This window comes from Saccopteryx bilineata, chromosome 8 (assembly GCF_036850765.1).
Source record: "Saccopteryx bilineata isolate mSacBil1 chromosome 8, mSacBil1_pri_phased_curated, whole genome shotgun sequence".
Lineage (NCBI taxonomy): Eukaryota > Metazoa > Chordata > Mammalia > Chiroptera > Emballonuridae > Saccopteryx > Saccopteryx bilineata.
In genome coordinates, this window is record NC_089497.1 from 49,866,518 (window position 1) to 50,010,696 (window position 144,179).

The 144,179-nt window shown below is 43.3% G+C and overlaps 1 protein-coding gene and 1 pseudogene across 1 annotated transcript; both read right to left on the reverse strand.

Annotated features, from left to right (window-relative positions):
* Positions 1-466: 466 nt before the first annotated feature.
* FSTL1 (follistatin like 1) lies at positions 467-63,433 on the reverse strand. The gene is made up of 11 exons (XM_066241240.1): positions 63,331-63,433; positions 63,109-63,165; positions 23,919-24,023; positions 21,061-21,190; positions 20,212-20,244; positions 18,143-18,273; positions 12,576-12,694; positions 11,103-11,215; positions 10,363-10,473; positions 7,677-7,759; positions 467-3,175 (listed from the first exon to the last, which is right to left on the reverse strand). The coding sequence occupies exons 1-11, from the start codon at positions 63,331-63,333 to the stop codon at positions 3,131-3,133; spliced, it is 930 nt and encodes a 309-aa protein (XP_066097337.1). The 5' UTR covers positions 63,334-63,433; the 3' UTR covers positions 467-3,130.
* LOC136312390 (small nucleolar RNA SNORA44) lies at positions 59,058-59,166 on the reverse strand (annotated as a pseudogene).
* Positions 63,434-144,179: the final 80,746 nt, after the last annotated feature.

The window sequence follows — 144,179 nt, forward strand, 5'->3', positions numbered from 1 at the left end:
GCCATCATTCAGTTCACTTGGAAATATTTATCCCTAAGAATAATGTGTATCAGGTAAAAGCCATTAAGGTTACCCAGCCAGACCCTGGCATACTCCCTGTGCCACGTGCCCATGTCTACTTGGCTTCTTGTACAGGTTTACCTGCAGCCAGCCTCACCTGATGCCATTCTAGTCTCCTAAGACCCATGGGGGCTTTAGGAGTCATTTAGTTTAACCTCTTCTCAATACAGGAACGCTCCCTGTCTTATCACTTCCTACCCTGGACCCGCTATCCATCATTCTTTTAAAACTTGTTCTAGTCCTGAGTAAATTTTCTCTCCCAGCTGCACTTTTAAGATTTTATTAGGAGAAAATTCTTCAGGCCTCTTTTAAGGCTCCTGAAACCCAAATCCACTTTTATGAGGTAAATATGTTCTCATAACTTTATTTTGGGGGAAAGGAAACCAATACAACTGTTATTTTAATTTCTTTATTTATCAATAATATCCACACACACACAAAAAAAAAAGGAATGAGAAGTTACAAAACCAAGTTAAATGCAATATAGAAGCCTACTAAATACAAATACAATTCACAAACACATAGGCAACAGAAACTTGTTCAAATTGCATCTTAAAATTTGACTATTTAAAAACATGAGTATAAAGGAAAGACATTCAGACTGGTTCACATGGATTTATTGGCAGAGGGAGGAGCTTTGTTTTCTAAAAACAGTGATGGAGTTCAGAGTCATGGCATGTGAGGTTTCCATAGACTCTGGCTCTTACAGATGCTGTAATTAATGCTCATAAAAGGGTATACACAATAAGAAAGCCCAAGGGACCTTGCAGACTAAGCCCTGTGCTTTTAGAGATCTGGAGAACTGAATCCAATTTAATCCTGTTTATTTGCTATATGCAGGACTCCGTACACTAGGCTATTTAGCAGCTTTCCATGAATGGTCACCTGGTTGTATGACTCTATAGTGCAGACAATAGCTTCCTCACTTACAGGAGGAATGCAGATTTGCTCTTGGGAATTCAGTGTTGCAGGGTAAGGGAAGTCTTGGATGGCAACCACTGTCCTAAATGCAGCTGGTGAGGAGACACTGGTTTCTTGCTTAAAACAAACCGGTGCTCTTGCTCTCACTCGCATAGTGTCCAAGTGTGGACAAACTCGATCAGGGTGTGCTGCTGGGAGTGCCCCAAGGCAGGGCGATGCGTTTTGAACCGCACCAGCAGGGTTGGAAGAGGAGCTTGTAAGTGGGATGATAGATAAAAGCTCAGAAAAGGAGAATGTTCTCCTTTCCTTTCAAAGGAGAACAAGGAAACTTGTGTAAAAGAAATTCCATTTTCAACACAACTTTCTCAGAGTTGCCTGTGCAGCACAATCTACATCATTTCCCTCTGATGGTCTGTAATCTGCTTTCGGAAAGGGAAATCTTTTGTCAAGTTTTTAATCTTTGTTATTCCAAACGCATCTGAAATGTGGTATTGAGCGGGGTCAGTAACTACACAAGCCAAAAGACACAAGAACGGACTTTTCACCAATCACATTTTCAAGACTAAATTTCCATCTTTTCCACCTCTTGAAATGCAAAACCTCCTTTTGTCCTCATCTCTAAATGAAAAGCCATTTCTGTCCCCAAGAAGGGTGAAGAGGAAATGCAGAAGTGAAGAAGGGGAGTGGCTCTGCTCCCCACTCTTTGCCAGGGCAGGGTTTACGAGAGAGGCTCTGCATCACAGCACGACCTGTGCGGCCATTCAGACCGAGGTCAGATTTGGGCAACTTGTCTTTGGTTGTCTGAAGCTTCTTGTTATGACAACTTTTCATTTACCCTAAGGAGAAGAAGGAAAATCGCAGGAACCTGTCTGCTAGGGACGAATGATCAGAGCAACAGACTATAGTTTATGAACTTGAAAGGTTAATGCATTCCTACCTGCTCACTGAGGAAACTAGGCCCAGAACTAGGAAGAAACAAGGCCATAGTCACTTTCCTAGTTAGTGGAAGATCAAAGAACATGTTGATAGCCTGGGATAGCTAAGCTTTGCTTAGCTGCACTTGTCTCTGTCCTTTGAAATACGCGATTTTGCATGAACTTAGAATAACTGAAAACAAATCAGGTTTTGAATCTTGAAAGCTTTGTATGGAGATGCGCTCTTCCCCTGGCTTCTGTCTGAGGCACCACTGCTCCTGGAGAGACTGCTGAGCCACCGGAACTGCACTGGGGCTGGGGTGCACTCTGGGCTGCGGCTAGCACGTGGCAGGGTGGGAAGTCTGGGCTAGCACGCGGCAGGGCGGGAAGTCTGGGCTAGAGCGGTCCCCGCACCAGGAAGAACCCCAAACTCCCCCCACCTCTGACATGGCAGGACTACTGAAAAATAATTACAAAAACTTAATTTCTAGTCAAGAAAATAAAATATGAAAAAACAACAATAATAAAACGATAATAACTGAAAAGTGAAGTCAACTTGCTAAAAAAAATTTTACAGAAAAATAGCACCTTTGGTAACAAGTAGTTTGAAAATTTGGCTAGGTCTCTACGGGGCTGAAAGTACACAAGTGTCTGCATCATCTGCGTGCGCTCTTCCATGAACTCCTCTAGTCTGAGGGACACTGGGGAACTAGCCAGACAGCTCTGTGTCTAGAGGCGGTGGTTGGGGCAGGAGGAGAAGCAAAGATGCTGGAGTCTTGTATGCTCATGGCAACAGAAAGGACTGGAAGCAGAATGCCTTCTCTCCAGTGAGCTCCCCTCACCCCTCCCCTAGGGACAGTCTGTTGAGTCCTCTCTGCACTGCTTGTCTTCCCTGCAGCGTGTTTATAACTCGCGCAGACTCAGAAGTGGTTCAGATCTGGGTCCACTCCCCTCCCTAACCTGATGCAGTTTATTCACTTGCCTCCCGCCCCCCAGCCCCATTTATACAGTTTCTTTCAAATCGCTCCTAGAAATGAAGGCTATGGCCCTTCCCCTGCTAGCCGGCCACCCTATTTCCTTTACTGCAAAAACAAATAGACAAAATAAAACTTGTTGATATACAAGCAAATACTGGTGAATTGGCGATTGTAGCAGACACTTGTGTATACTGGACTCAGCGCTGAAGTGAAGGAGCAGGTGCCGGGCTCCGGACACCGTTCCTAGATGCCTCCTCGCTAGATCTCTTTGGCGTTCACTCTCTTGGTTTTTTCAGCTGTTTCCTTCAAGAAGCAAGAGAAAATAAATGATACCAAATATTTTTAAAAATCACTGGTATTTATCTAGTCCTCAAGACTTTTATCTAGCATTGACAAATACATGGTTTTCTGAATTTTAGTTCTGTTTACTTGTCTATCTCTTCCGTGGATGGCCAACAAATTGAAGGCAAGGATCATTTCTTCTTCTTCTTGTAATTATTATTATTATTATTTTTATTTTAGTGAGAGGAGGGAAGGCAGAGACTCCTGCATGTGCTGAGACAAGGACCCACCTAGGAAGCCCACTAGGGGGCGATGCTCTGCCCATATGGGCTGTCACTCTTGCTCAGTAACACAGCCATCTTTTTTTTTTTTTTTTAGCACCAAAGGTGAAGGCCAGGGAGCTATCCTCAGCACCAGAGGCCAGTTCGCTAGAATCAATCAAGCCATGGCTGTGGGAGGGGAAAAGAGAGAGAGAGAAGGAGAAGGGAGGGATGGAGAAGCAGATGGTTGCTTCTCCTGTGTGCCCTGACACCCACATGGCAGGCACATGCTGGCACATGCCGGGCCGATGCTCTACCACTGAGCAAACTGGCCAGGGCCCGATCATGTCTTACTTATGACATGGTTATTGAGGGACTGTCACAGACATTACTATCCCCATTTTAAAGAGGAAGAGAAGGATACAAAATGGAAGTGTGACAAGATGTCCTGAGTCCAAGTCCAGAGAAGTGTTATGAACAACAGGCTCTGGAGGCCCAATGCCCAGGCTTCAACCGTGGCTGTGCTACCTTCTGGGGGACTTGGGGTATATTACAAAACTTTCTGTGCCTCACTGTCCTTAACTGCAGAATGAGAGTAATGAAGTGCCATCTCTTACAACAGTGACACATTTCTTTAAAGACAACATTCTCTTTACAGCCAGTAAGCACCTGAGGAGCTATTCAACATCGATCACTACAGAAACGCATATCAAAACTACAATGAGATGCCACTACACTAGGCTGGCTGAAAGAAAAATGGACAATGAGAAATGTCGACAGTTTGTGAAGAAATTGAAATACCACTGGTAAGAATATAAAATGGTGCGGCCACTTTGGAAAACAACCTGGCACTTCTTCAAAAGATTAAATAGAGTTACCATACAATCCAGCAATTCCACTCCTAAGTGTACACCCAAGAGAACCGAGGACACAAAAACTTGTACGGAATGTTCATAACATTATTCATCATAGCCAGAAAGTGCAAACTTAAATGTCCATCAAACTGATGCATGGATATACATTATGTATTGATCCATACCATGGTATGTTATTTAGACATGAGAGATTAAAATATGTATGTTGACAGTAACTGAAAAAATTTTTTAGTTAAAAGAAATGAAGCACTGGTTCATGCAAGGATAAACCTTGAAAACATCATGCTAAATGAAATAAGAGAACACCATATACTGTATACTCCTATTTATGTACGTCTAGAACAGGCAAATCTATAGAATTAGAGAGTAGAATAGAGATTTCCATGGAAGAGCGAATGCAGAGTGACTTCTAATGAATATGAGCTTTCTTTTGGAGATGATGAAAATATTGTGATGGTGGCTGACCATCTTGTGACTATACTAAAAACCACCGGATTATACACGTTAAAGGTGTAAGTTTTATATGTGAATTGTATCTCAATAAAAAAGAAATAGGAAATAAAAACAACAGTGCCTGGCAACTAGCAGACACTGTTGGTGCCCCATCCACAGTCCTGTCTTTACCATGCTTTACCGGCATGGCTTACTGCCAGCGCCTGCATCTTTCTCTGGCTGCTGGAGCCCGCTCTGTGCACACGGGTTAGCAGGCCAGCAGTACCAGGTAATTTATGTTTGCTGGCGGCAGCCCTCACCAAGGGCTGCCGGGAGTTTGTGTAGGGATGTCCTCAGACATGGTGTCTCTGTTCCCAGGGTTCTGCACCAGGACTAAGCTCCACTTGTCTACAGTGGTAATACTCCTGGGCACACAGTCCATTGTTTCCTGCCCTTCCAGAACTTATTTTCCAAATACCTTTCTGGTGTTTCCTGGGATTGCCTCCCAAATAAAATCATGTACTTGAGTCCTTGCCTTCCTATCTGCTTCGGAGGGAACTCACTGAGACAGAGACACTTAAAAATAACAGCTATTATAATTCACTCCCCACTCTCTACTCTCAGTATCTCTCCATTCAAGATGGAAGGAATTCCTATGGAGTTCTTTCTTTCCTTTATGAAGTTGTACTCATTGGAGACTCAAGGTTGCTGAAATATGGAAAATCCAAAGGACAGGAAATTCTGTTTTGGTTAAAAAAAACTGACATGAGGTTTCTACATTCTTAGAGACAATAATGATAAAATGCATATAAAATCAATAAAAAGGAGTAACTACTATTAATATAAATAATTCTTTATTTTCAAATAAAATATTTCATTTCAATAGTTCAGCAATTATTGTGACTGTCATAAACACTTCTGCATCAGCCCTGGCTGGGTAGCTCAGTTGGTTAGAATATCACACCTGACATGCCAAGGTTGCCGGTTTGGTCCCCAGTCAGGGCACACTCAGGAATCAATCAATGAATGCATAAATAAATGCAACAACAAATTGATCTCTCTCTCTCAAATCAATTTTTTTTTTTTTTTTTTTTTTTTTTTTCTGAAGCTGGAAACAGGGAGAGACAGTCAGACAGACTCCCGCATGCGCCCGACCGGGATCCACCCGGCATGCCCACCAGGGGGCGACGCTCTGCCCACCAGGGGGCGATGCTCTGCCCATCCTGGGCGTCGCCATGTTGCGACCCTCCTGGGTGTCGCCATATTGCGACCAGAGCCACTCTAGCGCCTGGGGCAGAGGCCACAGAGCCATCCCCAGCGCCCGGGCCATCTTTTGCTCCAATGGAGCCTTGGCTGCGGGAGGGGAAGAGAGAGACAGAGAGGAAGGCGCGGCGGAGGGGTGGAGAAGCAAATGGGCGCTTCTCCTGTGTGCCCTGGCCGGGAATCGAACCCGGGTCCTCCGCACGCTAGGCCGACGCTCTACCGCTGAGCCAACCGGCCAGGGCCTCAAATCAATTTTTAAAAAGCCAAAAAGAAAAAACAAAAAACCCTTCTATGTCAGAGAGAAGGCTTGTATTACCAGACCCAGTCTACATACAGGTGATCTAAGGTACAATATGCTTGTTAAGACTATCTGGTAAACTAGTGGAAAGACTGACCCAGGGGTCCAGCATATCTGTGTTTTCTCTCTAGGCCCTTAGCAAAGTATGTCAGTGCATCACTATTCTGCAAAGAATATTTTCCCCAAGAAGGCTGTTGGGCAAATGAGTTTGTAAAATTTGAATTTTTTGAGTTTGCTCACTTTTATTGTTAAAAATGGCACTGGGCAGCTGCCAGGTATGTAACCTGTGAAACTGCTAATTACCTTCCTGTTTGGGAAGGGCCATTGTTATGCTAATATTGCTGGAGGAGGTTTTGGTGCCAGAAAAGTATTAAAAGGAGAGAAGGCGAAGGAGAAGAAGGAAGCCGGTTTTGGAGAGTGAGAGCAGAGAGAACGCAGAGTGCTGAGAAAGAAGCCAAGATGGCAGGGAAAGAGAGAGAAGCCAGTCTTGCAGAGTAAGAAGCCATGTTGGCAGATGGGGAACCAGAAGTGAGGGGCGTTCGGACTGGTGAGGCCTTTGATTCTAGGAGAAACCGGAGAAGATTCCCCTGGTTGTGGTACCGGATAATGTCAGTGGCTTTGAGCTCTGAGTGAAAGGGAAGTATTTCCCTGTGTTTCTCGTCGGCCGATGTTTGTGAGACTTGAATAAAGGAATGGCCCACCATTTTTGGGCTCCACTGTTTCTTTACTGTCTGTCCGAATCTAATGTGAACCTGCAAGTGAATGGCAGCGATGGCCGTGACTGCTGGCCATACAAAGGCCTTCAACTTGACATAGAACCTGAACAGAATTACCTTCTCAAGTCTCCAGGAAGCAGAACCTTCAAGTTCCCTGTTTGTCAATCCCAGGCTGTGTTCTAGCCAGCTGAGCATTTAACTCAGCTCCTTTCTGAAATAGTCCAAATCCACTAATTCCATGCTCATTGAGAGCCAACTATATACCAAGCCCTGTGCTAAATACAGGGATGCAATGGTGAGCAAGCCACAGAGCTTGGCCTTCAGGAACTCATGGTCCTCGAGTCTGGGCACTGGTTGTGACAGAAAACAGTTAACTCCTTTAGTCCATGCTCATTTATAAACCACTTGCAACCCATTTGCAAATCACCAACTGGCTGATTCTCACTTGTAATGCAATTTACCAAGTTGTAATCTACATCTGCTAAGACCTGCAGGATCCTACAAGGACCCCATCAGGGAAAGGAATCATGATTTGATACTGTAGGAGTTATCATTCAGGACCCACTGTACTGCACAGAACACATCTTTTTGGTCTCCGGGGACATCAGGAATGTCTGAGTGGTGGAAGGGCCTGGTGGTGGCAGAGAGACCCGAACCAGCATGGACGCTGCAACTCACCTGGTGCTTCTGGAGTTGGAGCTCCTGGACATATCTGGTCATCTCCTCCTCTGTCTGGGTCTGAACCCCCTTCTGATTCTTTCCTGCAAGAATCAAGGCTCAGAGCAGAGGTGGCTGAGGGCAGCCAGTTAGGGATCCCGCTGATACCTACTTTCTAGGTTCTTCATTTCATCTCCCATTTAATTGTGGGAGAACTCCTCTGACACCTGCAAAGTAACTCACTGCAAACCAGCACTCGCCCCGCCTCTGCTCTGGCCTCTGTTCCTAGTGTCAACTGCTCCAGCACCTCCTTTCCAGAGCTGGCCTTGCTGAGAGAGCTCTGGAGAAAGTCTGGATTCTGAATCCTGACTGAGTTCTCCTGGAGCAGAGATTGTCTACCTTTCACTGGCCTTGGAGAATGTTTCCAAATATAATTGCTTAGACTGCACCTTCAGAGATTCTGATTTAACTGTTGTGAGGTGGAGCCTGGGCACAGGGTTCTGATGTGCAGCCGGGGTTGATAACCACCAAACCTATAGTGTTGACTGAACTTGCACAGTGAAAACTAAAAGTCACAGAATACATCTTAAAACACAGGTTCTAAGCTGCTCTTTTGCAGATTCTGATTCAGTAGGTTTGGGACGCATCCCAGGAATCTGTACGTCACTGAGAATAGTGTGTGTTGTTAGGAACCCATGGCTTCCTGACTTCAGCATCCAGCTGCCCCTCCCCCCATGGCAACTTCCCTTGGCTCTGGCTCCAGCTGGCTCCACCTCTCAGTGCCCCTTTTTTCTAGACACTGGGATTGATCATATTTCCCCATATATAAGCACACTCCCATGTATAAGACGCACCTTAATTTGGGGGCCCGAAATTTGAAAAAATAAATGTATTACATATAGTTATTGAACTCAAGTTTTATTCATCATTAAATTCATATAACATCACTGTCAAAACTCCTACCCATTAGCTTTTCCTCATCTGTGTCCGATGAGAATCACCGTCTTCAACAAGTGATTGCAAAAACAAGCGCGAAAAAGCAGGAAACACAATAAAAAAATCTACAATCACCCAGTTTTTAGACCCCAAAAGTTTCAGGAAAAGGTGAGTCTTATACATGGGGAATGTGGTAGTTTCTGACTTCAGACGCTGACCGGGAAATGCCTTGGAATGCCACCCCTGCAATGTCCTCTCAGATCCACAGCCCACACACCAAGGCCCCCGGGGCACCGCCACGAAGGGGACTGTTTATACCCACACAGGGCTCTGACTGTGGGCCATCCAGTGTTGCTGTGGACATGGGCACTGTCCCATGGGAGCAATCATCTGGATTTTGTCTGATGCACATGATGGGGCCCATTATCCAGAGAATCACAAACCAGCTGTTCAGCAACTGCCTGTATCTCAGAAACAGATGGCTCCCTTCACTAAGCCAGACCAGAGCAGTTAGGTGCGGAAAGCTATGGTGGAGAAAGTACAGGATGCTTCCTGGTTGAGGCAGGCTGGGTACCGTTTCGAGATGTTCTCTCTTGGCTTCAGCATCTACTGCATGCTTGGCCTGGATACCCTGCCCTTGATTTGGCCTCCAGCAACCTGTAGGCATTTGTAGTCTCTACACAGCCTTTCCTGCTCTTTCTTTCAACTGTCTCTGGAGTTAGGTTGGCCTCCTGCCCTCCCACACTGAGAAGACTTGGTCTCAGGGAGTGGGAGACGAGGGAGCCCCTGGGTAGTACTGAGTTCCATCTGTACTATTGGTGTTGCTGGACTATTGTATCTAGAAGAGCCTCTTCCTGGATCCCCAATCTGTCTCCAGTTACCAGTTTACTTTGAACATGATCCTGGGACCAACCTGCTTTTTCTTACGTCAGTTGGTTTTTAAGATATAATTTTAGGTTCACTCTATCTGATACAAATTTGGGGCTTGATTTCTTCCAACAGACCTTTCTTCCCAGGGCACATGTGACCTGGCTTCACCCTTCTCTGTCTTGCCTCCACTCTGAATGGTGCCTGGCTTTTTTCCTAGTGCTCAGCTTTAACCTTTGACATCATTGTAGCCCAGGACCCTAGTCATCCCAACATATCCTTTGGCTTCTGCACTGGCCTCCCAAACTCTCTGATATCCCCAACCCACCTTGCCCAAGTCTCAAATACCTCAACTTTCCCTTTTTAAAGGGGTATCTAATTCTTTTAGTTCAAATGAGGTCTACGAACATTTTTCCTTTTTCTGCTGAGAATGGGTGGCGAGGAGGAGTTGTTTTATCTTCCAAACACCTGAGTCTTTTATATACAGTATGGGGTTTCCTAAGCTGTCACAAGGGTTAAGTGGGTTAATAGGTGAAATACTTAGAAGAGGGCCTGACACATTTTTCTCACTAAATAACTGTTTCCTTTCATTATTATTATTACTATTCCAATATCATATCAACATTTGATCTTGCCCTGGGTCTTGAACTCCTTTTCTTTTTTCCAAGCCTCTGGAGCGATATTCAAACCTTATACATCTGGGATAGGTGCTTTGCCCTCGGTGCTGCCTCGGGGAGCTCCAGCAGGACAAGTCTGAGTAGTCTGCCACTCGCTGCCCAGGCTCCTTGCTCCCAGCTCCTGCTGTATTCTTCCCCATCACCCCCACCCTGACTTCTCTCAGGGTGACTTCATGAAGGAAGCTCTCTCCCTCTTATCCCTTCTTTCTGCCTGAGGCGCAGCTCACCGTCACAGGTCATGGCTGTGCACACCCAGTTTCCGCAGGCACAGACGCATCGGTTACAGTCCACCTCGGTCTCCGCTCCATCTGTGTATGTTTCATCCTCCAGAGCACACTCTGTCGGGACCAGAGAGAAGGGGCAATAGTTTGGGGTGAAGGTGGAACGGGATATCTTGACGACAGTCTGTGTCCCTCACCCTTTCCCCAGACAAGACCTGCCATATCTGAGCAAATGAGACCATTAACCAAAGGTTTCTGGACCTGAACACTATGGAGATGACAGGTTGGAGCCAACCTAAAATAGCGGGAGGGAATCTTCTGAGCAAGCTCTAGAGCAGGGGTCCCCAAACTACGGCCCGCGGGCCACATGCGGCCCCCTGAGGCCATTTATCCGGCCCCCGCCGCACTTCTGTAAGGGCACCTCTTTCATTGGTGGTCAGTGAGAGGAGCATAGTTCCCATTGAAATATTGGTCAGTTTGTTGATTTAAATTTACTTGTTCTTTATTTTAAATATTGTATTTGTTCCCGTTTTGTTTTTTTACTTTAAAATAAGGTATGTGCAGTGTGCATAGGAATTTGTTCATAGTTTTTTTTTATAGTCCGGCCCTCCAACGGTCTGAGGTTACAGTAAACTGGCCCCCTGTGTAAAAAGTTTGGGGACTCCTGCTCTAGAGAGTTCCGTCAGTTTGGGCCCCTCCCAGTGCTCCCACCCCCTGCAACTCCCTATTGCCTAGGCTAAGCGTACTCTTCTCTGGAGGGTTGAAGGACGGGTTGAGGCACTTGAGGAACTCTTGGAAGCTGAGTTTCCAGTCGGCGTTTTCATCTGACAATTCAATGAGAGCATCGACACAGAGTCCTCTGAAATGAAACACAAGAGAAATGTGTCAGCCAGACCTCTGCACACTCCCGAAGAAAGGAAACAAGCGTCAGGACCACACACACCTGGGGCCCCCAGAGGAGGCCGAGGGGGTGACTGTTAATTGAGAAAATTTTTCTCTACACTGACCTCCCCCACCATCAACCATCCTCACTCCTATAAGCACCCAACCTTCAGTTTGTTATCCCAAATATTAGGTCACTCAAATGTTCCTCCCAAGACAACTAAAATTTCCTGAATGGTTTTGTCCATTTCTGATTGAAAAATATTTCGCTATTTGCACCCGCTCACCAGTAATTACCTTTCTAATGGTATAAGCATCAAGCCAACCAAACTAGGGAAATCAAAAGAGAAAAGAGAGAAGTATGATATGGAAAGAATGTGTGATTTAAAAGAATGTAGAGTTCAAGCAAGTGTCACCATTCTAGAAAGAGATCTTCCAGAAAAGTTTCATGGAATCCCCGCTCCCTCATGCTCCTTGTGGCCTGGATTTGAGCCCTGTATCAATCATTTACTACCCAAACGGCCTTGAGCTAGTTATTCAACCTTTCTGTGTCTGTTTTCTCATCTGGAAAATGGAGACAAGGAGTCCTCCTTCACTGGGATGTTATGAGGATAAAACGTTGAACTTGTAAATATTGTCTAACTTTAGGTTATCAAAATATGAAGGATTTCAAGATATTATATTTAGGTGATGGATTATTATTAAGAAGGAATTTTTCTAGAATCTGGGCTTCGTATTTTATACTTCTTTTAAACAAAGTGGTGTTTAAATTATTTTTAATTCTTGCCAATATACTGGAACCATACCAGAAGTATCTTAGGAATTCATTTTTATTACTACTCTGAAATAATACTAGAAAAGGAGAGAGATGTACTCACGTTTGTAACAACTAAGGTTTTCTACAGAAAATAACACCAATTATCTTAAAAATCAGAACTAAAGCTATTTCAGACCTACAGTTAAAGAATATTTAAAGTAATTCCTTCAGAAAATTAACCATTAAAACATTACCCACAACACTCAGAAAGAACTTTGCTCTGATAAGTCTTTGATAATTTATTTTAAAATTACATTCTTCTATTCCTTGCAAGTTCTAGCCAAAAACAATAACCGTTTGATCAGATACCAGTGGAGCTCAATATATTAGTTCATAATGTTCACAATGTTCACAGAATAGAACAGGACAGAATTCCTGTTTTGCTTTTTACTTCACATGAACACTGGTGGCTCCTTTGCAGGCAGGAAGGGGTTCAGGCCCCCTCTCCTATCCAGCCTTCCCCTCATGGACCCCTGCCTTCCCCTCATGGACCCCTCCCTCCCCCTCTCACTCCACTCACCTAAGCAGCTTGTTGTTCTCCTGGTCGGCATATGTAGTTATGTTAATGGCAGTTTCATTCTGCTCCACGAATTTTAGGAATTCACTGGAGTCTAAGCGAGAGTCACCATTATCAAAGTTCTAGAAAGGGGGTGAAAAAAAACTTTCAGGATGTTTTGTATAACCCAGTTATAGCATTCCCCCACTGGGCTGGACCTGCATCTGTTTCAGCTTGTTTTTGACACGTTCCAACCAACCCTGCCCTGGCTTGGCCTCACACAGCTACAGTAACAAAAGCTGGGATCCCTGGGCACGAGGGAAGGGGCCTGAGCCCCGAAATGAGAGCGTGGAAGTCCCTGGGCAGAGGCCACGGGGGGCCTTTCAAACCCAGACCCACCCCAGGAGGGCAGCCCGAGCGCAGCCTGCATCGCCCGAGAAGCCTCGGGGGCTTGAGAGACTCCGCAGACAGCCTCAGCGGCACCCCTGGCTCAGGCCAGCCGCCACAAACCCTAACACATGTGCAAAATGAAGACGAGTCAGAATTTCTGCGGCAGAGCCCCGGATAAATATTTTTAGCACACTGCTTAGGGACAATGACATAGGTGGCCCTCAGAGTTCACAGAACCATTTCTTACCTCTTGATTTCCAGCTTTCCTGGCCTGCTCAGTGCTTAACTGTCACACTGGTACCCATAGCTGGCTCCTCAGTGAGGAGTCAAAGGCTAACAAGGGCCTGTATTAAGAACCTACAGGTGGCGGTGGGTGCCAAGTCCCTACCCCTCCGTCCTGGGCTGTGGGCCCCACTGCAGCCGTGCACGGGTCCTCAGCTTACCTGGTGCGGGCCACCCTGGGACCCAGCCGACATCCCATGAACACAAGGGAAGGGCGTAGTGAGCTCAGGCATTGTCCTCACTTTGTTAAGATGCTAAACCAAGACTTTCCCAAGACCTTAGCTGTAGGAGGAGGTTGTCAAGTTCAAGGCTCTGACCAAATTCCAGGCTAGACACTGTTGTTTCCCTAAATAGTTCCAATGGGAAGATTTTTTTCTTTCAAAATCCTTTCCTTGGGCTGCCTCCTACTGCTGCCCTGGGAAGTAATCGGCACCGCCATGGTGCCTCAGCGTGGTTCCCCACGGCACAGAAGTTCTGTAAGAAAAGTCTGTCCAGGTTTCCAGGTGGAAGGTAAAGATCCAGCCACCACCTCTCCCTCCACAACTGTCATGGTCACATGTAGTACATTCTAAGACTGTAAGTCTTTCCATGCCACGCATTACGGCAGGAAGGTCTACGACAACTATGACAACCCTCATTTAGTACCTGCTTATCATTCTTGTCCTAATTCCTAGGAAGAGGTCTCAGATGTTCTGTGGTCACTATACATTCAGTGAGGAATCTTCCCTAAGTGTCCATCTTGTGAGGTTTCGATTAATTAATGGAGAGAAATGAAGTAAGGTTGTCCAGGTGCCATGCTTAGCAGCACAGGACTTTCTTGAGTTCAAATGTTGTAAGTGCTCAGGAGGGCCCAGCTGGACTTCTCCAGGGCAGGTCTGTGTGTGGAATTCACAGGAGAGCAGAGTCTGATACGAGCCCCGGAAACAGCTGGAATCCCTAGGGAGGCTGCATGTGGGGGTCATGAACCTGGACTGTGAACCAATCCAGTTCACTTGGTCTCTGTTCAATCAACCAGACATAGGCATAGTACCTCTTTATACCTGTATTTCCCAGCTCTGTACTTGAAATAACAATCCTTTTTCCTATGTAACCACAGGGTGGTGGGAAGATAGGAACATGTGTTATGAGACCCATGTCTGGGGCGTATTGCAAGTTTGGAGATTGTTGAAAGGAGGCGGGCTAGGCCAGGCGCTCGCTCACGCACGCACAGCAGCTGGGGCCATGCAGAATGTCATCCCAGGGTCAGGGAGGTAGCAAGGCTGGATCCAGTTTCCTGGCCACCAGGAGTCTACCACCCAGGGTCCAAGGTGTGTGTATGACATAGCAATGAGAGGCTCTTCCCCTGGGTCTCCCCCTAATTCTACTCAGCTTTCTTTAAGAAATAGTGGCTGAATCACCAACTGAGGTGAAAGTCGACTTTGGCCTTATCCACAATCTGATTAAATTTGTACTTCAACTAATTTTGCTGTAAGAAATGCCAGCTGGGCTAGAGAGCAATTCACTAGTTCAGAAGCAGTCTTTGTGAGACAGCGGACCACGTTTGCCTGGTGGGAGGGAGTCTCCCTTTGCAGATGGTGCCACAAAGGTCCCAGATAATCATCAAAAAGTAGACAACAAAGGACATGTAAAGAGCTTCCTGGACAAGAAAAAGCGGATGGAGTTCATCACCACTAACCAGTATTACACAAAATGTTAAAGGGTCTTCTTTAAGAAAAAAAAATTAAAAATCTGAACAATAAAATGGCACTAAATACATATCTAGGAACAACTAAAAACCAAAATAAGCAAACAGCGCCCATCTGCTTCTCCACCCCTCCCCCTCTCCTTCCTCTCTGTCTCTCTCTTTCCCTTCCACAGCCGAGGCTCCATTGGAGCGGAGATGGCCCGGGCGCTGGGGATGGCTCTGTGGCCTCTGCCTCAGGCGCTAGAATGACTTTGGATGCAACAGAGTGACGCCCCGGAGGGGCAGAACATCGCCCCCTGGTGGGCGTGCCGGGTGGATCCCGGTCGGGCGCGTGCGGGAGCCTGTCTGACTGCCTCCCCGTTTCCAGCTTCGGAAAAATGAAAAAAAAAAAAGTAATTTAAAGTAAAAAATAAGGTAGACAGTGAAACCCCTACTTGCTTGGAAGACACTGCCAGAGAGTGAGGGAAGAGCAAGCACTGGGTGTCAGTCATAGTCAAGCTTTCTGGCTGGGAGTGAGAATGCCTTACAAAAGTTACTTTCTCAATGGCCTTGTAGGTTCCCAATGGGAGCCTGTTAGAGTATGTTATTGTCAGTAGTGGTGGAGCTGTGTAGAGGGACCCCAGATACTTGGAAATCAAATGAATACCAGGTGCCAGTGATGCCCGAGGCAGCATGCCCCCAAAGGGCCACTGAGAACAGAGCTGGGATCCCAGAGGCCTCTTGGAAAGTGTCCCGGGGCCCACAGCTCCCGCGCTATAATGACCCAGCAGGTGCATTCACTTGGCTTTTGCAAAATCATTTTCTGCTTCTAGCTCTCCTGGCTCAGCAATTCAGTGTTTGTGTTTCTTTACCGGAGGAACCCTGCCTTCCACCCAGGGTTCCACAGTGTGGGAGGGGCTGAGACCGAGGGCAGAGTGAGAAGGGCTGTGCTTGAGCATCCAGACAGAACCTCATACACTTGGAATCCAGAGAGATATACTTTCTGCCATAGAAGAGAGAACTCTCTGTCTAAAGACAATAACACAAGCAAGCTCGTAAATGACCAGCTACTGTATTTCAACCCAACCCAATATGCGGGGTCCATAATGTCAGTTAGAAAGAGGACTCACATGAGATACCACCTCACACCTGTTCGATTAGCTATTATTAGCAAGTCAGGTAATAGCAAATGTTGGAGAGGCTGTGGAGAAAAAGGAACCCTCATCCACTGTTGGTGGGAATGTAAAGTAGTACAACCATTTTGGAAGAAAGTATGGTGGTTCCTCAAAAAACTGAAAATAGAACTACCTTATGACCCAGCAATTCCTCTACTGGGTATATATCCCCAAAACTCAGAAACATTGATACGTAAAGACACATGCAGCCCCATGTTTATTGCAGCATTGTTCACAGTGGCCAGGACATGGAAACAACCAAAAAGCCCATCAATAGATGACTGGATAAAGAAGATGTGGCACATATACACTATGGAATACTACTCAGCCATAAGAAATGATGACATCGGAACATTTACAGCAAAATGGTGGGATCTTGATAACATGATACGAAGCGAAATAAGTAAATCAGAAAAAAACAGGAACTGTATAATTCCATACGTAGGTGGGACATATTAGTGAAACTAAGAGACATTGATAAGAGTGTGGTGGTTACGGGGGGGAGGGGGGAATGGGTGAGGGAAAGGGGGAGGGGGAGGGGCACAGAGAGAACAAGATAGAGGGTGACGGAGGACAATCTGACTTTGGGTGGTGGGTATGCAACATAATTGAACGACAAGATAACCTGGACTTGTTATCTTTGAATATATGTATCCTGATTTATTGATGTCACCCCATTAAAAAAATAAAATTATATATAAAAAAAAAAAGAAAGAGGACTCACAGACTGGGCTGGTGCTGACCACATTTAGTGACTACAGAGCTGCCAAGAAATCCCACATGTGTCTGGAGTTGCTCCCAAGGCCCGGCTGGCGAGGTCCTGGGACAGAAGTCCCTGGGGGCACGTGAGGGTGTGTATCCCTGGGGAAGAGCATCTGAGGGTATCCACACAGAGATGTGTGTCTGTAAGTGGAGGGGCTTTTGTGTAACTGAATGCGTGTGTCTGTGGGTAGGAGGTGTCTCTGTGTGGCGCGTGCATCTCTGTAAGTGGGGGGTGTGTGTGGGTCTGTGTGTACACGTGGGCGTTTGCTTTTGCATGTGGTTTGTTATCTTTGAGAGTGACGTACATATGTGTGCATCTGTTCTTGTCCATCAGCTGAAAGAGCATCCTTAACTGCTTCTTCCAACAACTGTCTCAAGTTCTCCAAAAAATCTCCATGGCCATGTGGCCCTGCTCATTGCTAAGTATTATTTCTTCCCTCCTGCTTTTTTTTTTTAAAGTGAGCAAGTGAGAGAGACAGACAGACAGACAAGAAGAGAGAGATATGAGAAGCATCAACTCACAGTTGCAGCACCTTAGTTGTTCATTGATTGCTTTCTCCTATGTGACTTGACCAGGGGGCTCCAGCCAAGCCAATGACCCCTTGCTCAAGCCAGAGACCTTGGGCTCAAGCCAGCGATCTTTGGGCTCAAGCCAGTGACCATGGAGTCACGTCTATGATCCCACACTCAAGCTGCATGAGCCCATGTTCAAGCCAGCAAACTCGGGGTCTTGAACCTGGGTCCTCAGCGTCCCAGGCTGATGCTCTATCCACTGTGCCACCACCTGGTCAGGCCCTCCTTTTCCTTTTTTGAGCAGCATCTCTCCAGTCCTCAGTGGGAACAATGGTTCATGAAGGATCCTGGACCCATGCATGAAATGCTAATCCACTGACTTTTCTCAGATGACAGTGGCTCTCGGGGTATGGATGGTCAAGTTAATGACAGAGAAATGTCAAACTGGATGGCAAAGAGGCTGAAGCAGCTGGGCCTGAGTCAGATCAGAAGGACTTTGTATCGGCAGCCAATTCTATAAGGTGTCATGGAACAGGGGAATGGAACCTGGCTGCACTTTTCATGGATAAGCTTTTTAACACCTTTGTGACTTTAACTGCCCAAGGGGAGCAACACATGTGTGTCAGACTGGACTCCCACTGATCAAGCTGGCCAGAAGGCAACTTTCACTGCTCCATGGAGTGATCTACGATGAGAAAACGCTCAAGGACTCTCCATGGGTTTGTATTTCCTCAGGGTCTGGCCATAGGAGAGGGAGTCTCCCTTTCTCTAGAGCTAACCAGTCTTTGACCTCAACTTTGGATTACCTTGAAGTACTTGTCCAGGATTTCACTGTAGTTGCTGCCTTTAGAGAACCAGCCATCTGGAATGATCTCTGTTTCCAGCCACTGGATGATGCGACGCCGGAGCTCATCACGGTTGGACTGATAGCAAACGACTGCAGGAAAGGGGGAGAGGTCAGCGGAGCGGTGAGGATTCCGGGGTCACCCAGAGCCAACTACATGGAAGCCTCGCACCTGGGCTGTGCGTGGGTCACCTCACGGAACTTCCACAGCACTCAGGGAAACAGGACGACCATGCACACAGTACAGAGGAAAGCGTCTAACTCAGGATTCAAGCTCACATCTCTAAAACATTTATAAAGATCAAGAATATTGAAATAGAGAGACTGGCCCTGGCCGTTTGGCTCAGTGGTAGAGCGTCGGCCTGGCGTGTGGGGGACCCGGGTTCGATTCCCGGCCAGGGTACACAGGAGAAGCGCCCATTTGCTTCTCCACCCCCCCCTCCTTCCTCTCTGTCTCTCTCTTCCCCTCCCGCAGCCAAGGCTCCATTGGAGCGGGGATGGCCCGGGCGCTGGGGATGGCTCCTTGGCCTCTGCCCCAGGCACTAGAGTGGCTCTGGTCATGGCAGAGAGATGCCCCGGAGGGGCAGAGCATCGCCCCATGGTGGGCGTGCCGGGTGGATCCCGGTCGGGCGCATGCAGGAGTCTGACTGTCTCTCCCCGTTTCCAGCTTCAGAAAAATAAAAAAAAAAAAAAAAAAAAAAAGAAATAGAGAGACTATGTTGCTTAGGTGAGAAAAAAAGAAGTTGAGAAGCAAAATAAAGGACATTAACTTTAGAAAGCTGAGAGGGGGAAAAATCAATCAACAAAACTCTGGGTGATGGGGATGGAAGGGCTGAGCAAAAAAGAACAAAACAAACGAAAAAGAAAACGGAGAGAGAAAACTCATGGACACGGACAATAGTGTGGTGGCTGCTGGGAGGTGGAGGGGACGGGGGAATGAATGGTGCTGGGTGAAGACCCGACTTGGGGCGGTGAACACACAAAGTGGTATAGACAGAGTTGTGTTGTAGAATTGAGAATCTGAAACCTGTATAATTCTGTTAAACCAGTGTGACCCCAATAAATTCAATTTAAAAAAAAATCAACAGAACAGTTCTCTTGGCTCAAAGATAAGCTGAAACAACAAGTGAACAAAGGAGAACGTTGTAATTCTTTATGCCATTGGATTTCTGAGTCTCTGCATAGCTTTCCTTGGCTTGCCAATTGGGTCTGTCAAAACTTTCTCCCACCTATAACTTTACACTGCCTGCATTACCCTTTATTATCGGCTACAGAAAACAAGGCCAAGTTGAAGGCAGGCTCTGGACAGTTGTGTAAGCCACGTGGAAACAGAGTTGGGTGGATGGGGAAGCAGAGAAGGGAAGACTTGGCAAAAGGAATTAAATCCTGCAAGACAATGCCTGTTAGGGTGTGAAACGGGCACAGAGTCAGCGAGTGAAAATCTGGGCACTTTTCCCCACTCTGACACTTTTTAGCTGTGTGATCCAGGGAAATTCACTTGGCCTCTCTGAGCCTCAATTTCCTCATCTACAAGATAATTACAATAAAATCTTCCTCACAAGGTAATGATGAAGATTTAAGGGAAAGTATATGCATGTTAAAGGGGTCTAGAACTATAAATCATAATGAAATTTTACTTTTTATTCACAGAAAATCACAGAAGAAATCTTACTGCCTTTCATATTACCCCCTTTCAAAAAGAGTTGTGCCTTCTGATTCTGTTCATCCCACGACATCAGCATGTCTTATGAAGGAAGGACTCAGTGGCTTTCTTGTCCTTGCAGTTCAATCACTACTTAGCAAAAATGCAAAACACAGTCAGCATTCTGACTCAACCAGATGCTTCAAATGGCAAACACAAAAAATAAAGTTTTGCAGTTTTGAGCTGCGCCGCTGAGTGACAGTTGTGGGTCACAAGGGGTGACGCATGGAAAATCTTGTGATCTTCAGCAAGGATTGTGGAACATGAAATTTCCATCATGAAAAGAATCCCCCCCCTAAGATGCACACTGTAGAAAAACAGGCACTCACCTGGGCTAGCAGACGGACTTACAAATTTCTTCTCTGAAAGACAAAAGGAGAAGATGCATAATGCAAAGTGAAGAAAAAAGAAAATTTCTGTATATTACTAGGATTAAAACTGCTCCACATTAAAGGGAACACTTGTACCCCTTTCATCATTTCGTCTTAAGTTCTTGTCTCCTTTCCTTCTTCCAGGACCCAAGTTTGGGGGTCTTTGCTTTCCTGCTTTGTTTGATATTTTGGGGCCACTGAGTTCCCTCCTGGTGTCACACCTCATCCCGCTAGGTTGAGGGGTTAGGGAGGTCACTGGGACTCTGAGAATTCATATGGAATCACGACGGACACGGAAATGGAGTGGAGACCAACGTGTGGGAAATAGCTTCTTGTTTCTCCAGTGAAATTCAAGTGTAAGAAAAGCTAGGCAGGGGGCTAGTGTCTAATTAGCAACAAGCACAGGACCCCTTCCCTCTTATTCTAATGCCAGTGGTTTCCGTGTAAAATAGGAGAAATATAATACTACCAGGACTGACTGGTACCCACCTTTAAAAAGCATGGGAAAAGTTGAAATTTACCTGCTTTTTAAAAAGATACAGAAGTCACTTAAACACTTCCTTATTATTACTGATGACTATTATTGATGTGGTTCCCTACCCACTATCCAGCTGCAGACAGAGCAGGATGCCCCTCCTCCCTCTGGCGGGTCAGATGCAGGAAACCCTGGGCAGGGAGGGGCCTGGGCCATCCAGGATGAAGCCAGCAAACTCATGAATGTCCAGACAGAGTGAACAGGACTCCAGTGCTCCGCTCCCTGGCTCCTCACAGCTGCAGCTGGGATGGGGTGGCGAGAGTACTCCTTACCTTTGCAGTGTCCGTCGTAATTGACCTGGATTTTGGACCCAGTGAGGCAGGCGTCTCGATGCAGCTCACAGTGGTTGAGGTAGGTCTTGCCGTTGCTGCCGCACACAGGCCTCTTGTGAGGTTTGCATTGCTGAAACAGACCCGCAGAGGGCGTTCGTGCCGGCACACACATGCGCACTCAGCGCCATCCTGGGAGGGTGCCCTGCCAGTGGAGACGGCCTCTATCCAACCCGGGCAGAGAGGCCGCAGCTCTGGCACCTGTAACCCTACCCCACTCAGTGTTGGAGGCACTTTATCCCCTTGCAGCCCACAGGGCCCTGTGTGCTGATCCTGGTTCAGGGTCACCGTCTCTATTGAGTGAAGATGCAGAACCCCCTCCTGGGCTCACCCCCATCGAATGAGCAGAAAGGGAATTTTCAGAGAAGTAAGGAATTTGGATTTTCCATCACTTTATAGAAAGTAAAGTCACTCAGTTCCTTTGAGTGATCTAAGATCCCTTGAAATTCCAACGTTCTATGACACAAACAGCCAGAGCTGAGAGGTGGCAATGTGGAGACTGAAAGCAGGTAAACACCCCGTCTCTGCAACTCCTCCACGGCTGAACCCCAAGAATCACTGCTCTCTTGCTTTGTTTAGTATTTTGGGGCCATTCTGTTTTCCTCCTAATCTTACAATGCCTGTTGTGAGGCTGAGGGTGGGGGTGCCTGTGTCTTTGTGAAGTACTAAAGAGAGAATCGTTACAGACGAGGACATGGACTAAAGTTTGCTTGGCAACTCGGTTCTACTTAGCCTATTTACAGGGCCATGGTCACAGGCAAGTTCAGTTTCTTAAGACTCTTGTGACTTTTAAAAGGAGAGAAGGAAAGGCAAGTTTGGCTCAGACCTAATAAAGGCACCAAAGCAAGAAAGAGCCGATGTAGTGAAAGAAACATGGAGCACTGGGGCCGGAAGTCCAACCTTTCCCATTCACAGACGGGAATACCAAAGCCAGAAGGACAGATGTTTAGCAGATGCTTAGTACTGAGTTCTACCATGCACTGGGCACTGGGCAAAGCCAGAATGGTCTCTGACTTCATGGCATCCAGTGGCAACTAGCCTGCTCAAAATCACTCAACTGGGCCCTGGCCAGTTGGCTCAGCGGTAGAGCGTTGGCCTGGTGTGCGGGGGACCCGGGTTCGATTCCCGGCCAGGGCACATAGGAGAGGCGCCCATTTGCTTCTCCACCCCCCCCCCCTTCCTCTCTGTCTCTCTCTTCCCCTCCCGCAGCCAAGGCTCCATTGGAGCAAAGATGGCCCGGGCGCTGGGGATGGCTCCTTGGCCTCTGCCCCAAGCGCTAGAGTGGCTCTGGTTGCGGCAGAGCGACGCCCCGGAGGGGCAGAGCATCGCCCCCTGGTGGGCAGAGCATCGCCTGTGGTGGGCGTGCCGGGTGGATCCCGGACGGGCACATGCGGGAGTCTGTCTGACTATCTCTCCCCATTTCCAGCTTCAGAAAAATACAAAAAAACCCCACAAAAAACAAAAAAAAACTCAACTGTATGGGGCTGAGCTGAGAGCCAACGCCAGGTTTCTGAACCCCAAGTCTGGGCTTCAGCCACCACAGTGTCCAGGGCACCTCCATGAGGCCCTGCCAGGGTCCCCAGCGCATCCGCTTTTCAGGTTTCTAAATTGGAGGGCTTCCTTTCTAGGGCAATAGATCAGGATCCTTCACTTGGGTAACAAGTTGGGTGTATTTATTTGGAGAAAGACAGACGTGTTTCCAGGCCTGGGTTGGTTTCATAGAAAGGGGTAAAAGGGCACACATCCAGGGTCTTTATGTTTGCCCAGAGAGTGAGAACTTATCAGAATCCTGCTTGCGAAAGAAATATTTCTCAAAGACTCACTCTGCTTTTTTTTTTTTTTAATTTATTGATTTTAGAGAGAAAGAGGAAAGGAGAGAGAGAGAAATATCGATTTGTTGTTCCACTTATTAATGCATTCACTGGTAGATTCTTGTATGTGCCCAAACTTGGCATATTGAGACAATATTCTAACCAATGGAGCTACCTGGCTAAGGCCTCGCTTTGCTCTTTATAGTTCATTAAAAACCAAAGCAAACCTGAAAACCCTGCATTCTGTCTATTTTGTTAAACTTGCACATCCTTTGACCTAGCAAGCCCTAGTGGGAATCAACCCTAGAGAATAAAAGCAGCAGCATGTAAGGCTATTTGCACAAGGATGTTATTGTTTAGTTGGAAACAAACTAAGCGTCCATCTATAGGAAAATAATTATACAAATCTGATTCACTTATACCGCTAAAGATTATGCAGCTACTAAAATACTGAGTTACAACTATACATGTTGACCTGCAGGGCTTCCCATGATATATGAACGCGTACAAAATGCAAGTTGCACATATACATATCTATATATTAATAGATTGTGATCTTATTTTTGTATAAAATAGAAGGAACCCCTATATGTTTATAGTAGCAAAGTAAAAAAAAAGGGGGAACAAATATATAATAAACTGTTAATACTGGTTAACTCAGACTAACGGGATTTAAAGGTTCCGTGGAAGATTATTAACTTTAGGTTTGTACAATTCTCTGTACTTATTTGACTTACATAAAGCAATGATTAATTTTGTAATTTAAAAATCTTATAAAGCTAAACATTTTTTTTAAAAAGAAAAAATATCCTTGTATTGACATCTGATTTTTAACTCCTGGGATGAAAATTCCATACTTTTCAGCTAGGCAGGGTGTGCTTTTATGAAGATGATGAAGTTGTTGGCACTGCTGTGCCGACGTGGCAGCTCCCGCGAGGCAGCCGCCCTGGCCTGGGCCACTGTCCTCTGGCCCCCGGCCTCGGGACTTACCTCAATGCAGAGGCAGGTGGGCTCTCCCTTCTCTGTGACGGCGCACTCCCGGCCGGCTCCACAAAACACATTGGCACAGATCTTGGACTTGCTCTTTAGTTCTTCCTAAAATACAAAATCATAAAGAAAACCATGCCACTGAAACAAGCCCATCATGGGATGAGCCAATGGGTGGCGATTATCTTTTAGGCCCAGGGCTCAGTCTAGAGTCATGGCTCGTGGGGTTGAGGGGCCCCGAACAGCAAGAATTTGTTCCCAGCAGCCAGCACCAGCCTTGCCCGCACTGTTCCAGCCCAGGCCGACTCTGAGTCCCTAAGATAGTTTCTTAAAGAGCTAGAGCTCCTATCTTGCAGCCTCCCTTTCTTCTAAGAAGGTTTACTGGGTAATATAGTATCATCCATTACATGCCAACCCTACCCTAAGGCATGGAGATATGAGGGCACAGTCCTTATCCTCAAGAAACTCCAGGACTCTCTGAGGAAACACAAACAGCGATCTTAGAGAGCAATGTGGAAACATCAGGGAGCTAGAGGGGAGAGAGGGCAGGAAGCACATGAGCGACTCTGAGACAGGAGGCCTTCACTGATCCGAGAGGCTGAAGAATAGACTAGGCAGAAATGGAAACACTGGAGAGAAATATGGATATCCGAGGGACCAAACTCTCACTGAGGAGCGTTCAAGGCAGAATCATCCAAAAGGCAAAAGAAGAGAGGCTAAGCCATTGAAACATGGGTCTGCAATTTGATATGGTTTTATTCAGCCCCTGTCCACATCTGCCAATAACTGCAAGACCAAGAGGGCCAAACCATCTGACAAGCAGCAGAACTATCCTCAAACCTCTTATGGTCAGACATTCCTGTTCAGACACGCACCAGAACTAAAAAGGCAGGGACTGGCTCCAGTCTGTGCCTCCGAAATGTGGGTGTCTGGCATCACTCATCTGTCAGTGGCACATTTATTCTCTCACGTTAATTGGAGGCTAAAAGCCAGTCCTACCTCATTTGCCACTCAGGCCAGCAGGAGTGGTGGCTGAAGGAAGGAGAATGTGATTCCTCCAGCCACTCTTCCTGACTGGCTGCACAAGCAATCAATCACCACAGGCCTCTGGCCCCTGGTCACTGGGGTGACACTGGTTGTGACAAAGCCGACAAAGATGGCAGGAGCTGTGCTGGGGTCATGGAATTGGCTGTAAGAAAGGTGAGGATGGGACCTAAGATTCTGCCCTTCAGGTCATGTCTACTATGTCATGCGAGAACTCACACTCACAAACTAACTTCGGACAGTAAATTCTTAAGGCTGGTAAATGTTTTATATCCAAGAATAAGTCAAAGAAAGCAAAAACAACAACAACAACAAAAACCAAAGTAGATAGTGAGAGCTGAAAGGCTGGGTCCAATATAGCTGGTGTGTTGTCACCTGGAAGCTGCTTTGCAAACTCCAGGTTACCATTTTGTCTCCTGAGCCAGCCTGCTTGTCACACAAGGCTCCCATTGGTCTAGACACCCTTGGCATGCTCACACTTCATTGGTTCACATGCTGTTGCTACACCCATTCTTTTTTGGATGTTGCTAAGGCGAATTCAATAAAGCTGGCTGGCAGGAAAGAAAAGAGGAAGTAATTCCCAGAAGGCCGGGAGGACTGGAGAGCTGTTGTTTGGAGATAAAAATCTAGCTTATTTCTAGGCAGAGCCCAGCCCTCTCGGAACCTGTGCCCGGGAAAAGAAAGCGGCTCTGAAGAGGAAGCGGAAAAGGCTATCGCTGACCAGTGTAAAAAAAAAATGATCTCAGATAAGACTATCTTCTGCCCTTCCTGTTAGGAAACAACCTGTGAATAGAGGGATACAGACAAATATGTAACCCTCTGTGAGTGTGTCACAGGAGTTAGATACAGATGCATAAAAAAGCATGCTCAGGTATAAGCCCCCACTGACACACCAGGCAGCACACGTGGCAGTCCTCGTGGGCAGACACCCACAACCTTTAGCACTCATTAGCTGTGTCTAACTAGTCACGTCAATCCTGTCAGCCTCAGTTTCCTCCTCTGTAAATCAGGGATAAAGACCAACCCTGCCCTGTGATGATGGAATGAAATAACAGATTTGGAAGTGCAGCATCAACTAAAATGAACTGCCTATGAAAAGTGATTAATGTTAATGCTCACAGAGCTTCCTGCAGAATAGCATGTGGCATTTATGGAGCCTCTTTTTAGTCTTATATTGTTGTTTTTAGTGAGTATTAAAAATAAAAGCTTTTAGTTGTAGGCTGAATTCAACCCTAGTAATTTTGCAGAAACAGTTCTCAAAAATCTCTGTAAGAAAACAGATACTCTTTATTTAAAATATAAAGAATAAAATTTACAAAGTGTTTCCATACATATGATGTCATCTTACTGTGTGGACAACCTTGCAAGAACATGTATGCTATTAGCCCCATTTCATAGATGAGAATACTAAAGATCAGAAAGATCAAGGAACTTCCCCAAGGTCCCAAAGCTAAAAACGCCAGGAGCTAGGATTCCAACTCAGACCCTCAGAAAATAGATGATTAAGTTCCCATTTATGAATACCTGGCACCACTTGACCAGGCGGTGGCGCAGTGGATAAAGCGTAGGACTGGGATGCCGAGGACCCAGGTTTGAGACCCTAAGGTCGCCAGCTTGAGCGCGGGCTCATCTGGTTTGAGCAAAGCTCACCAGCATGAACCCAAGGTCACTGGCTCGAGCAAGGGGTTATTCAGTCTGCTGAAGGCCTGCGATCAAGGCACATAAGAGAAAGCAATCAATGAACAACTAAGGCGTTGCAACGAAAAACTAATGACGCTTCTCATCTCTCTCCATTCCTGTCTGTCTGTCCCTATCTATCCCTCTCTCTGATTCTTTCTGTCTCTGTAAAAATAAATAAATAAATAAATACCCAGCACCATGCTAACTGATTTTTTATTACATGTTATCTTATTTAAGCTCTACAACAATGCCATAAAATCAACATCATAATTATTCTCATTTTACAGATGAGGGAATTGAGCCTTATAGGATAAATAAATAGAAAGTTGCAAAGGTAGGATTCTACCCAATCTAAAGAAAAAGGTTTTTTTTTAGAGAGAGAGACAGAGACAGACAGGAAGGGAGAGAGATGAGAAGCATCAACTCATAGTTGTGGCACCTTGGTTGTTCACTGACTGCTTTCTCATATGTGCCTTGACCAGGGAGCTCCAGCATAGCCAATGACCCCTTGCTCAAGCCAGTAACCAGGGGCTCATGTCTATGATCCCACGCTCAAACCGGCCACTCCACATTCAAGCTGGTTAGCCTGTGCTCAAGCCAGATGAGCCTGCGCTCAAGTGAGATTTCCTAACAGCAACAATGGGGCTTCAACCTGGGTCCTCAGCATCCCAGACTGATGCTCTATCTACTGCTCCACCACCTGGTCAGGCAAGGAAAAGTTGTTTTATATTTATTTTCATGCCCAGATGATTTAAGGTTGAGGAAATTATAATGAGGGTGTGATTTTCATAGTTAGTAAATGTCAGGAGCAAGTGTTTAACACTGCTGTCAGAGATAGATTTTAATTCCCACATTCCACATCTGCTCTTTAGTTGCCCTGGTAGTGGACAAGGCACTGTCTTTAAACCTCAGTTTCCTCATGTGTACAATGAGACCGCTGATCTCTGCGAGGGCTGTGTGCGGATTAAATGAGATGTACTGAAGTGGCCATCATTAGAGTGTAAAACATTTTCAAACAATTTTCTCACTGAGATGCTGTTACCTCTTTGGGCTGTCATGTCTCCACCCATCTTTTCTTACATGAAATGACTATACTGAGAGCAAGAGGCCAGACTGAATGGAAAAAATGAAGGGCCTACTAAGCCCTGCTATTCTGTTTGAAGATCACAGAGAAATGCTCATTACAAAAGCATTCCTCCTTGCATGTAGCATATCTGTCGATAGGTGGCAATCTCTCTCTGTCTCACAGAGCGCAGAGCCGCAATGCAGAGTGCAGCTCCTCCCAGCTCCTGCAGCTCCTCCCAGCTCCTCCTCTGCAAGATGTGGTGGGAGGTGGGAGTTTGGAGCAGGTGCTCTGCAGGCACCAGCAGGGGGAACCAAGAACTGGGGATTTGCCAATGTCGGAAAGAATGTCTTGCTCTGGCTGGATAGCTTGGCTTGTTAAAGCACTGTCCTGAAGCACAGAGGTTGCTGGTTTGATCCCCAATCAGGGCACATACAGGAGCAGATTGATGTTCCTGCTTCTATCTCTCTCTTTCCCTTTCTCACTAAAGTCAATAAATGAATGTCAAAACATTAAAAAAAAAAAAAAAAAGAAAGAATGTCTTCCCTGAAACCCTCATGGTTTTCCCCAATTCTTCCCATTCACAGGCATGCTTGTGAATGAAACCAACAATGAAGAAAATTTTCTCCCAAGAGGTGGCTTCTTCTTCTTTTTCTTTTTTGAGAGAGAGAGAGAGAGGGAGGAAGGGAGAGATAAGTATCAACTTACAGTTGTGGCACACTAGTTGTTCTTTGATTGCTTTCTCATATGTGCCTTGACATGGGGGGTGGGCTCCAGCCCCAGACAGGGAACCCTTGCTCAAGCCAGGAACCTTGGGCTCAAGCCAGTGACCATGGAGTCATCTCTATGATCCCATGCTAACCTCGGCGACTCCATGCTCAAGCCAGATGAGCCCACACTCAAGGAGGTGACCTCAGGGTTTCGAACCTGGGTCCTCAGTGCCCCAGGCCAATGCTGTATCCACTGTGCCACCTCCTGGTCAGGGAAAAGGTGGTTTCTTTGTGCCATTGAAGGCCCTTTCCCATGGCCTTGGCCAGTTGGCCCAGTGGTAGAATATCAGTCCATGGTTCAATTCCTGGTCAGGGCACAAAGAAGAAGTGACCATCTGCTTCTCTACCCTTCTCCTTCCCCCTTCTCTCTTTTTCTCTTCTCCTTCCGCAGCCATGGCTCAATTAGTTCAAGCGCACTGGTCCTAGGTGCTGAGGATGGCTCCAGGAAGCCTCTGCCTCAGGTGCTAAAAGTAGCTCAGTTGTGAGCATGGCTCCAGATGGGCAGAGTGTCAGCCCTAGGTGGGGGTTGCTGGGTGGATCCCAGTCAGGGCACATGTGGGAGTCTGTCTCTCTATCTTCCCTACTCTCACTTGGAAAAAGAAGAAAAAAAAAGAAAGTCCCTCCCCAAGCCCTATCTGCCTTGGGAGCAGCAGTGTCAGGAGCATTCCCGAAGCTCCTAGAAACTTCCTCAGGGTGGTAGGTGGCATTACCCATCTGCTGAGTGACTGACTTTGAGCGGGAGAGAATATGTTGAGATGTTCATTGCAAGAACTCGCTCCCGGGAAGGGAGGGGTGTGGCACGGCAGAGAGCGATGAGGCAGGGCAGCAGGTGTCGGGGAGCAGGCCTTGCCGGTGGAGCGAGGGGCTCTCTGTGGGTCTGACGGGCAGTGAGGACCTTGGGAAGTTTGAAGCAGGGCCAGCGACACAATGAATACGGTGCTTTGGCATACTGTGTCTGGTCTCTTCCAACTTGGATATTCCAAGTCCAAGTGCAGGGCAGCCTGGATAGAGAGAGGCTGGAGGCAGGGGAACCAACCTACCACGTGTGAGGCACAGATCTTGAGGGGGGGGTGTGACTGCTAGAGCCCGATGCTAATATTAATTAGAGCGCCTACAACTGAGTGAGGCTCTTCACAGATAGCTCTGTCCTCACAACGTCTGAGAAGGTTTCCATCTTTTTAGTTCCATGTAACAGACGGGGAAGATTTTAAGATTTAGAAAAGCTGTGTAGGCCCTGGCCGGTTGGCTCAGTGGTGGAGCGTCGGCCTGGCGTGCGGGGCACCAGGGTTCGGTTCCCCGGCCAGGGCACATAGGAGAAGCACCCATTTGCTTCTCCACCCCCCCCCTTCCTCTCTGTCTCTCTCTTCCCCTCCCGCAGCCGGGGCTCCATTGGAGCAGGGATGGCCCGGGCGCTGGGGATGGCTCCTTGGCCTCTGCCCCAGGCGCTGGAGTGGCTCTGGTCGTGGCAGAGCGACGCCCCGGAGGGGCAGAGCATCACCCCTGGTTGGTGTGCTGGGTGGATCCCGGGCGGGTGCATGTGAGAGTCTGTCTGACTATCTCTCCCCGTTTCCAGCTTCAGAAAAATACAAAAAATAAAAATAAAAAAATAAAAAGAAAAGCTGTGTAATGTACAGAGGCTATATAACTAGTGGGAGCTGAGTCATGATTGGCACTCAGGTCAGTCTGACCCCAGAGCCTTGATGATACTCCTTTACCAAGAACAGTCAAGGGCGCGAGCTTTGGAGAGAGGGTACAGCTACAAGGGCAGGCACAGGGAGAGGTCACAGAGGACAACACAGTTCTCACAAATGAAACAGAAGTATTTGCTTTACCACCTAACAATTGCAGCAATCAGGTCCCAAGCCTGTATGAGAATTTCATCTACATACAGATAAGCACACTGGCTTATGAATATCCCCTAGAAGTGTGAGGTCACAGGTACACAAACCCATCTGTCTGAATGCACCTGGGAGAATGTGACTGATTGGGGAGAGGAGGCATGTTCTGGAAGTGTAGCAACCCTGACATACTGATAAAAATCAACAAAATACTTGCTTCCAATAGAGAAGCATCAGGTTTCTAGCTTTATCCATCTACAGCATCTCCCCAACTTGCTTCTACGTTGTTTTCAATTATGGCTGCAAGCGATGCTCTGGGGACTTGGTACCATGGTTACTTTGCACAATACAAACTTCTCTTGGCAAAGACTGATGGGGAGCACTGTTGACTTTTGCGAGGGCAAAACTTCCTCTCTGAGTAACTGTCAGCCTCAGCATGACAATTTTCATTAGTCTGTAATTTTTACTATCATTTTTGATTCTTAAACCTTTTTGGGATAGGCAGACAGGGGTTATCTCTAAGGCCCATCCAGAGGTAGCATCCGATAATGAAGAAGAAACTGAGATTCACGCACAGCTACATGTGACCAGTCCAAGACCCAGTGGGGCCTGACCTGAGATTTCCAAACTTTAATCCTGCCCTGTTTCCACTAAACCACTTTGCCTCTTTACAAATCAAACCTAGAGTGTTGTCTTGGATCCAAGGTCTAAAAAAACAGGAAATACTTTTGCAACTGAAAAAGCAAGTTATTTGCAAAACCACCACTAGAGGTGATCGTGTGTGTCTGAGTCTCTGCGTCGACCAATCTTAAGTCTGAACATAAAATATGCTTTGAATGTTTAAAAAAAGTCTTCTGAAGTAAAGCAGTTTCTGGAAGAGCAGTGTGCTTTGGCAGGGGAGAAAGCTCATAAGCAAAGGCATAAAACTGCATCTTAATATAGCGTCAGTCACTCACATGAACTGGGTTGGCTCTGTGCCTTCTGTCCCTTTATTTCTTCCCAACTTTCTTTTTGAAAAAAACAAAAACAAAACACAAACAGCCTTTACGTGAGCCAAGGTGGAATTTGGGCTCCGCATGCCACTAATCTGTGATAGAGCGGTTCTGTTGACGAGAAAAGCTCTCCTTGCTCTGCCAGAATTAGTCATGGAAATTTCACAGAAACACCAGGCCCCTCAGATTCGCCCAGCATCATGGAGTTGGGGACAAAGGAGCTCACAGAACCGGGGAGAACAGGAGACCCTGGTGGGCATAGGGCGGGATGCTGGCTGCTCCCGGGAGATCATTCTAGAATGGAACCTAGTAGCCCAAGCTTGAGAACGCCAAGGAGAAAGCAGAACCCCTTTAACGCCTTGCAATCTAGCAGGAGCACCACGTGACCTAGCTAAGTTCTGATTCCTTTCTCTGAAAAGAACATATTGGCACATCCTACATATTCAGGAAAAGAGGAAGGAGTGGTGCCATCCAGCAGATGTCCTCACAAGCCTGGCAGTAGGCATTGCATTTGCAGGGACAGTGTTCCCCTGTGCTCACAACCAAGCCCTCATCTCGACTTTATGCACCAGAACCAGATCCAGATTTTGTGGGGCGGACGCTTAAAAAATCTGAGGGGCCCTCGTTAAGAAAAAGATTATGCAATGATGGCTGTAAAATTGGGCACAGGGCCTTAAATGGGGTCTGGTAATAGGTCTGAAACTGAAGTTTGATTAGCTTCACAGTAAATCTGACACTCCATCTAGCCTATATTTTCTTCAGAAACAAGAAGGTGTCTGCACCTTTGGTCTGGTAGAGTCTTATTTAATATTTTATGCACATATAGCTTATCTCAAGGAGACCGAACGCTTGTGCATTTTGGCTTCCCACAGACCCACCACATTGTCCGCCTGAAAAAATGCTTAGTGAATGTTTTTTACATTAAATGTCATTTGGGGTCCATTCAGATTAGTGTCAGTGGCCAGTGACAATGGCATTCAGGATGTTTGAGGGAAGGCATGGCTGGGCTTTATGACATCAAAATAAAGGATGTATCTATCACCCAAAAGGATTAAGCTTTACTCGATAAAAAAAATCTATTAAGGACCTGTCATTCAAGAATTATCCATTTCTTCTTTGTATTAATGTCTATGTTCAGCCTCTATCAGAGCTTATGGGATAACACGCTCTCGACACTTTTTACTCAGGTGCTAATTAATCTATTGTGTCCCTGAAAAGAACTACTTTTGAAATTCAAACGGGACAAAGCTGCCTACCTTAACCATTGTCTTTATTATTTTACAGATTCTGTCACATTCTCAAAGTGTCTGCCCTGTCAGACGGAAGGACCTGAGCCACCATCTTCAGAGGGAGCCCTTCCTCTGGAATGCCTCCCTTCCATACACTGGGTCTTTCTCGCGGTGGCCCAGACACACACAGCATCCGGACGCCTGGTTTCTCCACAATGCTAAGCTCAGTTTTCTGTGATGGTCCCGTCCAGTCCTAGCAGAAGTATACAGCAGCATTTGGTGAGCACCTACAGAGTTAGAAATCTGCTAGCCACTTCCATACAGTTCTGAAAATAATCTCACAAGCGTCTAGTTCAGGGGTCTCCAAACTACGGCCCGCGGGCCACATGCGGCCCCCTGAGGCCATTTATCCGGCCCCCGCCACACTTCCTGAAGGAGCACCTCTTTCATTGGTGGTCAGTGATAGGAGCATAGTTCCCATTGAAATACTGGTCAGTTTGTTGATTTAAATTTACTTGTTCTTTATTTTAAATATTGTATTTGTTCCTGTTTTTTTTTTTTTTTACTTTAAAATAAGATATGTGCAGTGTGCATAGGGATTTGTTCATAGTTTTTTTTTATAGTCCGGCCCTCCAATGGTCTGAGGGACAGTGAACTGGCCCCCTGTGTAAAAAGTTTGGGGACCCCTGGTCTAGGAGGTGGAAGGGTTCATCTCTATTGGCAGTGAGAAGACGGTGAGTCCGAACTGTCCCCGCACCTGCAGAGGGTGTTTCTGCTCTCTGCTTTCAGGTCCTGGTCCACGGTGATGAGCTGGGGTGTCTCGCCCTGGGGTCTCCTAAACTCAGGGCCCTCCAGTGACTCCACTGACTGAAACGCTCCCCAATACCAGCCTATCGTCCTCAGAGTTATCCCTGGGAGTGCCCACGATAACCAGTCGTCTTCCTAAAGACTGTTTTTTGCAAGTTCCCTACTTTCACCTGTTAAGATTCTTTAGAACACCTGGGCAGAACCAATTAACCCAGACCATCTTCTGCTGTGAATTCGCCTGTTAGATTTGAGCATGCTCTTTTCATTTTCCATTCTCCAACTATCTGCCTAAGATTGGCCTACTTTAATGGACAAAGTAGGGATCCAGATAGTCCTCTAGTCTTCAGTAAAGGACGAAGCAAGTAATTTAAACCCATCAGAAAGCATATTTGCTGAGCGCCCATAATGACAAAACAAGAATAGCAATGGTCTGTGACCAGCATGGTGCAAGCTCTATGGCATAAACTCAAAAGGAGTGCCCTCTGCCTTCGCAGCAGTTTCTAACCTAGTCAGGACGACGAACCCGACACACACAGACCAACGCAGTCCTAAGGAAGCGGGGCTGACTCCAGGAGGTGGGGCTTCGTGGGCGGAACGGGACTTGGGCTGAGCCCTGAAGAATGGTAGGCTCTGGATGGAAACCCTGGAGGTTTTGAGCAGGAGGGTCTTCAGAATAGTTTGGCAGTAATGTATGGGAAGAAATGGGTGAGGAGGAACTAACTGGAGGCATAAGGAAATCAGCTAGGTGATGAGAGTCCCTTAGAAGATGGGGGCAGGGATACAGAGAAAGGAAGGAATCCAAGAGAAATTTCTGAAGGTCAAGGAGGTCTGGCAACATACCGAATGGAGGCGAGGAAGGAGTGAATCTGGAGAGCTGCCAAGATCTTTGGCTTTGAGAGCCTGGGAGGCTGCTGGTGTGCCTGTCGGAGACGAAGCCATGGACGGGCCCAGTGGGGGAGGGGCACGCAATGACGAGTCAGTGACGGGCTCGAGTCTGAGGGATGTAAAACACCCCACCGACAGCTGAAATTAAAGGACTAGGGATGCACATCTGGACATCATCCGCGTAGGAGTGAGAAATGCAGCCAAGAGAAGAAATGAGCTCAGGGAGAAAGGGTGGACATGGAGGGCCGAGGGCAGCTGAGGAGAGGAAGGGACAGGATGTGCACCGAGAGGGGCAGGAAGGAGAACAGGCTTCCACCAGCCCACATGGGGTCTTTGTGCAAATCGGGAAAGGTGCCTTCCCCTCTGGGCAGGTTGCAGGGCTTGACAAGCAGGGTGCAGGCTGCAATCCAGCCCCCCTCACTTTCTGTGCAATGAACAGCCCGCTTACCGTGTGAGGGCTCTGAAGGCAAAGCAGCCAGGCAAGCAGAGTAGGCGCATTCAGAAAACTGGGAGCAAAACTAGGCAGTTTAGAGAGCTCCAAGAAATGGATGCCACTGTATAAGAAATGACTTGGCAAATATTAGAATGAGACTCCTCCCCACCCCTGCCATAAAAAGCCTTTAAACCTCTGCTAAAACCTAAACCAGTAACCCAGAGGGCAGACCAGACAGAGGCACTGAGGTTCTATGTAAAGCAAACTGATGCAGAAGCCTGGAGGTAGGCCCTGACATTTAGTTGCCTCTAACACACTGTGTGGCTTAGGGCAAGGTGCTTAATCTCTCTGGTCCTCAGTCTCCCCATCCATGAAAAAGAGGGATTGTAGATGTGCCCAAGTCCCTTAAACTGTTAGGATTCTCTTAATTAGAAAGTACAAGAATTTACCATTTCAAATGTTTCTGAATACCAAACTGTATTTTCCCAGGAAAGCACCCAAATGCCCAAACTAAAGAAGACTGTTTACATATAGAACCTCTTGAGGATATTCCAGCGTTTTTGCTGGCAAATTAAAATTGGCTTTCACGGTCAAAGAAATAAGCAATGCTTTTCCATCCCCTCCTGGGACATGGCAGAGGAAATCAGGTGAGCAGTAATGGGACCCCAATCGAGTGGCCTTATTTCACTAACCTTAAGGGTCTGGAATCCTCTACTCCCCTAGAATGCCATTAATAACATTTTTATTCTATTTGTGTTTGCCTTGTAAGAAAAAAAGGAAAGAAAAGAAGGGAGAGAATGGTTAAAGGAAATTCACATGAGATTCACAATTCTTCATTTCTGCCAAGAATCTGTCACTGAAGTATGTCTGGGACTGCCAGGGCTCACATTTACTCAGCATTCATGGTCTAATTATTTCCACATGTAGTTCAAGGAGAGTGGTTGATTAAAAGTTAGAAAGAAAGAAAGAAAGAGAGAGAGAGAGGAAAGGAGAGAGAGAGGAAAGGAGGAAGAAAAAGAAAGAAAGAAAGAAAGAAAGAGAAAGAAAGAAAGAAAGAAAGAAAGAAAGAAAGAAAAGAAAGAAAGAAAGAAAGACAAAGAAAGAAAGAAGTCCACATACTTAAATCCCAATACCCTCAATTAAAGAAGGGAGACAGACCTAGGGCAGCTGTGGGAGTGTCCCTTACAGTGCCTGCCACATCTGGAACAACATTCCTGCACATTTTCACCACCCAAGCAAGCCAACCTTCCATCTCCCTAAGCTTCCAAGACCAGATAGGATTCACATTCATGGGCTTCTGAGTGGAATGTAAATTTATGCCCCTGCTTTGGTGGGAGGCAGGTGAGATAATGGATACAGTCTAAGAGCTAAGAGTTCTCTCCACCTTCCTGCCGCAGGGTCTACTGAATTTAGGTAGCCCCTGGCTAGTTCCTGACCCACACCTACTAAGGCAGAACGCCACTGTGGCAGGCAGAGAACTTGGGTTCCTACCCTGAACTGGGAAATAGTGCCCCTGCATCTGAGGCTCCTTTCCATTATCCCAATTTGCACATGGCTCTCCCTAAAACTCAAGGCTATACCACTGATCTCCAAGATGATTCACATGACCAGGCACTGTTTCAAATGCCTGACACTGTTACCTACTGGCATCTACTTGGCCACATTTAACAAGGTCTTTGGCACGTGGCTCAGAGTCTTCTTCCTCTCACCTGGGTAACTTCACTGCTAACGTGGCCTCAAGATGCTTGGCCTCCCTACCTCCAGTAACTCTGGTTACAAGGAGTTTCAGCTGTGCCTATGGGTAGAGCAGGTAGCCACAGTGTATTTAAGTCACAAGCAGACTAGAATACAAGGTATAGGACTCCTGAGGTTCTATATTTTGAAATGAGAACTCATTACTCTTTGAAAATGCCAGTACCATTAAGGATAGTTAGATGCTTCTTTAACCTTCAGGCGGGCAGAGAACGTCCTACAAGCCCAGCTAAAAAGATGTCACTATCTGGAAAGTCTGATTTATTGTCTGGATTGAAAAATTCTTCTTGTCCTTCAAAGCTTAGCTCAAGTTACACCAGTCCATCCTCAGTGACCTTTTCCTTTCGGTTGATATGAATTCCTTCTTCCTTCTCTGAACTTTCATTCCACTTTGTCGACGTATTTATTTTGATCACTTTTGAAATATTTTAATTGCTTGTACAGATTTTGTCTTCCCAGCTGAACTATAATTTCTAGAAGACAAGAATTATGTTTTAGAGTTCTTTCGTAGGTCCCAGCATAGTACCCTGCGCCATTAATCAACCTTTGTTGAAAACATAAAAGGGCTACTGAATCACACTGCCCTGAGGACTTGGAGTAGGGACAGACAGACAGGGCCTGTGCCAACTCCTCTCCTGGGGCTGCCTCCGTCTGGGACCAGTCTTTTGGGAGAAATACCCCGAAGACCCCCCACTTCTCCACCTGGCCAAAATATTCAGCCTGAAAGTTCACTAATTAAAGATTGTCTTGGATCCACAGAAAGACACTGGTTGTGTGTGTGTGTGTGTGTGTGTGTGTGTGTGCGCGCGCGCGCGCTTGCATGCTGCTGAAATAGACAGGAGAGCAATGGGGAGACTTAAAATGGCTTCCAGTCATTTCTTCTGCCTACCAGCAATGTACAACCCAGCTGACACGCGGAGGGAATTAGAATTTGGTGGAGGGAAGAAGGTAGAGATGAGGTAATGTGGGAATATGAAGACCCCTGGAGGAAGGCAAATAGGGTGAGACTTCAGAGTGAAGGGTGCTGGTCTAAACAGGGAGAAGCAGAAATGAAGAGCAGTCAGTGAGAAGAGGCCAACAGAAATTGTGAAAATGCGATTAGCCAAGGCAGCTGTTTTGTGCTAACTCTTCCCAGGAACCCCACCCCTCCACTGTCCTATGAGGTAGAAGGGAGGCCAGTTGGTCAGTCTCCCGAGACCAAAGAAGCTTCTTGCCTTGTTCTACTCCTCCCCATCCCCAGAATGTCCCAGGGTCTCCAACCTCTCCCTTCTGGCTCACCTTTGTGGTGTGCTGCCAGGGAATGGTGAGTCTTTGGCTATGCCCATGTGGTTTATTTCTCCTGGGGCCAGGCACCTTTAAAGGAACCACGATGTCTAACCAACAGCTAAGACAATCTGACAGATGTCGGTGGTGGTGGTGGTGGGGGGCGATTGCGAGGACATCAGGGATGACTGGAACACAATGGAGCAGAGAGAGCCAGAGACCCAGCACAGCATAGTAACTCGAGTCTCCATTTGAAAAGCACAGGCAAAGGCCCGGGAATATTTGGGGGCAGTGCAGCTGGAAGCACCTGACAAGTTTCTAGCATCTTGGCAATTATTCTTCCAGCCTGAGGAATGCAGAAGGGGTTAAAACCCAGCAAGAAACTTCAGGCTAAATGAAGTCTCCATATGTGTGTCTTGGTATGGTTCTAGGAGAAGCAGACAGATGCAATTAGAAGTTCTCAGATGCTGTGTTGCCATGGCAACTGCTGGCCAGGAGAAAAGTGGGGAAAGTCAGGAGTCCGAGGCACAGTCTTCCAGAGAAACGCCAGAGGCAGGTGGTGTTCATCCCCCGCAGGCTCCCCAGCCTGCTTTCTCCTCCACCTTCAAGGACCCTCCTCACCCAATTTCCCCTCATCCTCCGGATCCAGATCCAGCACAATTCCAAGTGTAAATGAAGGGCTCCTTTCAGATGGCACTCAAAGGAGCAATTAGAGAGGAGTCAGACTCTTGGGGGAGTATGCCACATTGTTCTCTGGGTGGTTTCTAGATCTGAGTCTAGAGGCTCAGTGAAGGAAACTGTAAGCTTAGTTTACGGTCACCATGGGAGCGAATTTCTCCATGTGGGGGATGCTGGACGGGTGCTGCGGGGCACGCAGGGGTTTGTGGGCTTGAGAATATCTGAGTTCAGCAGGGCAACCACATATTCTATCAGCCAAACTTGGACTTTTCCGAAACTAAATGGAGACTTTAAATACATGTACTTGGACAACAGGCAAACTACGACACATGGGCACCTTAATTAGGCTGCCTAAAGGGAAAAGACTTTTTTTTTTTTAAATAGAGTGGGATTCTAACCTGGTGTCTTTGAGTCTACAGAAACCCAGCTATGGAATTTGAAACTCGGTTTTTCTAGGGCATAGTCTAGGAAAGATAAGAAGCCCAGTGAAGGTACCAACTTTGGACATAGACTGCCTCTCGCAGCCTTACTCTCCAGGGATTAAACCATTCCATAAAGCCAAGGGTCCCCAAACTGCGGCCCACGGGCTGCATGCGGCCCCCTGAGGCCATTTATCCGCCCCCGCCGCACTTCCAGAAGGGGCACCTCTTTCATTGGTGGTCAGTGAGAGGAGCATAGTTCCCATTGAAATACTGGTCAGTTTGTTGATTTAAATTTACTTGTTTTTTATTTTAAATATTGTATTTGTTCCCATTTTGTTTTTTTACTTTAAAATAAGATATGTGCAGTGTGCATAGGGATTTGTTCATAGTTTTTTTTTATAGTCCAGTCCTCCAACAGTCTGAGGAACAGTGAACTGGCCCCCTGTGTAAAAAATTTGGGGACCCCTGCAAAAGGCTATGCGGGGAAATCTGCCTCTAGGAGGCTGGGGAACCTGGGCAGATGGGACCGCTTTTGCTTCAAAATCTTAGTCCTTCCAAGCCCTTCCAACTGCTTCTCTAAAGAGAGAATCATTCATTTCATTGGCATTGTTGCCAAAGGAAGATGGTTCTCCGAGTTTAAGGCAATAATGTGGGCAACAGAGTGGGATCATTTCACAGCAGAGAGAGCTACTAAATCTCCCCCTGAAGAGGGGAGGCTTTCGGGAATGCATTCTTACACATTCCTGAACAACTGAACCAAAAACAGTGGCTTAGTGATCCTGTGGTCACGAAATCCAGGGAAAGGTCAGACTCTCCCAGGGACCCAGCAGAAATGACTGCATTTTAGGCATAATGTAGCCAGCCTAGAAATTATGAGCATGTGGTTCAGCCACAAGTGCAGTTACGTAATTGTAGGATGTTTAAAGGGCAAGGCCCACCCAGGGTGCATCCCTAGTATTTTCTCAGGGACTCTGGTAGTCACAGCCATTTGGTAGGAGTTCCTGCCAGTTACTTGGCAACCACGGCTGGTGGTGGTCCTCTTCTCTCAATCCTGGCTTAAGGTTGGGAGTCATTGGGGCCAGCCTGACTTACTACCTACACCTAAACCCAGACAGGTCCCGGAAAGTGGAGCACAAATCTCTGAGCTTAAAGTGGAGCTTCCCCATGATTTTAGGTGACAATGAGGGGCTCTTTAAAAACTGTAATCATCAATTAACACCGCTGGGCATGCACACAGGAAGTTCTGACACTGACTGCAGACACCCTGGATTTTAATAATCCACCTTTCAAGAATGTTAATCTTTTTGGGCAAATTAAGAACTACATAAAATAAGTCCCTTCAGGGAAATAAAAAACAATATCCCATACACAAATTAATTTGCATTTCCTTATCGTCGTCCGAAGTGGAATTGGACAAAAACCTATTTCCAAGCAAATAAGCAATACCTGGGACAATCAAGCAACAAAATATCAAACATCCTGCTTCATGCTGGGGTTCAGGAAGAATAAAGCACAGTGCATGTTCCCACGCTGCTGACAGTGTAGATGGGGAGATGGGGCACACATACATGGAATTTTAAATAATAGGATCCAATTTAATAAAAGATAACTCAAAGCAATGTATGGCTAAGTGCAATGTATGGTCAAGTGACAAATATTAGAGCAGTCTGTCCAATAGGAATATAGTACCAGTCTCATAGATAATTTAAAATTTTCTAGTAGCCACATTTTAAAAAGTCAAAAGAAACAGATAAAATTATTTTAGTAATTTGTTTTATTTAAGTTAATATAGCTAAAATATTACCATTGCAGCATGTAATCAATATTATTCATGAAAAATATATTAATGGGATATTTTATGAGTTTTTTCCATAACAAGTTTTTTGAAATCTAGCATGTCTTAATGGAACTAACCACATTTCAAGAGCTCAACAACTAGTGGCTTTTCCTACCAAGTAGCACAGCTCTAAACAGGAAGCTTGAGTAGTTCTGACAAATTACTGAGGGCTGAATTGAAGAGGTGAGTGTAGGTAGAAAGAGTAAGAGTTCAACTAGGGATGTTTTAGAAGGGGTGTATATAACTTGAGTTAACAGGTACTATCTGAGCACAGGGTGAGGCAGAATACTGAACTGCATCTGGGATGGAGATCTGAAGTAATGAACAACCCCCATCCTCTGGAAATGGGCAGATGTCATGTGCACTTAAGCCTAATTCTGGCTTTGCTTTCAGTGCCCGTGGATAGTGTAAGGACTATCTCCTCTGGTCTTCTGTAAGAAGGATAAAGTGTATGCCACCTCCTCTCATTAAGACTCTATATGGCAGCTCTCGCAAAACAATGAAAAGGGGCTAATCAGACTACATAGTCGTAGCTTCTCTTAACTATTTAAATACACTTTCTTTGTATTAAAGTCTGTGGACAATTTTGGCAATGAAGTGGCTATTCCTCAAAACGTTTTTCTCAGTTTCTTGGCTCAATTGCTATACTCCTGCTGCCAGCTTTCAATAATATTACACACACACACACACACACACACACACACACACACACACTTCTAGCGCCTTGAGACTAAAGTCAATGAAAACATGCACATTCTATTCTTCTTGAGACATTCCCGTCTTGCATTCTTTCTTTGGAGCAGTTGGGAAGTCACAGCTGGGGGGAAGAAGCTGTAAAACCCACTTGTGCTAGCCAATCAGGGCTCAGCTGACAGGAGGCTGGCCAATGAGAGACTGCCAGGTATTCCGCTTCATTATAACAAAATTCCCTATTTTGGCAGAGTTGAAAATCCTGTGGGACCCTCAAATCAGAACCAACAATGCACAAAGACCTCCTTTTTTGTTCATTTTGTTTTCCCCCAAAGACTGCATTAGAAACTCTACACAAAAACCTACTAGCTTAGTGGTGAGTACTCTGTAATAGATTCTCTATCATTCAGGCTAAAAACGCGCCCAACTATTATGTAGCAGTGTAGTTTTCAGGTCTCTGTTCTCCTTCATTTTTAACTGACTAAACACTGGAGAAATACCACATATTTAGCTGACCTACGTTACCCTGACTCCACTAAAAAATGGAGCAATGGGCTATGTAAGTCCGTAAACTTGGCCTGTGGGTCAACTGTAAGAGAGTTTATGTAAGTGGGGGACCTGCTCCCTGGGTCCCCACCCACTGCTGCTAACTGTGCTTTTGGTGGAACTCTCCCTAAGACAAAAGACTTCTTTGAGATCTAGTGTATAAAGCCAGCAACACTGTCTCACCCATACTAGGGACATCACAGTTGCCATTCAAATGAAACAGGAGAGAGAGCAAGAGAAGAAAGGATCCCAAAAAGTAAAGATCTCAGCATAATGGTCAAGTCAGAAGACAAAGTGACCAGAGGCTTTGGGGCAAGGAATCACCAATAACAGAATTTAGTTCTTTATTTTATATTCCTTGGGATTTTAGCTTACTCTGAGAATGATGCCCAGTGAAACCAGGATTGCTGACCACAGAAAGAAAGAATAAAAATATTCACTATTCTGCTAGCCTCTGCTTAAATTCTGATGTCACCTGGAGCTGAGAGAATCAGAATCCAGTGCCATACTAAGCTAGTCCAGCGTTACTGCCATATCCAAGGTTAAGCAGTGTTGATGAGAAAGTGCTGATAACTATCTTCCCAGCTGCACAAATATTATTATATATACTTACATTTTCCAACACAGAGATGACTGGGGTACAAAGTTTACAAGCATCTTCTCATATCACATAGGAAACATTTGGATTCATTAATTGATCCATTTGGCCAGTGTATTATTGCAACAAATATTTACTGAGCACCTACTCTATGCTAAGCTCATTTCTAGGTGACAGCAATTCACTGGTGAGTGGGACAGAGAAGGGCTCTGTCTTGAAGGCGTATGTATCATAAAAGGAGGACAGCGAATAAACACAAATACTAAGATCATTTCAGATTGTGATGAACATTTATTAGATATGTTTACCAGCATATGTTTGACAGAGAAATCTGGGTGAGAGGGCACCACTTAGGTGGAGGGGTTAGGGAACTTCTCTTGAGCTTAGACCTGAAGGGTGAAAGGAGCAATTCAGACAGAGAAAAAAAAATACAATGGTTCTGTAGCAGGGTGGGATTTCTTATGTTCCTGGAACAGAAAACTGTGTGGCTGCAACACAGGGTTCAGCAGGGAGAGCAGTGGGAGATAAAACGGGAAAAGAAGGCTCCGGGCTGGAACATGCAGGACCTTGTAGGCACTGATGAGAACTGCATTTTATTCTCAACGACACAAGGGCCACTGGAGGGTCTTACATAGGAGAGTGAGGTGATTAGACATTGTTTCACAAAGTTTCCTACTCAGGCTGCTGTATAGAGAAGTAGATGCAAAGAGGCAAGAAGGAAAAAGGGAAGATCAGCTAGGATGCTACTGCAATAGTCCGGGCACAACATGGTGATGGTCTGGACCTGGAAGGTGGTGATGGAGACCAAGAACAGTCAATGAGGGCATGGCATATTCTGAGAGAAGAGCCCACAGGACTTGCTGACGGACTGGGACAGTGAATAACCGACAGGAAGATGCCCGAGTACTTCCAAGTTGATAAACAAAAAAGCCCAGCTAATTCTAGGCAGTGTACGGTCATCGCCTTGAAATGGTCCAGAACGGAGTCACTCCCAGGGGTTCAGATAAGTCCATGGACTAACCCTGGAGTCCAGATAAGTCCATGCCTTCTTTTTAGATGTTTTAAAATTCATTTTTAGAGAGAAAGGAGAGAGGGGAGAGAGAGAGAAGGGGGAAGGTGCAGGAAGCATCAACTCCCGTATGTGCCTTGACCAAGCAAGCCCAAGGTTTTAAACCGGCAACCTCAGAGTTTCAGGTTGACACTTTATCTACTGCACCACCACAAGTCAGGTCAGGCAACCATGCCTTCTTGATAAAACCAAATTAATTTACCAGTAGGAAAGTGAGTTCACTTTTCTAAAGCCCACTAAGACCTGGGGTCAGATGTAAATAGCCTATGCTTATGGAAATCTGTCCAGAACTGACCCAAGTTTCCAAATTGTTCCATGGAATACTAGCCTTGAAATATTTATGGTATTTTTTTGAAATGGTTTTCTGTGGTAGAATGTTGGGAAACACTGCTTATAATAATTTTCTCCTAGAGAGGAGGATAGATATTGCACATGAACACTGTAAGGCTCTGAAAAGTCCTGCAACTAAAAATCCATTTAACCTAGGACATACATTAATATCACTCACACACAGTTTGAGAACTATGGATCTAGACTCTGTATGTTTCTCCCTGGGGTTCTACCGGCCCCGGAATTCAAGTGAAAACAACCAGAAGAGAAACTACTGTTTACTGAGCGCTTACCTTGCATAAGGTACTTTAGATCATTGTCTACCTTGCTACACACCATATACAAGTGATGTTTTAATTTATAGATTTTACATTATTGTTTGCTCTTGTGAGTTTTGATTACAGGCCATATAGTCACTTAGAAAAAGCGGACATATAGCTTTTCTGATCATATACCTCAGTAACGTTCACTCACAGTATTTCCTCTTGAAGCTGTAAGATAAAGACCAGAAACTTTTCCCTGGACTACCTCATCTTCATTTACTTACCCCACAACAATGAACAGTGACAGTTCCCCCTTCCCCACCACTGCCTCCCTCCTATTCCCCCACTCCTCCTCGTCAGTTTTCCTTCTTCCTATTTACTACATTCATTTCTCAAAAGGAACCATTTTGGGTGGTTCAGATACTTGGAACACCGCTGGGCTTAGAATCCCTAATTTTTGTCTCTCTCTCTCAAAAAAAAAAATGTCATGACTTTCAGAATATGGCTGTTGTCACATCTAACTCACAGACTGGTAACCTAGAGCCCATAATAACCCTCAGCTATCTGAGGACACACACACACACACACACACACACACACCATCAACCTAGGCAAAGAGAAGACTTATTTCCTGTAGTTAAACAACAGATCACTGGGGAATGGGGACGTCTTTACATTCCAGAACACTGTAACATGAGTAATTAGGGCCACTAGATCACAATGTTATTTATCCTGGGCAAAATAATGATAACATTACTGAGAAAAATAACCCAATCACCAACTGAAATACAGCCACTGGGGAGGAACCCAGCTTGCTCACTAATCCACGCAGCAATTCACTGAAGCAACCTAAGCAGAAAATACAGAGCCTTCTATTTGATCAAACGTGTAAAGGGAATTTAAGTTGTAAAATGACCAACACACACAGCGGGGTTAATAATCCTCATGCGCTGGTTGTTCTTATAGGACTTTGTTATCTTCGTGGTTTCCTTCTTTTGCCTAAATAGGGTTGTAACAAATGTCCACAAACAAAAAAGTTTTATAGTTTCTTATCATCATCCAGGCCATATTATACACGTTTTCCTATAGGAAATAAAGAGAAACACAAAGATTCTTTTCCAGTTGTATCTCTCAGAGATAAAGCTGTTAACTTGGTAAACTGCCCTTTAACAATATGGCTCAAAAGTACCTTAGGAAATTTTATTAAGAATATAATCTGTAGTGAGTAGTGAATTTGTTTCTATCCAACATTTAGCACAGACTTGAATGTCTGGCCTCTCCTCAGAACACTTCCCCTGTCCCTTTCTTTCTCCCTCTCGTCTTGAACCTCAAGAAAGGAAACTGAGAAACCCCCAAAGGACTCACACCTGAAGAGGCTGTCCTTGTGCTGGAGTTTCCTTTGATCATGAGCCAGCCCTTGATGCCATGCAGAAAATCACTCTTCTGTTGAACGTGATGCAGACACCAATAATACATAAAGTGAAAGGTTTTACCCTAAAATAAGTAGCTAAAGCAGGAAGTCGGCTTCTCTGTGTGTGGCTGTTGGCAAGGCCAGGGCCACACAGGATAAGAAAGGAAAGAAAAGGAAAACACCAAGGATAGAAGACTAGAGGAGGGGTGGGGGAACAAAGCACAAATGGACACATTCCTGAAAGATTTTGAGGACTTTAAGGAAAAGCCAGGTAAGTTTCCTGCTTCCAATGTAGACCTCTGCCTGGTTCTAATTAATTGTAGCATTGTAATAATAACATACAGTAAAGACCCAAGGATGGGGATGCCTTTGGAGACATGAAGCCGAGTGTTCTAAGGATCTGTGAAGTCTGCCTCCATCCCAAAGCAGGTTTTTGTGAGCTGGGCCGGGCCACTGAGAGACCACACCTAAGCCCTCCTGATAGGGTCTCAAACAGTGAAGGCAACTCAAGAATGTCTGAGTCTGCTCCGTTCAGTAGCTTAGTCACTTTAATAGAAATTTCACACATATTAATTTCACACTAAAGTTTAGATGAGCCTGGTGTCAGTCACTAGAAACTTCTCTGAGCAGTCCTTGAGTTCTTTATTCATTTTATTTTTCTCTGTTGCAAATGTTATGCCACAAACGTGCATGCTTCTCCATAACTGAAAAAAGGCCTAATGCTAACAGAGAAGTGAGTGGGACATGCTAGTCATGGGATCTGAGAGGAAAAATATACCTCTGACTTTTGGGATGAGGTAGAAAATAAATGGAATGAATGAATGAATGAATGAGTAAATAACATACATTATGTTAATGTTCATTAACAAGCAAACTTCACAACCATAAAAATAAGCACTCCTCATCACTATTTTCCATATGCCTACACTCAGAAAGAATCAGGACAGCATAACAGAAATCCAATATTAAACTTAATAACCTAGATGCTTCTCTCCATTCTTTCCTATAGGAATTTGTTTCTGTGATGGAAGTGGATTTGAGCTATAGGCAGATGGCCATGTTTTCCAAATAGTGAAATTTAAGTCAATTAAATAGTGTTAAGGAGTGAAATTTATGTGTGTCTGTGTATGTAATCTATCCTGGAGCACAGCCAATTTTAAGTCTATTCTGACCCTGAACAAGTAGCCTTAGTAGGAAAGACCCACGCAACATTGGGCTGGCCCCTACTTAGGACCAACAACCAGCACCATTAGCATATTGGGACTATCTGGTGGGGTTCAGGAGCTGGGTTGTAGTTAAGGCACCATTTAAGCAGGACTAACACATCTACACAGGCCTCTGTTTCCTTATGGTGTTCACCTCAGCAAGTCGCTTAATTTAACCTGTGAGGTCAAAGCCAAAGAGCAGTGCTCTCAGCTGTCACCAAAGCCCTGAACTGATTTAAAGAGAAGGGAACAGGGACCAGGGCAGCAATTTCATCAATACCTGCTCAGGAAACCCAGGATCCTGGTCACGGGCCAGGTAACATGGTAAGAAGGCAACAAGGGCTCCAGAAATTACAATTAAGGTTCATGCAAGATTTTTAAAAGAAAATGTGAACATTTAAAAAGGTCGGAAGAAAGTTTTGTTTGGTTTTTAGTAAGTTCAATAAAAGCTGAAGTTGTATACTTTGGAATTTTGGGTTGTCTTCTTTAAAAAAAAAAAAATTCATTCTTCGCTCAACCCCAGAGGAACCCAGCATTCTTCATTTCTTGCCCCGTGTTGAGAAGCAGCAGGCTTCTGAAGTATAAAAATCAAGCGATGCCTTTCCACCTGTACTTCCTGGGCATGACTGTTCGGTGCCACACGTTGTACTGTTTACGTTACACTCACTTAGGCGTTAGGAAATAAGGGACACAAAATGCCTCCTACTTTTTCTTTTTCCACTCCTGCATCAGCTTCTCTGTCAAACTGCTCCTCCCTGGGCAGACAATTAAGACAAGAGCTAATCAAATATCCTAACTCCATTAAGTAGAATGTTTTGATAACCCAATCTAAAACTTCTGCCTCCTTTTTTACGGGTAGGATTTCAGACCTGGATTTTAGAGCTCACCTACTGCATTTACTGTAACCCCCCTATTTTGCAGATGAGAGGTCCAGAGGCTTGCTCTCAAGCTCACAGCTGCCCATGAAAGGCACGGAGCTCATCACCTGGGTGCCACAGTGTGTCCTGGGCCATTCACTCCAGCCTATCTCTGGCCAATCAGTGGAGGCTTGTTTGAAGCCAGCCCACATCAGGGATCTTTGTAAACTCAGTCACAGCTTCAAGCAGCACTGTTGGTATTTTCTCAACTCTGAACCTCTGAGGACAGTGGAATCCAGACAGTCTCATAAGCTCATTCACCTGCAGTCATGTCAGAAACCCTGAAACAGCTGAAGGACGACTAAAAAAGCTGGGGAAACGAGTGAGGAGAGGAGCCCACGTCAGGACGGCAGAACTGTGCCGAGGAGGCCCAGTGCCAAGCAGACACTGTCTAAACATTAACTGGCCTCTCCAGAGGGGGTGCGGGGAGGAGGGGAGCGAGGCCGGAAAGCCTGCTTGCTTTTTGTTCAGCTAATGCAAACACATGACACAACCTCTGACAGGCTCCAGGCTGGGAGCTCACTGCCTACCCACCTCTTCCTCCGGGCTGGAATTCAGCTGTGGGCTGAGAGAAGGGTGCTAATCCAGCAACCAGGGGGAAGTGGGAAGGCTTTCCTTAATTCCTGGGGAATCCCAGTTCCCAAACGAGACTGAGTTGGGCAACACCTAAGTGTTGCCCAACGGTGGGTGGAAAAAAAAAAAAAAACAGATTAAAAAAATTTCCATTTGTATCCCCTTAATGAGTCCAGGAGGAAAATCTGCAAAAATACGGGCTTTTGATGGAGGCCTGTTATAAAAAGTTTATAAGACTGAATGATATCAATTTATAAAATGTACAGATGGAGAAATGGCCAACATAGTCCAAAAAGCATCATATATCTGAGAGGAAGTGTTGTGTTTAGGAGCTTTGCACATCAGTTAGACAAGACGTGCCCCTTCCTCTGGGTGGGCACACAGCCCATGCCAGGGCACACGGCCTGGTTAGCTGAGTGCAGCATGGTGCCGGCCTCAGCTGTCGCTTCACCGGTCACAGGGGTGCAGCAGGCGGTCTGAACCACCACACCCAGCAACTCTGCTGGGGTCTTAAACATGCCTTGCATTTTGGTCTTATTCGGTGTGGAACAGGTATGAATATATCTGAAAGACAAAGAAACTGCCTTAAAACATCACCTGAGCCACTGACCGTTATGTTACAAGTGCTCTTGGAACGACTATGCTTCAGTGCGGGTCAGAGAAGCAGCTGCGTGGGTCCTGAGAACACACCACCTCGCGACCATGCCCGTGAGGTCGCCTCAGCCCTGAAATGTGGATCCAGCACTCAGCTGACATCAGGTTAAGAGGCCTAGACTGTATTTTCTTTTTTCCTTTCCTTCTTTCCCTCCCTTCCTTCTTTCTTTCCTTCTTGCTTGAGTCTCTGTTACCTAGAAAAGAATGGTTTTCAGAGTCACTTTAAAAAATATCTGACCTGTGATGGCGCAGTGGATAAAGCGTCAACCTGGAAACACTGAGGTTGCCGGTTCAAAACCCTGGGCTTGCCTGGTCAAGGCACATATGGGAGTTGATGCTTCCTGCTCCTCCCCCCCCTCCCCTCTCTGTAATGAATAAATTTAAAAAAAAATCTTAAAAAAAAAAAAAAAGAAATATGACACATTGAATCTAGAAGAGCAGAGAACATTTACCTTGAGAATCAGAGTCCCAGGTCTGTATCCTGGCCTTACTATGTACTAGGGTAGCTGATTTTGAGTAACTAACAGCCCTCTGAGCCAGTTTCTTCGTTGATAAAATGAAGATTATAATAACTTCATTATGAGTGAGAATTAAATTAGATAAGGCTCTTTCCCTCTCCGCTGCTGTTGTCCAACTAACTAGCACTCACTTTTCAGGGCTCAGCTTGTGGGGGCCCCCCGCTTAGAGGACTTCCAGGACGGAGGCTTCAGTGCTGAGCTGCTTCTCAGCCCAGTCCGAGCACTCACCGCACTGGATCAACCTGACTGTGTCCCTATCTGCCTCCCTCGCGGGACTGCAAACGCCCTGGCAACAGGGTCTTAGTCACCAGCACTAACTCAGTGCCTGACAGACAACATGTTTGCAATACTTATACTTTTCTTTCTTGAGTGACATTAAAAAGTTGACTTTGCCCCAGAAGGGTAAAGCAAAATAATGCATTGACTTTGTGCTGCCTTCTCTCTGCATAAAATGTGAGCCTGGGGTCTGGGGATGTTTTGACAGCTCCTAAGGCGGTCCAAACACTCCAGGATGACCTCTAGGCAGTGGTGGAGGAGGAAGATGAGAACGGAAAGGAGGAACAAGAAGGAAAAGGAAAAATGAGAACAGGAGAGCAAAGAGCCGCAGGGGGAGGAATAGAGACCCGGCCGGGGGGGTCTTGGAATGGGTGGTCACGTGAGGCTGCAGTCAGGGCTGGACACAGTACCCAGACTCGAGGTTTGTGTGCAAAACACCCAAAGCGTTGCCATGGTTCCCAAAGGGAGAAATCCAGCCTGCTCCAGGAATACTTCCTACCCTGACTTTAAGAGTTGATTATTTATTTTTTCAAACAATGAAAGCAAAAGGTTCTATTCCTTTGTCCGATTACATTTTTCCAAACTCCACATTTAGAGCTGGTAGCCCAGTAACAGATGTACTATGGGGACTACAGCAAGAATATGTGAAGATGAGCATACCACAAAAAAATTCAAGATATCTGGTGGCCACCTCCATATTTTTAAGGAGGGACATAAAAGAAAAACTGAATGTGGCAAAATTTCAGAGGAGTTTCATTACCTTTCTTCTTTGCCTTTTTTCACTCTGCTTCCCTTTCCAGCTCTGCCTTTAGGAAGAACCTTTGCCGGTTTGCACAGTCCACGGCCTGTGCACGGGAGGTGCTCAATGAATACTTCATTTTTCTCCTGGAGGAATGATAGGGCTCTGGCTTCACAGAGGAAACACTATCTAGAAGTTTGAAGGCAAGATTGGCTCAGTAGAAGCAAGGGCTCTGACAGGAATTCTGGGCGTCAAAGTATCTACTGAAATAAATACCCTAATTGTATTTTTAAAAGAACATGATCCTTAATCTCTGGGGAGAGTAAAAGAGGCAAGGGGAGTTGTGTAAGCCACGAGTACCCACACATATGTGCACACACCACACACATACCATGGCTTCTGAAGTATGATAATAGCTAACACCACACTCTATGTGCTGAGCCACTTTTCTAGTTGCTTTAATTGTAATAAATAGCTTGTTTGATTCTTACAAGTAACCTGTGGGGGAAGTACTCTGTAGTAAGCCTATTTTATAGATAAGGAAATAGGCCCAGAGAGGTTATGCAACTTCCCCAAGATCACAGAGCTTTAAGGGCAGTGCTAGGATTTAAACTTGGGTAGTCTAGCTTCAAGGTCTGAATGCCCAACCATTATGCTGCACTTTCTCTAAAGAACAACCTGAGCCAGCACACAGATCGGACAAATACAGACAATGCGAAGTAAATGCTAATGTGTAAAGTGAGAATTCTCTTGTTGAAATCATTACAGTCACAAACCTTGTCAGTGCCTAGCAGGGACTGGTGAGAGGCACTTCATCTCCTGCAGATGTTGGCGTTGAGTATGCGCCATAAGCAGAAGCAGCCTGTTTCATTATTAAGTTGGACAGATGAGCAGAGATAGCCATTATTCTTATTTTCCAGATGAGTAAAGTGAGCTCAGAGAGGTTAAGTAAATCACACAAGGTCTCATAGCCAGATGACACCAGAAGTCAAACCACTGCCTTACTCCAACAGCCTTGCTCTTAACTGAAGCTATGGCCAGAGATACCAGGTGGCTTTTAAAAGGTAACATCAGCAAAAAACGAGTAGAGCATGCCTCCTAAGTCCAGGACTCTTTCATTACTTTATAATATCCTTCTTTAAAATGAGGAGCCTCAATAACAGTGTTCATGTCAAAGATAAGAGTTGGGAACAGTCTGATCTGAGAACAAGAGAAGACAATGAAGAAAGGAACTAACTCGGTGGGAAGCTGGAGTGATATGAAAATGGGCAATCAGAGGAGAGGACCAGCACTCCAGGGACAGACCGTTTCTGCTGAAGTTCCACACAAAAACTGCTACCCACTGGACTGACTGGTCACAGGTCAAGGTGGGCAGGCGGAAACAGCCCCAGCAGCTCCAGCAGAGCCTAATTCTGAGAGGGTGCCCATCCACGGTCACATTTCAGGGTTCTCTGAACCAGCAGCAGGAGGTAAGGAGGGGGTGGAGGTTTCTGCCAAAGCCATAGATCTGGCCTCCGGACAGCCGCGTCCATTTGAGCTATCCAGTAGCTATGGTGGTGGCAGCTCCTTTGGAATAGGGGCGTTGTTGGTGTGCCTTTCAGTTCCACACTGCTCTTCATAGCAGCATCTGTACAGTGACTAGCATGAATGGCTGGCATGTTTGCAGAAGATTCACAAATTATACTCATTTACTATGGTTGGAGGAAAAAGGAAAGACTGTGGGGAAAAAGACCAATCTTGCCTCAGACACAAGATTCTAAATCTTGAACATCATAAAGAGTACGGGAGGCATTTTCCCTACATCAATTCAAGGCTATATCCCATGACACACACATATATAAATCTGGGCCTGCAACATGTCACGGCTTTAGCCATGTGTCACATGACTTGTTTTGGCAACAGCTTAGTTGGTCACAAATAGTATCAAGGATTATTTAGGGGACATTTTAAGGGTCATAAATTCAGACTTATGGTAATCTTAGAAATAGCTTATAGGTGGTGGCTTCCAAATGAGCATATAAAAAGTCTGTGAAGAGATTACATGGAAATCCTACAAACACAGCAGATACAGATTTATAGAATATGTTTTATACTCCAACTACCCAGAGCTTTCTATAAGCAGATTATCGCCAGATGACTGCTAATGCAGAAAGTTATCTGTGACAGCAGTAGCTCTCAGAGCCTTAGCAAAGCGACTGTTTACCCCATCAGAACAGCCAAGAAAATTCTTATTATATATATTTTTTTCTTATTATATTTTTGTTGATGCTAATATTAGGCTTGCCTTACTTTAAGGCAGCGGTTCTCAACCTGTGGGTCGCGACCCCGGCGAAGTCGCCTAATGCATATCAGGTATTTACATTCCGAATCATAACTGTAGCAAAATTACAGTTATGAAGTAGCCACCAAAATTATTTTTTGGTTTGGGGTCACCGCAACATGAGGAACTGTATTGCGGGGTCACGGCATTAGAAAGGTTCAGAACCACTGGTTTAACGTGTCTGAATTCATTTAAAGAATTTCAAAGCTTGGGCCAAGAACAAAGTGCTGTTTTCTTAACATTTTCTTCTATTTGCTTCTCTGTTCCTATCACATATTACTCCTTGTCACATAGTCCCAAACTCTGCCTTCTAATCACCTTAATTGTGGCTAAAGATACACCAATATTTGTCAAACTGGACTGAGTTTTCTAGCAGGAATGCCAAGTATCTGTGTACTGCTGTAGATGTGAACAAAACCAACTCTATCTCTGTGTTCTGAATTTCATTTCATTTTTTAGGTTTCATACTGTGACCTCTGACCAACCTCGCCATCTTTAGCAAGCTTATTAAAGCTTTCTAGTTGATTACCTATGTTCTTTAAAATGTAGTTGTAAAGCCAGTAGCCACGGCCACCATCACAGCCGCCTGGCCCGTGCAGGTACACACTTGATTCGGACAGACGGTAATGAAACGAGGGAGCCAAGAACTGGTGGGCCATTAGCTTTAATCCTAGCTTGCACCCAGCAGGCAAGAAATACACACAGTGGGAAGACACTTCCCTTTCCATTCAGGGCTCCCAAAGCCACTGACTTATCCAAGTTTCCTAGAATCAAAGACTTCTACCTCACCAGCCTTATTCACCTCTGTTCCCCATCTCCTTCTCTCTGCACAAACTGGCTTCTCCTTCAGCACTCCGCCAGTGGCCTTTCTCTGCTCTCCTCTCTAATGCTAATCTCAGGAACCAAGAGCAAGCTCCCGGTCCACCCCATTTTAAAGTGTAGAAATCAAAATCTTTAATCCAATATACAAATAAGGAAGTCTCTAACACAAAGTCACTTATCTAAGGCATAAATGGGATCCTCATAAGAGTGCATCACCCCGTATCATGCAACAGTCAAGAGTGTAAGGAAAAGCTTAGTCTTAAAACTAAGCCTTAGACTATAATGATTTTGCCGGCTTACACCTGTCTCCCACACCCAATACAAACTATAAGCAAGCAAATATATGTATCATATTTACAAACTTATTTGACCAACAGTAGTCATAAATACTTTTAGTCAGTAACAGCTGGAATAGCATGACATCCATGATAAGTATCAAACTGATAATAGTATCAATTACTAGCAATTATCTATCACAAGACCACCAGAAGCTATGGCTTCTGGTGCTACTGCATTTTTTGTCTTGCCAGTCATGAGCATTGTTATACTATGAAATAAATAATGTAATCATTAGCACCTGAGTTATGCTATAAAATAAGTACTGTAGTGGAGAATAATCTGCAGACTGCTGGGTCATCGTTTCCACCCTGACCCAATCTTCCCATAAGTAAAATTAGTAAATTCTGTGATATTCTCTGGCATTGCCTGCTTCGTTTTTTGGCCTCAAAGTACTTTCTCATTATGGTGGCCATTATACTTTTGACCTATTGTGAACCTTTTATCTCACATACCGACCAACTGATTGCTACTGGCTACTTAGAATATTGCTGAGAAGGATTTAAAAACTGCCTCCAGGCTCATAAGGAAAGCATTCAGTGATTGATTAACAATGTCTGTCATGGGTAAGGGAGAGGTTAGTAGTGATATGCATGTCATGCTTGTGCTATCTCTGCGGTCCATTGCCTACAGTGTCTAGTAGGCACATCACATACATCTGTTAATTGATTTTTTATAATTTCTCTGAAAGGTGGGATAAAGGGCTTGGTTTATCTGTGGGCGGTGGAATTATAGGTAATTTCATTCTTTGCTCTAGTTTTTATCCCTATATTCTCTAAGCTTTATGAGCATATTTTATCAGAATACTTTAACATTTATTTAAATAAAATAGCATATATTAAGAGGGTAAATTCCTCTTGAAAAAGGAGATGGATCACAAGAATCTTCATGAAGAATTGCAAGACTTTTTCAATACTTCTCTATAAATTTTTACACAGTTGTGAAGATAAGGCATTGATGTGACGGGTGTTGTTTGGTAAATAAAATAATCATTTGCAGAGCCTTAAAAATTTTTGTAACTGTAACTTTTAGCAGTACGTATTGCTATTAACTCTTAATTCTTCTATTGTTCAATATGTAATAAGTTCTAAGTTCTTAGCTATCATAAATAATGCAACAGGCCTCTAATGTAAAGTCCTTTGAAAAGTAATCATTTTCACCTGACCAGGTGGTGGTGCAGTGGATAGAGCATCGGACTGGGATGTGGGGGACCCAGGTTTGAAACCCCAAGATGGCTGGCTTGAGTGCGGGGTTGTTGGCTTGAGTGTGGGATCATAGACATGACCCCATGGTCGCTGGCTTGAAGCTCAAGGTCGCTGGTTTGAGCAAGGGGTCATTTGATCTGCGGGAGTCCCCCCTCCTTGGTTAAGGCACATATGAGAAAGCAGTCAATGAACAACTAAGGAGCCACAACAAAAAATTGATGCTTCTCATCTCTTTCCTTTCCTGTCTGTCTGTTCCTATCTGTCCGTTTCTCTATCTCTCTGTTTCTGTCACACACACAAAAAAGTAATCATTTCAAGGACAAAGTAGTCAAATAGAATTATTTGAGTTTTTTTTTCTTTGATTTAGTTTTTCAGTGTAGATTATATTGAGTTTTTAAAAATTTTTTAAATCATTTTTTAGATAGAGGAAGAGAGAAAGAGACACACAGGATCCTTTGATTTCACCGAGTTGCAGTGATCGAACCCGCAACCTTATCCCATCTAGACAACACTGCAGTTATTCCTCGGCTTTTAGTTTTATTACTATTTATTTTATGCCGAATTTACTCCCGGACCACAAGTTTTTGTTTCTTCAGTTTCTTCTGGAATATCTTCTTCTTCTGTGCAACTTCCTCTTCTGGTTTAGGAACAATCTGCTCTTTTTCAGTAAGGATCATCTCAGGGTGGTGGGGAGAGCTCGTGGAAGGGTTCATCTGCCCATGAGCTCTGGAACTTCTACTCTGCATCTTGGGAACAGTTCACCTGGATATGCTCAATGACCACAGAATCTACCTTAAGTTCAGTATTAAACCATTAAGTTTGGCATTACTCAGCATTTTTAAGCATGTGCAGCAAAAATTCAGCACTCTTTTTGGGTCATCAACCCTGTGTCCAGCCCCACTGTTTGGCCTGGGCACACCTACCAACCCCACCCTTGTAACGACAGAATGGCACACATTGCTTCTGCAAAGTGACACCCTTCAGGTAGTTGGTGACTTTTTTTTTATTAAGAATTTTTTCTTAATTATTTATTTATTTATTCATTTTAGAGAGGAGAGGGAGAGACAGAGAGAGAGAGAGAGAGAGAGAGAGAGAGAGAGAGAGAGAGAGAAGGGGGGGAGGAGCTGGAAGCATCAACTCCCATATGTGCCTTGACCAGGCAAGCCCAGGGTTTCGAACCGGCGACCTCAGCATTTCCAGGTCGACGCTTTATCCACTGCGCCACCACAGGTCAGGCAGTTGGTGACTTTTTGAATATGCATACCCTTGGTGGCCTAGGCAGTTTCACAAATGTTCTTAAAGTGAACTTGAAGCTTTCAACCTCTTGATTTGAGTGATTTTGTGAGGTTTTCTGGGTCAAGTGAATAGCAAACCATTTTCGGAGGTCACCTATGGCCGTTTTGGGGAAGAGCTATACAGAGTTTTGAAATATCCACCTGCAAAGCAGTCAAAGTCAGCTACCCCCAAACTGGTCCAAAGTTTGTTAAGATAGATTCACATCAATAAAGACTGTATTTGCTACATATCTTATAGTTAATAAGGAAAAGATTTTGTATTGCAAGCACTGGTAAGTACATATGAAAATACTTACAATAACATCTAAATTGCAAGTCTCATTATCAGTAGGATTAATTTACCTTTTCATTATTAAAGGTTTATAATTGTTAAAATATGAATAAGCAAATGTTACTAGGGCCAGATATCAAGAGACTGGACTAATTAAACCACAATGATCCTTGAGTAATGCAATGTAATCTCGACCATTTCTACTGCTCACTTTTTTTTTAATATATATATATATATTTTAGATTTTATTTATTCATTTCTAGAAAGAGGAGAGAGAGAGAGAGAAGGGGGGAGGAGCAGGAAGCATCAACTCCCCTATGTGCCTTGACCAGGAAGCCCAGGGATTCGAACTGGCAACCTCAGTGTTCCAGGTTGACGCTTTATCCACTGCGCCATCACAGGTCAGGCTCTACTGCTCACTTTTCACTGTGTTTCCACACACCGAGTTCTTAGCCTCCTTTCCGACTCCCTTAGTCTTGTGTAGCGGCTACATGGGTGCAACCACATGTAAAAGTTCAATAAGCTATACATTAAAAATTTGTGGATTGTACTAATGTAAAAATAAACCCCTAAAAATCAAGAGAAGCCTTATATTAATGTAAAAAAAAAGTAGTAAGAATCACAAAGATACTTGTTCACTATCTATACTGCTCACAAAAATTAGGGGATATTTCATCGCTTCATATTCATTTGAAATATCCCCTAATTTTTGTGAGCAGTATAGTTTATAGTTATAATAACATACATTGTAGCTGTCAGTTTAAAGCACCTGGTCTACCATTAGATTGTTAAGCAACCTGAAGGCCTGTGTGTAGGGTGTGCTCAGCCTGCAGAGGGAATACTGACTGATGGGCATTGTGAAGGGAAGATCCATGTTTTAATAACTCACCCCCTGGAGAAAGGACCCTGTGTCAAAGTCACAGGTGTCAGAAGATAGCACTTTAGAAAAAAGTACGGTATGCATTTGACCTGTAGGACATCAATCACCTGGCTTACAAAAGAAACCGATGTAAGTGTATTTTTTTTTAATCTTATAATCTGGTGTCATTAAGCTAATACTATTTGTGACTGCTAGACATTTTACATCTGGATATTTGAAGAGTAGGAAAAAGCCATGGTGACATTTCCAGTTCTCCATGTGTGACCCCTGGTATTTACAGCCCATCCTTACTTTCTCCATTCTCCTAGAAACACGTCTTCCTGCCTCACTGACTTTATTTCCTTCTCCGAGACAAGCCCATGTCTCCCAGGCTTCACCTCACAGCTCCTGGGACCTGAGTCCTGCTTTCCATCACCCAACTGTAACATGTCCCCCTTCTAAAGACATTTTCAGTGGCCGGGCACTCGATTAGTAGGGCACTTGCCCATCTGTTTTGGCTACTCAGCAGGGTCTCTGTTAAATTTTAACATTCCAATTTCCAACAGTGGTCTTTAAAATCATAGCATGTAGTTTACTTGCCAAGTGATAAAAAAGAAACCCAAGAGATTATTTTATTGGTTAATGTACAACATGTACCAAGTTAATGTACCTAGTTTGCTGCAGCTCCAAGAAGTCAGAGGATATGGGTTAGAAGCTAGGCCTGCCTGAATCCATGATTGGAGTAATTCTAAAAAATATGGAGGACATCCTACATCAGCCAATAAAACTCCTCATGGTTGATCAATTGTATGTTGATAATAAGGTATAAATGAGGTTAAGAAATCTGGCTTCAGAGGGACAATGCCCTAATAATCTCATCTGTCTATATAACTGTTATTATTCTTGTTACTATTACCTTAAGTAATGCACTCACAGTTCACAGGTCAAGCATTCCCCTCCTGGGGGATGTTCTGATTTACAAATTAGTCCCTTGTACTTATGTGACTTATGATGAATTTACTGACCTGAAATGCTGGGATTCAGAGTGCCAGCAGAGACAACCACTACGGGAGAGTGCTTAGGAACTTGCCAAGGCTGTCTTTTGGAAGCAGGGATCCCTCCAGCCTGCCATGTTAGAATGGACTATAGAGGTACCTATGGACTCAAAGGCACATGCACTGATGCCAGGGTTCTCAATGTTTCCCAGCCTCAGTCAACTGCAGAAATTCTCAAAGGGCGGGGGATGGGTGAGGGAGAGTGAGCAGACCCACACCGCCCCCTCTCAACAGAATCTAGAAAAGGGGCAGCTGTGCAATTGTCTGTTGAAGCACTCCCTCTGCTCCTGCCGCCCCAACGGTGGCATTCAGCCGGTTTGCACTGGTTCGGCAGAACTGATACCTAATTTTCTGTTGAGTTTGGTGAACCGGTTGTTAAAATGGCATTGTAATCAGGGTTCTCTCTAACAAGAGTACCTGGGCAGCCGCCCAATGTAGAAATCACAAATTTACATTCCTTACTCTTTTTAAAAAATTATTATTATTATTATTATTATTATTATTGGAAAGGCGAGTGGCAGCTGCAGGTATTATGGAGTCCTGAGCTGCCACAGTCTCTCCAGGTTGCTCTCACATGCAGTTGGAGATCCTCATGGCTACATCCTTACTCTTTTTGAACGTTCATCTGCACAATAGCATATTCTAAGTGCCCATAGTAATGTTTATTCCGTCCATCGGTGAAAAATATTTGATGGAACTATACTTGTAATATTTATTTCTTCATTTCATAAAACTCATACCTTTGATGAACTACTACGTTTTAATTCCCTTACGTTTGTTACTTCAGTAAACAAACATATAACCTAAAGAGAAAAAGTGCCAAATAACCAGGTGGTGACAAGCGATCATTGGAAATATCTTAAATACCAGTTTTATTGTTTTATGTCAGGCATTATTTAATATTTTTTCATTAATATTTTAAAACTTTTTCTTATAACAATCTAGTTTTGTATACCTCTTTTATTGTTCTTATTTAAGTATTAAATGCATGAAATAGTAAACTACCTTTCAGTATATTGTTTTTTAATACTTAAATCGGTCATTAGGGCAGAGAACCGGTTGTTAAATTATTTGAATCCCACCACTGTGCTGCCTCCATTCTTCATCCATACTAGATGCTAATCTATGCTCTTCAACACTCCTTTCAAGCAGACTCTAAAGAGAGTGCATGGGTGTGAGCTCAGGCGGATGGAGAAGAATGTTGATGGAGGCTGCCTGAAGGAATACACTGGTGATAAAAAATTTATATAGAGCCTGACCTGTGGTGGCGCAGTGGATAAAGCGTCAACCTGGAAATGCTGAGGTCGCCGGTTCGAAACCCTGGGCTTGCCTGTTCAAGGCACATATGGGAGTTGATGCTTCCACTCCCCCCCCCTTCTCTCTCTCTGTCTCTCTCTCCTCTCTCTCCCTCTCTGTCTCACTCTCTCTCCCTCTCTCTCCTTTCTAAAAATGAATAAATAAAATAAATTAAAAAAAAATGTATATAGACAAAGAGAAAAAAGAAGCAATCAAAAAAGCAACCCTGAGTTGCCAAGGAAGTAAGAGACCATGGAAAATGTTCACAATGTAACAATTTTCTTAATGATATTTGTTAATAGATTTTTATTTTATTTTTTTTTTGTATTTTTCCGAAGCTGGAAACGGGGAGGCAGTCAGACAGACTCCCGCATGAGCCTGACCGGGATCCACTCGGCACGCCCACCAGGGGGCGATGCTCTGCCCATCCGGGGCGTCACTCTGTCCCGACCAGAGCCACTCTAGCGCCTGAGGCAGAGGCCAAGGAGCCATCCCCAGCACCCCGGCCATCTTTTGCTCCAATGGAGCCTTGGCTGCGGGAGGGGAAGAGAGAGACAGAGAGGAAGGAGAGGGGGAGGGGTGGAGAAGCAGATGGGCGCTTCTCCTGTGTGCCCTGGCCGGGAATCGAACCCGGGACTTCTGCATGCCAGGCTGATGCTCTACCACTGAGCCAACCGGCCAGGGCCGTTAATAGATTCTTGAACCTAACCAAACAGGATTTATAGACTGGCATTAATAATGATAACACCCACTTTTTCCCCAAGCTTGGGACACCTCTGGTTCTGGAGGTCTACTGTTCCAAAGGCTTGGCTTCTGCACATAGCAATGTGACTTGTCAGTCAATCACATTTAAAAATAAAATGCTGAATTGAGTGCTGGTGCTTGTATTCAACCAAAAAAGCATCAAGAAAATTGAGCATTATTTATAAATTTCATTATTAATAAGTTTAACAATATTTGTACAATTCGAGCCTTAAAGTCAACTAAAGTAGATTCGTATCAGTGGCGACCCACAAATATCATTATTTGGCTTTGTCTGATACATGTTATAGCTAACAAAGAAAAGATTTCTATTGCAAGCACCATTAACTGCATGATAAAATGCTGAAAATAATATACAAATTGCTAGTTATTTTACCTTTTTATTAATGATTAACGGTATATTATTAAAAGATGGATTTAAAAATTGGCAAATGTTACTAAGGCCAAGAGATTGGATTAGTAAAAAGATAATCCAAGATCATACTTACACCTCATTCCTCACCTACCCTGAGTTCATAGACTCCTTTGTGCACCAACTTCCTCAGTTTTCATTTCAGTTTTTGATTTTGTCTTATTCCGCATGGATTTTGCCTGGGAATTCTGTGAGAGTACTCTCCGCTCTTCTACCTGAAGCTGGAAACTGCTGCTGGTGGACTTCCTAAGAGAACTAAGCTTTTCCCAGCAATGCAATGGGGGGAGGGAGTGTGATACAGGATACCCAGAATAGGTTCTGGACCTTGGGCCACACAGCTTTGTCAAAAGAGAAGCCACAGCCTCCTCACACCTCATACTGGCATTCCAGTTCATAGAGCGATTTCACACACTAGCTGGCAATTCCTAAGCCTGCTGTAAAACTAACCAGTGATCCTCCATCAAAGGACTGCAGCTGCCTTTTGAGGGCCACAGCAAGGGTGTTCCCTAGCCAGGACTAAATCAGCCAGTGAAGAGGGATCTTCCCTCAAATTCAAACCCTGGAAAACAATGCCTGAGAAGCTGATCTGGAGTTCAAGATGGGTTCCATAGATGGAGAGAGCTGGATTCTGATCCTTCTTCAGAACTAACTAGCTGTGTGACCTTGGGCAGGTTACCTAATCTCCCCAAATCTCCCAGACCTTATAAAGTTGGAGAAGCTCTAAAAGAAATGCATGTAGCCTAATGCCGGCTGTACAAGAAGCACATAGCAGTTGTGAAGTCTTTTTACAGGACAGTGTTTAAGAGCATGTGGTGTGATGCTGCACCATTTGGGTGCAAATCTTACCCCTACCATCTAGCAACTTAGAGCACCAGATAAATTATGTAATCTCTATGACTCAGTGTCCTCATCATTAAAGTGGAGTTTTATTACAACACAAAGTAGATACCCAGTAAATATTAGCTATTTTTTATTTCACTGTAAAACAGCTCAACCAACACTGTAACAGTGAATTAAATGAGAGTTCAATATAGTAAGTATTTTTTTAAAGTGAAGACCTTGCATGCTTTTATGATTTTTCTAGGCAGAGTCACACGCTGTGGTACTAAGGGTGGGGCTAAACTGTAATATGAAGAAAAAAATTCAAAGAGGGAGAATAACCACCCACCAGGGAGCTGTTTCTTTTGTAATGTACATTCCATTTCTTCTCCCTCATGCTTTTTAATTCCTTCCACATTTCCTGCCATAATTATCAAATGTTTGGTTTCTGACCTCACTTTTCTGGAGACTAGAGCCCAGGGAATTTAGAATTGTTTATTTTCTGTCCATAAACCTTTGAGTTAATGGAAGGGCTTGTGAGTGAAGGGTTTGTTGGTTTGTTTGTAGTGTCTCAGAAAGGTCACCGGAGTTGAAAAAAATTACCAAAAAAGTGCTGAAATACTTTGACTGGAAGAGTGGAGTCCTCCAAGAGCTGAGCAGTGGAAGGCTCACACTTGCGCAACGCTAGTTTAAGGGAAATTTTGAGGTTTTAATAGGCCGTTATGTGGGTCCTGACAGTAACACAAAATCTGAGGGCACTTTAAAAAGAAGGAAAAAAAAAATCAGGAAATTATAATCTTACTTCACAAAAGAAAAATATTTATTCCACCCTAAAAGAAGAATCTCGGGATTTTTTGTGGGGTGGGGGGCTTCCCCAAGCGACAGATTCAGAAGGAAAAGTCCCCAACTCTTCTCGGTTTCCTTCTAAGAGAAGGAAAGAACTCAGGCGCCTTTTTGAACTCGGCTGCTGCTCTTGTCGCCGCCTCCGTCCCAAATGGCCCATCGCATCCTTTCCCTCTCCCCACTCTCCCTCCATATTAGCCGCGGTGGGGCTCCCGCTCACGGCCCAAACTTCTTTTCATGATTTCGAGGTTTAAGTTTCGTAAGTAGCATTCCCGCTCCGAGCGCCCTCCTTCCCACGTTCGGAAACTCCCCGTCCCACCCGGGAGAGCATCCCCAGGACGCAGCAGCGCCCGCCCCACGCGCAGACCTCGGCGGCCCCGGAGCCCAAGTTCGGACCTCCTCAGCCGCACACCTACCTCGGCGCGGACCCAGGCGACCGCCACCAGCGCGAGCGCGAGCCAGCGTGTCCACATCTGCGGGAGAGACAGGAGCGAGGCTGAAGGCGCCGGGCCCCGCGCCGACCCCGGAAACTTCCTCGGGTCCCCAGGCTCGTCCCCTCCGCCCAGCCACCCTCAGCCGCCCCGCGGGGCCCGGCCCCCGCGCTCGGCTCCGCGCCGCACCGCGCGCCGCGCCCTCACCATGGTCCGGTCCCGGTCTCCGGAGGGCGCGGGGCAGGGAAGCTGCAGCAAGCTCTCCGGTGGAAGCTGTGCCGATCGCCAGCCTCGAAGGAAATCCGACCTGGGCTCGCCGCCCCTTAAGACCCCTCCTTCCCCGGCCGCCTGCCCCCCAGCTCCTCCCCATTCTCCTCCCCCTTCTGCTGCAGCGGCCCCGCGGCTCCGGCTCCGCTCCCTCCTCCCAGCCCCTGGCTCCGAGGGCGTCCCGGCGCCGCCGGAGCCCCGCTCCCTGCCCGGCCCCCAGGATGTGGAGTCAGAGATAGAGAGGGGGTGTCCCGGGGGACACCGCAAACAAAAGTGCGGGGCGTGTGTGTATGGGGTTGCGGGGAGGGCCGAAACCCCACCCCCGGGAGGGGCCCTGGCTTGCGGCAGCTCCCGCGGGCTGCGGGCGCGGGCTGCGGCGGTGCCCAGGTGGGCGGTGCTGCCGGGGGCCCCGGCCCGGTGTGCGGCGGGAACCTGGAGAAAAGGTCCCCTGCAGCCTAGGGAGCCGCAGCCGCTCCCCACTGTGGTAGGTAGAGCCGGAGCTGCCCGGGGACACCCACAGCTCGGGGGTCACTGCAGCCAGGGCTCGAGGACATGGGCGCTGGGCCCGGAAGACCGGCCTGCGTGGGGAAGGCTGCCTTGGTTTCAACTGTGGATTTCCTGGGGGAAAAGGTGGCGGCTGCCCTGCTCGTCTGGAAAGATCCCGAGTCCAGCGTCTGTAGCAGCCTTAGCCCGTCCGCCCTTTCCTGTGTGGTCCAGCAACTGTGCCCCCCTCTCTTCAGCCCACCGGGCACATGTGTCCCTGCTCCTATTCCTGTCATCTCAGGTACCCTCCATGGTCATGCTTTCCATCTCCACCAGCTTCTGCCCAGGGGCCTTCAAATATGTGCTGCCTCTTTGTATTGACTGCTCAAGCTCCCGGCTGTGGCCCCTTTCCTGTCGTGTCTCCAGTGCCCCTGGTGCTGGAGCAAATCCACTTGGCACCTCAGCTTTGACATGTCCAAGGCTGAGCCCCACTTCCCACGAGCTCCCAGGCCTGCTTATCTGCCTCTTTTGAAGTAGTGCCACAAAGCGGTTCTCCACATCCCAGACCCGGGTTGTAACCATATCCTGGCAGTTTTCCCTTTGACATCTCCTATGCATCCCTTCACAGCTGTTCACATTTCCAGTTCCCCAGACCAGACCTTCATCTGTGCCCTGGAAAGGACCTCTGGCCACCAGTCCAGCTCCAGGCTCTCCTCCCCTTATCTCCTCCCCTTACCATAACTCTTTCACTGCTATCTATATTCTTACTACCTGATCTAAACATTGTCTTTTTCATGCACTTCCCCTGCTCAGAAACTTTCATCACTCTTCTTCCCACACCAAATCAAAACTCTACTTTCCTTGTAAGTCTTTCATTACTGGGGCCACCCATGCATCTTACCTTACTTCAGCCACTTAAATACTTACTCCCTGTGCTCAGATCAGGCCAGTCTTCTCATTGTTCTCTGAACCTGTCCCATTCACTCTACTACCCTGGTGTGCTGAATGCCTAATGTTTTGGTTTTAGCTTCAAGTAACACCCATATTCCCCATTCATACTCACAAGCCATTGAAATAACCACTAGAGTCAGACTGTTGGAAAGAAAAATGTCAGCTTTGTCCCTGGTGAAAGCTGAGATGGTGGCCATGGCTTTAGATTTGTGGGGACGATGGACCTGCTCATACTTCATCCCAGAATTAAATAAAATAAGGCATGTTGAATGGATCCCTTAAAACCTGGCTGTCACACAAAGAGTTGGAAAATCTGCTTGGGTTAAAATTGCAGTTTTACAGTTTCTAGAAAAGCAGAAAGCACATGCTTCGTAGGGCAGACCTGCTCCCCAAGCTTGAGGGCTCAGAATGACACATGCCTTCCAGCTCACCAGTCAGATAACTCACTCCTGTTTCCTTGATCTGGATTGAGAGAAGTGGCAATAGCCGTCCCGCACCTGCTGCTCTAGCCCAGTCTCTGTACCAGGATTGAGGTGAACTGTGATGCACAGGTTCTGCTTCCACCCTCTAATCACTTACAAAACTTTTCATTCCTTACTTACACATGCACTGTTTCCCCCAATATGGCGTGATCTTTTCTCTTTTCCTTCCTCCTTCTGTCTATTCAAATTGTTTGTTTGTTTTTCCAGGACTCAAAGTTTTATTGCTTCTCTCGCACCTTTTCTGACAATAACTTGGCACAGTGGAAAGCATGTGAGGTTTGAGGTCAAACTAGTCTGGCTTTTAATTTGGTCACTAACATTTACTTAGTTAGCCGAGTGACCTTCATCAGATTATTTAAACTCTTTGACACTGGGTTTCTGTATCTGACAATTACCAGAGATGATGCCTTGCAGTGGGCTGTGAAATTTAAATATATTATAGAAGTATCATATCTGGGGCTAGTAAACCTCTATACATTGTAGCCATTATTATTTCATTGATGGGCTATGCAAATGAATTGAAGTAGATACCATGTGCCAGGTACTACAGAGCCTTGCAACACATCTTATTTAATTATCACAACAAACTGAAAGGTATTTTTAAAATTGTTTTCATTTTACAAATAAGGAAACTGAACCTCAGAAAAAATTAGATACTTTTCCAAGGTTAACAGTTGTACAGGCTTATGGCTTCGCATTTTATTGCATACCATTATATCGCAACCTTTAACACTGTTCACATAGTTGTTCTCCATTCTCCAGCTAGATTTTAAGTTGCTTAGAGCATAAATAGTGTTTTTCATATCTTTAGTCTCTCTACATTTGAGGCACAGTTGATGGATTTGACCATATTAAAATTAAAGATTTCTGTTCAATCAAGAGCACCATAGAAAAAAATGATAGATTAGAAGGAGAGAATCAATATCTAAAACTAACAAGGAACTCATAACTACCATAAACGTATATGCAACCCTTGCAAATCAATGAGAAAAAGACAGAAACCCAACAGGAAAAAATGTGCAGAAGATATGAATAGACAGTTCCCAAAAAAGTCATCTCTAACGGCCAATAACTGGAGGAAAAAAATGCTCAAAGTCACTGCTATTATTTAAACTACACAACAACCCTATGAATCAATATTATTTTATTATTTATATTATTTTACCTATAAGGAAATTGAAATACAGAGACTTTAGTAATTTGTCTAAGATTACACGATAAGAGATAAATATTACTTTATATTCATCACGGTGGCAAAAATTAGACAATTGGACAATGCCAAATATTAGTAAGGAAGAGAGGCTTTCTAGTATACTGTAAATGATCAAGAGCATTAGTTCAGGAGCCATTAGACCAAGGGTAGTCAACTTTTTTATACCTACCACCCACTTTTGTATCTCTGTTAGTAGTAAAATTTTCTAACCGCCCACCGGTTCCACAGTAATGGTGATTTATAAAGTAGGGAAGTAACTTTACTTTATAAAATTTATAAAGCAGAGTTACAGCAAGTTAAAGCATATAATAATAATTACTTACCAAGTACTTTATGTCAGATTTTTGCTAAGTTTGGCAGAATAAATCTTTATAAAACAACTTACTATAGTTAAATCTATCTTTTTATTTATACTTTGGTTGCTCCGCTACCACCCACCATGAAAGCTGGAATGCCCACTAGTGGGCGGTAGGGACCAGGTTGACTACCACTGCATTAGACTTTGTTCAAATGTGTCTTGGTGCTAAATCTTGGCTTTACTACTTACTATGTAAACTTGGGCAAATTACTTAAGCTCTTTCTGTCTGTTTCCTTGTTTGTAAAGTGAGGATAGTAATAATAGTACTGATTTCATAGCATTATTGGGCAGGTTAAATGTGTTAATATATGTAAGTTACTTAGAACATAAATTACTTAGTACTTAATGTGTGCTAGTAAGGAAATAATTCAGTAGAAGGATCTTGCAGTTACTGATGATAATTCTGTGCTACACAGTATGGTTAACTTAACAATAAATAAAAAGCAAAACAAACAAACAACAATAACAAAACAAACAGCATGAAGGAGTTGGTAGTTAAGTGTATCAGTGAGGACTTTTTGGTTGCAGGTGGTTATTAGAGAAGCTAACTTAAATACATTGTTTATGCAAGTAAATGCAATTTATTGGTCTATATAGCCAAGAGATCTATGGGTCGGTCTAGCTTTAGGAAAGACTTCATCCAAGGTCACCAAGGATCCAATTTCTTGCCAACTCTTGCCTTTACCTTGAACAATCTTATTTCATTCCTTGAACAATCTTATTCCACATGATGGCTCCTGGGAGCTCTGGTCTATGCTCTAAGGGGGGTAAACTGTCTGCAGCGATGGCCTCAGGATGCCCTTGGACTAATTAACCGTCTTGGTGAGGGAGACAGCCTCTTCCCGGAGCTACTACAGAAGTCCCAGAATTCACTTAAAAAAAAAAAGCATAAATTGAGTTTCCTGCTATCTTCATATTCCCATGCCAATCACCGGGGGAAGAGGAAGGGTGGCACAGGAGTGGGATGTGGGATTGGGGGTGAGGACTCACTCAGGGAAAATCAGGCTTACAACGGGCAGGAAAAACGGAGTGAATGCTGGGACTAGCCAAACAATGTCAACTGCAGCAACAAAGCACCAATATACACTGTGAAACCAGTGCTGCCCAAAGTGGGGTGCAGGGTCCCCAGATGGTATGGGAAAATAATATATATTTTTGCTTATCTCCAACCTAAAAATAGAAATCCACTTTTCAAATATGTAGATAGATCATGGTGCCCATATTTGGTCCATATGTTAGACAGTCATGAGTTACACCCCATTGCCAGGCGCCATGCGGAGAGAGTGGGTGTTCTCCCACACAGAGGGACTGATAACAGCTAATTCCCTTTAACATATTGTGAGATACTCAAGTGTGCCCACTTAAATGGATTACATGTAATACTATCTAGTTTTAACTAAACTAGATAAAACATGTTTCAGCTATGAAACCAAAAAAATGAGGATAAAGATCTTTCCTATTAATAAGAAAAGGGCAGAGCTAACATATTTTATATTTACAGAGCTACTCTGTAAAGAGCTCACTATCTGCCACATTAGCAAGGTAAAAATAATGACTCAATCAGATCTCACAATAAGTCAAAATATTCAAAAGTAACAAAAAGCTATTTGATATATGGATTCACATTCATTATTATTATTTTTAATTTTTAAATTTTATTTAGAAAATTAACTTGAACAGGGTGGCATTGATCATCATCATTATTATTAGTGACAGTCTCATCCCAAGCATGCTTTGTGGTATCAGTTAAAAATACTTAGGGTTAGCAAGAACTTTAGAAACTACGTATGCAGAACATAAAATACCTACTTTTTCTTATTTCCTCTTTTTTATTTTTTATTTTGGTGATGCTTGAAGATGTGCAATATTCAATTCAGTACTCTAGGAAATTTTGTTCAACTTAGATTAAATGTTTAGAGACTTTCTTTTAGATTTCTTACTTAATGGCAAAAGACATGCCTTTAGGGGAAACAATTGTCTTCCTGCTCTAATCAGGAATTCATAGAAGCACTACATGGAAAACAATATGATGACAAGCTAAAATACATTCTTTGGTCAGCATATACCATTGAAATTGGCAAAAAAATTCAGCATATCTGAATTTTAGCAAGATTATCTAAATATCTGATGATTAGCAAGAAAAACAATTATTAGAGCAAATTATACCATGCTGATTAGCTATATAGAAAATGAAAATATAGGTGTTTCAAATGTTTCTCAACTTATTATATTGGTGGGTTTCTCTTTCAACAATGATATAAAGAAGTACTTTGTGAGCAACTAAGAAAAGTTATACTGGAACTTAATAATAAATTACTTCTTAATAATAAATTACTTCTTAATAATAAATTACTTCTTAATAATAAATTACTTCTTAATAATAAATTACTTCTTTAAAGAAGTATTTTCTCAAAGAATTGTGTCAGTGAAGCCACAGAGGAATGGCTGCTTTGACTGGAGCAGAAGGACTCAGGGTGAAGTTCAATAGCTACCCTCACACGTGGGAGCCTTGGCTGCACCATTCACAGATGAGTTATTGTAGCAAAGACATGAGGTCAGAGCTGCACAGCATGTTATAGAAAGTCACTGATGGGATTAATTTTATGTTAGCATATAGCAGAATATTTATAATACTTAGTAATGTTGTAGGAAGTCATTGTGTAAATATTTTATACCACATTGTGGCTCACAGATGATCTTAGAGGACATTATGTCCATTAATAACAAGTAGAATACTACCTATCAGTTAAAAAAAAATGCACACACAATATACCACTTCAAGGAAAATTTGTGATGTTAATAATAAATGAGAAAGTAATTACTTTTAAAACATGTGCTATGGAGAAAATAATTTGAAATTTTATATTTGAAAATGTTCATCATTAGGCAATTTTATTGTCTAACACAATAAACATATGGCACCCATAAAAACTTTTACATATATGTACATTTTTAAAACATGAACAATATTTTCTAACCTGTTTAAAAATCTTTCAACCAAGAGTTCCAGTGGTTTATTTACCCATTTGGGAAAAATATAAAAATGTAACAACTTCTAATTAATTTGAAGAACAAATAATTTCTAGAGAAGATAGAAAATTGCTAGCCATTTTTGTTTGAGACAAAGGGAGATAGTGAGACAGACTACCACATGCACCCCGACCAGGATCCACCTGGCAACCCCCGCTTGGGGCTGACGCTTGAATCAACCAAGCTATCCTGAGCACCCAGGGTCTATACTTGAACCAATCAAGCCACTGTCTGCAGTAGGGGAAGAGGAAGAGAAGGGGCAGAAAGAGGGGGAAAGAAGTAGATGGTCACTTCTTCTGTGGGCCCTGACCAGGAATTGAACCCGGGATATCCATATGCTGGGCTGATACTCTATCCAATCAGCCAACCACAAATTTTGACTGAAACTTTTTGCATGATTGGTTCATAGGACTGAAAAATGAATGTTGTGATTTTGTAAGTAAATCCATGATAACATCTCCCATCTATATCTAATGTATATTTAGAGTGTATTAGTCTGCGAGGGCTCCCATAACAGAATACCACAGACTTGGTTGGCTTATACACCAACAATTTATTTTCTCACAGTTTTGGAAGCTGGAAGTCCAAGATTAAGGTGCTGGCAGGGTTGGTTTCTGGTGAGGTCTCTCCTTGGCTTGCAGATGGCCACCTCCCATCTGTGTCCTCACATGGCCTTTTCTCTGTGTATGTGAATCCCTGGCATCTCTTTCTCTTCATATAGGGACACAACTCCAATCAAATTAAGATTCTATCCTTCTGATTTGATATAACCTTATTTACTTTCTTAAATACCCTATTTCCAAATACAGCCACATTGTGAGTTAGGGCTTTAACATGTATTTTTAAGAAACACAATTCAGTCTATAACAGTGAGCTATCTTTTTTGCCTATGACAGTCATAAAACCAAATATCAAAATAAACTGTATTTAGAATCACATCTTCAACTATATCACAAAATGTTAAGCAAATATTTTCTTTTTCTTTTTTGTATTGTGTGAGAAGTGGGGAAGCAGAGACAAGACTCCTGCATGTGCTTTGAATGGGATCCACCCAGCAAGCCCACTAGGAGGTGATGCTTTTCCCATCTGAGGTGATGCTTTGTTGTTCAGCAACCGAGCTCTTCTTAGAACCTGAGGTGGAGGCCATGGAGCCATCCTCAGTGCCTGGGGCAAACTCACTGAAACCACTTGATCATGGCTGCAGGAGGAGGAGGAGGAGGAGGAGGAGGAGGAGGAGGAGGAGGAGGAGGAGGAGAAGAAGAAGAAGAAGAAGAAGAAGAAGAAGAAGAAGAAGAAGAAGAAGAAGAAGAAGGAGAAAGAGAGAGAGAGAGAGAAAGAGAGAGAAGGGGGAGGAGTAGAGAAGCAGATGGTTGCTTCTCCTGTGTGCCCTGACTGGGAGTTAAACCCAGGACTTCCATAAGGCGGCCGACACTCTACCGCTGAGCCAACCAACCAGGGCCTGCAAATATTTTCTAAATGAAATAAAAACAGCACTTTCATTAAATTTATTATTTTTTCAGTGAAAACAAATTTTTTTTGATCATTAAAGTAGAATGTTTTTTTAAATGTTGCTTATTATACCTTTAACTCATTCTGTTACTTTATATTTTGTATATGTTTTATAATATACATAATATTAGCCCACTATTATTGATGGAGGTATATCATTATAATGTTTGAATCCTACCACTACAGAAAAACAAATCTGACACTTAGGTCAAAAGAACACTTCTAGAATTGAGTACAATATTTATTATTGTTAATCATATTTATTGTGACATTATTCACATTCATTGTGACATTTTGTTTAATCATTGAGAGCATCTGTAAAAGATGCTTTCATCAGCAACTTGGGGGGAAACAAAGAATTTCTTAAATATCCATATGTGTGTTGACTTATATAAAGCAACATATAATTGAAATGTATGCCTATTCTGCCCTGTCTAAAGATGCTAATTGCCACATAGTCTCCTCATTTAATTTCTGAAAATTCTGTAAATTAGTATAAAAATTTCATATTATAGTCACAGAACTATGATTTATGATAAGCAATCTACTTATCACCAACTTGGCAAGCTGATTACTTTGTATGCAGAAAGGAATTTTATATCATGAAATCCTCATGATACAGATTTAGTACACATGTATTCCTATTGCAGCCAGGGTGATTTCACTCTGTTTTTTGGCACCATGTCCACTTTCCCCCTAGAATACCATTCCTCTTTCACTCATTAGCTGTGAGTTCTGCTCCACTCCAGAGGTAATGCAATGATCTAGGTTAAAATAATCAGTGCATTTCATTCCCCTGGCTACATTTCAGGAGAAGGCATCTGACAGAAGTCAGGCCAACAGGGCCCATGAGATCCAATTCCAAGATTTTGGTTCTACCCACTAGAGAAACTGACCCTCTCTTCCACTGGCCTGACTAGATAATGTTAGTCTGACTGTAGGGGGCACCTCCTGGGCCTGGGATACTGCCAACTCTACAGAGCCAAGAGGTGGAGCCCAATCATATCATCAGAGCCTCAAACTGAGCTGATTAGCCCCAGACTTTTTAGCTTTGTTGCCTGCTTGTTTTTGCTCAAGTCTGTTAAGCTGGGGTGTTTTTTTTTTTATCACAATAGAAAAAAATCCTGACTGATCATCAGGTCATAAATATAATTTCAGTGTGTTTAAAATGATAAAATAGCATAAATAATGCAACAGTTCTTTAAGCCTAACATTTGTAAGAGCTATGAAACATCAAAGCTGGGAAAAGGAAATTATTTTCTCAAGCACTTGCAGAAGAGCAGATGTTCTGTCCACTGCACTGGGCTGCCTTTCCATTCCCAGCCTGCTGCAGACACAGAGGTGTGTGTTATTTAAAGATATTTTTAATACAAGTGATTAAACTTATACTAGCCTGAGGCAAGAGGGAACTTATTGGTTTGTGAGAGTATGGAAAGTTGAAGAATGACCTTCAAGAACCAAGGTCTCTAGCCTGACCAGGCGGTGGCGCAGTGGATAAAGCGTTGGACTGGGATGCAAAGGACCCAGGTTCGAGACCCCGAGGTCACCAGCTTGAGTGCAGGCTCATCTGCTTTGAGAAAAAAGCTCACCAGCTTGGACCCAAGGTCGCTGGCTCAAGCAAGGGGTTACTCAGTCTGCTGAAGGCCCACGGTCAAGGCACATATGAGAAAGCAATCAATGAACAACTAAGGTGTTACAACGCGCAATGAAAAACTAATGATTGATGCTTCTCATCTCTCTCCGCTCCTGTCTGTCTGTCCCTGTCTATCCCTCTCTCTGACTCTCTCTCTGTCTCTGTAAAAAATAAAAATAAATAAAATTAAAAAAAAAAAAAAAAAAAAGAACCAAGGTCTCAGGCATTTGAATGGGACCATAGTGGGCTAAAAAAATGATCCTTCCATTCCTATCAGGATTTACTGACATCCTAATCTTGAACCTACAAATGTGACCTTATATGCAAAAGAGTAAATATTGTCTCATATGGCAAAGATGTAAGCTAGGATTTTTTTTTTTTTTTTTTAACAAGAGAGAGAGACCGAGAGAGACAGGGATAGAGAGAGATGAGAAGCATCAATTCTTCTTTTTGGCACCTTAGTTATTCATTGATTGTTTTTTCATATGTGCCTTGACCGGGGTGGGGGGCTCCAGCAGAGTGAGTGACCCCTTGCTCAAGCCAGCAACCTTGGACTCAAGCCAGTGACCTTGGGTTTCAAGCCAGAGACTTTAGAGCTCAAGCCAGCCACTGTGGGGTCATGTCTATGATCCCATGCTAAGCCAGCAACCCTGTGCTCAAGCTGGTGAACCCACACTCAAGCTGGATGAGTCCACGCTCAAGCTCCAGGGTTTTTTGTTTGTTTGTTTTTGGTGCCGAAACCCGGGATCTTCAGGTTTTGAACCTAGATCCTCTGTGTCCCAGGCCGACGCTCTAGCCACCGCACCACAGCCTGGTTAGGCTGAGAAGAGGAGTCTATCCTTGATTATCCAGGTGAGCCCTAAAAGCAATCACATGCATCCTTAAAAGAGACACACATAGAGAAAGCAACATGAAGATGGAGGCAAAGATGGAGTGGTACACCATAAGCCAAGGAACACCAGGGAATACTGGAAGAGGCAGGGAACAGCCCCCCCTGTCCCCCCGGACCTTCAGAGGGAGCACTACCCTGATGACAGCTTGATTTCAGTCTTGTGAACTGGGAGAGAAAAATATTTCTGTTGTAAGCCACTAAGATTGTGATAATTGCTTTATGGAAGCCCCCCAAAATAAATACAGGACTCAATGCTGTTAAGTTCTCTCTCTCTGTCTCTTTCTCTCTCTTTAGACTTTCAGCTTATTTTGCAGTTTTAGTTTCTGCACATGGCTTAGAAGATGGCTAGTGCAAGTCCCAAAATTGCATTCACCCAGCTTTGGGACCCCAGCAAGAAGAGGGCATTTATTTTCCCAAGGTGCATATGTGCAACCCAGGGAAGGGTCTGATTAATCCTGTGTGTGTAATCATCCCCTTGCCCTCCTTGGACAAGGGACAGGTCCTGTGGTCTGCTCTGTTTGGGTTATGATGCCATCCCTATAGCCCGCAACATACTGTTTGATTGCTTCACAACCACATGGTATAAGGGAGGAAGTCTTCCCAAAGATGGGACCCTGGGCAGACCAAGACAACAAATATACATCGCAAGGGCCAGATTTCAGGGATCTTGCCCACTTTGAGATACCATAAGGACAGAAGAATAACAGAGTTGACCTGGGGACAGGGGACAGTGCATATTTCCTCCTCTAATCCAGATGTAGGAGTAAACAACTGCCTTTGGAATTTACATGGAGATTGGAAAGGCTGCATGTTTTATTAAAATGATAGGCCCACCTTCCTATCATTCCAGTGTGAGTGGGACTGGTCTAGGCTGGATGAGAGAGGGGCATCAGTGGCCCCATGATGTTAATTGCCAGCATCAGTTTACTGACAGGCTGGGGCTCCCCTGAGAAGCTCTCTGGGGATAGAGGTTGTCCATGGCCAGAGCCAAGGCTGGAGAGCTTTCTTCATTCTGTGGCTAGTTCATCTCCCTTCCCCTCACCCCTCTCTCCCACTTTAGTCTTCCGCTCTTCAACATGCTCTCCTCCCTTTGTCATCTTTCTTCTTCTCTGCAGACTTCCACCTTCACCTTCGGAAGAAGGAGGATGCTAATGCGCTAGCGTGGGCTTTGTAGAAGGCAGGTGATGCTTTATTTCCCCACGGAAAAAATACCTTCCCCTGCCTGGTTTCGGTGAAACATTCACTCTGTTATCAGCATAATCACTGACATTTACCATAAAACCTCCCTGATGGAGGTTCTTCCAGGGCCGGGGCTGCTCCCAGGCAGTAAATTATGTACTTTGAGCAATGACGGGGCTTCTTTCAGACCTTCAGCAATTATTTTTAATGCACCAGCAAAAAAATGAAGTGAATAAATGCAGCTGGTTAAAGGAACGGACCTGCACAGGAAGGTCACGCAGTAGAAGAATTTGGCTCATTAAGAATGTGTGAATGTGGCAGAAAATGCTCATTTTTACTGGCTTTACATGATAAATAGAACCAGCTGAATACCACTCAGAGTGAGCCTATCAGAGATGCCACCTGGAAGCTCCATCCAGCTGGGTCTGCCCCTTGATGTCTCCTCTTTGCCCTCATTAAATTTTCAGTCGCCTATGGCTACTTCCAAAAATACTGACTCTTTCAAGTCATTGCTTTAAATAGCTGTAATGGATGTATGAAGGAGGAAGTTGTAATATCTCTGCGAGAAGGAGACTTGTTTCCTTTTTCTATGATGAGGAAGTGATGAGACTTCAATATTAATTTTCACTCAGATGGACCCAATTAACGCTGTGTTGGAGGTCTCCAAGACCATTCCCAAGTTCCACAATTTGCTAGGAGGATTCACAGGATTGACCATGTAGCTGAGCTCATGACAATGATTTATTCCAGTTAGAGGACACAAAGTAAAATCAGCAAAGGAAAAGGCACATGGGACAAAGACCAGAGGAAACCAGGTGCAAGCTTCCAAGAGTCCTCCCTCAGTACAGTCACACAGGGTCTGCTTAATTCTTCCAGTCACACATTGGGACCCGTGTGAAGTGTCTGCCAGGGAAGCTCATTAGAGACTCAGTGCCTACGGTTTTTGTTGGGGGCTGGCCTGCAGGCACTCTCTGCCTAATACATACCAGGATTTCAGACTCTTAGAAGAAAAGCAGCCCTGGCCGGTTGGCTCAGTGGTAGAGCATTGGCCTGGCGTGCAGGAGTCCCAGGTTTGATTCCTGGCCAGGGCACACAGGAGAAGCGCCCATCTGCTTCTCCACCCCTCCCCCCTCCCTCCTCTCTGTCTCTCTTCCCCTCCCACAGCCGAGGCGTCATTGGAGCAAAGATGGCCCGGGCGCTGGGGATGGCTCTGTGGCCTCTGCCTCAGGAGCAGGAATGGCTCTGGATGCAACAGAGCGATGCCCCAGATGGGCAGAGCATCGCCCCCTGGTGGGTGTGCCGGGTGGATCTGGTCGGGCGCATGCGGGAGTCTGTCTGACTGCCTCCCCGTTTCCAGCTTCGGAAAAATGCAAAAAAATAAAAATAAAAGAAGAAAAGCAGGTGTTCAGCATTAACCATAATGTTTGCAGTTTAGTTGCAGTGAGCCACTCTCATTATTTCTGGAAATGGTGGGAACTCTCCTGAAATCCAAGTTTCCTGATGCTAGCTATGGACCAACGTTGTAATCAGGGTTTTCTAACGATAGCTGTCTTAGGCCTGCTACATTAATTCTTTAATCTCCACAGTTTACCTGTGGCCATGGCATTTCCTGTATTAACAAAAGCTTGAAGTTATAAAACAGAATTTAGTAGATATAAATTAGAATAGGGGTCCCCAAACTTTTTACATAGGGGGCCAGTTCACTGTCCCTCAGACCATTGGAGGGCCGGACTATAAAAAAAAACTATGAACAAATGCCTATGCACACTGCACATATCTTATTTTAAAGTAAAAAAACAAAATGGGAACAAATACAATATTTAAAATAAAGAACAAGTAAATTTAAATCAACAAACTGACCAGTATTTCAATGGGAACTATAGGTCTGCTTTTGGCTAATGAGATGGTCAATGTCCGGGTCCATATTTGTCACTGCTAGCCGTAACAAGTGATATGATGCACTTCTGGAGCCGTGACGCATGCGTGTGTCCCGTGTTACCCGAAATAGTACTGCATGTGAGTGACGACTTGCTTTGCGGCACCGTCACATACAGTACTCACACACAGTGAGAGGATGCATCCTGTGCTCCCCTCACTGACCACCAATGAAAGAGGTGCCCATTCCGGAAGTGCGTCAGGGGCCGGATAAATTGCCTCAGGGGGCCGCATGTGGCCCGTAGTTTGGGGACCCCTGAATTAGAAGATATATCTAGCTTTCTTCCAAATGGTACTTACATGCCATGTGTTTATCCTGCTATCCTGGCCATTAATGATGGAACATGGAATTTCTCCTTAAGTCAAAAGCTACAAGGTATGGTTGGACATGACTGAGACCAAGACTCACAGGGTATGATGAATAAGGGGAGCTCCATATTCGAGGGTGGGGAGCATTGTCAAACTGATCTAATTCACTATCTTTGGAAAAATGGATGGAGAAAGGGAAAATGGGTGACTGGAGCTCAGACTGAGTAAGAACACTATTGAGTTATTGTTCCAGGGCTCTATGAAGCCTGGTATGTTCCTCAGTCTTGGATGTCCATGGTCAAGATGGAGGTAATGCCTCCTGGCTCACCCTGCATCTCCTTGCAATGAACACATTTCTTTCACTAATAGGGGTATGTCTTTTCCAAATAGCCTGAAAGAGCCTAGCCAGTCACAGGGATAAGTAGTGTTGGTCAAATAAGTTTGTAGGCCCTGGCTGGTTGGCTCAGCGGTAGAGCATCGGCCTGGCGTGCGGGGGACCTGGGTTCAATTCCTGGCCAGGGCACATAGGAGAAGCGCCCATTTGCTTCTCCACCCCCACCCCCTCCTTCCTCTTTGTCTCTCTCTTCCCCTCCCACAGCCAAGGCTCCATTGGAGCAAAGATGGCCCGGGTGCTGGGGATGGCTCCTTGGCCTCTGCCCCAGGAGCTAGAGTGGCTCTGGTCGCCACAGAGCGACGGCCCGGAGGGGCAGAGCATCGCCCCCTGGTGGGCAGAGCGTCGCCCCTGGTGGGCGTGCCGGGTGGATCCCGGTCGGGTGCATGCGGGAGTCTGTCTGACTGTCTCTCCCCATTTCCAGCTTCAGAAAAGTACAAAAAAAAAAAAAAAAAGAAAAAAAAAGTTTGTAAATATAATATATATGTTTGCTGGCTTATAGTTTGCATTGGGTGTGGGAGACATGGTTGTAAGCCAGCAAAGTCATTATAGCCTAAGGCTTAGTTTTAAGACTAAGCCTTTCCCGCCCTTTTAATACTAAGATCTCAACACTAAGCTTTTCCCCACACCCTTGACTGTTGCATGATGTGGGGTGGTGCACTCTTATGAGGAATTCCATTTATGCCTCAGATAAGTGACTTTGTATCAGAGACTTCCTTATTTGTATATTGGCTTAAAGCAGCTGTTCTCAACCTGTGGGTCGGATTTCCAATGGCTTTAGGCGACCCACAGGTTGAGAACTGCTGGCTTAAAGGCTTTAATTTTCTACACTATAAAATGAGACAGACCAGGGGCTTTCTCTCTGGGTTCCTAAAATTAGCATTATAGAGGAGTGTTGGGCAGATAAAATATATTATGCTCACTTTGTTAAAGATGGCGCTGCCCACATGGAAGCCTGTCGCCCAGGTGATATTAATGTGTGTTGGGGGCGGGCTGTTGGCAAGCAGGATTCTTGTAGCCTGGGGCTTGGTTTTAGGACTAAGCCTTTCCCACCCTTTTTGATGTGGGGTGGTACAATCCAATTATGCCTCAGATAAGTGACTTTGTATCAGAGACTTCCTTATTTTGTATATTGGATTAAAGGTTTTGATTTCTACACTATAAAATGGGGGCAGAATGGGAGCTTGCTCTCTTGGTTCCTGAGATTAGCATTAGAGAAGAGAGCAGAGAAAGGCCACGTGGAGGAGGCCAGGAGAGGCAGCCAACATGGCGGAGTGTTGAGTGAGAAGCCAGTTTGTGCAGGGAGAGGAAGGAGATGGGGAACAGAGGAGAATAAATCTGGTGAGCTAGAAACTTTTGATTCTAGGAAACTCGGATAAGTCAGTAGCTTTGTGAGCACTGAATGTGAGTGGGTTTTGGAGCCCAGTGTGTGTTTTTACTTGCCCAGCGGGTGCAAGCTAGGATTAAAGATGATGGCCCATCAGTTTTTGGCTCCGTTGTTTCTTTACCAACTGTCTGAATCCAATGCGAACCTGCATGTGAATGGCTACAATGGTGGCTCCTGGCTTTACAAGGAGAAGCAGCCAAGATGGTGGAGTGCTGAAGGAAAAGCCAGTTTGTTCAGAGAGGAGATGGGGAACAGAGGTGAATAAGGCTGGTGAGGTAGAAACCTTTGATTCTAGGAAACTCGGATAAGTCAGTGGCTTTGGGAGCCCTAAATGGAAAGGGAATTGTTTTCCCACTGTGTGTATTTCTCACACGCCAGGTGCTAGCTAGGATTAAATGTAATGGCCCAACAGTTCTTGGCTCCCTTGTTTCATTACCGGCTGTCTGAATCAAATGCGAACCTGCACGGGCCAGGCAGCAGTGATGGTGGCCGCGGCTACTGGCTTTACAAATACTATTCCCTTTACAAGGGGATTTGACAACTAAAATGAGAATAGTTGTACTAGAGGGCATCCGAGGAAACTTGAGAGAGTACATATAGTTCAGATCAATAACAGGAAGTAGTGCTTTACACTGCAAAATGGAAGTTTCAGAATACATTCCACTTCCTCAAAAACAAAAACAAACACAAAAAACCATTTAAAAATTATCTGCATGTGTTGGGCAGATAAAATGTATTATGCTCACTTTGTTAAAGAGGCCGTTGCCCAGGTGATATTAATGTGTGTTGAGAATCCTTGTAGCCTGAGGCTTGGTTTTGGGATTAAGCCTGTCCCACCCTTTTTGATGTGGGGTGGTGCAATCCAATCATGCCTCAGAGAAGTGACTCTACTAGAGACTTCCCTATCTTGTATATTGGATTAGAGGTTGTGAAACTACAGTATAAAGTGGGGGCAGAACGGGAGTTTGCGCTCTTGGTTCCTGGGATGATTAGCATGAGAGAGCAGAGGGAGCAGAGCAGAGAGCAGAAAGAGGCCATGTGGCCAGGAGAAGCAGCCAAGATGGCAGAGTGCTGAGTGAGATGCCAGTTTGTGTAGTGTTTGTATCTGGGATAAGGAAGGAGATGGGGAACTGAGGAGAATAAGGCTGGTGAGCTAGAAACCTTTGATTCTAGGAAACTCGGATAAGTCAGTAGCTTTGTGAGCACTGAATGTGAGTGGGTTTTAGAGCCCAGTGTGTGTTTTTTACTTGCCCGCCGGGTGCAAGCTAGGATTAAAGACTATGGCCCACCAGTTTTTGGCTCCGTTGTTTCTTTACCGACTGTCCGAATCCAATGCAAACCTGCATGGGCCGGGCTGCTTTGATAGTGTCCGTGGCTTCTGGCTTTACAGCATGGTTGAGTCATAAGGAGTTCTTGGCAGGTAAAATATATTATGCTCACTTTGTTAAAGATGGTGCTGCCCACGTGGAAGCCCATCACCCAGGTGATATTAGTTGCCCTTCTTGCTTGGAATGGGTGTGATTATATTAATGTGTGTTGGGGGCAGGCTGTGGGCAGCCAGGATCCTTGTAGCCTGGGGCTTGGTTTTAGGACTAAGCCTTTCCCACCCTTTTTGATGTGGGGTGGTATAATCCCATCATGCCTCAGATAAGTGACTTTGTATTAGAGACTTCCCTATTTTGTATATTGGATTAAAGGTTTTGATTTCTGCACTATAAAATGGGGGCAGAATGGGAGCTTGCTCTCTTGGTTCCTGAGATTAGCATGAGAGAGCAGAGAAAGGCCACATGGAGGAGGCCAGGAGAGGCAGCCAAGATGGTGGAGTGCTGAAGGAGAAGTCAGTTTATGCAGAGTTTATGCAGGGAGAAGGAAGGAGATGGGGAACAGAGGTGAATAAGACTGGTGAGCTAGAAACCTTTGATTCTAGGAAACTCGAATAAGTCAATAGCTTTGTGAACCCTGAATGAGTGGGTTTTGGAGCCCAGTGTGTGTTTTTACTTGCCTGCCGAGTGCAAGCTAGGATTAAAGATGATGGACTACCAGTTCTTGGCTTCGTTGTTTCTTTACCGACTGTCTGAATCTAATGCGAACCTGCACGGGCCAGGTGGCTGTGATGGTGGCCGTGGATACTGGCTTTATAGGAGTTATTGAGGAATGTTCAATTTGTTGGGACTATTTCCTTTGCTGTGAGAAGAATGCCAGGAAAGAGAGTGATGGTTTCTTATAAAACAGCCTGTGTCGGCCTAGCGTGCGGAGGACCCGGGTTCGATTCCCGGCCAGGGCACACAGGAGAAGCGCCCATTTGCTTCTCCACCCCTCCGCCGCGCTTTCCTCTCTGTCTCTCTCTTCCCCTCCCGCAGCCAAGGCTCCATTGGAGCAAAGATAGCCCGGGCGCTGGGGATGGCTCTGTGGCCTCTGCCTCAGGCGCTAGAGTGGCTCTGGTCGCAACATGGCGACGCCCAGGATGGGCAGAGCATCGCCCCCTGGTGGGCAGAGCTTCGCCCCTGGTGGGCGTGCCGGGTGGATCCCGGTCGGGCGCATGCGGGAGTCTGTCTGACTGTCTCTCCCTGTTTCCAGCTTCAGAAAAATGGAAAAAAAAAAAAAAAAAAAAAAAACAGCCTGTGTCCTTGGCACATATAATCCCAGGCAAGAGGAACCTAGGATGGTCTGGAACAAGGGTGTCCCTTGATGAGGCACCCAGCAGGGGCTGTAATGTTAATAGCTTCTAAGGTCTGAGCCCCAGAATCCTCAAACCAACATGAACAGTGAGCTTAACACGCTGATAGGTTCAGTGGGGCAGTGTTCAACCCCTGCACCCAAAGGAGGATTAGAGGTAGGATTATAGTGTATTTATCGACTTGCCTGTGGATTAAATACATCACAAAAGCCAGGATTTGGGAACTCTGCAAGGATGAGGGTAATTAGAAGTGTACTCCATGGGCACTGCTTAGCCATGGAAGTCCCTGTGAAAGGCCCCTGAGAACACGCGATTAGTGCTGGGGGCACACCACCTGCCATCTGGCTGAGGACCTCAGAGACTCCCATTGATGTGTTGTTGGCCGAGGCCCGACTGATTAGAAAGGATGGTTTCATTTCAACGCCCTCACCTTCTTAAGGAAAGGATAACCTCTCTTTATCTGGCACGTGGCCTTTTAGTTGAACTTGAAGTATTTTGGGCTGTTCAGAGATAGTGCTAAATGGCCCAAGAAGACTTACTCTGTGATGATTGTTCCCCAGAGAGCTTCCTGAAGGAAAGAGATAAGGGATGTCAGAGACTATCGGGTTTGGTCTTGGAGTCATTTCCATCCTTTGTTATTTAAAATGAGCTCCAGTTTTCTTTCTCTATAGGAGGAGGGAGAAACGAACAGCTTCCTTAACCGCTCAGAGCTTGTTCATGCTCCGAATACCTGGTAGTGTGGTTAAGATGGAGACTACAGGTTCTGAAGTATTCGAGTCCTGCAAGTGAGCTGCTGGGGCCAGTTACCTAAACTCTTTGCCCTTTATTGAATATTCTACTCCCCACTTGAAATGAACCTCAATAAAGAAGGAAAACCGGGCGGCTGCTCAGTCTGTGGAATAACCCACTATATGTCTTACTGCTTCATTAATAAACTCACTTTCCCTTTTTTTTTTTTTTTTTTTTTGGTATTTTTCTGAAGCTGGAAACGGGGAGAGACAGTCAGACAGACAGACTCCCGCATGCGCCCGACCGGGATCCACCCGGCACGCCCACCAGGGGCAACGCTCTGCCCACCAGGGGGCGAGCTCTGCCCCTCCGAGGCGTCGCTCTGCTACGACCAGAGCCACTCTAGCGCCTGGGGCAGAGGCCAAGGAGCCATCCCCAGCACCCGGGCCATCTTTGCTCCAATGGAGCCTCGGCTGTGGGAGGGGAAGAGAGAGACAGAGAGGAAGGGGGGGGTGGAGAAGCAAATGGGCGCCTCTCCTATGTGCCCTGGCCGGGAATCGAACCCGGGTCCCCAGCACGCCAGGCCAATGCTCTACCGCTGAGCCAACCGTCCAGGGCCCTTACTTTCCTTTTTTATTTAATTGATTTTTAGAGAGACAGGGAAAGATGGAGAAAAAGCTCAGGAGCATCAGCTCATAACTGCCTCACTTTAGTTGTTCATTGATTGCTTCTTGTACCTGCCCCAACCAGACAAGCTGAGGGTTTCAAACTCGTGATCTCAGCGTTCTGGGTGGACACTCCACCCACTGTGCCAGGACAGGTCAGGCAAACTCACTTTCTTTTTAAACGCTATGCTGGCTCTTGTTTGAATTCTTTTTAGCACAAATTCAAGAATCCACAGGGGTTTGTGAACCCTTGGATCTCTGGACCCTCAGAACATCTACATCATTTATTCTGCCTTTGAGGTCTGTAAAGCCAGTAGCCGTGGCCACCATCACAGCCGCCTGGCCCGTGCAGGTTCACATTTGATTCAGACAGACGGTAATGAAACAATGGAGCCAAGAACTGGTGGGTTATCCTTTATTCTAGACTTGTAGTGGCCAACGAGTAAAACACAAACACATGGGGCACCAAAACCCACTCACATGTTCTCCTGTTCCACAACCAGGAGAATCTTTCTGTTTTTCCCTAGAATCAAAGGCTCCCACCTCCCTAGCTCCTCCTTGTAAAACTTTTTGGTGCGAAAACCCTCCCCCAGCACACATTAGCATAACCAAGCCCTTTCCCAAGCAGGAAGGTAATCAGCCGCCCCACATGGGCAGCAGCCATCTTTAACAATAAAAGTGAGCAAAACCAAATAACACAAATTTTATAGACTTATTTGCCCAACAAGGTCCATGAGATACCCTGGTATCCTTCCAATAAATTATTATTTTTAAAAATTTTGCTTATGATAGTTTGAATGGCTCTTGTCCTTATGAACAAGTAGACTCTGCTCAATCACCTTGGCAGGCCTGTGGTAACAGGTGCACCAAGGCAGGATGGGACTCTTCCTCTGAGTTGGCTCAGTAGACATTGGACCTTGCAGACTGTTAGTATCAGCATCTCAATGGAGTGTGTAGGATGGGAAATACAAGTATCAACTGGAAGTCTAACTTTCCATTACACTTTACAGCTTTAGGGAAAGGTAAATCATATGTGTATTGGGAACATATTCTTCAGGGCACAAACTCAGGAGTAGGGTGGGGGTTGGGGAAGTAATATTTTTTCCTTTTCTATGCTGATCTTAACTCCTATCTGCAGCCTCCTTCTACCTGACAGTAGAGTCTGAGTTTGCTTGCTGGGTTCAGTGTTTTTCCTATTTTCCCCTGGGAGAGTATGTTGTGGCATATGGGCTATAATCCTGGGTCATCACCATTGATTGACGCCTGGCATCTCCAAAAATGTCTTTCTCACCCTTTGATCCTCCCTGCCCTCACTGGGGGGCATCTCCTGGCTCATCTGCTCTTGGGTTCCCGACCTGCTGCCTGGACACACAGGGACTCTGAGGCAGCTCTGGTCTCTCTGCCTGCACATCTCTGGAGCCAGACCATTCAACAGCCCCCTGCCCCACAGGGGTGGAATCTTACCTCTCCCTGGGCTCAGATCTCCACAACAGATTCTGAGAGTTCTGTTTAATTTCCTACCTAGTTTGTGGAAGAGCACAGGTCTTTCTCAAGTCACCAAGGTGCCACCTCTCTTCCTTCTTGTGCAACCCTGGGATGAGGGACTGGATCATAGACCCACTGAAATTCTTCTCAGTCTACCATTTATAGCACATTTTCTTTTAAAACTTAGTGTTTTATTTTTACTAGAGTAGCTGCACAGAAATGGCATATTTTGTTGTTTTCTTTAATTACAAAATAAACAGAACTAACAAAAAAAAGACTTTTTATATTATTCTTTTAGAAACACAGGATTTACAATTTAATATAAAATCTGACATAATTTATGCCTTGAATCATTGTGGGTATTAGCACTTAAGACCAAGCTTTTGGATCAAAAAATCTTTTTTACTTGCAAAGCCTATTTTGAAATCCAAATGTTAGAATTGGCTTTGTTATTTGCATTTTGTGCGAACAAACCTGCCCTGAGGCAAAGACAACTTCAAGATCAGGTTAAGAGGAGACCTATCACGGGATATAAGCAAGTGTGGGGATAGACAGGAGAACACATCAGGTTATATTATCCACTCTACATGCAACTGAAGTAGTCATGCATTTGGAGATTTTTTTTTTTTTTTTGTATTTTTCCGAAGCTGGAAATGGGGAGAGACAGCCAGACAGACTCCCGCATGTGCCCGACTGACCGGGATCCACCTGGCACACCCACCAGGGGGTGACACTCTGCCCACCAGGGGGCGATGCTCTGCCCCTCCAGGGCGTCGCTCTGTCATGACCAGAGCCACTCTAGCGCCTGGGGCAGAGGCCAAGGAGCCATCCCCAGCACCCGGGCCATCTTTGCTCCAATGGAGCCTCGCTGCGGGAGGGTAAGAGAGAGACAGAGAGGAAGGAGAGGAGGAGGGGTGAAGAAGCAAATGGGCGCTTCTCCTATGTGCCCTGGCCGGGAATCGAACCTGGGACCCCTTGCACGCCAGGCCAACGCTCTACCACTGAGCCAACCGGCCAGGGCCTGGAGATTTAAATTGATTCCAGAGTTTCCCTTGCCAATGTCAAGGTTTTCCACTATTGCAAGGCACAAGATTTTTCTTGCCAAGATTCTGCTATATGGGAACATCTCATGGACCTGAAACAATGGGACAACCTCAACAATCTAAACACAGCCGGGGAGAGGAGGTAGCAAGCAAAGTCTGTAAGTCACTAAAACAGGTTTCATAGAAGCCATACACCAAAAACTCCATCCATAAGCAAGCCCTTTAAATAAAGTCCATTTATTTTTATTTATATATTCAAACTCAGTTATCAAGTTTCTAAGGTTGGACTGGGGTTAGTAAGCACAGAAGGATCATATTGTATATTGTAAACAGCAAGAAAAACTGTTGATAGCATTAGATGGCAATGAAGGAGTAAGAACAACGACAACAACAAAATAAAACAGGTAGAAACATCTAAAACATCTAGGCTGTCTAGGGACTTTAATGTAAAGACAACATGTCTTAAATTTTTCATATGTTCTTATAACCAGTACTATAATTGATCAATATCTTAGGGCTCAGTTAAAATTCAGAGGAATCTAATCTAAGTATGATATATGGAATTCATAATTTAATAATATGACATAATAATAATAACATGACATGATTTTATATTTTTAGTCTTTTGGAGGCATTAGTTTTTGATAACTAAAAGCCAACTTTTATATCTCAGAACTATTTTTTTTTTTACAAAGATTGTTATGGGCTAAATTGTGGCCTTCCAAAACTCATATGGTAAAGCCCAAACCCCCAGTACCTCAGAATGTAATTGTAAGGGCCTGTGAAAAGGTGACTGGATTAAAATGGAGTTATACGGGTGAGCCCTAATCCAATCTGACTGCTGTTCTTATAAGAAGTGATTAGGACACACAGGGAGACCCAGGGATGTATCCACATAGAAAAAAGACCAAGTGAGGGCACATTAAGAAGAAGGCCATTGGAAGCTAAGGAGAGAAGCGCAGAAGAAATTCAGCGTGCTACCACATTGATCTTGTATTTCCAGCTTCCAGACTGTGAGAAAATGACTCCGTTGTTTAAGCAACCCAGTCTGTGGTATTCTGTTATGGCAGCCCTAATGAACTAATACAAAAACTATGTTAAAACCTAAACACTAAGAACTAACTTCTTTGTTATCTTCATTCTACTGAAAGAAGTCTACTTGAGGCTTTTCAATTTAGTTTCAGGGCAGTCCAGTGTTTTTTCCAAGATGTCCAGAAGACACAGAATTGACTGCAGCGCTCTACCCTCTGGGCAGGTAGCATGGGGCAGCAAAGGAACCTATGGCTTCAGCTTCAAATCTAGGGCCTGCCACTTAGAAGATGAGCTGCAGTTCATAATCTCTTTCATTTCTCTGAGCCTCAGTTTTCTCCTTTATAAAACACAGATGAGCTGTAGAAACTACATAAGATGACATTCAGGTTGCATATGTCAAATACTTAACACAAGCCTGGCACACAATAGGTATGTCACAGATATAAGTTCTATGATTAGTTCTACTCACATTATTAGGACCTTAAACCACTAATAAGAGTAAACTTTGTTTTGTTATTTCTGTTGAAAGAAGGGGGAAGTATGTTATTTTTAAAATATATTTTTTAACCTTGTGTGATAAGATCTGAATGTCTTGGTGGTTAGGGGATGGACATTAGGTATTCAGAATGCTGGATTACCCAGAACTGTTCCCCAAAGCCTGTCAACAGCTGAGATTTCAGTGTAAACATTTTGTGTCCTCTGAACTGTTTTCAGTTCCTATACTCCCCGGGTAATCCTCTACCTCACAGAACCCAGTTCTTGCAGTATGCTGCATGGCTTCTCAGAACCCCTCAGGACTTTTTAAAAATGTATTTTATTCTTTTTTGATTTTCCAAAATGTCTATAATGGCTGTGTATTAATTTTAAACTAAGAAAAGACATTATAAAATCTACCAAGGGGTTAGGTAAGAGAGGTACACAATGAATTCGGTCATTTTGTCATTGCCACCTGTAATGGAAGGTGTTTGAAAGAGTGACAGTGACAGATGCCAGAGTGCATGGGTGGAGGGGAGACTGGAGAGTGAGGAAGGAAAAGACACATGTGGATGGGAGGGTAAATGTTAAGCTGGATCTGGGGAAACCTTTTCAGATGGAAGAATGCTTGGATGTATTTATAGGTGGAGAAGGGTTTTTTGGAGAGAGAGAGATTATAGAAATGTAGATAGACAAGAGAGAAGGCCCAGGGGAGGTGGAAGGGGTTGGGTTTGAGGCCCACACAGTGAGGAGGTTTGCCAGGGACAGGCAGGAAGTAAAATTAGGACCGTGATAGGTAAAGTTAGAGGAAGAGGGAAGAGAACTTGAGGGCTTCCTGTCTGAGAGCCCATTTTCTTTGTGATGAATGATCTCAAATGCTGAGACTGGGGGGGCTAGGGTGGAGAAAGGGCTTATGGAGAGTGTGGAGTTGTCAACACAGAGAAAGAGCAAGGGCATTTAATAGGAGCAAGTGAAATCATTACTGGTTAGGGCTGAGGACTTGGTCAAGGTGAGAGAAAATCGGGTTATAGAAACTACTGTGAGTTACTAAAAGAGAGGAGTAATGTTGTAACAAATGTATTTCAGGACATTTTTTAAATGCTGGTATACCAGATGGTACAGGTGAAGTTGGCCAAATTTTAGAGTAACTGGTAATGAGGCCGAAGAAGGGATGGTGAGCAAGGTCTTCTTGAAGGCAGACCATCTAGACCTTTATAATAAGTGAGATATCATCAAACCACATTTCTCCTTGGCCAGCTAGCTCCCCGTGACATTGACAATTGAGGATGCCAGGGAGAGACTAGAAGCCTGGAAGAGATTCTTGGGACTATTTTGCTTTCTGTTCCTATTGGTGTCACCTCAGAAAAGGCTCTTCACCCTGTTGATAATAAATGGTTCTAGTTTCTATACTTGTGAGCCAACTCTATAGACTCCCCTTAGAGATGCCAGCCTCAGGAAGCTGGCTCCTCTCCTCAGAGATCTGAGTTCCACTTTGATGGGTCCCTTTTCTGAGTTCCCAGAGACTCCAACACCAGAAGGCAGCTTCCAAGTCTGGGCCTCAGCTCAATTAGATCTCTTCTCTGAGCTTCTAGATTCTGATAACTCAACTTCTTCCCTTTCCCTCGAGCCCTAAGGATGGTAGCTGCTTCCTGAAATTCTGTCACCTGTGTCCCCTCATTACTTTCCAGTCCCAATACCTACTTAACCAATTTCTTCAGTAAAATCCTTTTTGTAAAATAATCACTGAAGTGGGTTTTTCTCTTGATTAAATCCTTACGATAACCACCTTATTAGCCTGCTAGGGTTGCTGTAACAAATAACACCAAACTGGGTGTTTTAAACAATAAAAATTAGTTTTATAGTTCAGTTGGAGGTGAGAAGTCTGAAATCAGTGTCGGCAGGGCTGGATCCTTCGAGGGCCCTGAGGGAAGGTTCTCAGTGGGCATCTTTTTCTTATATCTCTTTACATGGTCTTCCCTCTATGTGTATGTCTCCAAATTTCTCCTTTTTATAGTGACACCAGTAATATTGGATTACAGCCCACCTAGTAACCTCATTTTTACTTGAACACCTCTGTAAAGATCCTCTCTTTAAATAAGGTTACAGCCTGAGGTGCTGGGGAGTTAGGACTTCAACGTATGAGTATGGCCAGGGTGGCGAAAGACACAATTCCATATATAACTGTCACCTTCAGCAAAATGAACAGCAACTAGAAAAAAGAATGAGTTTGAGTTTTGCGTAGTACATCTCTAGCTTTATGTCCTTGGGCAAGTAGCTTCATCTCTTAAAATTTCAATTTTTACACTCTATATATGTATAAATGTATATAGTTCTTCTAACTTCAAAGATTAGATAATAAAAGAAATTCCAGTTATCCTCTTTTTCTTTTTTGTATTTTCTAGAAGATCAACGTGTTGCTCCTTCCACTGCTGACTCTATTATTCTCACCCTATTTAGATGAAAAAATTCAGTTTGGTTGTTTACATCTGGCTTAAGACTTAACTGACAAGGGCTGTAGTGACCACTGAAAATTCACACTCCACTAACTGCTCTCTGCCAACCTCATTCTTACCCAAGTCGTGTCACTAAGGCTTCCCCTGAGTCTCCCTTTGCTCTGTAACTCATTTTTGGACTTCCTCTGGCATGGCCTGGGTGTGCCTCTGTTAGAGACCCCACTTTCCCAAACAAGTCTTGGCCGAGTTTCTCTCTGCTAACCACACCCCTGCCTCTCAGGGGAAAGTGCTTTTCCACACAAGACTTTGTTTAAAAATCCTTGTTCCTGGAAGCTAACAGGCTGTGAGTTGCTTGAAAAGTAACGGTTACCTACGAACAGCATAGCTAAATATAGTCATGCAAAGATGCAGTATTTTGAAACAGAAGGGCGTTGTTTAAACAAGAATTTGAATAGTTGTTTTTTTTTTCCAAGTAGGGATATAATGAGAGACCTCAGTGAAGACTGTATTACATAATATTTTGAAAAGAAATAAAATTTTTAGAATTGGTGCAATGGTTAAATTTATGTATCAACTTGACAGCGTCACAGGGTGCCCAGATATGTGGTCAGACATAATTCTGGCTATTCTGTGAGGGTGCTACTGGCATCTGGTAAGTAGAGTTTAGGAATGCTACTACACATACTGCTCGCAAAAATGAGGGGATATTTCAAAATGAATATGAAGCGATGCAATATCCCCTAACTTTTGTGATCAGTATACAGTGCACTGGATAGCCCCCACAGAGAATGATCCAGCCCAAAATGTTGATAATACCATGCTCTAGACACTTTGACTTAGCGACCTCATTCTTATCCATGACATCAACTACCTTTTCTAACTGCAGCCCAGTACAGCCTCCTGGAGCTTCTGACCTCCACAACCCACAGTTAGAGGGTATCTTTGCCAGGAGTTCTCATAGGTTTCTCAAATTCAACATGTCAAAAACTCACCTTTATTCTCAGTCATAAAACAAATATAAATAAACACTTATTATGTGTTGAAGAGTAAAAAATACAGTCTCTGCCATCTAAAAAAAAAAAATCCTGACTTGGTGGAGGGTCTAAGCAGCCAAACAGGCAATTAATATTGAGAGGGAAGTGGTCACTAGTCCAATAGAAGACAGAATTTTAGAATCTGTGACCAGAAATACATCATAGGAACTTAACTCATATTTATATCAATTAGCCTGTGGTAAATTGGTCTCATTATATGTCCTTTCACTTAAAGCTGAAGTTTCCAAGAACCTATTGATTGAAGACATTAAGTGAGGACTTACTGTACGTGCATTCACATGTTGTCACACTGTTGGTTTCAGGTCCAAACGGAACTTTCTTCCAGGGCTAGTAACAAGTTCTCTGAGGGAGGACAGATGTAGAGTTGCGCAGTATAGCTCATTTCCAAGAACAGAATAAAAGCATACTTATCAGAGGAGAAGGCATTCAGAAATAATTTTTTTTTTTGTATTTTTCTGAAGCTGGAAACGGGGAGAGACAGTCAGACAGACTCCCGCATGCGCCCGACCGGGATCCACCCGGCACGCCCACCAGGGGCGACGCTCTGCCCACCAGGGGGCGATGCTCTGCCCCTCCAGGGCGTTGCTCTGCCACGACCAGAGCCACTCTAGCGCCTGGGGTAGAGGCCAAGGAGCCATCCCCAGCGCCCGGGCCATCTTTGCTCCAATGGAGCCTTGGCTGCAGGAGGGGAAGAGAGAGACAGAGAGGAAGGAGGGGGTAGGGGTGGAGAAGCAAATGGGCGCTTCTCCTATGTGCCCTGGCCGGGAATCGAACCCGGGTCCCCCGCACGCCAGGCCGACGCTCTACCGCTGAGCCAACCGGCCAGGGCCCATAAATAATTGATATTAATTAGAGATAAGCAACAGCCTAGCTTGTTCTGTCAGCCATCAGTGTATAAATAGGCAGTGCCAGCCTAAAGGTACAGTGCCATGATGGACCCTCCTCCATGCCACCTGTCAAAATATTTTCTGCAGTTGGCTAATCCCACGATCTCGCTGGCCCCTTAAGAGATCCGCACGCAGTGCACTGAGCAGCATCCTGTAACCTCCTTCTCTGTTGCATCCCTCATACCCACCCGGTTGGTCGGTCAGTCCGTTGGCTCTCCTCAGGATCCTCCTGTCACCCACCACAGGGGGCTCCTAATAGAATTTCATCAGATTTCAAAGCCAGAGGGAGCTTGCAGAGCATAGTATCCAACTTCTTCATTTTACAGCTGAGGAAACACAATTTACATGGAGAACTGCTGGAGGAAGCCATTACTTCCTACATGGGCTGAGTAACAGAGAAAGGCTGGCTGCAGAAGAGAGGCCATGACGCTCAGGCATGCTCAGAAAAGAGCAGGGATCCGAGACTGTGAAAGAGGATTCCCAGGTTGCCTGGTTTTGTTGGTTCTCGAGGTTCAGCTGCATTCCTACCTTCATGCTCCATGAAACTTCCCTGGACCCTAGTTACAGTTTCCCTTTTCTGCTCATAGTAGCTGAAGTCAGTTTTGGATACATGTATGGCTGTTACTTCACACACATCATAAATCAAAATTCATGGTGTTGCTCTATGAATACCCTGGATCCCCAGGAAGACAAACAAGTGGGTCCTAGAACAAGGTAAGCATGAAGCATTTCCTGAGGCAAAAATGACGAAACTGAAGCTCTACTTCTTCAGGCACGTCATGAGAAGGCAGAGCTCTTTGGGAAAGACAATAATGCTGGGAAAAACAGAAGGCAACAGGAAAAGAGGAACACCAAATATGAAAGGACTGACTCTATAAAAGAAGCCATAGGTTTGAGTCTACAGGAACTGATCAGGACGATTGAGGACAAGACATGTGGACACCACTTATTTGTAGGGTCTCCAGAAGTTGGAGCTGACTAAACTGTACGTAACACCAGAAACCACCTGTGATAGGAAGGGTGATTCTCCAGCTGGAACTGTAAGAATTGGTGTGTTAGTTTCTTAGGGCTGCTGTAAAAACAACTACAAAGTCGGTGGCTTAAAACAACAGAAATTTATTTTCTCACTGTTCTTTCCCTCGTCCCTCTTCTAGTGGCCACAGTCATGCCTTGATTTGTGGTCACTGCAATCTTTGCTTTAGAGTCATGCTACTCACTCATCTTCTGTCTGTGAGTCAAATCTCCCTACTGTTTTTTGTGTTTTTTTTTTGGCGCATTTTTCTGAAGCTGGAAACGGGGAGAGACAGTCAGACAGACTCCCGCATGCGCCTGACCAGGATCCACCCGGCACGCCCACCAGGGGCGACGCTCTGTCCACCAGGGGGCGATGCTCTGCCCCTCCGGGGCATCGGTCTGCTGCGACCAGAGCCACTCTAGCGCCTGGGGCAGAGGCCAAGGAGCCATCCCCAGCGCCCGGGCCATCTTTGCTCTAATGGAGCCTCGGCTGCGGGAGGGGAAGAGAGAGACAGAGAGGAACGAGGGGAGGGGTGGAGAAGCAAATGGGCGCTTCTCCTATGTACCCTGGCCGGGAATCGAACCCGGGTCCCCCGCACGCCAGGCCGATGCTCTACCGCTGAGCCAACCGGCCAGGGCCTAAATCTCCCTACTCTTACAAGGACACCTGTGATTGTAGTTAAGTCCTGCCCAGTTAATCCAGGATAATAGCCCGTCTCAAAATATTTAATATAATCATGTCTGCAAAGACTCTCTTTTGCCATATAAGGTAATATTTACAGATTCTAGGGATTAGGATGTGGATATCTTGAAGGGGGGGCATGATTCAGCCTACCGCATTTGGGGTACTGTATTTTAAAAAACAAAATGCCAAATTTAAAAAGGAGTTAGCTGGCAATAGAATGGTAAAGATAGATAAAGAAAAAGCCAATGAATGTTTTTAGTGCCAGGTCGAATAAAAGTCATCTAGACTCAACAGGACTCTGGTCTCAAGGTTGGCCTATTCCCCTGGAGGAGATCAATGCATCATGTTGTCATGGTTCATCCCTTGTTCTGGATGCTAGCTGAGTGATCACAAGAAATTTTCTAATAATTTAGCTGCTATATAGATTAAGCTACAGTGACAGAGTAAGCTGATTTGTATTCCAAAGTATTTGGTTTATTGGCTCATTATATTCCTCACTGTAAATGTCAAAATCGAAATTCTATTTTATTTATTAGTTTCTGTGAGTTTGCATAACACATCAGGCTCTTAAATGAGGTCTGTCCATTTTACAAGTTCAGATACATAATTTGCCAGCACAGTAATAGTGAATCCATCCATGAAAGGGCAAACTGAGTTGTAATCTCTTGGTCCTAATTTCAAACTCTTAAGGAAGTAGTGCAATTAGTCAAATTTAAGTTAATTTCCTACCCTGGTGCAAAGGATTGTGGCCAGGGAATAAGTCCCCTTTGAATGTACTGCTCTTCATTTATATTCATTTGGAAGGGTCGATCAGGGCCTTCAAAAGCTGGAGAATACGGCAGACAAAGGACATAAAAGTCCAGCGCAGTCTGTGTTGTACCTTAATTCCTAGGAAGCATTCTATTTCCAAACATCCCCTGTGGCATCCACTAAGTCTTCATCATTAGTCGTTTGTGTGTATTTTCAAGATGCACGGTACAACTAGTTTCTCCTTCCTCCAATGTATTTTTCTCACTTCTATCAAATTAATCTCTATAAAATACCTTTGATTTATAAGCTATCATAACTATTACTCATATGCTAGCTCTGTTTTTAGCTTTACCTATGTGTATCGTGTATTTCATTACTTAATAGTATTTCATTACTTAATATTTTTAATCAACTCACTCTATAACTAAATACATTAATTTAAAAATAAGCTCTTTCTACCATAAATAAAAATCATATCATTTTCCTTAAATAGAAGATAATCATTCAAATAAATGTAATAGGATGTTAGAATGTGGTTTCTCAGTAGTTTTTGTTTTGTTTGTTTTTTAGAGAGAGAGAGAAAGAGAAGGGGGGGGGGACAGACAGGGACAAACCGACAAGAAGGGAAAGAGATGAGAAGCATCAACTCATAGTTGCGGCACTTTAGTTGTTCATTGGTTGCTTTTTTTATATGTTCCTTGATTGGAGGACTCCAGCTGAGCCAGTGACCCCTTGCTCAAATCAGTGACTTGGGCTCAAGCCAGCGACCTTGGGCTAAAGCCAGTGACCTCAGGGTTTTGAACCTGGGTCCTTAGTGTCCTAGGCCAATGCTTCATCTACTGCTCCACTGTCTGCTCAGGTTTCTAAACACAGTTTTGACTGAGGCTACAAATATAATATACAATATACAATATACATATACGAAAACTAGTGTAAGATGGACTCCTCACATGCAAGTTTACAAAGAATATTGTGAAGAACAAGTTCCATGGCGTTTGCACCCCTTAGCCAGATCAGTAATATTTGCAATGAGCCAGATTGTGGAGGGAGAGCATCTGTGTGGGGTCTCTTAGGAGGGATCCAGTGATATGCCAGAGGCCCAAGGGAGAGTGCTGCCTTCTCTTCAGACCTGTATAATAAGCCTCCTTGGGACCACACAGAGAGTTAAGGCCGGTGTTCCCTGTAGTTCGGGGATATAGAGCAATAGCAATGGCAGCTGACTCCCAGCTAAAAAAGGGTGGAAGTGGCTGTGTTAGACTCGGCTGCATACCCAGAGTTTTGGGGACAAGGGAAGTGTGACTATTTTCTGTGGACCAGAGTGGGCCACTTGGGAGAAAGGGAACTGGAATCTGGTCAGAGCATCTTGGGTCCTTCTAACTGAGTGTCCTGGAGAAACTCCAGTAAGAAACTACAGGGAAATGCTGGCTTCTTAGGGCTGTGAGAGGAGTCACAGTTCAGATTAGGAATGCCTGAATTAAGTGCCCTGCCACAGGGACTGGTATAAATGTTTGTGAAAGTGCACAAGCAAGAAAGAGTCAAGTTTGACCTAGTCGGCCCCCAAGGCTGTCCTTTCAACCACCAGCTGGGAAATACTGTCCTTACACCTTTACTTTTCCCTCTGACTTCCTCTTTTCTTTCTTTCTTTCTTTTTTTTGTTTAAGTGAGAGTAAGGGAGATAGTGAGACAGACTCCCGTATGTACCCCAACCGGGATCCACCTGGCAACTCCTGTCTGGAGTCAATACTCAAATCAACTGAGCTATTCTCAGTGCCCGGGGCTGATGATCTAACCCAGGGGTAGTCAACCTTTTTATACCTACCGCCCACTTTTGTATCTCTGTTAGTAGTAACATTTTCTAACCACCCACTGGTTCCACAATAATGGTGATTTATAAAGTAGGGAAGTAACTTTACTTCATAAAATTTATAAAGCAGAGTTATAGCAAGTTAAAGCATATAATAATAATTACTTACCAAGTACTTTGTGTCGGATTTTTGCTAAGTTTGGCAGAATAAATCTTTATAAAACAACTTACTATAGTTAAATCTATCTTTTTATTTATATTCTGGTTGCTCCACTACCACTCACCATGAAAGCTAGAACGCCCACTAGGGGGCGGTAGGGAACAGGTTGACTACCACTGCTAACCAATCAAGCCACTGGCTGTGGGAGGAGACAAGGGAGAGAAGGAGGAGAGGGAGGAGGAGAGAAGCAGATGGTTACTTCTGTGTGCCCTGTCGACGAATCAAACCTGGGGCATCCATATGCCTGGCTGACACTCTATCTACTGAGCCAACCTGCCAGTGCGACTTCCCCTTTTCTAACCTGGGAAGGAGTAAACAGCAGCTAACAAGTGAAGGAGAAAGTGAGCAGAGGCAAGGATATTGAAGGGTTGACTAGTAGCTAGTATTTAACATTCAAATTACTAAACTAAGACTGTGTGTAAGGCACTATCAAACACATCAAATATTGATTGATTGTAGTGAAAAGAAATATGAAGTCAAATGCAAACACCCTGGATTCTTCCTAATGCAGCAATAATTTGCTGTGTGACTGAGCAAGTCACTCTCTTCTCTGGGCCTTGTAAATACTGATAATGAAATCAAAACAGTCAGGGATGGAACGGTGCATAAGCTGTCGGTGTCTTTTTCTTTTTTCAAATTAATTTTTCAATGACGGTGTATAATACTATATTAGTTTCAGGTGTATAATATAGAAATTCGATGTTCATATACCTTACAAAGAGATAAACCTGATAAGTCTAGTACCCAGCTGATGCCATACACAGTTATTACAATATTATTGACAATATTTCCTATGATGTACTTTACATCCTTGTGACAATTTTTATACCTGCCAGTTTGTACTTCTTAATCCCTTTACCTTTTCCACTCATCCTTCAACCCTCTTGCATCTGGCAACCATTAACATATTCTCTGTTTTGTTTTGTTTGTTCATTATTTTGCTTTTTAGATTCCATATATAAGTGAAGCTAATGTATATGACATTTGTCTTTCTCTGTCTTGACTTATTTCACTTAGCATAATACTTTCTAGGTCCACCCATATTGTCACAAACGACAAGATTTTATTCTTTTTAAGAACTGAGTACCATGTATTCTTTATCTAATTGTCTATTGATGGGTACTTGGGTTGCTTCTATATCTTGGCTGTTGTGAATAACTCTGCAATGAACATATGGGTGCATATATCTTTTTAAATTAGTGTTTTATTTTTGGGGGTAAATACCTAGCAGTGGAATTGCGGGGCCATATGGTAGTCCCACTTTTAATTTTTTGAGGAAACTCCATATTGTTTTCCACAGTGGTTGCGCCAATTTACAATCCCACCCCAGCACATGGGGATTTCCTTTTCTCCACATCCTTGCTAACATTGTTGTTTGTGGATTGATTGCTGGTAGCCATTCTGACAGGTGTGAGGAGATATCTCATTGAGATTTTAATTGCATTTCTCTGATGAGCATCTTTTCATACATGTATTGGTTATCTGTATGTCTTCTTTGGAGAAATGTCTATTCAAATATTTTTAATTAGATTTTTTCATCATTAAGTTGTATGAGTTTCTTATGTATTTTGAATATTAACTCCTAATCTGATGTATCACTGGAAACATTAATGATCGCTGTGTCTTTCTGGTGGGTTCACTCTTATTATTATATAATGTCTCTCTCCCTGTCTCTGGTAAGTTGCTTTGCTCTGACATCTGTGTTTTGTTATTAATATAGTCATTCCTGCCTTCCTTTGATTAATGTTTGCATGATATATCTTTTTCTATCCATTTACTTTCAACCTGCCTATATCATCATATTTGAAGTGAATCTCTTATAGATAACATATTGTTGGGTCATATTTTTCCATTCAATTTGCCAACTTCTGTTTTTTAATTGCTGCATTTTGACCATTTGTATTGAATGTGATTATTAATATCTTAGAGCCTAAGTCTTTGATTTAACTTAGTTTTTTGTTAATGAAAATAGCATTATTATATCAGGTAATAAATACATGCAAATATAAGAGCAGTCAGTCATTTTTTTTCAAATGTTTTGATCAACTTACAGTTAATATCAAACTAAAATCTATATATAGTCTTAGAACAAAAAGTTTTGTTTTAGTTGCTCTGTCTTTTGTATTTATAATTTGTGCCTTTTAAAATTGACTTCAAAGCACCAATAGTCATGCAAATACTTAAGCATTAAAGAAGTTACATTTTGCAGAATCTATAATGTATGGTAAACAGGAACTGGCTACTAAGTAAAATGTGCTGATGACACAAATGTTAGATCTTTCCTTACGATCCCACAAGTCTGAGGTGCTCTTCATTTTTTCCAGTGTACTTTTTCTCTGTCTTTCAGCTTGGTTATTTTCCATCATTAATTTTACTGCTTCTTTCCTCTTTCTTCTCCAATCAGCTGTTGAGCCCATGGACTGAGATTTTAATATTGGTTTTTGTATTTTCAGTTCTACACTTGGCATTTGATTCTTTTCCATGTCCTCCTTTTCTATGCTAAGCCTTTTTACTTTTCATTTGTTTCCAGCATGTTTGTAATTGCTCGTTGAAGCATTTTTGTCATGGCTGCTTTAAAAGCTTTGTCAGATAATCTTAACATCTGTTATCTCAGTGTTGGCATCTCTTGATTATCTTTTTTTCACTTAGTTTGAGATATTCCTGGTTTTGTATAACGAGTGATTTTTTAATTTTTATTTATTCATTTTAGAGAGGAGAGAGAGTGAGAGAGAGAGAGAGAGAGAGAGAGAAAGAGAGAAAGGGGGGAGGAGCAGGAAGCATCAACTCCCATATGTGCCTTGACCAGACAAGTGCTGGGTTTTGAACCAGCGACCTCAGCATTCCAGATCAATGCTTTATCCACTGTGCCACCACAGGTCAGGCATGACGAGTGATGTTTAATTAATATTTGGTTATTTGATCCATAAGGTGGGAAGCCTCTTGTTACTGTCAGACAGGATTGGGCGTTCTGATTCTCCATTTGGTCTTTACTGGTCCATGGTAGAGGTGGCCTGGTTTCCGCAGCATGATGATAAAAGTCCTGACTCTTCACCAGGCCTCCTCTGATGCCACACCAGCAGGGAAGTTGAGCAATGTCGCATCACTGTGGGATGGGGATGGAAGTCCAGGCTTTCCACGTAGTCTTCAGTGACACTGTTGCACCACCCCAACCAATATCAGAGTTTCTCATTATAGGCTCCCAAGGATGGAAGTCTAAACTCCCCACAAAGACTTTGCTGGTGTAGAAAGTTTGAAACATGGTTTTTCCTTTACATCACTGGAGTAGAGTTGTTTTGTCTAAAAGTTTTCTGTCTTGCTACAATACCTATTTTCTGTTCTTTGGCTAGAGAGAGCAGGCTTTTTTTGAGGGTTCCTTTTGTCTGTATCTGTTAGCATTTCTGGGCTACATGCTCTTCAGCTCCAGGTCTGGAATTTGTGAGGCCAAAGAACCCAGAGAATTTACCGCCACGCCTTCCTCAGGTCTTGTATTCTCTCTACCTTTCAGTCTTCTTAAGTTTGTATATTTCATGTCCAGGGATTTCGGTTGTGTTTAGTGAAAGCAATAGGAAAAATTAGTAACTGTGTCTCTTTGGTGATTTTACTGTGGTACCTTAGTTCCTCCCTCCCCACTCTCATTCTTCCTACAAAGACAAAAGAATAAATGCACCAAATTAGTAATATATTTTTAATTAATTAGTTAATAATATAAATATGTGTAATTAATCAGAAGTTGAGCTGATTTATAATATAACACATACTGGCACCAGAAATTGGGGAACTGTGTTATCTTCCAGAGGCCCTCAGAGTTGAAATCTTGGGGCTAGAAACTGACAGTTACCATGGACACAGAACCCTGGGTCGAATCAAAAGTTATGTGTTTATTATTCTGCAAACAGGCAGTGAATTAGGGCAATTTGGCTTCTGGCTTCCTAATACACATATTCTCATTTATCAGTCCTCTAGGATAGATACAGTAGGAGAGTCAGACAGACAGACACACTATGACAAACTATGCTAATGGAAAAGTGACTGAAACAGTCTGAACAGAGGAAAAAGGCATGTGAAAAATTAACCAGGACGCATGGCATGGGATGAAACTAGCAATTATTGATCACATAACATGTATCAGACACTTTTTTTTATCGCTTCTCCGCCTTTTGGCTAAGATCAAGTGTAGTAACATGTATCAGACACCTTTAAACATTATCTCATTTAATTCTTAAAGGTTGATATTGTTACTCCTTTTTTTTTTTTTTTTTGTATTTTTCTGAAGCTGGAAACGGGGAGAGACAGTCAGACAGACTCCCGCATGCGCCCAACCAGGATCCACCCGGCACGCCCACCAGGGGCGACGCTCTGCCTACCAGGGGGCAATGCTCTGCCCATCCTGGGCGTCGCCATATTGCGACCAGAGCCACTCTAGCGCCTGAGGCAGAGGCCAAGGAGCCATCCCCAGCGCCCAGGCCATCTTTGCTCCAATGGAGCCTCGGCTGCGGAGGGGAAGAGAGAGAGAGGAAGGAGGGGGGAGGTGGAGAAGCAAATGGGCGCTGACCGGGAATCGAACCCGGGTCCCCCGCACGCCAGGCCGACGCTCTACCGCTGAGCCAACCGGCCAGGGCCGTATCAGACACTTTTTTTTTTTTTTATCACTTCTCCACCTTTTGGCTAAGATCAAGTGTAGTAACATGTATCAGACACCTTTAAACATTATCTCATTTAATTCTTAAAGGTTGATATTGTTACTCCTTTTTAACAAATAAGTAAACTGAGACTTATGGAGGTTAAAGAACTTGCCTATTCTAATAATTGCAGAGCCCAAATTCAAACCCCAGTTTGTCAGACTTGAAAATCTTCTGCTTTGCTGCCTCTCAGTTAGAAGGTGGGGCTTTGCCACCTGTCTTCCAGTAAGAAATTAACATTAGAGATGCTTGTTCAGTCCGTGAGGTGGCCACAGAGGACTGATAGATGTGGCTGGGCTACCCTGTCTTCCTCAGCCTCTCCTATTTTGCAGTTGTGCTGGGCACTGTCCTAAAGTCTTCAGCCTTCTCCTTCCAGCATGAACTTTCACTTAAGGTAAAAGTCTGGGCAGGGTTCTTCTTTCCTCTCCGATCTGAAGGGAGTTGGCCAAGTCTCTTCTTTCTGAGTGTACATGACTAAGAGAAACGGAGGGGGCCTACAGCGCAGAGATCCATTGCCAAGAACATCTCAGGGTGGAGAGAACTTTGGGACATTTTTTCCGCTCTGCATCAGACAGGGTAAAATTGATCAGCATTTAATTGGTTTCAGCTGTTCTTAACATATTGCATAGACAACTTTGATGTACATTGCTGAATTCAATATTCCTTATGGTTAACAGATTAAAAGCCAAAAACACCCTTGAAAGAAAAACACCAGAAATCAGTGTTTTGGATCACACTGAGTTCTTTGCTATTGTTCACCCCTTGGAATGCTCTGGGAATACTAACTACTTTGGACTGAGGATGAGAAAAGAAATAAATCTATGTCTGGTAAGACTCTTGCGTAGATAGTTTCCTGGACACCAAGATATCTAGATTGCAATTCCAGATTTCCCTGTGCAGCCATGTGATTCTGATGAAACTTCACCTCTCTGGACTGTGCTCAGGTTTACAATCCAGACAATGAAGAGAATGAGCTCAATGAGCCCGAAGGTTACTTTCATTTTTCAAAATTCTCTAAGTTCTTTTCATTATTCTGATGTTTCATTACAATTGTGGAAAGAGAAAAATACATTGCTCTCTGATCAAGAAGTGTGCAGAATAGCAATGGCAGATTGTATCTCGGAACTCAGGAAGAGGTCTGAAAGAACATACAGGTTAAGGCTTAATAGATACATTTTAGTCTCCAAAGGTCAGAGGACAAATGAGGGGCTGGAGAAATCACTGGCCATTTCACTGTGTGTTCTTGGGCAAGGATATTTCAGCCCCCACTATTTATGTCTCCATCTATGAAATGGAGATGAGGACACCTACCAATTAATGCAAAAATCTTTGCTTAAGGCCCTGGCTGGGTAGTTCAGTTAGAGGGTTGTCCTGATATGCCAAGGTTGTGGGTTTGATCCCCCATCAGGGCACATACAAGAATCAACCAATGAGTCTTGGCTAGATAGCTCAGTTGCATAGAGAATCATCCTGATGCAGAGGTTGCTGGTTCAATTCCCAGTCAGGGCACATACAGGAACAGATCAATGTTTCTGTTTTTTTATCACTCCCCCTTCCTCTCTCTCTCTCAAATTAATAAAAACAAATCTTTGGTCAAAAACTAGGTTGCAAATAGTGTATATCAGACATGGGTGCCATGTAGTGGGTGCAGCTATAGTAACTGCTCTTTCTTAATCCCCTTTCCTGCTCTTCTCTGAATTCCTTCGAATTTATCATTCTCCAATGTTCTCTTTGCCTTTACTTCTCCCTTGCTATTTCTGCCTTGCTGAGTCACCTTCACTGAATCGTCTCTTAACTAATGCTCATCGATGGCTTTGTGGCCCCTACAGTGAAAAGCATAGGAGGATCTGAGGGGCAGCCTTCAAATCCCTGCTTGCTCCTATCTGGCTTCATAGGTTCTCCAGCAGTTGTTGCTCCTTTATCACCAAACCCCAAGTGAGCATTTAGTTGCCTAACTTGCAGGCCTAACCCAAGATCTGGAGAACTCCTGACCCATCTCTAGAACCCTCAGGGCTGCTAAGATTAATGTGGACTTACTTAAGCTTGAGAAGAGAGAGAGAAAGATGTGAGGCACCCCCACTCAATGCCTTTCTCATCTCCTAAAGCCAAGGATTCCCCTATGTTTCCATGAATTGGTTAAAGCTTGAAATAACTTAGCCTGCTGGACCCATAGCTGGTGCTACTATATCCATGGTGCAGAACCCTCTAGGGCCGTGATGGTGAACCTTTTTATAAAAACTGCCCACTTTTGCAGTGCTGGTCAACCTGGTCCCTCCCGCCCACTGGTGGGCGGTCAAGCTTTCATGGGGGGCCATTCTTGGTGCTGCCCTTTGGTTGCTCTGCTACTGCCCACCATGAAAGCTGGAAGTCCCACTAGTGGGCGTGAGGGACCAGGTTTACCAGCACTGCAAAAGTGGGCGGTTTTTATAAAAAGGTTTGCCATCAGGGCTCTAGGGTCACAAGACTTTCACAATGGGAGCAAGGCCAAAGCTGGCTCTAGCAAATGCTAGAGCCTTACAGCAGGTGGTAACATTGAAAAAAATGTTACCGTTGACTTTGGCTGAGGTGGTTCTCCATGAGTTCATGCCCCTCACCGATGAAGTAGGTTTGTGTTAAGAACACACAGCAGAGGCCTTTCTGTGGGCTGAGGGCAGAGTCTCTGGGCAGCCCCAGCGCCCTGGGAAAGCCACGCACGGGAGGGAGTGAGAACTAATCCCAACGGTGGAGATTTTCCGTGCTGGAGGCTGTTTCACTCAGAGGGAACCACGGCCGGCCTCATATCCTGGTTTGCGCGCGCAGATAAGGAGTGAGCGATTCCTCCGAGTGCCTCGGCAGTGCGCGCCCGTGTTATCGCACAGAGGGGCAGAGTCAGGGGCCTTTGTGTGGGCCAAAGCGGAATCTCGGGCCGCCCCAGCGCCTTGCAAAAGCCGCACACGGGGACGGAGCGAGACTCAATTCCAACGCTGCAACTTTTCCCTGCGGTTGGGGGTTTCACTCAGAGCGTGAGACTGCTGGCCGGATATCCTGGTTGCAGACAGCGAGTGAGAGTTTCCTCCAAGCGCCCCGGAAGTGGGCGCCCGCTTGTGTTACCGGATAGAGTGGCAGAGCCAGAGGTCTTCGAGTGGGCGGAAAGCCCGCCTGATTATGCTAGCAGCTCTGACTGACTGAGCCTTACCCAGAGCCCTGTGCTGAGTGGAAATAGAGTGGGGAGTTGCCAGCAATTTGAGCCTCTTACTATCCAGGCAGAGGCAACAGCAACCCCATACCTGGACTATCAGGCTACTAATTGAGGAAGGAAAGACTAGGAGAAAGGCTCCAGGAACACGGACTCTCTCACTGTCGGAGCCTATAAATGCTAATGAGCCTCGACTCCCAACGAGAATAAAGCACAATACATGACATTGCCATAGAGACTTATCAACTGCAAACCTCTACCTGAGCGTGCCAAAGGGGCAGAACCCGGGGTACAGAGTCACTGACCAGGAAGAGGGAGAGAAAAGAAAAAGCAAGAAGATAACCTCTCAAAATCAAGAATAATCTGCAGACTTTATAACCTATCCCATTTTATTATATTTGTTCATTTGTTTCTCTTATCTTCATTCTTGAGACTTTTTTTTCCTCCTCCAATTTGGCCGATTAACTCTCTACCGGTCTTACTCTCTCCTCTCCTTGAACTACACTACCCATAAGTGTTACATCTCCCATTATCATTTCTCTTCTCTTCCTTTCTCTCTATGAGGGTTGCACTCCAAAACCCTTAACTCTCTCTCTCTCTCTCCTTTCTTTTTTCTTCTTTTAGTGGTTCCCTCTTTTTTTCTCTCTCTCTCTTTCTTTTCTCCCTCTATATTAGTTTCTTCCTTTCTCCTTTACATCTCCTCTCATTCAAACCTCAATAACAAACAAATTATCTTATCTGGGACTCAAACCTATGTTTGTGGCATTTTGGGGGGTTTTTACTTCACCTTTTTAACTCACTAGCAGTGCTCCCATCCCTGGCTCTCCATATTATCTAGTTCTTGTTCCACTAAATACAATAGTAAGTTTTTAATTTGTCCCCCCATTTTTCCATTTTCCTCTTATTCCTCTCATCATAACTCTTAGACAACCAACACCTATAAGCAAATCATTTTATTCTTGACCCAAATTTTTTCCTTATTTGCTTTTTGTGGGTCCATACGCTCTTTTTTTTTCTTTTTTCTTTTATTTTTTTTCCTTTTTTTTTTCTTTCTCTCTTTTTTGCCCCTTTATTACTTTTCCCCAATTCAGGCCCTCCATCACAGGCATTGTTTGTTATAACTCACAGTCCACCACAAGATTTTCTCAAGAAAGAGGGGAGAGGAGAGGAGAGGAAAAAAAGAGGGGGGGAATAATTTCCTTTTTTAAAAATTTTTATTTTATTTTATTTTTCTTTATTTCATTATTAATTTTTTTTTAAAAAACAACTCTTTTTGATTTGTTATTTTTTTATTTTTTTTAACTTTTTATTCTTTATTAAATCTCATTAATACTATCAACAAAACCACCCTCAGATGCCATTAAGGAAGAGAAAATCGAATATCATGGATACAAAAGAAAGAGAGGTAACACAGCTAGATGAGGAAAAATCTATGGAGAAAAAATTTAATATATTGGAAACCTTGGAGCTAAATGACAGAGAATTCAAGATAGAAATCCTAAAAATCCTCCGAGATATACAAGAAAACACAGAAAGGCAATATAGGGAAATCAGAAAACAACTCCATGAACACAAAGAATATATGTCCAAGGAAATTGAAACTATAAAAACAAATCAAACAGAGATGAAAAACTCAATTCACGAGCTGAAAAACGAAGTAACAAGCTTAGCTAATAGAACAGGTCAGATAGAAGAGAAGATTAGTGAAATAGAAGACAAGCAACTTGAGGCACAACAGAGAGAAGAAGAAAGAGACTCAAAAATTAAAAAAAATGAGATAGCCCTACAAGAATTATCTGACTCCATCAAAAAGAATAACATAAGAATAATAGGTATATCAGAGGGAGAAGAGAGAGAAAATGGAATGGAGAACATACTTAAACAAATAATTGATGAGAACTTCCCAAGCCTGTGGAAAGAACTAAAGCCTCAAGTTCAAGAAGCAAACAGAACTCCAAGTTTTCTTAACCCCAACAAACCTACTCCAAGGCATATCATAATGAAATTGACACAAACCAACAGCAAAGAAAAAATTCTCAAGGCAGCCAGGGAAAAGAAGAATACAACATATAAAGGAAGGCCCATTAGATTATCATCAGATTTCTCAGCAGAAACTCTACAAGCTAGAAGAGAGTGGACCCCAATATTTAAAGTCCTGAAAGAGAGGAACTTTCAGCCACGAATACTATACCCATCAAAGCTATCCTTCAAATACAAAGGAGAAATAAAAATGTTCACAGATACAGAAAAGATGAGAGAATTTATCATCAGAAAACCCCCACTCCAGGAATTACTAAAGGGGGTTCTCCAATCAGATACAAAGAACAAAAAAAAACAGAGCCACAAGTAAAAGCTCCAAGAAGAACACAATAAAACCAAATTTAAACTGTGACAACAACAAAAAGAAAGAGGGGGAGAAGACGGAGATTAACAGTAGCAAAGGACGATGGAGTGCAAAAGTACTCACAAAATAGTTCGCTACAATGAACAGGGTAGGGACCCTTTTCATTACTCAAAGGTAACCACCATTGAAAAAACCACCACAGAAGCACATGAGATAAAAAAGATAGCAACAGAGGAAAGATGTATGGAATACAACCAAATACAAACAAAAGATAGAAAAACGAAAGAGAAGGATCAAACAAGACACAAAACTAACAGAAAGCAAGATATAAAATGGCAATAGGGAACTCACAAGTATCAATAATTACACTAAATGTAAATGGATTAAACTCACCAATAAAAAGGCACAGAGTAGCAGAATGGATTAAAAAAGAAAATCCAACTGTATGCTGCCTACAGGAAACTCATCTAAGTAACAAGGATAAAAACAAATTCAAAGTGAAAGGCTGGAAAACAATACTCCAAGCAAATAACATCCAAAAAAAAGCAGGTGTAGCAATACTCATATCGGATAATGCTGACTACAAGACAGGAAAAGTACTTAGAGACAAAAATGGCCATTTCATAATGGCTAAGGGGACACTGAATCAAGAAGACATAACAATTCTTAATATATATGCACCAAACCAAGGAGCACCAAAATATATAAGACAGCTACTTATTGATCTTAAAACAAAAACTGACAAAAATACAATCATACTTGGAGACCTCAATACACCGCTGACGGCTCTAGATCGGTCATCCAAACAGAGAATCAACAAAGACATAGTGGCCTTAAACAAAACACTAGAGCACCTGGATATGATAGACATCTACAGGACATTTCATCCCAAAGTGACTGAGTATACATTTTTCTCCAGTGTACATGGATCATTCTCAAGAATTGACCATATGTTGGGCCACAAAAACAATATCAGCAAATTCAGAAAAATTGAAGTTGTACCAAGCATATTTTCTGATCATAAAGCCTTGAAACTAGAATTCAACTGCAAAAAAGAGGAAAAAAATCCCACAAAAATGTGGAAACTAAACAACATACTTTTAAAAAATGAATGGGTCAAAGAAGAAATAAGTGCAGAGATCAAAAGATATATACAGACTAATGAAAGTGACAATACGACATATCAGAATCTATGGGATGCAGCAAAAGCAGTGATAAGAGGGAAGTTCATATCGCTTCAGGCATATATGAACAAACAAGAGAGAGCCCAAGTGAACCACTTAACTTCCCACCTTAAGGAACTAGAAAAAGAAGAACAAAGACAACCCAAAACCAGCCGAAGAAAGGAGATAATAAAAATCAGAGCAGAAATAAATGAATTAGAGAACAGAAAAACTATAGAAAAAATCAATAAAACAAGGAGCTGGTTCTTTGAAAAGATCAACAAAATTGACAAACCCTTGGCAAGACTTACCAAGGAAAAAAGAGAAAGAACTCATATAAACAAAATCCAAAATGAAAGAGGAGAAATCACCACGGACACCGTAGATATACAAAGAATTATTGTAGAATACTATGAAAAACTTTATGCCACTAAATTCAACAACCTAGAAGAAATGGATAAATTCCTAGAAAAATACAACCTTCCTAGACTGAGTCAAGAAGAAGCAGAAAGCCTAAACAGACCTATCAGTAGAGAAGAAATAGAAAAAACTATTAAAAACCTCCCCAAAAATAAAAGTCCAGGCCCTGACGGCTATACCAGCGAATTTTATCAAACATTCAAAGAAGACTTGGTTCCTATTCTACTCAAAGTCTTCCAAAAAATTGAAGAAGAAGCAATACTTCCAAACACATTTTATGAGGCCAACATAACCCTCATACCAAAACCAGGCAAGGATGGCACAAAAAAAGAAAACTACAGACCAATATCTCTAATGAATACAGATGCTAAAATACTAAACAAAATACTAGCAAATCGAATACAACAACATATTAAAAAAATAATACATCATGATCAAGTGGGATTCATCCCAGAATCTCAAGGATGGTTCAACATACGTAAAACGGTTAATGTAATACACCATATCAACAAAACAAAGAACAAAAACCACATGATCTTATCAATAGATGCAGAAAAGGCTTTCGATAAAATACAACACAATTTTATGTTTAAGACTCTCAACAAAATGGGTATAGAAGGAAAATATCTCAACATGATAAAGGCCATATATGATAAACCATCAGCTAACATCATATTAAATGGCACTAAACTGAAGGCTTTCCCCCTTAAATCAGGAACAAGACAGGGTTGTCCACTCTCTCCACTCTTATTTAATGTGGTACTAGAGGTTCTAGCCAGAGCAATCAGACAAGACAAAGAAATAAAAGGCATCCATATCGGAAAAGAAGAAGTAAAGGTATCACTTTTTGCAGATGATATGATCCTATACATCGAAAACCCCAAAGAATCCACAAAAAGACTACTAGAAACAATAAGCCAATACAGTAAGGTCGCAGGATACAAAATTAACATACAGAAGTCAATAGCCTTTCTATATGCCAACAATGAAACAACTGAGAAGGAACTCAAAAGAATAATCCCCTTCACGATTGCAACAAAAAAAATAAAATACTTAGGAATAAACATAACAAAGAATGTAAAGGACTTATATAATGAAAACTATAAACCATTGTTAAGGGAAATCCAAAAAGATATAATGAGATGGAAGAATATACCTTGTTCTTGGCTAGGAAGAATAAATATAATCAAGATGGCTATATTACCCAAAGCAATATACAAATTTAATGCAATTCCCATCAAAATTCCAATGACATTTTTTAAAGAAATAGAGCAAAAAATCATCAGATTTATATGGAACTATAAAAAACCCCGAATAGCCAAAGCAATCCTAAAGAAAAAGAATGAAGCTGGGGGCATAACAATACCTGACTTCAAACTCTATTATAGGGCCACGATAATCAAAACAGCATGGTATTGGCAGAAAAATAGACACTCAGACCAATGGAACAGAATAGAAAGTCCAGAAATAAAACCACATATATATAGTCAAATAATTTTTGATAAAGGGGCCAACAACACACAATGGAGAAAAGAAAGCCTCTTCAATAAATGGTGCTGGGAAAACTGGAAAGCCACATGCAAAAGAATGAAACTGGACTACAGTCTCTCCCCCTGTACAAAAATTAACTCAAAATGGATCAAAGATCTAAACATAAGACCTGAAACAATTAAGTACATAGAAGAAGACATAGGTACTCAACTCATGGACCTGGGTTTTAAAGAGCATTTTATGAATTTGACTCCAATGGCAAGAGAAGTGAAGGCAAAAATTAATGAATGGGACTACATCAGACTAAGAAGTTTTTGCTCAGCAAGGGAAACTGATAACAAAATAAACAGAAAGCCAACTAAATGGGAAATGATATTTTCAAACAACAGCTCAGATAAGGGCCTAATATCCAAAATATACAAAGAACTCATAAAACTCAACAACAAACAAACAAACAATCCAATAAAAAAATGGGAAGAGGATATGAATAGACACTTCTCCCAGGAAGAAATACAAATGGCCAACAGATATATGAAAAGATGCTCATCTTCTTTAGCTATTAGAGAAATGCAAATCAAAACGGCAATGAGATACCACCTCACACCTGTTCGATTAGCTGTTATTAGCAAGTCAGGTAATAGCAAATGTTGGAGAGGCTGTGGAGAAAAAGGAACCCTCATACACTGTTGGTGGGAATGTAAAGTAGTACAACCATTATGGAAGAAAGTATGGTGGTTCCTCAAAAAACTGAAAATAGAACTACCTTATGACCCAGCAATCCCTCTACTGGGTATATATCCCCAAAACTCAGAAACATTGATACGTAAAGACACATGCAGCCCCATGTTTATTGCAGCATTGTTCACAGTGGCCAGGACATGGAAACAACCAAAAAGCCCATCAATAGATGACTGGATAAAGAAGATGTGGCACATATACACTATGGAATACTACTCAGCCATAAGAAATGATGACATCGGAACATTTACAGCAAAATGGTGGGATCTTGATAACATGATACGAAGTGAAATAAGTAAATCAGAAAAAAACAGGAACTGTATTATTCCATACGTAGGTGGGACATAATAGTGAAACTAAGAGACATTGATAAGAGTGTGGTGGTTACGGGGGGGAGGGGGGAATGGGAGAGGGATAGGGGGTGGGAGGGGCACAAAGAAAACAAGATAGAAGGTGACAGAGGACAATCTGACTTTGGGTGGTGGGTATGCAACATAATTGAACGACAAGATAACCTGGACTTGTTATCTTTGAATATATGTATCCTGATTTATTGATGTCACCCCATTAAAAAAATAAAATTATAAAAAAAAAAAAAAAAAAAAAAAAAAAAAGAACACACAGCAATGATATTGAAGGCAAGACTAGCTATTGGAATATTCAGGCTGCTTGTAAAACTCTTTGAAGGTTATTGTATCAATCTGGATGCCTCTTTCACAGAACCAAGTCATGCACTGAGTATCTGAGTGTAGGAGAGAGCTCAGCCTTGGTCATTAACCCACCCATATGGGGATGCCAGCCTCACTAGATTGGAAGAAAAAGCAATAGATACTGTCCTTTCCCTCTGGAAATGTTATGGGTCTACCCGGGAGGGGAATGAAAGCTTGTAGGCAGCAAGGCCTTCCCAGTCCCATCTGGTGGCTTTTTACTACAGTCTGGGTTGTAGTGGCCCAAACATGTTTATTTCCATTGAACAGTCTATCTCCCTGAAAATCCTAGGGGAGCAGAACAAAACTGAGCCTGCTGAGTGGACCTACCAGCTCAGCAAGCCCATAGTGCTTCACGCTGTTATGTGCTGACTACTTCCTCAGAACCTGGGGTTCTCTCATGATTTTATTGAGAACTCTCTGCTGAATATTTCCTGGGCTTGGGAATTACACATATTTCAGACATCATTTCTCTTAAGAGTTTACCCATGGTTGGGAATGTGAGGAGTTCCATGGAATAGAAACAATAAACAAAAGATGAAGGTGCTTTGTAAACTCTAAAGGGCTAGCATCGTTTATGACTGTTGTTGGTGTAAGAAACCTCATGGACCCTCCCCCAGTGGTTTCTATTTTCTGTGTGTTCCGTCAGGGAATGGGGCCCTGTCATCAGGTGATTTATGTGCTCATATTCCTCAGGGAGAAGCCCACTCCCATCCTTCTAGCCTGGCCAGCAGCCCAGATTTATCTTGTTAGGTCCTGGTTTGGCTCTTTCTCCCCAAACTCACAGCAACACCTGTACTCACTGACCTCAAGCGTTCCCCCTAATTTCTCAACTCTAATTCACCTTGAATTGAAAACAAATGGTGAAAGATCACATAATGTTCTTCGTTTTGATTACAAAGAGGGAGCATGAGGGAGTTTTAATCCTTGCAGTCACTGTGCTCCTGGTATGCTCTCCCTCGGTACCGGAGAGGAGGGTGTGGTTGGAATGGTGCCCAAGCCCCCTCAAGCTCTCAGCACCGCCTGGTTCTCCTCTGGATTTTCCTCCAAGCCCTTCTGAAGGCTTCTCTTTCTCTGGCATCCTTTTAGTCTGAACTCATGTAAACTATTAATGAGCCAGGCAGTGTTTTCCAGTTTTTATAAATCAAACGATAGAGGGTTATGAGAAGAAAACAAGCCATGATTATGAAAGGTGCCATGAAAATCAAGTTCTACACTGTTGTTTTTGAATTGGCCTTTACCAAAAACTGATTGTAATTCTTCTGTGGTCAAGACTGCTAAAAATATTAGGAATTGACTTGGAAATTCTATGCTTTTACTATGCCCATTTTTCCTTAGGATTTTTTTTTTTTTTGGCCAGAAAAATCTGACATCTTAACATATGTTGCTTTTGCCATAAGCCATGAACTTAATTTTCAGCTGCTGCATCTTGAAAACCTAAGATTCTCAGAACGTTGTTACTTATATTCAGAAAAAATATTTTATTTTATTTATTTATTTTTTTCATTTTTCTGAAGCTGGAAACAGGGAGAGACAGTCAGACAGACTCCCGCATGCGCCCGACCGGGATCCACCCGGCACGCCCACCATGGGGCGACGCTCTGCCCACCAGGGGGTGATAATCTGCCCATCCTGGGCGTCGCCATGTTGCGACCAGAGCCACTCTAGCGCCTGAGGCAGAGGCCACAGAGCCATCCCCAGCGCCCGGGCCATCTTTGCTCCAATGGAGCCTTGGCTGCGGGAGGGGAAGAGAGAGACAGAGAGGAAAGCGCGGCGGAGGGGTGGAGAAGCAAATGGGCGCTTCTCCTGTGTGCCCTGGCCGGGAATCGAACCCGGGTCCTCCGCACGCTAGGCCGATGCTCTACCGCTGAGCCAACCGGCCAGGGCAAAATATTGTATTTTAATCAATAAGGTTGACTTGACCAGTAATTAGGTCAGCTGAAATAAACTTCCATTTCCACCTTCTTCTTTAATGATGATGAAATTTTGGAAACTATTGTAGCTCATAGTCATACATTTAGATATTGTCATATCAAAAACACCAATAAAGGAAAAACAGTGAAATAAAACAGATAAATAGGAGAAAATTCTATCCCCTTCCCTCCCTCCCTCATATTTTTGGCTATTTGAACATAAACAGTGTTACTAAAACCTAGGGGAGTTTAAATTCTACTTCTTGCTAGAATGACTATTATAAACTCCTCCCTAAGTGAAGATTTTGTGTTCTGAAGTCACTGTGTTTTTAGGCTTTGGTCCAAAGTGACTTCATTTTCTGTCTGCTGGGATTTAAGAGAGACTGCTAATGTAAGGGCGGCAGTTTCATGAGCCAAAGATGTCTTTTTTTTCTGACTCATGCTAACTAATACTGAATTGTGTGTTCAGATGCCCGTCAAGTTTCTTCAAAATTTTAATTAACTTTTGCAGAATTCTACTTGGCTCAACCATGGAGTTAATTAAAATGTACATTACAGCTTGACAAGGTGGTGGCACAGTAGATAGAGCATCAACCTGGGACACTAAAGACCTAGGTTCGAAACCCCAATGTCGCCAGTGAGAGCATGGGCTAATCCGTTTGAGTGCAGGGTGGCCAACTTGAATGTGGGATCATAGAGATGACCCATGGTCGCTGACTTGAGCAAGGGGTCACTGGCTCAGCTGGTGCACCCAGGTCAAGGCACATATGAGAAAGCAATCATTGCCTGACCAGGCAGTGGCGCAGTGGATGGAGCGTCAGACTGGGATGCAGATGGATCCAGGTTCGAGACCCCGAGCTCGCCAGCTTGAGTGCGGGCTCATCTGGTTTGAACAAAGCTCACCAGCTTGGACCCAAGGTCAGTGGTTCCAGCAGGGGGTTGCTCGGTCTGCTGAGGGCCCACGGTCAAGGCACATATGAGAAGGCAACCAGTGAACAACTAAGGTGTCGCAACAGAAAACTGATGGTTGATGCTTCTCATCTCTCTCTCTTCCTGTCTGTCCCTGTCTGTCCCTCTCTCTGACTCTCTCTCTCTCTGTCTCTGTAAAAAAAAAAAAAAAAGCAATCATTGAATAACTAAAGTGCAGCAACAAGTTGATGCTTCTCATCTCCATTCCTGTCTCTCTGTCCCTCTCTTTCTCTCTCTAAATAAATAAGCATGTTAAAAAATATAGTAGACTCCAAAAATTAATCATGGTTATTTCTAGGGCAGTGCCCAAAACCTGCATTTTTTTCTCACTGCCCTTTTCTAGATGTTCTTTGTAGTAAAAAAAAAAAAAAAGAGAGAAATACATACCACAAAAATACATTTCCTTTGCAAAATCTGCTGAGAGATATGGCATATTTTAATCTCTTATTTTTAAACTTGAACTTCAAATTACTTGGCTTTTTTAGAGATGCATCTACTGTTTATGTTTCTCATCACTTTTTAAAAACTATCTGTCACTTCCTATCATATTTGAAAGTTTTCTGCTCTGTACTTATATGGTGCTTTGGGGAAATTAAATTTGATTATGCTAACGTCATCAGAAATGGTCTTAATTTTGTTTCTTTGAAGCCTCTTTAAAAGTTGTTAGATGGTGTTAATAGGCTGTTAAATTGGTCAAGAGTCCACAAGGCCTGAAATAAAACAGTTTTTTATTACTGCAATTACCTCTGTGGATGAACTCCACCCTGAAAGCAACATGCAGACTGAAAAGGAAGACATCCATGTTAAGCCAGAGTGCTGCATTCAGAGCACAGATTAAACTACTTCATGAAAATAGAGAATAGAGGTTCTGACCAATAGGATTGTGCACTGGGGAGAAGTCTGGCCTTGGGTCAGTACATTCTTGTGTGGGAGAATCCCTGTCCACTGAACTTCATAACACAAATGAGAATGGCTCTTGGTTAGATGAAAAATTCCAATGAACCCTATTATCTAAGATATGAAATTAAAGAATTACTGTATTAGCTGCTCCTGATTTGAGACACATGTGTTAAAAAACAGAAAATAGGAGGAGTGACGTCACGGAAATGGCGCTGTGAGCAGCGCGTCCGACAGATCTCCCCTAAATCACAACAAATTTATCAACTAGAAACAGAAAAATTTATCCTCGGAGCATTCCGGAGTTCCACACAAACTGAAAGCGAAAGGACTGTTATCACTTGAATCTGAGAGACGAGGGTGTGGAGGAAGCTACCGCAGCGACGTTCACTCAAGCCGCGAGGGAGTGCGCCTGTGGTGAGTCAGCCCACACTTGGGAGCCGTGAGCAGCCACGGGCGCGCGCCCGGTACGGTTGCAGAGCGAGCACCGCCCACACTCCGGAGCCGCGAGCAGCCGCTGGCACGCACCCGGTACGGTTGCAGAGCGAGCACCGCTAACGTTCCCAGCGGCCCGCGCACTGCGAGTGAGAGTCACCAGCCACCGGTCCCCGGAGCACCCCATTCGCACACGTGCCCTGGGCATTCCACACGCCCAGAGCGCCCTACTGGCCCGCACACCCAGGGTGCCCCATTATCCTGCGCCTGGTGCGATCCAGCCGCCAGTGGCAGGGCGAGCGGGAGAGGCACCAGGGTGGTCTTCTACTTGGGAGATTCTCTCCGTGGGCGGGGCACCTCACCCAGCCATTCAAGCTAACAATCAAGCGTTGGGGGAGGGGCGCACGCAGGCAGCCTAAAATACCTTCGGGAGCACAGCTGCGACCCAATCACTGAAATTAGCTTAACCCATGAAATCTGCGCACCCTCGGTTCTAATTGATAAGATCTCTCTCAGTTCAGCGACCCAAGACAAGAGGCGTGATATTTTTTAGTGCCTCTCGCTAAAGGGGCGGGGGCAACTTCTGATTGATAGAGCCTCCATATTCAGGGATAAACGCTAACAAGAGGGACTTGGCAGATAATAAGATCTATACTACACTAGTCGCAAGCAGAGACTAGTGCTTCCTCTACCCAGCCAAAACAGGCTACAAAGTGTGGAAAGCCTGGGTTGAGAGGTCCAACTGAATGCTAGGCGCTGAACAGTCACCTTGACAACAATTGACTCCCACCCCCGCCTGATTACACTGGAGGCCCTGACTGCCAGAGCCTTTCCCAAAGCCTTGCACTGAGTGGGGATAGAGTGGGGATTTCCCAGCTCTTTGAGCCTCTTACTCCCCAGGCAGAAGCAGTTGCAGCCTTATAGCTGGATCACCAGGCTGCTAATTCAGGAAGGGGGGACTAGGAGAGAGAATCCAGGAAAGCAAACTCTCTCATCGTTGGACCCTGCAAACACCAACAAGCCTTGACTACCAGCAAGACTAAAGCCAATTATATGACATTGCCATAGAATCCCATCAACTGCAAATCCCTACCTAAGTGTGACACAGGGGCAGAGCCTGGGGTACAGAGTCACCGACCAGGAAGAGGGAGAGAAAAGAAAAAGGAAGAAGTTAACCTCTCAAAATCAAGAAAAATCCACAGACTTTACAACTTGTTCCACTAATTTTTTTGTTGTTGTTGTTTGTTTCTTCTATCTTATTGCCTTTATTTCCTCCACCTCGGGCCTTCTATTCTCTGCCCATCTTATGCTTCCCTTTTCTTGAACTACACTACCCATAAGTGTTACATTTTATTTCTCTTCTTCATCCTCACCCTCCTTTAAGGTTATACTCCAAAACACTTAACTCTCACTCTCTCCTCTTTTATTTTTTTTTTATTTGCTTTATTTTGTTTTTTTTTCTCTTCCTTTTTTATTTCTTCCTTTGTTTTTCTCTTTTTCTTATTTTTTCCTTTCTATTCATTTTTTCTTTTCTCGTTTTACTTTCCTCCCATTTAATCCTCAATCACGAACAAATTAGTTAATTTGGGACTCAAGGCTTTTTTTGGCTTTATTTTTCTTTCTTGCTTTTGTTTTTGTTTTTTTTCTTGTTTATTTTTGTGGCATTTTGGGTCCTCCCAACCCAAGGTCTCCATTGTATTTAGTCTTCGCTCCACTTAATACAACAGATTTTTACTTATTATTTTTATTTTTTTCTTCTTTATTATTCTTTTTTTGGTCCTTTTTTCTGGTTCCCTCTTATCCCTCTCATTATATCTCTTAGTTGACCATCACTTACAAGCAAATCATCTTATGCTTGTCTAAAATTTTCTTCCTTTTTTTTTTTTTTTTGCATTTAGTAGGTCCCTACTCCCTTTTTTTGCCCCTTGAACTCTTCATCCCAAATCAAGCCCTCCATTATAGGCATGATATTTCCCTGAGGAGGGGAGAGGAGGGAAAGAGAAGAAAGAAAAAAAGGGGGAAATAATAAATTATTACTGTTTTTTTTTGTGTGGGGTGTTTTACCCTTTTTTTTTTTTTTACTTTTTACTCTTTATTAATTCTAATTAGTGCTATCAACAAGACCACCCTCAGATGCCAATAAGAAAGAGGAAATCGAATATTATGGATACAAAAGAAAGAGAGGTAACACAAATAGATGTGGAAAAATCTATGGAGAAAAGACTTAACATATTGGAAGCCTTGGAGCTAAATGACAGAGAATTTAAAATAGAAATCTTAAAAATACTCAGAGATATACAAGAAAACACAGAAAGGCAATATAGGGAGATCAGAAAACAACTCAATGAACACAAAGAATATATTACCAAGGAAATTGAAACTATTAAAACAAATCAAACAGAAATGAAAAACTCAATTCACGAGCTGAAAAACGAGGTAACAAGCTTAGCTAACAGAACAGCCCAGATTGAGGATAGGATTAGTGAAATAGAAGACAAACAACTTGAGGCACAACAGAGAGAAGAAGAAAGAGACTCAAAAATAATAAAAAATGAGAAAGCCCTACAGGAATTGTCTGACTCCATCAGAAAGAATAACATAAGAATAATAGGTATATCAGAGGGAGAAGAGAAAGAAAATGGAATGGAGAATATACTCAAACAAATAATAGATGAGAACTTCCCAAGCCTGTGGAAAGAACTAAAGCCTCAAATTCAAGAAGCAAACAGAACACCGAGTTTTCTTAACCCCAACAAACCCACTCCAAGGCACATCATAATAAAGATGACACAAACCAATGACAAAGAAAAAATTCTCAAGGCAGCCAGGGAAAAGAAGAGTACAACATATAAAGGAAGGCCTATTAGATTATCATCAGATTTCTCAGCAGAAACTCTACAAGCTAGAAGAGAGTGGACCCCAATATTTAAAGCCCTGAAAGAGAGGAACTTTCAGCCAAGAATACTATACCCATCAAAGCTATCCTTCAAGTATGAAGGAGATATAAAAACATTCACAAATACAGAAAAGATGAGAGAATTTATCAACAGAAAGCCCCCACTCCAGGAAATACTAAAGGGGGTTTTCCAACCAGGTTCAAAGAACAAAAGAAAACAACACCACAAGTAACAGCTCCACCAAGAACACAATAAAACCAAACTTAAACTGTGACAACAAAGGAAAAAAAGGGGGGAGAGGATGGAGATTAACAGTAGCAAAGGACGATGAAGTGCAGAAATACTTATAAGATAGGGTACTACAATGAATATGGTAGGTACCCTTTTCATTACTTAATGGTAACCACCCTTGAAAAAACCACCACAAAAACACTTGACTTAAAAAAGGTAGCAACAGAGGAAAGAAGTATGGAACACAAACAAACAAAAACAAATGATAGAAAAACAAAAGAGAAGAATCAAACTAGATACAAAACTAACAGAAAGCAATTTATAAAATGGCAGTAGGGAACCCACAAGTGTCAATAATTACACTAAATGTAAATGGATTAAACTTACCAATAAAAAGACACAGAGTAGCAGAATGGATTAAAAAAGAAAATCCAACTATATGCTGCCTACAAGAAACACATCTAAGCAACAAGGATAAAAACAAATTCAAAGTGAAAGGCTGGAAAACAATACTCCAAGCAAACAACACCCAAAAAAGCAGGCGTAGCAATACTCATATCTAATAATGCTGACTACAAGACAGAAAAAGTACTCAGAGACAAAAATGGTCATTTCATAATGATTAAGGGGAAGTTGAATCAAGAAGACATAACAATCCTTAATATATATGCACCAAACCAAGGAGCACCAAAATATATAAGACAGCTACTTATTGACCTTAAAACAAAAACTAACAAAAATACAATCATACTTGGAGACCTCAATACACCGCTGACGGCTCTAGATCGGTCATCCAAACAGAGAATCAATAAAGATATAGTGGCCTTAAACGAAATACTAGAACACCTGGATATGATAGACATCTACAGGACACTTCATCCCAAAGCGACAGAGTATACATTTTTCTCTAGTGTACATGGAACATTCTCAAGAATTGACCATATGTTGGGCCACAAAGACAATATCAGCAAATTTAGAAAAATTGAAATTGTACCAAGCATATTTTCTGATCATAAAGCCTTGAAACTAGAATTCAACTGCAAAAAAGAGGGGGAAAACCCCACAAAAATGTGGAAACTAAACAACATACTTCTAAAAAATGAATGGGTCAAAGAAGAAATAAGTGCAGAGATCAAAAGATATATACAGACAAATGAAAATGAAAATACAACATATCAGAATCTCTGGGATGCAGCAAAAGCAGTAATAAGAGGAAAGTTCATATCACTTCAGGCCTATATGAACAAACAAGAGAGAGCCGAAGTAAACCACTTAACTTCACACCTTAAGGAACTAGAAAAAGAAGAACAAAGACAACCCAAAACCAGCCGAAGAAAGGAGATAATAAAAATCAGAGCAGAAATAAATGAAATAGAGAACAGAAAAACTATAGAAAAAATCAATAAAACAAGGAGCTGGTTCTTTGAAAAGATCAACAAAATTGACAAACCCTTGGCAAGACTCACCAAGGAAAAAAGGCACAGGACTCAAATAAATAAAATCCAAAATGAAAGAGGAGAGATCACCACAGACATCATAGATATACAAAGAATTATTGTAGAATACTATGAAAAATTATATGCCACCAAATACAACAATCTAGAAGAAATGGATAAATTCCTAGAACAATACAACCTTCCTAGACTGAGTCATGAAGAAGCAGAAAGCCTAAACAGACCAATCAGCAGGGAGGAAATAGAAAAAACTATTAAAAACCTCCCCAAAAATAAAAGTCCAGGCCCAGACGGTTATACTAGTGAATTCTATCAAACATTCAAAGAAGACTTGGTTCCTATTCTACTCAAAGTCTTCCAAAAAATTGAAGAAGAAGCAATACTTCCAAACACATTTTATGAGGCCAACATAACCCTCATACCAAAACCTGGCAAGGATGGCACAAAGAAAGAAAACTACAGACCAATATCTCTAATGAATACAGATGCTAAAATACTAAACAAAATACTGGCAAACCGAATACAACAACATATTAAAAAAATAATACATCATGATCAAGTGGGATTCATCCCAGAATCTCAAGGATGGTTCAACATACGCAAAACGGTTAACGTAATACACCATATCAACAAAACAAAGAACAAAAACCACATGATCTTATCAATAGATGCAGAAAAGGCTTTTGATAAAATACAACACAATTTTATGTTTAAGACTCTCAACAAAATGGGTATAGAAGGAAAATATCTCAACATGATAAAGGCCATATATGATAAACCATCAGCCAACATCCTATTAAACGGCATAAAACTGAGGACTTTCTACCTTAAATCAGGAACAAGACAGGGTTGTCCACTCTCTCCACTCTTATTTAACGTGGTGCTAGAAGTTCTGTCCAGAGCAATCAGACAAGACAAAGAAATAAAAGGCATCCATATCAGAAAAGAAGAAGTAAAGGTATCACTTTTTGCTGATGATATGATCCTATACATCGAAAACCCGAAGGACTCCACAAAAAGATTATTAGAAACAATAAACCAATACAGTAAGGTCGCAGGATACAAAATTAACATACAAAAGTCCATAGCCTTTCTATATGCCAACAATGAAATATTAGAAAACGAACTCAAAAAAATAATCCCCTTCACGATTGCAACAAAAAAAATAAAATACCTAGGAATAAACATAACAAAGAACGTAAAGGACCTATATAATGAAAATTACAAAGCATTGTTAAGGGAAATCGAAAAAGATACAATGAGATGGAAAAATATTCCTTGTTCTTGGATAGGAAGAATAAATATAATCAAAATGGCCATATTACCCAAAGCAATATACAAATTTAATGCAATTCCCATCAAAATCCCTATGAGATTTTTTAAAGAAATGGAACAAAAAATCATCAGATTTATATGGAACTATAAAAAACCCCGAATAGCCAAAACAATCCTAAGGAAAAAGAATGAAGCTGGGGGCATTACAATACCTGACTTTAAACTATATTATAGGGCCACGATAATCAAAACAGCATGGTATTGGCAGAAAAATAGACACTCAGACCAATGGAACAGAATAGAAAGCCCAGAAATAAAACCACATATATATGGTCAAATAATCTTTGAAAAAGGGGCCAACAACATACAATGGAGAAAAGAAAGCCTCTTCAACAAATGGTGTTGGGAAAACTGGAAAGCCACATGCAAAAGAATGAAACTCGACTACAGCCTGTCCCCGTGTACTAAAATTAATTCAGAATGGATCAAAGACCTAAATATAAGACCTGAAACAATAAAGTACATAGAAGAAGACATACGTACTAAAATCATGGACCTGGGTTTTAAAGAACATTTTATGAACTTGACTCCAATGGGAAGAGAAGTGAAGGCAAAGATAAATGAATGGGACTACATCAGAATTAAAAGTTTTTGCTCAGCAAGAGAAACTGATATAAAAATAAACAGACAGCCAACTAAATGGGAAATGATATTTTCAAACAACAGCTCAGATAAGGGCCTAATATCCAAAATTTACAAAGAACTCATAAAACTCAACAACAAACAAACAAACAATCCCATAAAAAAATGGGAAGAGGACATGAACAGACACTTCTCCCAGGAAGAGATACAAATGGCCAACAGATATATGAAAAGATGCTCAGCTTCATTAGTTATTAGAGAAATGCAAATCAAAACTACAATGAGATACCACCTCACTCCTGTTAGATTAGCTATTATCAACAAGACGGGTAATAGCAAATGTTGGAGAGGCTGTGGAGAAAAAGGAACCCTCATTCACTGTTGGTGCGACTGTAAAGTAGTACAACCATTATGGAGGAAAGTATGGTGGTTCCTCAAAAAACTGCAAATAGAACTACCTTATGACCCAGCAATCCCTCTACTGGGTATATACCCCAAAACTTCAGAAACATTGATACGTGAAGACACATGTAGCCCCATGTTCATTGCAGCACTGTTCACAGTGGCCAAGACATGGATACAACCAAAAAGCCCTTCAATAGAAGACTGGATAAAGAAGATGTGGCACAGATACACTATGGAATACTACTTAGCCATAAGAAATGATGACATCAGATCATTTACAGCAAAATGGTGGGATCTTGATAACATTATAAGGAGTGAAATAAGTAAATCAGAAAAAAACAAGAACTACATGATTCCATACATTGGTGGAACATAAAAATGAGACTAAGAGACATGGACAAGAGTGTGGTGGTTACCAGGGGTGGGGGGAGGGAGGACATGGGAGGGAGGGAGGGAGAGAGTTAGGGGGAGGGGGAGGGGGAGGGGCACAGAGAACTAGATAGAGGGTGGCGGAGGACAATCTGACTTTGGGCGAGGGGTACGCAACATAATTTAATGACAAAATAACCTAGACATGTTTTCTTTGAATATATGTACCCTGATTTATTAATGTCATCCCATTACCATTAATAAAAATTTATTTAAAAAACAACAAAAAAAACCCAGAAAATATCTCTCTCTGTCTCTCTCTCTCTCTCTTACACACACAGACACACACACACAGACACACACACACAGCAGTGGAAAGATAGAGACATTTTAAGATTGTGACTCTTTATAGCAACAGCTGGAATCCTCAGTGTTCCCTCCTGCACAGCTCTCTGCCCAGGACCTGGAGCATCTCCGGTCTCCCTTGCACTCGTGTCTTATCCCTGCTCCATCCCCTGCACAAAGTTGATGCCTGAAGGATAAGGGCCGCATTTCTCTTTGCTTCCAGTCTTAGGTTTCCCAGGTTGCTCGCTCTAGGGAAAGAGACAGCAGAAACTCGAAGCCACGAGAAGTGTAGCTGCTGGCTTAGGGGGGTGCGATACAGGAGGATGCAGTTGCTTGGTGTCCATGCTATGGGGATAAGGAGATCCAGGTTGGAGGAGGAGAAGAGTAGTAAGGAAGGGTAGAGAGAGACCCGGCGGAAAGGATTAATAATAAGAGTAAGATCAGAGCACCACCGGCATAGGCAGGAAAGAGTGAGGAAGGGGTGGTCTGGCCACAGAGAGCTGCTGAGGAAGGGGAGGGTAGGAAGCCTGGTTGGCAAAGCATTTTCTTTCAGGGAAGATCTGCAGATGACAGTTTTAGTTATGTGTCTGAAAATCTCTATTTTCTCCATCACTTAAATTGTGGTTAAATCTGGATAGAACTGCTTTATTCATCATTTGTATCATTTAATGTTGCTGCTAAGAGGACTGATAGTGTTATTCTTCATGTATATTCTTTATGTATATATTCTTCATGTATATTTTTCTGGGCTTTCTTTCTGGCACATTTAAGATTTCCTTCTATTCTTTCTGTTTTAAGTCTCATGAATGTTTGTAGGTGGGGATTTATTTATTTATTTTTTATCCTTTTGTTACATCTTTATTTTGTTCTAGAGAATTCTAAGCCTTTTTTTTTTTTTTTTGTATTTTTCTGAAGTTGGAAATGGAGAGGCAGTCAGACAGACTCCCGCATGTGCCCGACCGGGATCCACCCAGCATGCCCACCAGGGGGCGTTGCTCTGCCCATCTGGGTGTTGCTCTGTTGCAACCAGGGCCATTCTAGCGCCTGAGGCAGAGGCCATGAAGCCATCCTCAGTGCCCGGGCCAACTTTGCTCCAGTGGAGCCTCGGCTGCAGGAGGGGAAGAGAGAGACAGAGAGGAAGGAGAGGGGGAGGAGTGGAGAAGCAGATGGACGCTTCTCCTGTGTGCCCTGGCTGGAAATCAAACCCGGGACTCCTGCACACCAGGCCGACGCTCTACCACTGAGCCAACCAGTCAGGGCTAAGCCTTTTTTTTTAAGCCATTATTTATGTTAAGCACCTTAGGTCCTTCTCTGTCATTCTTTTCATTTTCTTTTTTTCTGAGACTCATGTTCTATGCATTTAACTACGCTTTGTCTCTGTTGAATTTGGGGTGAATTCCTCAATTTGATCTTCCCAGTCATCAATACTCCCTTTATTGAGTCTAGATAGAGTTCATTACACCTATTAAGTATTTTTATTTATTTATTTATTTATTTTTAAATTTTATTTAGAAAATTAAATTTAACAAGGAACATTGATCAATAACAGTACATAGGTTTCAGGTAAACATTCTGTAGTATTTGAACCGTTGATTATGTTGTATACCCATCACTCAAAGTCAAATCATTTTTGTTCACTGTATATTTGTCCCTCTTCACTCCTTTCCCCCACCCTTATACAACATCCCCCTCCTCCTGGTAACCACTTCACTTTTATCTATGTCCATGAGTCTCAGTTTTCTATCCTACCTATCTATGTGTAAAATCATACAGTTCTTAGCTTTTTCTAATTTACTTATTCCACTCAGTATAATGTTCTCATGGTTCATCCCTGTTGTTATAACTGATACTATGTCATCATTTATTATGGCTGAGTAACATTCCATTGTATATATATGTACCTCATCTTCTTTATCCAATCCTCTATCAAAGGAAACTTTGGTTATTTCCATGTCTTGGTCACTGTGAATAATGCTGCAATGAACATGGGCGTGTGTATATCTTTTTTTTTTTTTTTTTTTTACAGGGACAGAGAGAGAGTCAGAGAGAGGGATAGACAGGGACAGACAGACAGGAATGGAGAGAGATGAGAAGCATCAATCATCAGGGTTTTTTTGTGACACCTTAGTTGTTCATTGATTGCTTTCTCATATGTGCCTTGACCGTGGGCCTTCAGCAGACCGAGTAACCCCTTGCTTGAGCCAGTGACCTTGGGTCCAAGTTGGTGAGTTTTTGATCAAACCAGATGAGCCCGCGCTCAAGCTGGCGACCTCAGGGTCTCGAACCTGGGTCCTCTGCATCCCATTCTGATGCTCTATCCACTGCACCACCGCCTGGTGAGGCCATATACCTTTATGTGCCAACGTTTTCAAGTTTTGGGGGTAGATACCCAGTAGAGAGATTGCTGTATCATATGGTAGTTCTATACCTGTGTGTGTGTGTGTGTGTGTGTGTGTGTGTGTGTGTGTGTGTGTGCGTGTGTGTGTGTGTGTGACAGAGACAGAAAAAGAGAAAGAGACAGACAGGGACAGGAAGGGAAAGAGATGAGAAGAATCAATTTTTCATTGTGATCATTGATTGCTTTCTAATATGTGCCTTGACCAGGGAGCCACAGCAGACTGACTAACCCCTTGCTCAAGTCCATGACCTTGGGCTCAAGCTGGTGAGCCTTGCTAAAAACAGATGAGCCTGTGCTCAAACTGGTGACCTCGGGGTTTTGAACCTGGATCCTCCGCGTACCAGTCTGATGGTCTATCCACTGCACCACCGCCTGGTCAGGCTGGTAGTTCTATTCTTAATTTTTTGAGGAACCACCACACTTTCATCTATAATGGTTCTACTAGTTTGTATTCCCACCAGCAGTGAATGTGGGTTCCTTATCCTCCACAGCCTCTCCAAGACCTGCTATTACCAGTCTTATTCATAATAGCTAATCTAACAGGTGTAAGGTGGTATCTCATTGTAGTTTTGATTTGTATTTCTCAAATAGCTAATGAAGATGAACATCTTTTCATATATCTGTTGGACATTTGTGTGTCTTCTTGCGAGAAGTGTCTGTTCAGGTCCTCTCCCATTTTTTAATTGGATTGTTTGCTTGTTTGTTGCTGAGCTTTGTGAATTCTTTATATATTTTGGATATCAATCTTTTATAGGAGCTGTTGTTTGCAAATTTTATCTCCCATTTAGTTGGCTGCCTATTTGTTTTGTTGTCAGTATCTTTTGCTGTGCAGAAGCTTTCTAGTTTGATATAGTCCCTTTCGTTTATTCTTGCCTTTACTCCCCTTGCTTTTGAGGTCAAATTTATAAATTGTTCTCTGTGGACAAGGTCCATGAGTTTTGTACCTACATTTTCTTTTTTGTTGTAATTTATTGTTTCAGACCTCATATATAGGTCTTTAATCTATTTTGAATTAATTTTTATGCAGGGGGACAAACTATAGTCAAGTATCATTCTTTTGCATGTGGCTTTCCAATTTTCCAGCACCATTTATTGAAGAGTTTTTCTTTTCTCCATTGTGTTTTTGGCACCTTTGTTGAAGATGATTTGTCCAAAATATGTGGTTTTTTCCATAGGTTCTCAATTCTGTTCCATTGGTTTGTACGTCTGTTTTCCTGCCAATACCACGCTGTTTTGATTATCATGGCCTTATAGTATAATTTAAAGTCAGGTATTGTGATACTGCTGGCTTCATTCTTTTTTCTCAGGATTCTTTGGGTATTCAGATATTTTTATGGTTCCATACAAATCTGATGATTATTTGTTCTATTTCTTTAAAAAATGGCATTAGGATTTTGATGGGAATTGTATTAAATTTGTGTATTGCTTTGGGCAATATGGCCATTTTAACTATGTTGATTCTTTCGATCTATGAACTTGGAATATTTTACCATTTCATTGTGTCTTTTTCAATTTCTTTTAATAATGCTTTGTAGTTTTCAGTATACTGGTCATTTACATCTTTTGTGAAGTTTATTCCTATGTATTTTATTTTTATTGGTGCAGTTGTAAAAATAATTACTTTTTTGAGTTCATTTTCTAAAGTTTCATCATTGGTGTATAGGAAAGCCATGGACTTTTGTATATTGATTTTGTATCCTGCAAATTTACTGTATTGGTTTATTGTTTCTAATAGCTTTTCAGTGAAGTCTTTGGGTTTTCTATATACAAGATCATGTTATCTGAAAAATAGTGATATCTTTACTTCTTCTTTCCCTATATAAATGCCTTTTATTTCTTTCTCTTGCCTGATTACTCTGGCTAAAACTTCCAGAACTATGTTGAATAAGATTGGAGAGAGTGGGAAGCCTGGTCTTGTTTCTGATTTTAGAAGAAAAGACTTCAGTTTTTCACCATTTAGTATGATAAATATGAGCTAATGATTTGTCATATATGGCCTTCATTATGTTAGGTATTTTTCTTCTTGACCTCTTTATTGAGTGTTTTTAACATAAGGGGATGTTGTATCTTACTGAATGCTTTTTCTGCATCTATTGATAGGATCATATGATTTTTTGTTCTTTGTTTTGTTGTATTACGTTGATCAATTTTCACATTTTGAACCATCCTTCTGCTCCTGAAATGAATCCCACTTGATCATGAGGTATTATTATTTTTTAATGTGTTGTTGTATTCAATTTGCTAACATTTTGTTTACAATTTTTGCATCTGTATTCATTAGAGATATTGATCTGTAGTTTCCTTATATTGTGTTGTCCTTGCCAGATTTTGGTATCAGGGTTATGTTGGCCTCATAAAATGTTTTAGGGAGTATTATCTCTCTTTATATTTTTTGGAAGATTTTGAGAAAAATAGATACCAAATCTTCTTTGAATGTTTGGTAGCACTTAGTAGTATAGCCATCTGGTCCTGGACTTTTATTTTGGGGGAGGGTTTTAATAGTTGTTTCTATTTTCTTTTTACTTATGGGTCTATTTAGGTTTTCCACTTCTTCTTAATTCAGTCTAGAAAGATTGTATAGTTCTAGGAATTTATCCATTTCCTCTAGCTTGTTGAATTTGGTGGCATATAATCTTTCATAGTATTCTACTATGATCCTTTGCATATCTATGATGTCTGTTATTTTCTCCTCTTTCACTTGGGATTTTGTTTATATGAGTCCTCTCTCTCTTTTCCTTAGTGAGTCTTGCCAGTGGTTTGTTGATTTTATTGATCTTTTCGAAGAACCAGCATTTTGCTGTGTTAATTTTTTAAATAATTTTTTTGTTCTCTATTTCATTTAGTTCTGCTCTAATTTTTAGTATTTCCTTTCTCCTGCTGACTTTGGGCACCTTTGTTCTTCTTTTTCTAGTTCCTTAAGATGTGATGTTAGTTAGGTTGTATACTTGGGATCTCTCTTGTTTCCTGATATAAGCCTGTAATGATATAAAGTTCCTTCTTTTTTTTTTTTTTTGTATTTTTCTGAAGCTGGAAATGGGGAGAGACAGTCAGACAGGCTCCCGCATGCGCCTGACTGGGATCCACCTGGCACACCCACCACGGGGCAACGCTCTGCCCACCAGAGGGCAATGCTCTGCCCCTCTGGGGTGTCGCTCTGTTGCGACCAGAGCCACTCTAGTGCCTGGGGCAGAGGCCAGGGAGCCATCCCCAGCGCCCATCTTTGCTCCAATGGAGCCTCGCTGCGGGAGGGGAAGAGAGAAACAGAGAGGAAAGAGAGGGGGAGGAGTGGAGAAGCAGATATGGGTGCTTCTCCTGTGTGCCCTGGCCAGGAATCAAACCCGGGACTTCCGCATGCCAGGCCAATGCTCTACCACTGAGCCAACCAGCCAGGGCCTTAAACTTCCTTCTTATTACTGCTTTTGCTACATCCCAGAAATTTTGATATGTTGTGTTATCATTTTCATTTGTCTGAATGTATATCTTTTGGTCTCTGCTTTTATTTCTTCATTGACCTTGTCATTTTAGAGAAGTATGTTTGTGGGGGGTTTTTTTGCAGTTGAATTCTAATTTCAAAGCCATATGGTCAGAAAATATGCTTGGTATAATTTCAGTCTTCCTGAATTTGTTGATGTTAGTTTTGTGCCCCAACATGTGGTTGGTCGGTCCTTAAGAATGTTCCATGAACATTGGAAAAGAAATTATAATCTGATGTTCTTGGATGAAATGTTGTATAAATGTCTATTATGTCCATTTGGTCCAGTGTGTTATTTAAGGCCAATATTTCTTTATTGATTTTCTGTTTGAATGATCTATGTAAAACCGTCAATGGTGTGTTGAGATCTCCAAGTATGATTGTGTTTCTGTTTCTGCTTTTAGATCAGTTACTAGATGTCTTATATATTTTCGTGCTCCCTGGCTCAGTGCCTATATATTAAGAAGTGCTATGTCTTCTTGATACAATATCCCCTGTATCATTATGAAACGTCCGTCTTTGTCTCTGGTTACCTTTGTTGTCTTGAACTCAGCATTGTCGGATATGGGTATGGTTACACTTGCTTTTCTTTGGGTGTTATTTGTTTGGAGAATTGTTTTCCAACCTTTCGCTTTGAGTCTACTTTTGTACTTGCAACTTAGATGTGTCTATTGAAGGCATCATACAGTTGGGTTTTGCTTTTTGATCCAATCTGCTACTCTGTGCCTCTTTATTGGTGAATTCAGTCCATTTACATTTAGGGTAATTATTGACACTTGAGAACTTTTTATAGCCATTTTATGTTTTACTCTCTGGTAGCTCTGTGTCTCATTTGGTCCTTCTCTTTTTTGTTTCTGTCAGTTGTTTTTGTGTGATGGTATTCCATACTTCTTTCCCATTTCTTCTTTTTTTTTAAAGCTATGTATTTCAGTAGTGTTTTTTTTGTGGGTGGTTACCATTAGGTTATTAAGAGAAAAATTGTTATATGTACAAGAGTCCATTGTCTTATGAGTGCTCCTGCATTTCATTCTCCTTTGCTACTACAGATCTTTATCTTCTCCCCTTTTATGTTATTGATGTCAGAGATTAGCCTTGTTTTTATTGTAATCTTGTTGGAGCTTTTACTTGTAGTTTTGATTTGTTTTGTTCTCTGTGTCTGGTAGAATAACCCCCTTGAGTATTTCCTGCAGTGGTGGTTTTCTGGGGATAAAATCCCTCAGCTTCTTTGTGTCTGGGAAAGTTTTTATTTCTCTTTCATATTTGAAGAATAACTTTGATGGACATAGTATTCTTGGCTGGTAATTCCTCTTTTTCAGTACTTTCAATGTTTGAGTCCACTATCTTCTGGCTTTTAGAGTTTCTGCTGAGAAGTCTGATGATAACCTAATGGTCCTTTCTTTATGTGTTATAGTCTTCTTTTCCCCAGCTGCCTTGAGGATTCTTTCTTGGTCATTGATTTTTGACAATTTTATTATGATGTGCCTTGGAATAAGTCTGTTTGGGTTGAAGTAACCTGATGTTCTGTTTGCTTCTTAGATTCAAAGCTTTAACCCTTTCTATAGGCTTGGGAAGTTCACATCAATTATTTGTTTGAATAGGCTCTTCATTCCCTCTCCCTCTCTTCTTCTTCCAACATCCCCATTATTCTTATATTGCTCTTTCTGATGGTGTCAGACAATTCTTGTAGAGTACTCTCATTTTTTAAATTTATGAGTCTGTCTCTGCCACTCTCCACACCTGTGAGGTGAGGCAAGCAGGCTCTGGGAACCTGGGGGTTTTCACTTTGGTTTTAGCTGTCTCTGCACTGAGTGCATGCTGCAGGCAAACCATGGGAACACTGGCCATGCCACCTCATTCTGCCACCACTTTGGTTTATTATCTCCCCGTTTGCCACCCAATCTCTCCACTCCTCCTGGCAGAAGGAAACTGAGTTACTTTGGGCTTCCCACTTTGTATCCCTGGGGGATACATAGCTCAGGCAGCCTGAGTTTTCTTCTTCCCCTTAGTCCCAGCAGAGAAAAAAAAACCCAGTTACTTCTCTCCAGAGAGGATTGCGTGTGTGTTTTATCTTTCGCCCCCCCTTTTCAAACCCATCCCATCTTTAGTTCATTCAGTGTGCAGATCTTTCAGGCACACCTGAGAGCCCAGCTGGGATTTCTTCACTGTTATAGTTGCTCAGTTTGTTGAAATTTCAAGGGGAGAGATCAGGAGTATCTCTCATATCACCACTACTCTGAGTTATTTTCAATTAAGTATTTTAAAAACTTACCGTTCTACTTCCAAGAGTTGTATTTGTTTATTTTGCAAATCCATCTGTTCTTGCCTCATTTATGCCTATTTGTGTTTTTTGTAATGGGTAGTTATTTAAAATTTTTTTAAATTTATTTATTGATTTTAGAGAAGAGAGAGAGAACGAGAGAGAGAGAGGAGGGGGAAGGAGCAGGAAGCATCAACTCCCATATAGTAAGCCCAGGGTTTTGAACCGGTGACCTCAGCGTTCCAGGTCAACTCTTTATCCACTGCGCCACCACAGGTCAGGCCTGGGTAGTTATTTTTATGGTTATTCTCTTATCTCTTTGTACCTCTTTGTTTTAACCAATTTGTTACACTGCTTACAAAATTATTTTTTGGAGTGAATTTATGTTCTGATTTCATACTTTATTGACTTTTTATAATTAGATTTCATGGATTTTGGAATTTTTATTTGCAAGCTTAATTTTTTATTTTATTTTATTTTGCTTAGCGAGCAAGAGAGAAACTGACAGGAACAGGCAGACAGGAAGGGAGAAAGATGAGAAACATCAATGCATCGTTGTGGCACTTTTAGTTGTTCATTGATTGCTTTCTCATATATGCCTTGACTGGGGACCTCTAGCTGGGCCAATGACCCCTTGTTCAAGCCAGCGACCTTTGGACTCAAGCCAGCAAAAATGGAGTCATGTCTATGATCCCACAGCAGGTGACCCTGGACTCAAGCTTGCAGGCCCGCACTCAAGTTGGATGATTCTGTACTCAAGCCAGTGACCTTAGAGTTTCAAACCTGGGTCCTCAGCATCCCTGATAAATGCTCTCCCCACTGTACCACATCTGGTCAGGCTTTGACAAATTATTTTGAATTGAGTTATTTTTCTTGTTTATTTTCAGTCTGTTTTAATCTTTTTCTCACCTGTGTCTGTATCTCGAAATCTCTTGGTTTTGTGATTGTCTCTTTGCTTGGACCCCTGGAATTCCATTTCATAACCAGATGCTACAAAGGCAATTCAGGGCATTGACCATGGTGTTTTCAGGAGTCTCTCAGATCCAGTCATGGGGCCAACATGTGGCTTGGTTCTTGTCTTTATTTGAAGGCTGGATCTGTGTCCTCTCCTCTCCTTAGGTACACAGCTTCTCCTAAGTCATAGCTCATGCAGGTTTTGGCTAAGGCAGTCATCCTAATTCAGGTCCCTTGTCTCAGTGTACTCCACTGTGGGGCAGCCACCAGCACCTAATTCTGGACCTAGAGACTAACAGGCTGATGGCTGCAGCCCCACTCACTCTTTGGCATTCTATTGCCTTTTCTTATTGGTGGAGATAGCAATCTTTATTTCATCTTTGAACTCTGTAATGTCATTTTGTTTTCTTTTTTTTTATAGTTTATCTAGCTTTACCATGTGTTTGAGGGAAGAACAGAAATGCCAAAGTGTGAACTTCTCACCCCATCTTGTTAGAAGTCCAGCAGCTATTAAAAAAAAAAAATCTACCTTGCCATTAGTTATTACACATGCTGTGGGTTGCATATATTTCTGTGACAGACAAGTAACCCTTAATTAGTATACATGCTGTAGGTTGTATATTTAAGGACTAATTGGAATTTTGTATTTAGCAAAGTTAAAATGACTTGCTGGTTATAAAAATAATATGCCATGATTTTCTTAGTCAAGGTTCAAATGGTTCCCACTGAATTAGATAATTCTGTAGTCACTCAAGACCTAAAATCCAGAAAATGCTAAGTATATCCTCTAATGATTTTTTTAATGATTCGTGTTTTTTTTTTTTTTTGTTTTTTTTACAGGGACAGAAAGTCAGAGAGAGGGACAGACAGACAGGAACGGAGGGAGATGAGAAGCATCAATCATCAGTTTTTTGTTGCGACACCTTAGTTGTTCATTGATTGCTTTCTCATACATGCCTTGACCGCGGGCCTTCAGCAGACAGAGTAACCCCTTGCTTGAGCCAGTGACCTTGGGCTCAAGCTGGTGAGCTTTTTGCTCAAGCCAGATGAGCATGCGTCAAGCTGGCGACCTTGAGGTCTCGAACCTGGGTCTTCCGCATCCCAGTCCGAAGCTCTATCCACTGCACCACCGCCTGGTCAGGCCTCTAATGATTTTTTTTTTAAAAAGGTAAGTAGCCATAGGATTTTAGATCTCAAAGGAACATTAAAGATCAAATATTGCCTGACCTGTGGTGGCGCAGTGGATAAAGTGTCGACCTGGAAATGCTGAGGTTGCCGGTTCAAAACCCTGGGCTTGCCTGGTCAAGGCACCTATGGGAGTTGATGCTTCCAGCTCCTCCCCACTTTCTCTCTCTGTCTCTCTCTCCTCTCTCTCTCCCTCTCTGTTTCTCTCTCCCCCTTTCTCTCTCCTCTCTAAAATGAATAAATAAAATTTTAAAAAAATTAAAAAAAAAAGATCAAATATTGTTGGCCCCTCATTTCTGGACCTGAAAACACAGACTGAGAAATTAAAGGTATTGCTCAAGTTTACACGGTTTACTGGTAGTAAAGCTAGAGCTTGGATAATTGGATTTTCCTGGTTTGTATTTCTCCAACTATGTTGTCTGTAGTATATATCAGAAGTGATAGAACTAGGACGCTGATAAATGGTTTCCACTGCAGTGTTTAATTATTTACAGAGTGGAGGCATTTCACAGAACAAATCACATCCAGGTTTCTTAAGGTCTCAATTTCAATCCACGGTGTGTTTTTTAAATGCAAATATGTGCATACCATCGTTTCTTGTTCTAAATAGAAAACATGGTTAGCCAGCATGCTCCTTATTTTCACACATAGCCATGTCCTAATAAGTATCTAATTTAGATAAATGTCAGAATAAAAAATAAGAGTAGATACAAAAAAGAACTAGAGTGCATTTCAGAATCCATGGTTACAAGAAATTAACCCTGGCTGATTCAGCAGAAAAGTACCTTATTATAACAGTTTTGTGTAGCTTACAAAATCCTTGGGAAGGCTAGACTCAAGCTTGAGGAAAAGCTTCCAGAAATAGGCTTCAAACTTTAATTTTTATTTTATTTATTCATTTTAGAGAGAGAGAGGGAGAGAGAGAGAGAGAGAGAGAGAGAGAGAGAGAAAGAAGGGGGAGGAGCTGGAAGCATCAACTCCCATATGTGCCTTGACCAGGTAAGCCCAGGGTTTCGAACCGGCGACCTCAGCATTTCCAGGTCGATGCTTTATCCACCACTGCACCACTGGCTTCAAACTTTAGAAGTAGCCTTCTGAGAAGACCACTCCTGCTGCAGCACTGAGCACTGAGATATTATAGTGAACTAGACACTTATAGGGACCTGGCTTTACTAAAATTATATTTGCCAACAGCATTAGTGCCATTTCGGTGCAGAATGTACTGTGCTGCGAATGCCACCTGGAATTGTGCAGTGTGTTTGTAGTGCTCCAGTCATGGGAGCTCAGCTGTCCTCTCCCACCATCCTCAGCAGCAAAATGATTCTGTCCAAAACTTTCTTCTTCAAGCAGGAACTGCTATGCTTAGATATGTCTAATTGATGTACTCTGTCTCACATGCTAGCAAGCTAGCTGAAAATGAGAGGCTGGGAAGCAAGTTTTTTGTCTTTTATGTGGAAACTTCCCCAAATATAGCATCATTTTTCAGGTATCAGGCATCTAGAAAGTTTGCCAATGTTTTCTATGTTTAATAAAATTGGCAAACAAACAAAGGAGCCAAAGTGCCCATGGAGTTGCATAAGGGGCAAGACCGCCCATTGTGCTCGATAGTCTCCGCTCCCCCCATAAATGCACTCACCCTGCCCCGTGCCCCAGGAGGCTGACTCACATGCACTGCATCTACCAGCTTTTATGCTTTCTGCCCCCAGTTGGGTTGGCCAGGGGGAAGGGCTGGCAGGGGATGGGAAGGCAGTAGTAGAAGTACAAGGTTTGGGCAATTAGATCCCCAATTCCCTTCTGGCTGGATTGCAGGTTGTTCCTCTTCTGAAGGCCCCTGTTGGGAGGCCTCTCTTACAGAGGGGGCCTGGCTACCACTCCTTTCTCTTGTCCCTTCAGGACTAGAGGGTCCCCTTATTGGTAGCCTCGGGCATTTACCTAACCCTTGTGGTTTCCCTTACCTCTCTCCACACTGTGTAAACAGCTCTTTTAAACTCCCTTCTGGGTTGATGCTTCCAGCTCCTCCCCCCTGTCTCTCTCTCCTCTCTGTCTCTCTCTGTCTCTTTCTCTCTCCTCTATAAAATGAATAAATAAAAAGAAAAAAATAAAATAAACTCCCTTCCGTCAGTCCCTTGCTGGGATCCGGAAGTATACCCCTATCCCCACTGTGACATGCCTGCCTCTTATTTTCTCATCTCACCCAAGTGCTGTAATGTGTTTCCTTTTGTTGTCTTCTCAAACCCAAATTACCAACTGAGTTACATAGAGACAATATTATAAAATATGACAGTAGGAGAAACCGTGTCATTAGGGTTTTGAAATTTATTTGCTACAGATATAGCTAAGTTTCTTCCAGTCCTAGCAATGTGTCGTTAAAAGCTCTTAAAAAATCACTAATTTGAAGTAATTACATAAATATAATTCAATTTATATAATTGAATTCACTATCTATATCTATATTTATAGATATAGATATAGATAGTGAATGTCTATTGGCTGGCTGTGAGGCCAAGCACAGATAGGTGGTGGTAAGGAGGAGTCACAGGAACAGCACACACTGGTGATACTGCTCCCACAGTCCCCATGTTCCAGTGGACACACTGCCTCCCTCCAAGGGTACAACTCTGAAGAGGCTAAAATTTGTTTCCTGAGTAATTTCTTTTTAACAGAGAAAAATTATATGTGTCTGAACTCTCATAAAACTCTACAAAGGGCTTCCTTGCTTAAATAGCTGTTTTCCCCAGCTGCTTCTGATTGATGGATCATTTTCTCTCCCGTTCCAACAGATGTCAGCCATTCTGTCACCTGTAAGATAGAACCCTCTGCACCCAACACCTTTACTAATATGACACAGTAATGAATCAACTGCAACTTCCAATGCACTCTGCTTAAAAAAAAAAAAAGAGGCCCTGGCCGGTTGGCTCAGCGGTAGAGCGTCGGTCTGGTGTGCGAGGGACCTGGGTTCGATTCCCGGCCAGGGCACACAGGAGAAGCGCCCATTTGCTTCTCCACCCCCACCCCTCCTTCCTCTCTGTCTCTCTCTTCTCCTCCCGCAGCCAAGGCTCCATTGGAGCAAAGATGGCCCAGGCGCTGGGGATGGCTCCTTGGCCTCTGCCCCAGGTGCTAGAGTGGCTCTGGTCACAACAGAGAGACACCCCGGAGGGGCAGAGCATCGCCCCCTGGTGGGCAGAGCTTCGCCCCTGGTGGGCGTGCCGGGTGGATCCCGGTCGGGCGCATGGGGGAGTCTGTCTGACTGTCTCTCCCCGTTTCCAGCTTCAGAAAAATACAAAAAAAAAAAAAAAGAGCATCCCAATAAAACATAGTCATACAAAGGTAACAAATTTTAAAAAGTCAGCTGGCAGTATGGGTTCAACCCGCACTTCTATGTCTGCTAATCATGCATGTCATCACAGATCTTCAGAATTATAGATGTGGGAACTGCATTATCTTCCGTCTTAAAAGATATTTCATTCTGTTTAATATATATTCTTATAATATTCTTTCTATATGTTACTAAATACCTTTTATATGCCTTGCTCTCCTCCAAGCTTTATAGGGAATTAAGAAATATAATATGCAGTGCTTTCTTTTAAGGAGCTTTTGATATAATGGGAAAAACAGTGAAAATTATGGAAATTATATTAAATAGTTTTTGTTTGGCATTCCATGGAGAGAAGTTCGGAGAAATCTGTTGTGTTTCTGTATGATACGTATTTTAGTGTTTCTAACCGCTCAGCCAGCCTACGCCAGTCAATGGTGGTGGATGTTCCGCTGGCAACTGCGACCACATCTCTCTCCCCAAGCTTTCTCTTAATATAAGTGGAAATTGTGTTTCATTTTTAGCATCCATGTGACTACTTCTTTTTTTTTTAATTTTTTTTAAATTTTATTTATTCATTTTAGAGAGGAGAGAGAAAGGGAGAGAGAGAGACAGGGAGAGAGAGAGAGGAGAGAGAGACAGAGAAAGAGAAGGTGGGGAGGAGCTGGAAGCATCAACTCCCATATGTGCCTCTTGACCAGGCAAGCCCAGGGTTTCGAACCGGCGACCTCAGCATTTCCAGGTCAACGCTTTATCCTCTGCGCCACCACAGGTCAGGCAATGACTACTTCTAAAATGGTTTTACAATAATGATTTGAACGCTAGATTTCTTGTACTCTACACTTATGCAATATATTTTTGAACTTGTAAATAAAACTTTACACTCATCCCTATTCAATTATTCTGATTGTTTGAGGCCCAACATTCCAATTCATTAAAAATAATTTAGACCTTGTTCTGATCATTTCGTTTATTTGTTTTCCATCCCAACTTCGGTCACCAGAAACTTGAACTTATATATATATCTTAATTATAAGGAATTTTGGTGCATTTTGAAGTTTATGAAAGCTTGTTGTTTATGTCATCTCATTTTGCCATCAATATTTTACAGGTGGGGCCACTGGAACTCAGAGCAGCAAGGTGGCCTACCAGCAAATGCATGTCTTCAGTATATGTGTCTCCAGACTTGTACCTTGAAGCCTTTTCTTTAAAATATTATATACAGTGTGTCCATAAAGTCATGGTGCACTTTTGACCAGTCACAGGAAAACAACAAAAGACGATAGAAATGTGAAATCTGCACCAAATAAAAGGAAAACTCTCCCAGTTTCATACCTATTCAGTGCAGTTCGATGTGGGCTCACGCACAGAGTTTTTAGGGCTCCTTAGGTAGCTATCCCGTATAGCCTCTACAGACTCGTCACTGACTGATGGCCTACCAGAACGGGGTTTCTCCACCAAACTGCCGGTTTCCTTCAACTGCTTATCCCACCGAGTAATGTTATTCCTACGTGGTGGCGCTTTGTTATAAACACGCCGATATTCATGTTGCACTTTGGTCACGGATTCGAATTTAGCGAGCCACAGAACACACTGAACTTTCCTCTGTACTGTCCACATCTCGACTGGCATGGCTGTGGACTGCTCCACTGTCTACACGGTGTTAGTCATCATCTGCACATGCGCACATGCTGCCACATCATCCTACAGAAACTGGGAGGGTTTTCCTTTTATTTGGTGCAGATTTCACATTTCTATTGTCTTTCGTTGCTTTCCTGTGACCAGTCAAAAGTGCACCGTGACTTTACGAACACACTGTATTTTAAAAGAGGTCTTTTTTATTTATTTATTTTTAATTTTATAAGTAATATGTTAAGTAACATTAACATTGCATAAAAGCAAACATAGATTAAATGAATAATCTTTTGGCCCTTCCTCCACCCCATGTCCCTCTCCAGAGGTATTCACCCAACTTGGCTTGAAATATATACTTTCTTTTGTTTTTAAAGCGAGAGTGTGAGAGACAGACTGACAGGAAGGGAGAGAGATGAGAAACATCAACTAATACATGTGGCCTTAGTTGCTCATTGATTGCTTTCTCACATATGCCTTGACCGAGAGGCAACGCTGAGCCAGTGATCCCTTGCTCAAGCCAGTGATCTTGGGCTCAAGTCAGTGACCTTTGGGCTCAAGCTAGCGACCATGGGGTCATGTCTATGATCCCACACTCAAGCTGGCAACCCTGTGCTCAAGCTGGTGAGCCTGTACTCAAGCAGGCGACCTTGGGGTTTTGACCTTGGTCCTCAGTCTCAGCATCCCAGGCTGATACTCTATCCACTATGCCACCACCTGGTCAGGCTGACATGTATTCTTCATGTCCTTTTCCCATGCACTTCTTCCCTCCTGAAAATAGTTCATTTCTGGGGTTTCATATTATATTTGTTTTTCTGAAATTTGTCCTTTTCACTTCATAATGTTTTAGAGACTTTTCCATGTCAGTATTTACATATATTACTTATATATATATATATTTTTTTCTTTCTTTTTTTTTTTTTTTTGTATTTTTCTGAAGCTGTAAATGGGGAGAGACAGTCAGACAGACTCCCGCATGCGCCCGACCGGGATTCACCCGGCATGCCCACCAGGGGCGATGCTCTGCCCACCAGGGGGCGATGCTCTGCCCATCCTGGGCGTCGCCATATTGCGACCAGAGCCACTCTAGCGCCTGAGGCAGAGGCCACAGAGCCATCCCCAGCGCCCGGGCCATCTTTGCTCCAATGGAGCCTTGGCTGCGCGAGGGGAAGAGAGAGACAGAGAGGAAAGCGCGGCGGAGGGGTGGAGAAGCAAATGGGCGCTTCTCCTGTGTGCCCTGGCCAGGAATCGAACCCGGGTCCTCCGCACGCTAGGCCGATGCTCTACCGCTGAGCCAACCGGCCAGGGCCTACTTATATATTTTTTATCTGATACACAGTGTTCCATTGTAGGGATGTGTATAACTTAATTAACTTTCCTTTTGTTGACAGAAATAAAGATTGTTTTCAGTTTGTTACTTAAAAAATACTGTAATAAATATCTTGTACATGATTCATGTACATGCGTAGGAATTTCCCTAGGCTAGATACCTGGAAGCAAAATTGCTTCTTGGAAGATACATGCATTCAAAATCTTGATAACCGATACCAAAATTGTCCTCCAAAATGGTCTACTCGTGTACATTCCCAACAGTGTGTACAAGGATAGCATTGTCCCACACTTTTAGTAATATTTATTTATACTAATTGCTTTACTTTTTATTAATCTCGAATTGTTCTAATTACTGAGTTTCAGCACCTTATATTTCTTCTATGACTGCTTATTCTTATTCTTTTTATAATATTCTCTCTACTACACTTTATATTGTCTTCAAAGATCCTCCCCCCAAAAGTACTGAATCAGACAAGAACACATACAGAGCAATAGCAGCCTTAGAGGCCTTCCTCTATGACGGACACGGACTCATGGACACGGACTCATTAACAGGCATTTGAACACAATTTTCTGGCCAGCAGTTGGTGCCTCTAACCAGTTTACAAATTGGATGATGTCCTTCTTCTTGTTCAAATGAATGTTATGAATAATTTGCAAAATTACAGTGCTGAAAAAAAAGATTAATTGTGCCTGGTATTTTTTTTTTTTAATTTTAGTGAAGAAGGGGATGAGAGAGAGAAACGTCATTTTTTTTTGTTCCACTTATATATGCATTCATTGGTTGATTCCGGCATGTGCCCTGACTGGGGATCGAACCCACAACCATGGTGCATCAGAACAATAACTAACTGAGCTACCTGGCCAGAGCCTGGTATTCTTATAATCCATCTATCTTTTGCTCTATCAGAAAATATAAAGTTAGTTTCATCTGGTTTAATGGTTAGTTTACAAATGTTTTTATATGCATTCCAGAATACTGTAGAAAGTAATGCTAAGTTTGCTCACTCTAAATTCAAATAATTCTTTTTTTTTTTTTTCCTTTTAAACAATCTATTTTCACCTGGCTTAGATTTCTGGCACCTGTCCTGTTTTCAATTGCCCTGAGCTGAGGGGCAGTGGTTCTGTTTATAATCTTGTTCTGTCTGCAAAGCTGTGTACTGGGTTCTCTCTGACTTGTTCCTTGTTCAGGTTGGGCTTCAATTTATTCTCTGATATCTGTTATACTTTTCTCAGTTTGAAGATCATGTTCCTTGCTGGGGAAGAAAGAAGCAATTGAGTAGCTCTGCCTTTTCTCTGTTATCATTGAACAGAATCTTCTCTAAGCAGTCCGTTTATCCTTTCCTTCATCTTCTTGTTTCAGACTGTGTGTATTTTTAAAACCCTCTCTGTGGTCCTGGTCATTTAGCACTCCTCAGCTCATTCTGGGTTTTGCCTTCTGTCACTTTCTTACAGGGCTTGTATAACTTTCTTACTCACCTTGGTTTGTGTCCTTCCTCTCATCTTTTAGATGTGTCATTTCAAAATATGGACTCATTAGAGAATGCCATGTTGGGTCATATCAGCTTCTGCAGGTAATTGCTATAGTACAAAGTTTAATTTTTCAGTTTCACAATTTTATGTATGTGTGTATTTATTTTTCCATTGATTTGAGAGGGAGGGAGGGAGGGAGGGAGGGAGGGAGAGAGAGAGAGAGAGAGAGAGAGAGAGAGAGAGAAGAAGGAGAGGAAGAGGAAGAGGAAGAGAGAGAGAAGCATCAACTTGTTGACCAGGGATTGAACCCACAACCTCAATGTGCCCAGGATGACGCTCTGTTCACTAAGCCACCTGGCCAGGGCCCTAGTTTCACAATTAGAAAAACCCCATGTTTTCCTATTTATTGCCTAGGGTTATATTTATGTAAACTTATTGAAGTTTGTTTTCCTTAAAGCCTCAATTAGATGTCTTTCCTTCCCTATTACAGATTCTATGATGCATCCCTTTCTTTCATCTTCAGGAAGGCAAGGAATACATTTTATTTCCTATGTTTGTTCAAAGATTTCTATCATAGAAGCATCAGCGACAAATCCTCCCGTGCCGGTCAGAACTGAGTCTAGTGTGACAGTTCCTTTCATTCTTTCTTAGACTTTTTGAAAGATGAAATTCTTAGGAAGGCAAGTCAAGAATGTATTAGGGAAGGAAAGAAAAAAAATTCTAAGGTTGTTGTAGAGATTTTAAAAAGATAGCTAAGGAATTGAAGTAACATATATTACATCTTGCCTCTGTGACATTTTAATCATTTGATTTAGAAAAGCATCCTTCAGCTCTCTCATTCAGCCTGGCAGCCTCAGCAAGCTCTCCCCCAAATAACAGCCCTCCCTCCCTCTCATTCAATCCTTTCCATATGCTGTATGCTGTACTTTTGGGTTCATATATTTGCAGTTTTGACACATGGTGGTACTATATATCCATTTTATCAGATTTATTTATATGGAGAAACACATACCACTTCATTGCTTAAACCAATTCCATTTCACCAAGTCTCAGGATCATCTAGGAAACTGTCTGTGGAGTGGATGCTGTGATGGACCACCTGTTCCGTTACTGCAGCTCCGGGAGTGTTATGCAAGCTGGTCTCTTCGAGGATGGCCTCAGCTGAAGAGAGCAGCCCCATCTCCCAAGGTCCTGTCCCTTCAGAGTGGCCTTCATTCAAGGACTGATGAAGTGTTGTCCCAGAGCTTCTTGGCAGGGCTGGCTGGGGTATTTCCATTGACACAGCATGGGAACTCCACTTCTGCCTTTGCTCAGGTCTGCTGCTTTTTCCACTGCTCCCAACGCACACAGGTGTTACTCTCAAGTTTATCAGGAAGTTACCTGATAAACTTCCTGCCAGCTGATCTCCAGCTCGGGGTTTATTTCCTGAGATATCCAACTTGGGACAATCTGCTTGTCTTTTTTTTTTTTTAGGGACAGAGAGTCAGAGAGAGGAATAGATAGGGACAGACAGACAGGAACGGAGAGATGAGAAGCATCAATCATCAGTTTTTCGTTGTGACACCTTAGTTGTTCATGGATTGCTTTCTCATATGTGCCTTGACTGTGGGCCTTCAGCAGACCGAGTAACCCCTTGCTCGAGCCAGCGACTTTGGGTCCAAGCTGGTGAGCTTTTTGTTCAAGCCAGATGAGCCCACGCTCAAGCTGGTGACCTCGGGGTCTCGAACCTGGGTCCTCCGCATCCCAGTCCAACGCTCTATCAGACTTCACCACCATCTGGTCAGGAAAATCTACTTGTCTTAAAGTTTCAGTTTTATTGTATTATCTTGGGCATTGAAATAGGAATAATTGAGCCTTAAACATTATTCCCAGTACTGGTTCTCTGGTATTCTCTTAGAATCACTGGGCTTCTCTTTCTCCCATTGTAAACCTGTCTATGACACTTATGTCAGCTTCTGTTTATGTGATTTAGAAATTTCTTCTGAACTTTTTTCTCCCTTCCCTTCAAACTATATGTGAAACTGACTATAACCTTTGTTCTTAAAACATTTTTTAATCTTCCTAACATGTATTTCTTGCTTGCCAGGAATTTGTCATTTTGTTATTATCAGAGTTGAAAAGAAAAATACTGACACCACCTTCTGAGACACCTTTTTCGTTCCAATAATCTTCTTAATCCTCCAAAGGCACCACTTTTAACGGGGAGAGCTGAGATGATGCTGATGTAACCAGGCCTCTGCCTGCTTCCTTTCCTAACCAGCAGCCCAGGGACCTCGTTCTGAGTGTCCTGCTGAAGGGATTCAGTGCCTGCACCACCTCTCGAGGGGGGCCCAGTGGGCTCGTACCCTTGGAGTTCAGGGACCAGTGGGCCTTGGGAATAAGTTTGGGCCCTCTGGGTAAGATGATGAAACAGAGTCAAGAGTTCAAGACTCAAGATAAGGCCCTGGCCAGGTGACTCAGTGGCTAGAGCGTCCTCCCAGTGCTGCAAGATGGTAGGTTTGATGCCCAGTCAGAGCATATGTGAGAAGCAACCAATGAGAATACAGCTAAGTGGAACAAGTTGATACTTCTCTCTCTCTCTCTCTCTCTGTCTCTCCCTGCCCCCCCCTCAAATCAGTGAAAAAAATAAATTAAAAAAGAGTCAAGATAAAGGGGGAGGAAGATTTTTCTAGGGCAAGAAAAGATTTCAGACTGTGAGGCAGCTCTGACACCTGTGAAAGGAAAGTTGGGAAGAAGCAGAATTGGGCAAGGAGGGCCTCAGACTGAGTGGTAGATCTAACGGTTTTGACCACCTCCAAGGGGAGATTTGGACCAAAGACTGCTCGTTGGAGGGGTCCTGCAACAGACAGGAGCAGCCAGGCTGCCTGGCAAGAGCATGGCCTGGACTCCACAGTGAGGCAGGTCCTGCTGGTGCTGCAGCCAGAGGCTGTCACCTGCGTGCCTTGCAGTTGAATGCCAAGTTTGCTCTCAAAGAGAGATCCCAGGGGGCGCTCCATGACAGCCACCGTGCTCCCTATACCATTAGGGCCTCCTCTGTAATGCAGGAGCAGCCCCTCCGGGCCTGCAGTGAGCTCTTCTTCCTGAGGGGACGTGTGGAGGAGGGACTTCAGTGGGATGAACTGCAGCCCCAGAGCTTACAATACCCCCATAGTGGGGTTCTCACTGCCAGGGGCAGCGAGTGATCGCGGCCCAGCACCTCATCACCTCATCATATCATCTGCTTTGTTGAATCTTTGTCCAGAACAGTTGCGACATTTAGGGCCTCCAGGAAGCAGATGATCAGATACAGTTGGGAATGCAAGATATTTATGGGGGGAGGGGTGAGAGGTGGGGATAACCAACGCCTCAGAATGATAAAGGGAAAGAAACAAGACAGGGTAGGGAAAGCCTTTTGACCAGGAGCGGACCTGACATCTGTGAAAAGAAAGGAGGAAGAAAGCAGAGCTGGGGAGCAAGAGCAAGCGGCTGCGATGCAGATCTGACTCTCAGCGAGCCCGGA

Bases quoted from the DNA above. Each gene is read 5' to 3' on its own strand.
- FSTL1 (XM_066241240.1), bottom strand. The intron at 24,024-63,108 runs GTAGGTGTGCGG...TTTGTATTTTAG, and splicing joins TCGCCTGGGTCCGCGCCGAG to GAAGAACTAAAGAGCAAGTC. The intron at 18,274-20,211 runs GTGAGTGCCTGT...CCTTTCCTGCAG, and splicing joins AAGTCCGTCTGCTAGCCCAG to TCGTTTGCTATCAGTCCAAC.